The sequence below is a fragment of the Tachypleus tridentatus genome, chromosome 4, assembly GCF_004210375.1.
Source record: "Tachypleus tridentatus isolate NWPU-2018 chromosome 4, ASM421037v1, whole genome shotgun sequence".
In the NCBI taxonomy this organism is placed as follows: domain Eukaryota; kingdom Metazoa; phylum Arthropoda; class Merostomata; order Xiphosura; family Limulidae; genus Tachypleus; species Tachypleus tridentatus.
The window spans coordinates 41378863-41485563 of record NC_134828.1 but is presented as its reverse complement, the minus strand read 5'-3'; the positions used below and the strand labels follow the sequence as shown (position 1 = coordinate 41485563).

Here is a 106701-nt window from a genome sequence, read left to right as displayed (position 1 = left end):
GCTTTATATTTTGAATAAACTTGATTACAGACAATACAGAAAGGCAACATTCAGTGAAAGTATGGACAGTTTCAATCAGAAGTTTTGGGTTCCGAAGACAACATCGAATATGATCAAATTAAATTACGAGGTTTATTAATTTACACGTTAATATCTTTCTTTTGGTTTTCTGAACAACATGGTCTTGTGTCTTATATTCGAAATGTTTTAATATTTTTGTTTAGTTTTTCGTGTAGCAAGAAAGATAACTATAAATGAAGTATTGGTCAAACAGATACGTTTCTTACTAGAATGAATAATGTGTGTATTTTTTTATAGCAAAGCCACATCAAGCTATCGGCTGTCTCCACTAAGGGAAATCAAACCCTTGATTTTAGCGTTGTAAATTCGAAGAATTACCGCTGTCCTAGCGGATGAGTAAAGGCTTACTATTGAAGTTTCAGTTGTGTTTTTGTCTCTTTTTAACCATTGTTAATTGTACGTATTATTGTCCGTACATTTTAAATAACAATATGTTTTATTTTAATTAAATTTGATTATAACTTATTTTTCGTATTAGTATAGTTTGCCATCTTCATTTCTCGTACATTTTAACTTTATCAAAATGTAATAGTTTTATCTTAACCGGCCCACTGGACACTTGACTCGTAATTCGAGGGTCGCGGGCTTGAATACCCGTCTTACCAAATACGCTCGCCCTTTCATCGAGGGGGCGTTATAATTTTGTAGTCAATCCCACTATTCGTTGGTAAAATAGTAGCCCAAAACTTGGTGGTAGATTGTGATGACTAGCTGTCTTCCATCTAGTTTAACACTGCTAAATTAGAGACGGTTAGCGCAGGTAGTTCTCGTGCAGTTTTGTGCTAAATTCAAAAACAAACAAACAAACAAACTATCTCACGATTTGTCACTCATCTGCTTAACTTTACATTTGCCTTTTCTCTACATCTGGCCTCCCAATGGCATAGTGTTATATCTACAGATGTACAATGTTAGAAACCGTTTTCGATGCCCGTGATGGGCAGAGCATAGATGGTCCATTCATTGTGTTTTAATATACGCATGGACAACATACACAAGTGTTGCAGCTGTTAAGCAGTAAGAATGAATTGATGAGAATGAGAAGTTAACATATGAAGTAGAACAACAATTACTAGTTTGAGCCAAATGAAGAGAATACGTAGAGTTACGTTATAATTTCAGCTTCATTAGAAATGAGGTATAGCCCTGAAAAGACTGAAAAAACTGTGATGATATGGCTTGAGATTTGTTTGTTTGTTTTTGAATTTCGCGCAAAGCTACTCGAGAGCTATCTGCGCTAATCGTCTTTATTAAAGCAGTGTAAAACTAGAGGGAAGACAGATAGTTATCACTATCCACCGCCAACTCTTGAGCTACGCTTTTACCAACGAATAATGGAATTGACCGACAAATTATAACGCCCCCGGTTAAAAGGGCAAATATCTTTGGTACGACCGGGATTCAAACCCGCGACCCTCGGATTACGAGTCTAACGCCCTAACCACCCAGTAATGCCAGGCTGTAATATGAGTTAATAATGATACATTTATTGGGGACTGTGGTGATATGGAATCAAACATAAAAATAACAAAATAACACCGTCGAGTAATGTCTGTGGTGATGTGGCTTCAGATGTATGAATAACGCCTAGGTGAAAACTATGGCGATATATGCTCAGACATATGAGTGACACATTTAATGTATATTGTTATGATAATAGCTTGAGGTCTATGAATAACAACTATAAGACTTTGCTCTTTTTTTCATTCAAAATATACTAAGCTTGTATCAGAAGAAAGTTGAATACAAGTACAATGTTAATGGAATCTCAATGTGATGAGATGGTGGTCTGCATATATAAGGACATCATTCTGATTTCAGTTACTCATTTAGGGACATTGAGCATGAAGATATAGGGTCTATTTCATAATCCGACATTGGTGACATCAATCTATGGTTGATCATCTGCCTTATCAGAAATTTCGTCGACTGAGAATTTTCAGTACTGACTTTACCTATTCAAAAAAGTATGATAATCATACCATACACACTAAAGATCAATAGACACACAAGATTTTAGCTATATAATACCAAACTCTTGAACTATCTGGCTATTTTCATTTTATACACTTGTTTATCAGAAGGAATTTCAGACTTAATGCATGCTATGATGGAGTTAAGATAGAAATCTACCAAACGACTAAAATATTATTTGTAGTTGTTTATTTCTTTACAATAATATAGTTTCAAACACTTTCATATAAATTTGCAGAACGTAAACAATGTCCCTGTAAACGGGATGAAGGAATTCAGTTGTCAATCGATAGACGAACACATATTATAAACACTTCTGTGCCGTTTTTATCACATGGAATCTAAACTACACCCAAGTAGATCTTCAATATCTCCGATGATTGCTGTTTTACCAGTGAATACTACACACACACATTCCTGTAAATTATTAAGGGTTAGCGAGATAACAATGAAATTATTAGCTTCACACGAGAAAGAATGTAAATGTTCGAGGTACTTTGTAATGATTTTTGAACCACCGAGTTTATCACTACAGATTATATCATGACACTCTCAAACTTAATACGCCCCCCGCTAGTACAGCGGTATGCCCACGGATTTACAACACTAACATCAGGGGTTCGATTCCCCTGTGTGGGCTCAGCAGATAGCCCAATGTGGCTTTACTATAAAAAAAGACGCACAAGCGAATCTAATATTTTTTGTTCTTTGAATATTCTCTTGAACAAAAACAAAATAAGAGTTTCGTTAGTGCTTAGAAAAGATACATAAAAAGTGCTCATTATGATCATACCATTCAACAGATACAAAAATAACATCATGGGTCATTAGAATTTTACCTTTTATTTAATATAATTCTGATTACAATCTATTCCGTTTAGTTCATAAATGTTTCAGTATTATAGTAAGTAGGTTATAAATGTTAATATTCTCGTTCTGAATACGGAACTGTCTTCTAGTAAAATATCTTATTATATATTTTTCGTTATCACCGTTAGATGGCAGAAACAAACAATTTGAAGGTTTTCACAATCAGTCTTTTTCTAGGTACAGAATATAATGATGAAATTATAACGAATAAAATTAAAACATTTTCTTCTTCTTTTTTTTTTGCTAATAGCGTACAAGGTTTTGCATTTCTAGAATCATTTAATTTAACTACAATAAATTATCACTTCTAACACAATAATGTGCTCTTTGTGGCATTTTTCCCATATCAAATTGTAGATGCATATATTGTTGTCATGGTAACCAAACAATACTTTTAGGGTGACACTGTATACCTGGAAGAACGGTCAAACGAGCGGTATTATAATATGGTTTACTGACATTGCAAATTTAATCGATAGTTCACAGATAAATTGTATTGTGTAGTATGGATGGTGTGCCCTAACTGTGATCGTGTTATGTTTCCTACCAATAATGTGAGTTTTTATTTGTTTCTCAACACTATATATTAATTAGTTTCATTGTATATTTATTACTACGCTTGCTTGAAGCTCAAATAATTTGTCTCGTTAAAAAATTTGTTCTTTCTTTCGTTATGTGATTCAGCAGCTTTAATGATACAAACTCGTGTTGGTCACCAAGTGAGTTACGACCAAACTGTATTACTGACAGCATGTATTTAGACTTCTCAGAGTTTATTTTGTAATGCAGTTTTCTCTCTGTAATGTTTTATACGATTCGGATGAATATTTTGTATATCCACTAACTACGTAAGCTTTTTAAAGGGTGAGAGTTTCACTGATTTTCCTGCTAGGTTGGCTAAGTGTACCATCAGTTAGGTGGATGAAGGAAAACCGTCACACGATATGAACCTAGTTAGCGCACATCAGTACAAGACACGACAATACTAGTCTACAAGCAATAGTCCATCATGTTAGAGAAGAAATTCGTACATTATAACAGATTAAACAAAAATTGGGATATGAAACAACACGAGAAAAGAAAAAATAAAAGAAGACTTCTTCATCGAACTAAATGACATGATGGCCTATCTGTTATGATGTACGAATTTCTTCTCTAACATGATGGACTATTGCTTGAAGACTAGTATTGTCATGTCTTGTACGGATGTGATCTCACTGGGTTCATATCGTGTGGCGGTTTTTGAAATCTGTTTTGACTTTATGCTGCTTGTACATTTTTTGTTTACAGAAGCCTTTGACAAAACAATGATACGATTATTTATGTTTATAATTTTAGTTTTATGTTCGCTTATGGTTGCCATTTGTCATAGTGTTATTCCTACCATTTTCTGTATTACAGCTCTTATTTATTCTGAAGACTAGCCCGTTAATAATAACACCTGTCTTTTCACTCTTGAGTTGGATTATACTCACGGTATTTATTAGAATGTATGTGGTTTCTGCATGTATGTATTTTTATTCTGAATTTTTTTTTTTTTATATACTGTAAGTCGAGTCTTCTGTAGTTATAAGTTAGAGCGAACTTTAATCTTTCATTTGGTAGACTTTTTCTGTTTATTCTCGTTTATTTCTGTTTATTTCTGTACTATGAAATTTAATGCGCATATGTGTTGGTGGGAAGTGAAGTAGCTTTATGTGTTTGAGAAAACTGTTTTTTACATTATTTGTTCTCAGATAGAGGATGTTAATAATATTCTCCACTACACTCTCGCTTGATGCTATATTGTAGTATGACTTTATTCATTAAATTTCATAGTTAATATGCGATATGATGAGATATTGATACATATAACCTTGTATTTTGTAGGAACTACATTATGCCGTCTGTATTTAGGGAGAAAATGAGATAGTTATGTATTTTACCCAACTTTCAGTTGAGTCTTTCGCTTTCTAAATCCGTTACATATTTCTGAGGTTATGGATGAAGAAGAATTACTGTATAAACTGATTAAATATCTATAAACTAACATCAAGATAATTATTTATTGTTCATAGTAGTTTTGTAACATTACGACAAAGAGAACCTTTGTGAACCTGACGATGACCGAAGAAGGTCGAAACGTTGTTCGCTCTTGTATGTAAAATATTTTCTCAACCCAAACGAGCCGTTTTTGCATATATATTTCTCTACAAGTGGGTTTTCTCGACATCACTAATTACTAATTGTATTATTTATACATCATTGAAAATAGACCCGGCATGGCTAAGCGCGTTAAGGCGTGCGACTCGTAATGTGAGGGTCGCGGGTTCGCATACGCGTCGCGCCAAACATGCTCGCCCTCCCAGCTGTGGGGGCGTTATAAAGTGACGGTCAATTCTATTACTCGTTGGTAAAAGAGTAGCCCAAGAGTTGGCGGTGGGTGGTGATGACTATCTGCCTTCCCTCTAGTCTTACACTGCTAAATTAGGGATGGCTAGCACAGATAGCCCTCGAGTAGCTTTGTGCGAAATTCAAAAACAAACAAACAAACAATCATTGAAAATATTTCCTTAAAAAAAAGATTTTTTTCTGGAACGAACTGCAGGGTTAAAATGTTTGGATTGTACTCTTTAGCCATACGCAACTCATTGTATCAAAATAATTAAATGTACAGCTCAAAGTTTCATACATTTTACTTATGAGTTATTTCATGCCAACTCACCTAGGGCTAACCAGTTAATGTCATAGATTTCCTTGAAAAAAACCCGAGCAAAAACTTCATTTTGATTTCTTAAGCCATGCAAAATCCTAAAGCTGCACTGCATAGCTGAGTAAATCAAAATGAAGATTTTGCTCGGGTTTTTTTCAAGAAGATATATAACATGAACTTGCGGTGAGATTGTAAAACAAATTAAATACCTTGTTTTATTTAGCAAATGCAATCTAAAAACCAGTTAACTGTCAAACTTAGGCTTAACAGTATTAACAACAGACAACTGGTATTTAATCATAGTATCAAATGTCTATTTTAATTTTACAAATAATGGTTAAAGTTAGTTCGGGGGTTAAGCTTTCCCAGTCTGTTAGATGCCATAGGTGCAACAAATAGGATTTATTTGGAAACTCTGGACTACTATACACTTTTAAGAAAGCTAGTAGTGAGGATGCTCAATTTATATGTAGAGTTAGCAAGGATGAAGGGAAAATTGAAGGCTATCCTAACTGAAGTTGAGAAAAATATATATAAAGAGAAGTATAAGCTGTGAGAAATTACAGCAGGATCTCAAGAGGAGCTTAAGCTTTCACAAGCAAGGAAGACATCAGCTGAGATTAATAATGTCATTCATGAAGTTAGAAAGGGTAACATTATAATTATAAATAGTGACCTTAATTACAAATACTCTATTCTGTTGAGCAACAGATTTCAGCTCTTAACATTTCTATTCAAAAGGAATAGAGATGAATATGGATTATGGACTTACAGGTTATAGGTATAAGAGATTCCTTGATACAGCATGTGGATAGAATAGTTTGTGAGGTAAACAGGGAGAAAATAATTATATTATTCTTCTCTAGGATACAGGTAAAAAGACACAACTGACAGAGCAAGAGATATCATAAAAGAGACTGTCAACAATGCAGTCTTTGTTGTGCATGTAGAGGCTAAGAGTAAGAGTGAGTCAGAAGTACTAATTAATAAGTACAGGGTTGATATATTTAAAGATAAAGACCGTGAATGAAATGTTCAAGGATTAATTGTGTTAAGAATTAATTGTTGAGATTACATTTTTGGTAGGTCACTTGGGCTAAATGCTAGGCTGAAATTAATATGTAAGGATAAGCAGATTAGCTGGTTGAACTTTTGGGATCAATTCAGTCGGAAGAGATAACTTCTTGGAATGGATGATTTACACTTAAGTAGAAAAGGATTTGACATGTTTGCAAGGACTGTTAACTCATCTGTAAAAGAAGTGAGGACAAAGATAAACTAAATGAAACAAAACTGAGGTGTAAGGGAAAGTTTAGCATAGGAAATCAGTATAAAAGTAGTTTTTAGAATAGGCTTAATTATTAATATTGTAATGCTTGAAGTGTAAAAAATAAAACTGATGACTGTAAGTGGATATCAAAGGAAAAACACTCAGTAGAAACTTGTTACAGACCACAAGATGAAACTAATGAAATAAGTGAAAAATTTTACAGTTAGATTAAGATTTCAGCTGTTAATTAAGTCATAATTATGAGGGTAGTTTTAATTTCAGTAATATTGATTGGGAAATGCAAGAGTTAAACCATGAAGAAGAAAGGTTTCTGGAAACTATTCAAGATGGGTTTCTTCATCAATTAGTCTAGGCACCTACTATAAACAATGTTATATTAGATTTATCGTTAACTTCTAATATAGAAATGACAAGAGAGTGGAAATTGGGGAACACCTAGGTACAAGTGGTTATTGCTGTATTAGGTTTAATGTTTTGCTGCATATGGAAATCAGGAATAATGATATTTTGATTATAAATTTCAAAATAGTAAATTTTGAAGGGATACAACAAGAATTATCTGTTGTAAATTTAGCAGGTGAGTTATTTGGATACACTAAGCGAATGTGGAAAAATGACCCGGCATGGCCAGGTGGTTAAGGCATTCGACTTGTAAATCGAGGGTCGCGGGTTCAAATCCTCGTTACATCAAACATGCTCGCTTTTTAATCTGTGAGGGCGTTATAATATTACGGTCAATCTCACTATTCGTTGGTAAAAGAGTAGCCCAAGAGTTGGCGGTGGGTGGTGATGACTAGCTGTCTTCCCCCTAAAACAAACAAATGTGGAAAATGTGTAATGAAAAATATTTCAATATTCAAAACAATTATATTCCTTACAGAAAGAAAATGGTAGCTGCAAGTGAAAAAGAACAGTTTGGCTCACAAAGGGTATAAGAGATAAAATTTAAAAAAAAGCATTACAAATTTATATTGACTGGTATTATAGAAAACAGAAGATTACAGAAGATCAAGAAAGCTGGTCAAACAGGGCATTAAGACATTCAAGAGCTGGAAACAATTTGGCTGAAAACATAAAATTAACAGCTAGGATTTTTTAAGTACATTAGGGGTAAACAAAAGGTTTAGGATTGGGATAGGACCCTTTTAGAATGGCAAATGAAGGCTTGTATCTGATTATTATGAAGTGGCTAAATTATTAAATTATGCTTTTTCTTCAGTAGTTACTAATGAAAACTTAATCAGTAATTTTCATTTTGAGCAACTGATGGACAAAAAGTTGAACAAGACAATTGCATAAATTTGTTAAAATAAAACTGGAAAGTTCAAAGAATTATAAGGCTTCTGAGCCAGACAATATTTCCATTAGGGTTTTAAAGGAGATCAAGGGTTTGATATATGAGCCATTTGCCCCAATGTTTTGTAACTTTTTGAATAGTGGACAAGTATCAACAGATTGGAAATTAGCTAATGTCACTTCTATTTTAAAGTTGTTTCAGTAATTATAAGGCTATTAGTCTTATAGTAGTTGTGGGAAAAGTTCTGGAAAGTCTGATATAAGATATATTACAAAGTAATTTAACAAATTTTAGAATTTTATCAGATAGTCATTATGGTTTCACTGAGGAAAATCTTGCTTTACAAATGTTTTGACATGCTTTGAAAATGTTACTGTATATCCAGAAGAGAGTAAGCATTTGACAAAGTGCTACATAAAAGACTTATGAAGAAAGTTGTCACTAGAGGTGGGGGGAAAGGTTAAATAACTGCTTAGAAGAATGGCTTAATGAAAGAAAGCAGAGGGTTATAAAAAAATTAAGTTCAGTCAAACTGGATTAATGTTGCAAGTGGTGTACCTTAGGGGTCAGCCTTAGAACCATTGGTCTTTGTGATTTTCATTAATGACGTTGATACGCTTAAATATGCTGATGGCTGTCAAGAAAATGCTGTTGCTGTACAAAATTATTTTGATCATTTAGTGAGTTAAGCACACTAAGCATCCCCCCTGCAGATATTCACAGTCTATCTACTGTGCAAGCACAACAACTTACTAGCCGCTGTTTCATCAATACAATCACGCAGTTATCTAAAGTTAATGCATCTGGCTACTTGACTAATTTATTTCTATACTGAGTAGCAGAAACACCTGTTTCTTTCATGTCTTTCATGATATGTCTTTGAAGCAACTTGTATACACGTAACGTGCACTCTTTTCTAGATGGTGATCCTTCACGATTATATTGTGTATTATTATTTTCTGGGTCGAGTCGAGCATTTTTACCAACTGGCTATGACAGGCCTATAAAGTATGTTTGTGTGTGTTTTTGTTTCAACGCGTTATGCAAACCAATATGATTATACGGTAAACATGTTTATTAATTATGTTTCTTTAATTGGTTTCGATCTTTTATTATCCGGCCTCAGGTTAAAATGTAAGTTTACTTATTTTTTTTTCTCGGTAATAATGCACGTTTACTAACATACTCCTTGGTTACAACATATTTTCTTTCATTATTATTGAGAAATAAAATGACTTTTACAAAATCTACTTCATTTGTTATGTGTTTACTGATACATTTTCTATGGTTACATCATATGTTTACCTGCTATACTTTTGAGATACAACATATCTTCATTAATATCTTTCTAGATTACAACAAATGTTTATATATTTCGCTGCAGGTTTTAAGATATGTTTTCAGTCATCTTATTCAGTTACAACACTAATTCAAACGTATCTTCCTGGATAAAATTTCGTGTTTACGTTTTACCTTCCTGCCTTACAACATTTGTTTACAGCTCTAATGCTGTATGGTATTATGTAATTATTTGTAGTTCCCTGGGTAACATAACATGTTTTTAATATAATCTTGGGTTACATAGTGTTTTTATTGATATCGTACCGTGTCAATTGTATGCTGTTAAATATTTTCTTGAGGTAAAACATAGTTTCGTTGATATTCACCTGGGTTGCGTTACATGTTTATCTTTATTCTCATGTGTACTGATATCTTGCGTTACAAATATATTTATTGACGACTTTCTTGGTTAATTGCACTTTTCCTGATATTCTTCTGGGTTTTAACATGTTTTTTATATGTTTTCAGGTTCGGCATATGTTTTAGTGATACCTTTCCAGGTTACAATATACGTTTACTTTCTGTAATCTCGGGTTATGTCAAATTATCGCTTACTATTTTCCTGACTAAGTTACATGTTACAAACCTCTATGGGTTTTAACATATGCTAACTTGTGTTTTCCAGAGTTACAACATGTTTACGTGCTATACATATTTACTGGTATATTCCTGGGTTTAATATACATGTTTACCTGCTATTTTCCCAGGTTATAACATATTCTATCTTCAGAATTACAGCATATGTTTACATAGTTCTTTCCCGAGTTACAATGTATGTTTACTTAGTGTCTTCTCGAGCTGCAATGTATGTTTTTTGTTATCTTCTAGAGTTACAATGTGCGTTTATTTAATATTTTCTTGAGTTACAACATATATTTTCTGCTATCTTCCAGAGTTACAATGTATGTTTATTTAATGTTTTCTTCAGTTACAACGTTTGCTTTCTGCTATCTTCCCTAGTTACAATATGTATTTACCAAGTGTTTTCTGGAACTGCAACATATATTGACTAACGTACTTCCAAGTTGCAAAAGTTGGTTTTGCGTTAACTTCGCAGCCTACACTACGTTTTAACATGAATACTCTTTGTATAAAATAGAATACTTGCTATAACAGAACATTGACATTTTATTGTGACAATGAGTTGCTTTATATTTTACTGTACTTGCTGGAATAGAATGAATTGTTTAACTTATATTTTACTGAAGTGCAACATTTGTGCTTATTCGGTATCATCCTAAAAGAAATTACATATTTGCCAGTGTATGAAATACTTCTGTTGTTTTCACCAACTCTTTCTGCCCTCTGTTTTCCTGTGTCTCTTTGTTTTATGCGCTGTTCTCTACTAGTTTTTACAGTTTGTTAACCAACCCCCTGTGTCAAATATTTTAATTTGTGCCTATTGTCTGTCATTTGTTTCATGTTTACATTTTCATTATTTGTTTTAAATCTTACAGTAAATAAAGAACCCGATTTTTGAGAGCTAAGCTGTTAAACAAAGTCCCGAGTCTGAAGACGAGATTATGTCTGTTGTTACTGAGACCATAGGATCTGATGAGTCCCATGTTCGAGCTCTTACATCAGCCAGTATGACATCCTTGTTAACTGCCTGTAAATTAAACGACCACGCAGAGACTAGGATACTTTTGGAAAGTGAGGTGTGGTGGTTAATTTTCTTGTTTTTTAACCCTATCCTTCTTTTACATCAGTGGTTCTCAACCTTTTCTGACTTGCCGCACACTACGACAATCCGAAACTTTTCGCGGCACACCTGGAAAGTCTAAACGATTTTTTTAGGTACACGTCATACAGCAAGCATTAAATGCTTTAGAACGAAAATCACGGCCAAAGCAAGCGATAATAATGCCATTTTGCATCACGTTTAGATACACGTAACACAGAAGAGTTAACTTAAAAATCCTTAGAACGATATTAATGTCATCTGCACATTGACAATACTGTTGCTTGCTTTGCTCGTGAGTGTCGTTCGAAGGCTTTTTAACGATTTTGTGGTATAGCAGAAAAATCAAAACTTTGTATTTTTACATCTGTTTTCAATGTGACGCTTGTGCCTGCTTCCGAGAGCAAATCAAATGGAAGTGAGGTTCTAACGTAGACAAACAAGCTCGAATTTCATCATCGACTGTAAGAAGCCTCTCTCTCTTTCTGGCTTTAATTTCAGTCAATGCTGAAAATCCAATTTCGCAAAACCACGAAGATGCAAATGAAAGCAGAAGAAGTTCTGCTTTTGAACTGATTGTAGGATATGAATTTTTAATGAAGATCCAAAACTCATCCAAGCTCTTTTCGGGAAACAATGAGTGATAAAATTTGTCGTATCGTAAATCAATGAGCTTTTCTTCCTCCTCAGTTATAAGATTTGTTGTCTCGTTGATTCCGAATGGAGAGGTCACCCAGTTATATTCGTCGACAGCAAGTGATGGGAAGTAATGTTTTAGTGCGGACTGTAGGTCGCTTAATGTGTTCAAAATTTGAGGGAGAATTTTCTTCTTTGACGGACATTTGTTAATAGAAGAAAAACAATCAAGGACTCCTTTTGAGATCTTATTCTTCCACAGCGTCACATTTTCATCGAAGGCCTTCAATTTGGACGTTGCAGTAATAATGTTTTCAGATGGTTCTTGGAGACTTAAGTTCAGAAAATTTAATTTGTCAAACAAGTCGGAGAGAAAATGAACCTTCATCCACCAGATCTCATCAAGAAAATAAAATTAAAAACCTGTTTCCTCAACCTCCAAGAAAGAAATTACTTCAGTTTTTAATTGGACAAGATGCTTTAACACCTTTCCTTTCGAAAGCCATCGAACTTCAGTGTGATAACAGTACCTTTTTGTAGTCTGAATCCATCGCCTCACAGAAAAGAGAGAAAAGTCGAGATTGAAGTGGCCGAGACTTGATGAAATTCACCACTTGAATATCTTGATTCATAACAGACTGCAAATCTTTCGGCAAAGATTTGGAGGTGAACGCCTCTCTGTGAATCATGCAATGAACAATCCTAATGTTTGGATTTTGTTGTCGCACCAGAGTGACGAATCCCTTCTTTTTTTCTTGAATTGAAGGACAACCATCGGTGCAAACGCTGACACAGTTATTCCAATGTAATTTGAAGAGCAAAATGTTTTCATTCACCAACTCGAAAATGTCTTGGCCTTTCGCTGTACTTTTTAAATCTTTGCAAAATAAGTATTCGTTTACGATTTTTTCATCTTTTATGAATCGAACAAAAGCCAGAACTTGAGCTTTTCCACTAATGTCAGTAGATTCATCAGCTTGAAGAGACCATAGCAGAGACTATTCATCTTCAGGCGCTTCGAAGTGTTCGCAAACTTGATCCTTTAAATCCAACGACAAGTCTAAAATTCTGCGCGAAACTGTGTCATTGGACAGTGGAACTTGCTTAACCTTTTTGGCGGCATCCGTTCCAAGCATAGTTTCAATGATGATTGCTAACGCTGGTGCAATGACTGATTCAGCCTCCGTATGCGCTTTCTTGTGTTTTGCCAACAATTAAGCAACCTTATAACTTGCAATCAATCCTTTTTCAGGCAGCTTCATGTAGTTCACAAGTTTCCTTGATTGTTCATGTTCTTGAGACGCGAAATTATCGAAGTATTCTTTTAGTTTATCCTTCACAGCTGAATGTTTTGTTTCCAAGTGTCTCTTCAGTTTGCTAAGAACAAGCGCCTCGTTCGATAAAGCTGCATTGCAGAGTAGGCAGAATGGTAATTGAGAATGTTCCGATTCCAAAGCGATAAAACCGTATTCGATGTATTTGTTTTTGTACTTTCGTTTGATTCCTTGCTTATGATTCAACACATTCTCCTTTGCAGCACTAGACTTAAATACTTTCCATGGATAAATGATAAAGCTAATTCATGCACGATAAGCACGAAGTTCTGCAGTTGATATAAAATTCCTACCTACAGTGTACTAGCTGTAGCTTACCGCAGAATGAGAACGTGTTCCAGAAACCAGTTTGATTGTTTGATGCATCATTTATGACGTATGAAGCGCTTGTTGCGCTACAATTAAACTAACAGTCGAACAGTTGCAGTCGAGAATAAAATTTAAGTATGAACTTCTCAGTGCTCGAGTTTAATGAAAACCATCGAATATTTTGGAAGGTTTCAGAGTGCCTCTATAGAGCTTTTATTAACTGGTGTGTTCGACTTGCTTTTAAAATCCCAAGAAAGTTGAATGTGTTTCAAAAACACCGCGGCACACAGGTTGAGATACACTGCTTTACATATACGTTACATTACTTCTGAACACGCATGTTACTCGGTGGTGTATATCTTAACATAACTGTTGCCAAGTTAGGAGTGATTGTTTTCTATGAATTGAACAAAAGTTTGTGACTTTAGTATAAATAGTTTTATATTATTCATGAAAAGTATTGTCTCGATATTTATGAAAAGCTTTATCAGAGTAAAGAATAATTATGTTTGTAATAAGTAGCTGAACAGCTGATAACGTTACACGACTAACGTTACGAATACAAATATTTATGTAGAACTCAAGTATTTCTTCAAAACCATATTCGCAGGCAAAATAAAATGTGGTATAATAGGTGTATTACTTCTGTATTAGATATTAGTACATCTTCTATGACTTCTAATGGGTAACACATGTAAATATAAAAACAAGGATTAAATATATATACATATATATACACTTCTGGTCAAAATTTTAAGGCCAGTAAACATAAAGAGAAAATATATATTTTGCGTTGTTAGACTCAACCACTTATTTGAGTAGAGCTTCGAAAGATGAAAATAAGAAAAATGAAAATGAAAATAAAAACCTTTTTTGGCATTTAATAGGGAAAATGTGAACACTATAAAATTAGCCTAAATACTAGCTGGTCAAAAGTTTAAGACCATACCAAAAAGAAGTCCTAAACAGGGTAGGAAATGTCCAACAAGAGGTCTCAGTGGTGAGTTGCACGGCCGTCATTGCGAATAACTTAAAACATTCGCTTTGGCATGGTCGATATAAGCGTTTGCAGAAGGCTGGCTGGAATGTTATTCCAAGTGGTGAAGATGGCTTCACAAAGATCATGCACTGTTTGGAATTGACGTCCATTTCTATAGACTTCCCTGGCCATCTACCCCAAACATTTTCAGTGGGGTTCCGTTCGGGTGAACACACTGGATGGTCGAAAAAAATCATGTTATTCGCCATGGAAAAGTCCTTTGTCCTGCAGGCATTGTGGATTGCAGCATTGTCCTGCTGAAAGATCCAGTCATTTCCACACAAGCGAGGGCCTTCAATCAATAAGGATGCTTTCTCCAACATGCCAGTGTAGTCAGGTGCTGTTTGACGCTCCTGTATAACCTGAAGCTCCATTGTTACATGGGAGGAGAAAGCATCCCAGATCATGATGGAACCTCTTCCACTGTGTCGTGTAGAAAATGTCTCCGGTGGGATATCCTTATCGTGCCAGTAACGTTGGAAGCCACCTGGACTATCCAGGTTAAATTTTTTCTTATCAGAGAACAAAACCTTCGTCCATTTATCTACGTCCCATGCTTCTCAGCAAAGTTTAATCGAGCAGTTGCGTGGTGTGGAAGGAGGCATGACCTTTGAAGACGTTTACGGTTTTCAAAGCCTTTCTCTCGTAGATGCCGTCTTATTGTTTTTGAACTACATTCTGCATCTGTAAGGGCCTTAATCTGGTTTGATGATCGGCTGGTGTCTTGCCGGACAACCCTTCGAATCCTTTGTTCAACGCCGGCGAAATTTTCTTTGACCGACTACTTGAAATTCTTTTTCCGTATCCCTCAGAGTCTTTTAAGGAATTTGCAACAGCAGTTTTACTTCGCCCAATCTCACCAGCGATGGCACGTTGAGAGATCTTGCTTTTGCAGCTCGACAATTCTGCCACGTTCAAACTCTGTCAACTTTTTAGCCTTTGCCATGTTTTTACCCAATGTAACACAGGAGATGTAATTGGGAGATGTTGACAATGCTAATGCTTGAACACAAATGACTAAATTTCATTACGTGTTTACCAATTAACGCCTCGTTTCAGTATGGTCTTAAACTTTTGACCAGTTAGTATATAGACTAATTTCATAGTGTTCACATTTTCTGTATTAAATGCTAAAAACGATTTTTATTTTTATTTTCCCTTTTCTTATTTCCATCTTTCGAAACTCTACTCAAATAAGTGGTTGAGTTTAACAACGCAAAATGCATATTTTTTCTTTATGTTCATTGGCCTTAAGATTTGGCCAGCAGTGTATATACGAAACAAAATATTAAGTGAAAAAACGAAGGAATTAATTTAACATAGTAAACATTAAAAAGTGATGTGAAATAAATCATATATTCAGGATGCTCATTTACATTATTAATTGTGTAAAATTTCCTTGCATTATTGACATTTGCAACGCTTTTCATTCTTTTAATGTTAAATTGTGAGAACTCGCGACAGTTTTGATGTTAAGTTACATGATCAGTTACATTACGTTTACTTATGTTAATGTTTGTTTTTTGAATAAGTCGCAAAGCTACAGGAGCGTTTTTGGGCTAGCCGTCCCTAATTTAGCAGTGTAAGACCAGAGGGAAGGCAACTAGTCATCACCACCCACCGCCAACTCTTGGGCTACTCTTTTTTCCAACGAATAGTAGAATTGACCGTCACATTATAACACCCTTACGCCTATAAGGGTGAGCATGTTTGGTGCGCTGGGAATTCGAACTCGTGACCCTCAGATTACTAGTCGAGTGCTTTAACCACCTGGCCATGCCGAGACTTATGTTAATGAGCAATAGCTCAAACGTTTTTGGTGCTAAGGTACATGATTGTGGACTAAACGGTCAGGTCAGAAACTCCAAGTTCCAGGAATGACCATCCCTATTTACGAACTGCTAGTGAAAGAAGAGCATCTTGCAGCAGCTCTCGCTGGTCATGTGGCAGTTCCTACTGACTGTTATAGTTACACATCTACTATGCCTAGAAGTACGTCTCGAACCTTGGATCTATCAGACCATGTCTGGGCCAAAAGTAATTGAATATTAACTGTATACCTTGCCAATTTTAGTAAATATTCATGAAAACGTATTCTGTAATACAAGAATATAATAAACCTTGAATCTCTTTATGAACAGATGCAATATATTCAACCCCACAAAAGTACTATGAAAATTGCACAGTCTTTCTAAAAAAAAAATTTCTTAATGCTAGAAACAAAGAAACTCTAAAATATTAATTGATTATTTTAAACGGGTTATTCATAAAATATGTTTATTTAGTTGTTTCTGTAATAATTAGCAACATATCCAATTTGTTCAGAAAATTATTATTTATGGCAAAACCAATAAAGCCATCTCTACTCCCTAATTCTTAACTAACCAGAGTGTTAGGCAGCCAATCAGCATCACCTTAGCACCAATCACTTAAGATAAGGAACTGACTGTTACCCTTGTAACACACCCAAAGATTCAGTCTCGACTCGTCAGTACTGAAGTCCATAGGTCTACTACAGGTTCAATCCATTCGGAGAAGCTTTTATTCACAAGGATTCATATGGTATATATATGTGTGGTACAGTGGAAATCAGCAGTTCATGTTTTGTCACATAATTAGAAAAGAAACCAAATCAGCTTTTTCTTGTATGCTCTATTTTCTTTACTAAAATACTGACGTAATTGGTGAAATATATTATTGATTTGTTAGTATTGAACATTGTAATGGTTTCTCTTGTTTCTTTCTCTTTTCAAACATTTTGTTTAACAATTATTACTTGAACAGCGTTATTTGGTGGCCATCCGAGACAAAAGTGGGAAAACAGCTTTGCATTACTGTACGGAAAATAGAGATACAGTTTGCGCTGACCTTATCTTGAATACTGAACCAACTTTAATAAATGAACAAGATGAAGAGGGTTACACGGCACTTCATTTATCAGTGATCAGTGGCAACAAAGTTATGACAGAATACCTCATTGGGAAAGGTGCTGACGTCAACAGTGTGGACAACGATCTGCACACTTGCGTTCATTGGGCAACAGGTATGATTATATTTAATTATTAGCAAAGTTATTTAAACATTAAACAACTAGTGGTGTGGTTAAAAGTAAAAATACTAAATAGATGTAATTTCGTCCATTACTATCAAGTCTTCTTTATTCTATAATCATTCAGTCTTAACTACACTAATTTATGGATAATCTAAAAGCTATCAAGTATTTTCTTTGTGTAGATCTAACGTCTGCCGTTCCTCTGTCAACATCTGATCACTTTTTGCTATTCCTCTGTCAACATCTGATCACTTTCTGCTACTCCTCTGTCAACATCTGATCACTTTCTGCTATTCCTCTGTCAACATCTGATCACTTTCTCCTATTCCTGTGTCAACTTCTGACCACTTTCTGCTGTTCCTCTGTCAACTTCTAACCACTTTCTGCTGTTCCTCTGTCAACATTTGATCACTTTCTGCTGTTCCTCTGTCAACATCTGATCACTTTCTGCTATTCCTCTGTCAACATCTAACCACTTTCTGCTGTTCATCTGTCAACATCTGATCACTTTCTGCTGTTTATTTGTCAATATCTGATCACCTATCAGCTTGTAAGTATTTTCTGAATTAGTGGTGTGGAATATTTAATTGATGAAGTAATAACGTTGGCTAGACTTAACTTCTAATGTGTTTTGTTTCGTGTTATTGAGTACCGTATGTTTAATTTGTTCCTAAGTGTTATTTAATTCACCTAGCTTTCTATTCTTATTAACATAATACATTGAACTATTATTATTATCGCCACTCTGCTTTAAGCTGATTCGTTATAGAGTTCTTGTATCCTTGAGAGATTTATTTTTTCGAGAAATAAAAAAAATTAGGAAAATCCATAATTCTCTGAACACTGTTTTCTCATATTAATGGCAGTAGTGCACTAAATTATTTCTTTTAAAAGTAATGCAACATAGAAAATAGCATAATAACATGCGAAAAGCACACAAAGTTCATTAACTATCACAGTTTTTTTTTGGCGTTTCTATTAATGCTGTATGAACCGTGGGGAAAAACATTTTCTTAGGAAGCAATTTGCAAACTTTTGTACAGAAAAACAACATAACATAATACGTCATTCGATAGATGAAAACCTTGCCTGTCTATTAGTTATAACTAATATAGTCGTAAACGTAAGAGAGAAATACATGTATTGACAAATCCCGAAAGAGAGGATGTGACAGGTGGGCGTGGCAGGAGGGGTCAAATTTTACATTTGATGGTTCTGTAACCAAACAAGAATAAAAACTAATCAAAATTTGTTTGTTTTTTCAGCAATGACAATATTATAGTGAGTAACTTACGTTAAACTTCATACTTATTGGATGGGTAATGAATACGATAGAGACGAGGGAATACTTAGAGAAACGATGTCACAATTTTCACACTAGGGGAAATTCAGGAATATTTTAAAATATTGAAGTACTAATGTTCTTCATTATAAAGAGCCAAATTATGTCCGCTGCCTCACGTGACTATTGTCTCGCTTACCTACTATATTCTCTCATGGCGTCAGCGTCAGTTTGCGAATCGACGACAGTTTCATGTATTTTCTAAGACAGTTTATATTCATTTACTTTAACAAATAATATTGTACTGTTACGGTATATGTTTACCGGTACCTAAATAAAGCACGTATACATTATTCACAGGTAAGAAACAATGCCTGCGATTAAATATCTCAATATATATGCAATGTTAAAATGACCCTGGTTAGAGCTGATTCGTTTAGAGCTCTGTTCTTAAGAACTTTTCATGAATGCTAAACGGAGTATTGCTGTATTTTAAACACATTTGTTTTTTACTCACAAACAAAAAACTCTATTATAATTCTAGTGCTTTCGAAGCTTTGAACTTCTCTCCTCAGAAAACGTAACAGATGGTGAAGTAACTTAATCAGTTTCGTCATAATTACAAACTTCATGTATTATATTATCTAGATAACTATCCTTAAATAGCAGATTCTTAGTTCCTGTATTTGTTATATAAAAGTTACAAATCAGTTGCCACACAAAATGCCGTCTTATTCCCTAACTGTGTGTTTTCCATACAATCTTCAACTTCATATTATCTTTCCACGAACGTGAAAGCTGCTTCTCAAAATTCAGTGTTTCTTGGAGAATTCCATTTAGCAAATTTTCTGCTACAAGTGTGCAGGAGTGTTCTTTCTATTCCTGTAAAGTAGGAAGAGGTGTTCTGTTGGACTGTATGAACTGATTGGCTTTCATTTTTCACAACTGTTGCCGCTGTTAAAGTGTAAGCTTTTTTGTGTAAGTGAATTGTTGGTATCTTGGCATTAACTCATGTTGCCCTTGCATAGTTCAGTTTGATGTTCTACTGCACCAACAGCTGCATCATACTATTCATAGACAACAGGAGACACTGAGAGTCTTAACGTTGTGAACAACATTTCACAAGTGGATTAAGAATTACTGGATGTTGTTAACATAATAATAGAAGAAGCCTCTCCACTTATTTTTGGAATGCTGCTGTTTATTATAGTTGATCTTTGATCAGAAGTTTCATGTTTATTTAAAAAGTTGTAACTACATCACAGATTATATTGGTCACAGGTTTAACCATGTTGAGAATTTAAGGCTGGAAAATATGGCAAAAGTTTATCCAAGACGTTTTATTCAGGAAAGTTGTGCAAGTTGCACAGTATGTCTTGTATAGATATGACTTAAGCAGTTGGATGATACATCTTAATTGATAATTTCATAAAAAGTTGGCTAAGTGAGTTCCTGCAACATAATTTAGATTACAGAGATTATCCAGATATGACAGCAGCAAACCAAGACGAGTTCTTAATTGGTAAATACACAGAATATCAGACAAATGAGCGCCTATGGCATCATTTTGGTTACACCACAAATATATCCAGGTAAGGTTTCAACAAACAGAGAAAACATCTTAACTGATAAATTCATGGAAAACCAAGTGAGACTGTTTAAAATTGTCTAGAGGTAAGAAAGGCAGAAGACTTTCGAAACGTCGTTCTCTACACTTGTGTTTCTACAACAGGCAGTTACCGTCCATTCTACAAAGTTTCATCATGAATAATCTGCCTAAACAATCTATCAAAGAATTCTAACACTCGCTGAAATAATATCTGTAGTGCTGAAATTCCAAGTGGTAATTTTAGATAAAATGTCAGCGTAGAAAAGTCTACAACTGTAGCTATTAAATTCTTATATAATAGAAAATTTTCACTAAGATCCCACAAGTCGTGGTAGTAGATTCACACAGTTCTCCTAGAAACTCTGTCAAGAACTGTGGCAAAACCTCGATAAATCCCATCCCAAGGGCAAAGATGTTCATAATTTGTCAATCTATGTGAATCGATAATTTGTTTTGGATGCGAGAACAAAACTTATTTCTTTATGAGTTGCCTACTTTGAGATAATCAATGACATGCAAAACTGGTTTACTTGGATTAGATAGTTCTAAGCTGTAAATAACCACGAACTTGATAGAAAGTTTAACTAATAGCGGCTTATGGTACACACACCTGAGGTAGAATTTCGGTATAGAAAGGTTTTACCAGCAGTCTGTTGTTGACATTGTAGTTTTCTCAATTACTATCTCACACTCTAACTGGTATACACTGAATTTCTTTCTGATGAATAGGAATAAAACAGGGTTGTATGAAAAACTTTACCTCTTTTTGGGAAATATTACACACATTGAAAGTGACAGAGGTCAACTTTGACTTGAACGTGAGAATCTATAGAATAAACTTGGTCTATGTATTAGTTGCTAACTTCATATATAGGCTAGTTGGTCAGTTACAGTTTTCCAAGCCAAACAAACTCCTGGAACAGTGGAGTTGTCCTGTGTAAATAAAAGAAAAGCTGTGTTGTTTTTACTGTGTACAACTAATATATCGTGGACAAATAAGAATGCAGTCATATATTCCTATCTTTGCAACAACAGTAATAGAAATCACACACTGTTTGATGTCCAAAAGCTAAGCTATAATTGCTCTAATGATATCTCTAAGTGTAACTTATGAACATTTCATAATAAACAAGCAGGAACAGGAGGCTGCAACATTTCAAGTTGGTTTAATTGTGGGAAAGCATGCAAAGATGCAAGTATATTTAGAAGAATAGCTAGCATTATTTCAAACAGGCTAATTATGACAAAAGTCAGTAACAACTTTCAGCAATTAATATTAACTACTGATAACTGTAGGCTATAAAGTAACCTGGTAATTAGTATAACTATTTAAATATACTGTTTCAGCATTATTACTTATAAGTATTAAAATGAATTGTTTCATTAGCTGGGTACCCTTGTTTTTAACGATAATTTCGACCGTAATTTCAGCAACATGCATATCACGAGATCCGACCAGCATAGGAGATTTGTGTTAATCGTAAATCTATGTAGTAAGTTAACAATGATAATATTTTATAATACCAATATAATTAAATAAAGACACAAAAATGAAATATCTTAACCAGTGATGTTCCCAGAACGCAAACACTAATTAAATATAAACTATGCCAATGTTTTTTATTGTGGGACTAGATGACCTCCCGGATAGGAAAAATTTAACTATAAACCAAAAAGATATATATTTGGAATTATCTCCAAGACAATTATTGTTTAGGTTCCGTAGGAATGTTATTTAGGTTGCAGCCAGCATCAAATTAGAGCAGATTTTGACAAATGGAATAATTAAACGCTTGGTCATCTCAATTAGTGAGAAAGAATTACTGAGCTTATGTGAAACATTACTATTTCCTTAGTCAGCTACATTGCAGTGTGACAACGATTCAGAACACTAGACTTCAGTTCTGATTACTAGTAAGATAAACTGAAGAATGAAAATATGCCTAAGGTATATTTCAGCATTTGGGATAAATTATAAGTTATTAGTCATGCCAGCTGACCAAATAAAGGGACAAGCATTATGGATTTCAACTGTGTTAATTTATGAAAATGACGGGTTAATGTTTGACCATCCAATACATATTGCAGCTTAAAACCCAAAACATTTGCTTAAAAGAATGGGAGAAAACAACTCTGAACTTAAACCTAGAAAAGGGTTTTTAATACCACTACCAGTAGTTTTTCGGAGTTTTACTTGGTAGTGTAGTGTATAACAACTTATTTACTAAAGGTGAATGGGGAAGAAATTAGTAAATGCATGAGAATTCCGACATTTATTTAGAGACAACCTAATAAATGGGATTTCTATAGAATGATAAATATTCTTACCCTAACTCATTAAATTGTCAATGTGGATCAATGCCATAGTGTTGAAATTTACACTCTGTAATGGTATAGAAGAATTAGCGTTATGAAATGAAAAGAAGGAGAAAATATCCTCTTGTCCTAAAAACAATTTTTCTTGTCCAGTAAATTACGTCTAAGACAATAGTCTTCATTTGTGATTAACTTACTTTGATTTCTCAGTAATAATATTATATTTCTCATTCAGAAGATACACGTTTTCGTTATTGTTTTAGAGTATTTTTATTTTGCAATATTGTATTACATTTTTCATACAAGGCTTTTTTATTGTTGTATTTATCACGTAAATGGTCGAAATTTTCGTTATTGTTACGAAGTTATTTTGTGTTTTGTGTAATTGCATTTAGTATATACACTGTAATATTTTCATTATTGAGTTAGAAGGCTTTGTTTAAGGAAGAAGTTGTTATTTATTGTTTCTTCAAAAGTTTCATGTTATGTTTACCATACTGACAGTAAAGGCTTTGGCTCAAGATATCATTTTACTTTGAGCTCACTATAACATTTTCTATTTTATTATTGATGTGAATACTTATTGCAAAAAAACAAAAACTACTATCATAACACTATGTGACACATATTTTGTTCCTGGATAATATGTGTTATTTCTTAATTACTGTTGTTGTAAAAGTACAGAAAATGGCTATTATTCCCTTCAAACTTTACTTTTGTGAACTGGATGATGAAATTTAGAAATTAACCTATTTTCTATGTAAAAACGGGCAAATTTGCTAATTTTCATTTACATAAGATCTAAATAAAACAACATATGAATCAAGATTTACATGTATTTATACTAAAATTATATAAAAAGTGAACAAAAATGTTTAGAAGTGAGTAGTTTTTCGAGATTTGCGACTATAATGTAAATCACTTTCACGTATCAGCCCCATCATGTTTTCGTTACAAGATCCTTAGTAGCGGCGTTTAAAGTCCAGTATATCTTGATGGAAGAGCTCACCTTGTTCATCTGAGTATGCTCCCATGTTCTCCTTGAATTTATCAAGATGAGTGTCAAGCATATGGACTTTTAGGAACATCCTGCGGCCCATTTTGCCGTAGTTCTTCACCAGAGCCTCAACCAGTTCCACGTAATTTTCGGCCTTATAATTACCCAAGAGGCCCCAAACCACTGCGACATAGCTGCCCCAAGCTTTTTTTTCCTTCCTACTGAGCTTTTTGGGAATTATGTGCACTCCAGGATCTTTTTTTGTGATCCAATGAAGACACCAGCTCGGACAGCTTAAGGAAGAAGTCTTGAAAGTACTTGAGGGCTGCAGACTCCTTATCAAGAGCTGTGACAAAATTGTTTTATAAGACCCAATTTTATGTACAATGGTGGGAACAACACCTTCTGGAGGTCTACTAGTGGTTCACAGTTGACATTGTGCCATTGTTGACATTAGATAGGTCTATGTGTTCACTCAGACAGCCAGAACTAAACTGAAGTGGTGAGTGGTGCGCCCCTGTGTATATATTACTTGTAAGTTCTACAACATTCTAGAAAATTCTTGTAAATTCTACAACATTCTAGAAAATTCTTTTAAGTTCTACAAAATTATAGAAAGTTCTTGAAAATTCTTGTAAGTTCGAGAAAATTACCTATTAGCTACTCAGCACTGAATCTACCTGGAATGTTCTGGAAAATGGGTAAATATGAAAAATTCATTACCCAGGTCACAAAAGCAAAGTTTGAAGAGAAAAATAGGTCTTTTCTATTTACTTTACGCATAATCAATTGAGAAATAACACTTTCTGCCCAGGAACAAGAAAAAGTAAACATTTTGTTACATAGTGTAATTTATATAGTTTGTACAACAGATTAGTGCAGTCCCCTTTCCCAATGCTTATAATTGCTAACCATCGGCTTTCGACACGCATGATGGGCATAGCGCAGTTAGCTCATTGTGTAGCTATTCATTAGCTATAAAAAAGAAAATATAATATCGCAAGCTACATAGTGTGACCAGTCTAGATATTGAATTCAAATTCTACCATTACAGGCTTACTTCTAAGCTACTGGGGAACACAGTAGATTGTGTAACTTTTAAATAACAATTCTATAACTTTTGAACTTTGCTAAAGGAAAATATCTTTGAGCATTTAAGCGTTTAAAAATATCGGGTTAAATGGTTTAATTATGTTTCTGGTGTATAATGTGGGCACATATATAAACTGTGATTAGACAGTAAGAAAACACAGGTCATTCATTAGTCATTCCCAGCTTCTTCTATAATGTACTGCGCATGAGTATTTTTTTATATTTATAAAATGATGGTGCACGGATGCACGGAAAAGCCAAATATCTAGAATAATCTGAGCAGATTAACTTTCATGCTTTTCCACAACTGAGAAGGAGCAAGTGCTCTATTAAAAGAGAGAGTTACCATGAGCAGAATTTGTTTTAAGAAATAACTCATTGTTTGTTATGACTCAGTTGGTCATAGTTAACAGTGTTAATTTTTGTTTAGTGCTATTTATAGTTGTATTCTTTAACTACGTTTAATTCGATACTTGTCTTTTGTGGTTATTGTGTCAGCTTGAATTTTTTATCTTCGCAAATTTTCCTGTTATTTGTCACCTGCCTTATTTATATCGGTATAAAGCTTTCTGTGTTCTTGTTACACTTAAAATTATTAGAATTTATAGATGTTAAACCTACTTTAAAAATTTCAAAATGGTTTACTTTCTGAAAGAGTTAGAACTATTGGGTTTATACATTGTGATGGATTATTTTGATCCTAAATGATTTCTTAAGGTGTTTTTATTTGTCAGTTTGTTGCACAATACTATAAAATATATGTTTTCTGTTAATTATTTGTGTGTTGGGCATTATACAATTAATGATTGAGTTTTTATTTGCTGTTCATCTATTAGTGTGTGGTGAGTTGGAATGTCTAGACATCTTAATAGATGCTGGTGGCAATCCTGCAATGCCAGATATCCACGGAGCTTATCCGAGTCACTATGCTTCTCAGATGTGTGGGTTTAACAATGAGATGCGCAATGATACAAAGCGAGGTCTTGCTGCGCTACATGCCCTTTTAGCTCGAGGTATGAACGTCAATGTTCAGGACAAAGATGGCCGCCAACCGCTGTTGTGGGCAGCGAGTGCAGGTAAAAGTAATCCAATGGATATATCTTCTTTTATAAATTAAATAACAAAAAATAGGCTTTTATAGTGGTATAAAATTATATAAAAATACTGTTTTGAATACTTATCGAACACTGACGTTTTAGTAATTCAAATAAATATAAAAACAAAAACTCAGAGGAAGATGCCACACTTTCATTTGTGATTATAACTGGTGTATTATGTAATTTTTAAATTAAAAAAACTATAACATTTTCTTTTTGTCTATTTATAAACAATTCTTGTATTGTGTGGGCAGGTGCAGAATATCTGCATAATACATGTGAAAATGAACTATTTCTCGAGTATAACTACAGTCGTCTAATATAATATTCATAATCATTAGGCTTATAAATAACTGTTGTCGATACAAGTTTACGTATAAAGAGTAAAGAATTTCACAGTAAATCTTATTATTTTCAAGTTTTTACCCCACCTCACTAATATATAGGCCAGGCATGGCCAGGTGGTTAAGGCACTCGTCTCGTAATCTGAGGGTCGCGTGTTCGAATCTCCGTCACACCAAACATACCGTGGGGGCGTTATAATGTTAGGTCAATTCCGCTATTCGTTGGTAAAAAAGTAACGTAAGAGATGGCAGTGGGTAATGATGCCTAGCTGTCTTCCTCTAGTCTGATACTGCTAAATTAGGAATGCTATCTCTCTCTCTTTATGGGTGTTTGGGTATTGATGTTTTTCTACCCAGGAGGGTCAGGTTTCCTTAACCTCTTCCTCCTTCCTTCAGATTGTGGTTTATTTATTTATTTATTATATTTTTTCTATGATCAAGCGTATTTATATATGGTACACGAGGGCCAGAATAACCCACACTTACTCAGGCCCCTTTCAGGGCAATGTCCATGCACAATGTATACATACACTTGGTGCAAATAAAACATTTCTCTTATAGTTCCATAAATTATTTGCACTTTCATCAGTTAGATATTAACTAGAAAAGGTTTACACAAAAACCCTTTCAATGTTTTGTAATTATCTCGAAACTGATGTGGAGTCTAGTTAATAGGTGGCCTTTTATTATTATTTTTACGTGTTTATATTTATTTAGAAAATATATATTCACTGGGAAAGGTGCTTAGGTCTATCATCATCATGACCTGTCAAGTTCGCTCACTAGTTGATTTTTTCTCCAATTTTTATTAAAATAATTTATTGTACTATGTAGGAGTCTATCTGCTCTTGTTTCCATGTGTGCGTATTTATGCATAAATTCGGAAGATGTTGTTCTAAGTACTTTATAAGCTGTTGTGAGTAACGACTTTTGTATTGTTTGTAGCTTTGTTTGCAAAAGCTACGTAGTCAATGACGGGTCTAATGTATTTGTTTGTTTGCTTTCGAATTTCGCACAAATGCTACTCGAGGGCTATCTGTGCTAGCCGTCCCTAATTTAGCAGTGTAAGACTAGAGGGAAGGCAGGTAGTCATCACCACCCACCGCCAACTCTTGGGCTATTCTTTTACCACCGAATAGTGGGATTGACCGTAATATTATAACGCCCTCACGGCTGGGAGGGCGAGCATGTTTGACGCGACTCGGGCGCGAACCCGCGACCCTCAGATTACGAAGCGCACGCCTTAACGCGCTAGGCCATGCCGGGCCTAGGGTCTAATGTATGTTTTCAATATTTTAATAATGTTGTCTGCCGTAGCTCCACTGTTTTTGCCAGTTAGACTCCTAGCATAGTTTGTTCTTCGCCAATTTTTTTTTCTAATATTATTTATGTAGTTTATCCATGTTAGTTTTGAATCAAACGTAAATCCTAAGAATTTTGCTGATGTAGCAATCTGGAGTTGTTCGCCATTCGTGTAGATTTGTGGTTGTGCTTTTTTATGTTTAGTTAATTTTGTGAATACTACTAGTTGTGTTTAGTTATGTTTATTTATTAATTAGGGATGGCTGGAGCAGATAACCCTCGTATAACTTTGAGCGAAATTCAAAACAAACCAAATCACTAATATATATTTCTAATATTGTTTCTTATACACTAATTGATAAGTCTATTGTTATGAAGTCTTATTATTTTTAGTTTTATACCAAATGATGTGAATAGTATTATAGAGCCTCATAATTTTCCATTATTTTGTTTTAATTCACTTACTGATTTGTTTGGAATTAGTAAAAACTAACTATTTATTTTATCCCAGCTCATTATTTGATAAACCAAGTTTAAGATGTACTACTGTTTACAAGTTTTAACCCTTAATACACTAATTGACATCCCTAGTATTATAAGGTTCTACTTTATTATAGTTTTTGCCCTAATTCGATAATTGACTTGCTTGATAGGAACTCCTACTACTTGGAGCTCTCTTCCTTCCCTAATTCACTAATATCCGTGCTTAGCATTAGAAATACTTTAAACCATGCACAAATATTCACTATTTTAAGAAATAAGTTACAGTCGTTTGATAATAAGAATGTAGTCTTCAAAATCGAATAAAACAGAAGTTATGAAAATCTTTTATTTCTTATTTAAATAAATAGATTGAATTACGAAATGTTAATATATTGTTGGAAGCTATATTGCATGATGTTTTAATTTAAATTTGATTTGCTAGAAGGTGCTAGTCATTATGTCACGACGATGTTGTGATCTAGAAATTTCATGAAAGTTAATACCTTGGTAGAATCTTAAAGCATTTCTCTGTTATGTATAAACCAGAGTACAATTCGTTAGTAAATCAGTTAATTATTGAGTTAATTAGTTCATTGAGAGTTAATGTGTCACCAATTCAGTGAGTTAATCAGCATGTTTGTTACTGATAAGTTAGCGAGAAATTTCCACAAATAAGTATAAATGTATATTAGCTACGCGAGAAATATTTTTAGTAATCGTTCATAAATTTGGATGTGATAGACTAGAAGGTGGGTAGCTAACTAACAACATCCACCTACAATTTTTTATTGCTTTAAACAAATAATGTAATTGACCGTCACATTATCATGCTTTCACAGCTGAATATATGAGCAAGTATGGTGATTTAATTCGAACTCACAATCATATGTTGCAAGTCAAGAACCATAACAATCAAATAATGCCTGTTTGGACCAGCTTTAAGAACATTAAACAACCTTCCAGCTGAGAGGCATAACAACTATATAGCATTGGCAGCTACCTTATCTAACGGGTTTGAAATAACAAGCTGGAAGGAAGCGTTCAGAACAAAGGTCCATAGCATGTTATGGAGGAAGATTCTGGAAGGCTTGTCTAATTATCTTACCGCGATTCTCCACGTAAAATGAAGGATTTGTTGGCGTTTGACAAATTTAGTGATTCCATAACAGACAATGATATGTGAATTAAGCAGAAACAAAGTAGGTGTACATTTCTATTGTTTGTTTTGTTTGTTTTTGAATTTCGCACAAAGCTACTCGAGGGCTATCTGTGCTAGCCGTCCCTAATTTAGCAGTGTAAGACTAGAGGGAAGGCAGCTAGTCATCACCACCCACCGCCAACTCTTGGGCTACTCTTTTACCAACGAATAGTGGGATTGACCGTCACATTATAACGCCCCCACGGCTGAAAGGGCGAGCATGTTTGGTGTACATTTCTAAAGAGCGCTGTATAATTGGCGATTGGACATGACTCCATAAATGTTGTAGATAAACAATTAAAAGTACCATCTACAAGTTACTGGATCATCAGATAAAACAGTATCAAAACATCAACATACCATTCAATGATAATCTGGAAGAACGAAAAATACAGTTAAATAATAAGTTACGGTAAATAGAGGAAATAATTCACAATACAATAAGTGTTTCAAGAGTAATTTAAAAGGACATCCTGCCAACTATTGTAGAAAATACCTTTAGAAAACTGAAACTCTTTTAAAATGAAGTCAGGTACATGGAGCTGTTATAAATGTGGGGAATATGGCCTCTATAGCTGAAAATGTGAGAAATCAACAACTATTTATCAAGTAAAGAGCAAATACCCTAAGAATAAATTTCAGAGCACAAATTTATCAAAAGATTATGAAAAGTTAATCAGAAATACGAAACTAGTAATTAGCTCTACTTATGGGTGGAGTTGAGCTGAGAATATTCCGTCTGACTAAATGAGATAAGAAGTTCGATATTTAAAAACTAAACAGTCCACAAATCTACTGGTTTATTGATGGGAAACTTCAGAGTTTGTTAATCAACACACGTTCTACAACTACAATAGTTCAACCTGATTTGATAATGAAGGGCGTGAAATTGCTTTCCCCCCAAGATAAAGAAAAAACTATGGATCGATATGAACAGCAAGTGAACATAAAGTTCAAGTAAGAAAATAAGAGGGAAGTTGGAAGTTACCCTTACTCTCAACAGTTTCTCTATGGTATCTCATGATGGGCGGGTAATTGATATTAAGAAAGAGTACATGGTTAGAATTGGCTTCATGTAGAGAAATAGAAATGTTAAGATTTTCACAAAGCTTACCAGTCCATAATTATAACATTGTTGTGTACTACATAGAAATTACTACATCATAGGCTGAATTTACAATACTGACAAGAAATATTTAATTTATAACACCAAGAAGTGAAATACTCTATCAGGACTTGTTAGGACTAAACTTACATCATAGCAGAAAGACAACACATGAACCTACAAGCAGTACACCATCATAAGTCTTGGTAAACGAAGAGTTTACTGTATTTTTTATTTCTGGGCTATAATTTTTCAAAGAACCTCGCAATCCAGGAAGAGAGAAAGATATTGTAAGCTATGTTTTACACAGAATATGCAAAGAAACAAGGAAAACCGTTAAGGCTAAATTTGACTTTACTTGAAAAAGAGTTAAATTGGTTAGTAATAAAATAAGAAGTAATTATGATCTTAGCTATTATAAAACTGGATTTAATCAAGGTAAAATGGCATGGTTGCCACAAGAGAGAACAAACAACAACGTTAAGCAGTTGTTAGGAAGAATGCTATGTTGTACTGAAAACGATCAGTTTTGGCACATTGAATGTAGAAGAACTAGTGGTTCAAGCCAAAGGCCATCCAATATGATTGTCTTTCGAAGTACATCAGCGAGAGAATGGCCAACTGGGTTACTTTATGAAAGAATATAATAGTCAAAGGTCAACTTACTGATAATCCTAGGATTCATGTCAAGAATACTCTTAGGGATCACTAAAGAGCGAGTTGCCAGAAAATCTGCTCTAACACTTACCTTGAGAGAACTCTCCAGTGACAGGATAGCAAATAATGATAGGGACAAGATGCCAAACCATTTATGTAGCATAGCAATTTAAAAAGAAAATTGCCTTGCTGAAGGTAGAGTTCAGTGTGCCTTCTATTTGGGGACTGTTTATAATATTTAAATTTAGATGTCCGTTTACTAGAGGTAATTAGTCATTATGTTATAATAGCATAATGACTTAGAAATTTCATGAAAGTTAAGGCTTTGGTAGAATTTAGAAGATTTCTATATTATCTAGAAGTTCAAAATAAAATACCTGAGTGGGTTAAGTCAGTTAACCAGTAAATTATTTATCATTGAGTTAAATAGTTCAGAGTCGGTTAGTAAGTTAGACAGGTGATTGGGATTTAGACAGTGAGCGTTTGTCTTTCAGATAATCAGTGGTTTAATCAGGGTATTTGTTATAGATTGATTGGCAAAGAAGTTCAACAAGTACATTTATAAGTAAGTTATGCCAACAACGGTTCTGGAGATTCTGTCAAATTATTGTTTGTTCAGTTAGGCCTACAAGTGAAAGTAGCGTGTATTAAACTTTATTGAAAAAATATATAATTTTTTTATTATTACGTGTACTGGACTTCAAATTTCTTTTACAAATAATTCAAAAGAACACAACCGCTGATAAAACATGTTATAACAATTTGATATTTGTTTATTATTTATTTACCAATAGTTGTTAACATTTAATACGAAAAACACTTTGATACATTTGTATAATTATGTTAACTCTTGGTAATGTGATAATTTGTCGGTAAGAGCTTGTAGAAAGTAGACACGTTTATTTTACATAAGTTCAATATTATTATACATATGTACATTTTGTCATCGTATTGGTATAAGTATAGTATGCTTGCAAACATTAATTACTGAGAAGTAAAACCGTGTTTTATTTTTATTCCTTGTACTTTGTGTTGTATAATGCATGATTTCAGTAACATTGATCTTTTATTTTTTGTTTACACGTGAATGAATAGTTCGGTTTGTCTTTAATTTTGCACAAAGCTACGTGAGAGCTATATCCGCCAGCCTTTCTTAATTTTAGTAGTGAAACATTAGAGGGAAGGCAGCTAGTCATTACCACTCACCGTCAACTCTTGAACTTCTTTATTACAAACGAGTAGTGGGATTGACCGTCATATCATAACGCCGCCACAGCTGAAAGGGCGACCCTCAGATCTTGAGTCAAGTGTCCTAACCACTTAGTCATGCCAGTTCCATATGCATGTCTGTTCTGTGGCCATAATGAGTATGAGGTCTGATTACAAAAAGTATTTCATAAAATACAAATAAAAGAAGAATGCTGAGTTTTTGTAACGTGTTCGTAACCATTTGTACTCGTTACAGTTTACATACTACTGACTTATAATATATTAAGTGTATCTTCACAAAATTTGGTAGACTTTTAGTAAACATTACACACGAAAAACCAGATTTTTAATGAAGTGTCTTTTTAATACTTTAACCTACTAGGGCGAAAGAGTTAATATATATGAAACAGAACAAAAGATAAAAAAATAGCTACTGATAACTTACTACAACCCAATTAATTAAGTAAGGGTTGTCCAGATAATGTGTTTAATGTATTGGTACTGGTGACTGACTACAACCTAATTAATTAAGTGATAATTGTCAAAATCATTAGTTTAACATATTATTTATATAATTCATCACTAAGCAGCGAATATTCTTATTCACTATAAGGAAAGAAAAATATCTGACAGATTTATAGTTCCCACTGTTTCTAATGGCCTAATGAAACGTACTGTTTCTTAGGAAGCAGTGATGCTATCATTTCCTTGGTGAATGCTGGAGCTATGGTATCCGCAGAAGACAAGGACGGTTTGACAGGTAGGGTAGATTGTGATGTTTACATATTTATGTAACATAAACTCGATTAATCACTGTATAAAATATTCTAATTGTTTATCCTGAAAATCACACTCGATAAAGGTGGAACATGAGGACGTTGTCCATAGACTGACAGTATTTTTACACTTATTAAAAGATTCACATTTTATGTAATTCTCTTCATGGTAAATTTGAAAATTTACAACACAAAAAACAGAGGATTAATTTTCTGCAGTGGTCAGAGAGCAGATAACTTGCTTTGTAACTCTGCACTAAAAATAAAGAAACGATGGAAAAAAATCATCATAGCTAGAAAGCTTGAAATGACAGTTTGTATTTGATTCAAATAATTCTTTTACAAAAGCAGATTTATGACTTAGTTTTAGTCATGAAGCTGCAACATCTCACAAAAGCATTAGAAGGCTTCTTCAGTGTGCACTAGAAATATCATTTATTGTGTTCGGATTAATTAAATAATTGTCGGTTTTTTAATAAATTGTCAACCGAAAAATTAATGTTCAGGAATTTACTTTTCCCGTCACTTTTGTTTTTAATTTTCATCTCACTCATTCCTTAAACGTTTATCAATAATAATAAATTTTTAAAGCTCAGAAAATGATGTAGACGCTTTTTTTACTTAAACTTGAAATACACCTTTTATACTATAACTTTTAATATGTTTTGTGTATTTTCACAAAGTTTGTAAAAGTTTCAATAAACGTTACAAGTATTTTGTACAAAAGGAAGCAAACAAACAGATTTTTTAAGTGTTTTTACTATTTAAGATTATCCTGTGACTATATGGAATCAGAACGTTGACTGCTCCGAGTGCTAAATGATTTTTATGTTCACATTAAAAGTACTTTCTTCATCTGATAATTTTCACATTTCACTTTCATAACTTCTAAAACTTCCTAAACAAATATCCAACTTTTTATGTTAATCTTTTTTTTTCATCTGCTGTTTTTTCAACCCTAACTCTGTAGGAATCAATTGACTTAACCGATCTTATAACCATCATAGAAAATCGAAATAAATCTAAATTACCCTGTCTAGTTTTCTAGAATTACTGCAGATTCTAACAGGAAACTATAATTGTTTATCCTAACTTACTTAAATCTTGTAATAGTTTACATCTGTTTATATTTACTTTTATTATTTCATTGCTCTTTGAACAGTGTCTAACTAAATATCTTACCACACAAGTTATAAATCCTTTAGTGCATGCATAGTTTAAGTTGTATTGAATGGCGTAGTGAATGAGTTGCTCACAAGAGCATCTCATGAAGAATTATTATTTTTTTATCATCTTACTAACTCTAGCCTTATATTATATAATCAAATAAGTTCCTAATTCTTATACTTCTATGTAAATATAGTATTTACATTTGACCTATTGGTTTTTGCTGTCAGTTGCCAATGAAACTTAAGCCTACCAGTACACTAAATAATTTTTACTTACTTAATTAATGCATTGAAGAACACGGAAAAATAATATGCAAAAAGCAAACAATTTCCTGTAACTGTTGTAATTTAACTGGTTTTCCAACTGTAGCGTCAATTCTAACAACTCAAGAAAAACTTTCAAATTTAAGGCGAAATAGATAATGAAAACAATGTAATATAATAAATTACTTGATATATTCAAACTTTGCCTTTATGTTGGTTATAATTCATGAAATATAGAACATCAGAGTGAACTATTAACAATTTGTGAAAGAGAGGATGTGACAAATGGGTCAGATTTTCTGTATTCAAACAAGATTGAAAGCTATAGAACATCAGAGTGAACTATTAACAATTTGTGAAAGAGAGGATGTGACAAATGGGTCAGATTTTCTGTATTCAAACAAGATTGAAAGCTATAGAACATCAGAGTGAACTATTAACAATTTGTGAAAGAGAGGATGTGACAGGTGGGTCAGATTTTCTGTATTCAAACAAGATTGAAAGCTATACAAATTGGACTATGCCTTAGTAATATCTGTGTTATAACAAGTAATTTATGATAAATTTCTTATTCCGAAGAGGGTGTTAAAGAAATTAGAGATGGGACAAAACCTACAGAACAAATGTCATAATTCTCATGCTAAGGAACATTGAATATTTTTGTAAAATATTTTCTTATAATATTAATAACTGAAAACTGATATAATACCAACATTTTATGCATTAACTATGTTATGATCTCAAATATTTTGTATGCATTAATTATGTAATTGTTTAATTACATTTTTGTATAACTTTTTAGAAGATCGTTACATTAGCATATTGACCTGCAAACAACAAGAGGAGGAATAAAGTTTCTTAACTTCAGGTGTTGAGAAAATCATCAAAATCATGTTGTAAAGACTAAGCAGGATTTCTTTCTTTTTCATCCACGTTGATTGTCACAAAATTTCTATTGTAATGTTCGAAAGTATATGATATGTTATTCAACAATTAATTAAATCTATCGTTATTAACACATCCTATAAATAAGATGTGTAGGTATTTTATCCATAAATGCGTTGTTAATATATGTTTGTAATTTTCCCTGCTGAATTGAAAATGTCCTGCACACTAGGTATTTCGTAGAACATTTAGTTGTTTTCTATGAAATGCTTTATCGTATGCCAGTGTTATGAAGGTGCTAATATTAACCTTTTTTTTTAAAGCACAAACAGGATGTAGAACAACCTTGGATCCTGATTTATAATTTGAAATAATACAAAATGTATCTTTACTTCGTACTAGGTAGAGTTTTAAGTTTCTTCTACTAAGCAAATTTTTTTTCTTTCTGTGAAGAACTTTAGAATGAGCCCATGTCAACAGTCTAACTACCACGTGAATTTATGTATTTATCATCGATCTTAACATGGCCGAATGAAACACGTTACTCAGTATATCTTCCAGTGCATAACCTTGTTGCCGTTCACTTAGGATAATACAATAATCATAATACGTGTAATAAACGTTTCTGTCAAGGAAATTAATAGTAGTAGTGCTACAGGTGGCAAGAGGGAATTTTCCAAACCGAATAGTCTTCTTGCCACAGATTTTTTCCCCATTCTCCAGTTTAATCTTATATACTTAGAACAAATGTAATGTCCACAACAAGAAAACAGATTTGCGCAATCACTTCTGTTTTTACAGGATGATTTTCTTGTATGCTAGATGTTAACCTGATATATCCTACAATAATGGGTATTCCCTTTAACCCTACTTTTAATACCAAAAGTACTATCGCACTAAATAATCATTTATTTAATTAAATAATACTCGAAAGAACACAGAACGATAACACGCAAAAAACAAACAACAGAATATGTCCCATAATCAGTACAATTTTTCTGGCTTTCTAAGAATACGTTAAGTGTCATTACAAATCAATCAGAACTGGTGAATATTTTTCTGGTGGGAACAAAAGTAAAACTGAAACTATCATTGTCTATTGAGAGAAAAGTAACATAATACGTCATTTCAAAGGCGGAACCTTTATTTTTCTGTTGGTTGTATATAATATGAGAATACAAATCAGAGAAAACTAATGGATAGTTCTAAAAGGGAAAATTAACAGGTGGGCGTGCAAAAGTTGTTTGATTTTTGTATTTGATACTCTGTACTTAATTAAGATTGAAATATATAAATATTATGCTTTTCCTGAACGATGATTATTTTATACGTTCCCACCCACAAAAGGGTTAAAAAATCTCAGTCTGCCTTTATCAGAAACGTTGCTAAATAAAGTGTTCAGACTGGTTTTGGCACTTTTATTTTGTGGCTCAGCACTTGTTGCAAGGTTATTCTTCAAATTTCTAGGTGAAGAGGTCACAGTTATAATTAAACTACATATTTTATTGTTATTTATTGTTACATGAAGTTATTGTTTTGCATACATTTGTAGACACATCAAGTCTTACTACTGATACAATAGATCTTAGAAATTTTGAAAAATATCTTCATAAATTAAAGTTCCCAGGAGATAAACCTTCGAGATGTCATTACAAATTAAACAAAGCTAGCAGATATATTTCCTGTGGGAGCAAAAGTAAAACTAAAATCCACATTACCAAGTGAGTTGGACCAAGCTAGAAACGCCAAAGGACTGAAGATGAAACTGTCATACCCGAAGACTCGACAGAGGATGAAACATTGAATCAAGTAGACAATACGAATACTTCTGATCAAGATCATGAAGATATACTGGGCAAACGTGCTAGTGTTGTAGAATTACACAACCTGAGCAACAGTAGTGTGAAAGCAGCTCTGTCTAGTTTGACTCTGGAAGAAGGTAGTCCAACTGACATATCCCGAATGCCTGACAATGAATCAATTCGACCAGGTTTTAATGAGTCTTTCACCTTCCAAAGACATACCTTAATGGTAAATTATATCCTTAGCTTGAATATTCCATATCTACTGACAACGTTTATCATTTTGTTTGTCATCACTTAACAAAAGGCACTAAATATCAAGGTAAACAAGCTTTTGTGTTTCAATGGATCAATATATGAAAAAGTACACTAATTAATTTATTAAACAAAATCAGTCTGATGCATGTTTGAAATACACACACAAATATAATGCTTATTTAGAATCAAAGTTTTCTGAAAAGACAGAAGTAGACCATGTTAATGAAGCTAACCAATTGGTTGTGGGTAAAATAGTGAATACATCAAAATACTTGCAGATACATTGAGCCTCATAGCGGTCCAAAACATAGCTTAGAGAGGTCATCGTGAAGGAAATACAGTTGAAAATAAAGAACATTTTATGGAAATATAAAACTTCTTAAAGACTCATCCTGGATGAACAACTGTCTGAAGAACCTTAAAATGCCAAATATACGTACCACACTGCACAAGATGGCATTCTGGATATTTTCTATGTTATGATTTTGGACGAAAGTGAAGCTCAGTATTTTTCAATTTTAGTTAATGAAACTGAAGTTGCATCAAATAAAAAGAGCAGATAAATTTGGTACTTCAATGTTTTAATGCGTTAGAAGTTCGTAAATATTTTTTTTTGGTTTTGAAGTTGCTAACGAACTTGACACAGTGTTTGGGTGTGTGTTTTTTGTATAGCAAAGCCACAAAGGACTATCTGCTCAGCCCACCGAGGGGAATCGAACGCCTGATTTTAGCGTTGTAAATTCGGAGACATACCGCTGTACTAGCGGGGGGCACTTGACACAGAATCATTGCCCAAATATATTCCAGAGGAGGTAAAGAACAATTAAATTTCTGTTACAAATCTGATTGGTCAATGATATGATGACATTGTCCTGATGAACAGCTAGTGCTCTAGAATTCAACAGAAAATAAAACACATCGCACCTCAAGCTATCTACATTCATTGTTTCGTTCATCATAGAAAGTGTGAAATCTGTTACCCCTGTCGCTGACCTTTTCTCAATGCTTCAAAATGTTTTAAAACAATATCGGAAACACGACTAGCTTAGCAGATGCATACTGTAAATACAATTGTAGCAAGTTTGACGGGGCATTAATGCCTGATCCATTTTGGTACCACTGGACCAGACATTCATGTACTTGATGCTCTCTCTGAATAACATCTTACTTGAAGCAAAATGAGCATTAGATATGCTGCAAAATTAGAAGTTAGATTGTTGAAACCACCAGATATTATTCATAATATTGGAATATTATATATTCCAGCAGAGGTGCAAACCCACAGATATGACGAGAAATCTGCACATTATTTTCAGTGTTATTCTGACACGGGTACCAGAAATGACCTGAACGTCATCGGTATCAGTTACAGAGATCCACGTCCTCAATCATGAACGACTTTGTAGTTCTAACCACATTTGAGAAGAAGAACGCCATCGAAATTCATCTCGTATGGAACAAATCACCTTGTTTTCAACCATTGATAATTTTCTTGGAAAACTAAATAAACGATTCAGTGGTGAAAATCTCCAAATGTTCTGTTCATATTTGGCAATTTATTCCAGATCTCAAAAATTCCTTAATTTTGAGAGTATTAAACCTCTTAAAGCTGGATCTTAAAGACATACAAACGGAAATGAGAGAAGCTAAGAGAGTGAATGAGTGTACAGGTGCAACATTTGGAGCAGTCAAGAAATTTGCAGAACATCTCAACCCATATTTATGGCACTGACGATACTTTACAAGCATTAGTTAATACTAATGTAACAATAACTCTCCCACTTATCACAGTCGGTTGTGAAAAGAGCTGAAGAACTAAAACTAATAAAAAACTAACTTAGAACAAACGTGATAGTTAAGAGACTAAAGAATCTAACAGTAACTAGTGTGCACAGAGAGCATGTTCTTTCCAATGATCTTGATTTTGTTGTTAACAGTTTCATTACTAAGTTTTTAAATACAATGTTAAAGTTGTTTTAAAGTTCAAGAAGGGGATCATACAGTCTGCAAGTACTATGGGGTTTCAAAATTATATAAAGCATTTTTTTAAACCTAAGGTTGGTTCAGTGCAACTTAGTATGCTAAAATTTGAGTATCTTTGAAATTAAACATGAGTATAGTTTTGCCCCCAACATTTTGGCTTGCCCCACTCCTTCCCGCTCCACTTTCCCCGCTAAAGATTTAGCGCTTATACCACCAATCTCATCATGTCATAGGCTGGTCTAGATAGTTCTTTATAACGATTTCAACAGTCTGAAGACTTTGTTTTTGAACAAGTCTTTATTGAGGCTTTGCAAATTTCTCTTGAACTTTACCTTGAATTAGGATAAAATTGCATCGCGAATAATATTAGTTTCCACAAAGTCTGAGTACACGTAAAATAGATATAAAAACTTTGTGTTATCAGTGTATGGAGTCATAGTGAGTTCTGCTATAATACGATTAGTATTAAATCTATGTAGTATTGACAACTTAGGACGAGTGATTATTTTTCTGGTGACTAAATCATAGGTAAATATATGTTCTTTGTCGGGTTTAGAAAGTAATCCTTCTACTTGTTTTAAAATCTAATTAAATCTTTAGGTTAGTAGTAAATGACTATAATTGATCACATTAGCAGACTGAGAGTGTACAAAGTAGCAAATCCATCCTGTACCATCAAGAACATTATACTTATTATGAGGATGGAATAATATGGACAAGGCAATTTCTCATGAGCCTTCAAGTTGTATAAGTCTGAGAAGATAAGGGACATAAGTTGGTGAAATAGCTTATTGAATTATTCCTTGGTAATAATGAGTAATAGAGTTATATTTAAGAAACTCGATCGCAAAAAAACGACCCAAATTCAGGAAAAGAATGTAAAATCCGAAAAACGGAAAGGAGGCGCTCGACTTCATAACAGTAATCCAATAATACAATCTAAAAAATATCCTTCTGAATGAAAGAATAAATGAAAAAATATACTCACAAGTGAAATCTGTAAAATTACTTGCCAGGAACATCCACACAGATATAAAGGAGACTGCTTTACTTGTGGCGTTTGAAGATGTTGCTTAAATTTGGATTTATGCTAGAATAAAACAAATCATATTACTTAGAAGTGAAGAAATCATGACAGAAGAGTAATGAGAAGAACAAGTGTCCTGAGAGGTCAAAATTTAATTAGAAAGAAAGAAATGTGTAAGATATTGGTTCTGGTGAAGATGGAAACGCTGAAACCTCTAAAACCATTACTGCTATATACAGCTGTATCTTTTTTATGTTTCGTAGATTTCAAATCTGAGAAAAGGATTCTAAATTGTGAAGTAAAGTAGTTTATTTCTACAAATAGCGCCTTCTTGAGCATAATATTTCAGAATTTGGTGCGGCGCCTAGAGGCCTTAAAATTATGTAATCGTTATAACTCAAACTAAGAACGAGCATACAGAGAAACTGTAACTAGTTCATAAAAATGTCTCATTTTGCAGTTCATGAGTAGAAGTATTCTTTTGTGAAAGTTAGTTAATTTAATTAAACAAATTTGCTAAACTAAAAATAAAGTAAAAAGAGTAGTAATAGATGTTATAAAGAGTTTATAATGTTTGTTTTTAGTTATTGTTGAGGTGGATTTGAAATTCTAAGAAACATACAGGTAAACATAACAAATCAACATCTTTACTCTTTCTCCCTTAGCCTTGCACTGTGCAGCCAGTCGTGGCCACTTGAACTGTCTGGAAGCTCTGATAAATGTCTGTGGTGCTGAGGTTGACACTATAGATAGCAACGGCTGTACGGCTTTGTTTTACGCCGTTACGCTGGGTCACAGTGATTGTACAAAGTTACTTCTCCAATATGGTGCCGATTCTAATCGACAGGACCGGAAAGGAAGAACGTAAGCAGTTTAATTCAACCAAAGTAACATATTGTTGTAGCATTTTCTATGTGTGTCATTCTAACAAAATAACATATTGTTGTGATATTTTCTATGTGTGTTATTCAAACAAAGTAATATATTGTTGTGAAACTTTCTATGTGTGTCATTCAAACAAAGTAATATATTGTTGTGGCACTTTCCATGTGTGCCATTCAAACAAAGTAATATATTGTTGTGGCACTTTCCATGTGTGCCATTCAAACAAAGTAACATTGTTGTAGCACTTTCCATGTGTGCCATTCAAACAAAGTAATATATTGTTGTGGCACTTTCCATGTGTGCCATTCAAACAAAGTAATATATTGTTGTGGCACTTTCCATGTGTGCCATTCAAACAAAGTAACATTGTTGTAGCACTTTCCATGTGTGCCATTCAAACAAAGTAATATATTGTTGTGGCACTTTCCATGTGTGCCATTCAAACAAAGTAACATTGTTGTAGCACTTTCCATGTGTGCCATTCTAACAAAGTAATATATTGTTGTGGCACTTTCCATGTGTGCCATTCAAACAAAGTAACATTGTTGTGGCACTTTCCATGTGTGCCATTCAAACAAAGTAACATTGTTGTAGCACTTTCCATGTGTGCCATTCTAACAAAGTAACATTGTTGTGGTGCTTTCTATGTTAGACTGGATCTTTTGTATTATTCGGTGAAAGTTTGCAAAGCGCGATTTATTTTTTAAAATATTTCTTAAAGTTTTCAGCGCCGACTGAAGGATGGAAACTATTTTCAAATCAGACAATAAACAACATCGTATCAACGCTTTTTTCTAGGGTCTTTGAACATCATAGGTTACTTTAATTCAAAATCAGTTTTGTAGCTTGTCATGTTGAAAATAATGGTAAATCAAAATGTCGAGTAGAGTAAAAACCAAAAGTAAAATATTTATTTGAAGTTGTTTGTCAACTTTGTTGAAAGTGCATTTCATTTAATAATAATGAAAGACTTATTACTATATCTCTAATATTATGTTGAAACAGAAACTCAGCATTCACTGAAGTGAACTGACAAACTAATAGTAACATCAAACTGACAAGGGAGTTCACTAACTAAATAACAAATCAATCTTCTACTGTAGTGATTTTTACGTTTCTACACTGCTTAAATCGTTGCCTCGATTTCCAATAATATTTTCGTCGATAATCTACACCCATCTCGTGACGTCAAAAAATTCTTTGTATGCCAACAACACGAATGTCTAAATTTTAACAAAATTATAAATACAATACTTTACTTTTTCTTTATATTATGTTTCATTTCCAGAAGTTTTGTAACTATTTTAACAATGAATTTTAACAAATAAGCCTTTTATTGAATATTTTTTGATAATTATTCAACTTTGATACTGTAATAAACAGGCCAGATTTTAACACATGTACACAAACTTCCTTTTAACCTAGCCTAGCATGACCGATGATTAGAACGATCGGTCGCAATCTGTAGGTTTCGGGTTGGAACCTTTCCCTAAAGATGCTAGTGTTTTTATATCTGTCAGTCTGTCTTGGACTGTGATATAACACAGATACTTTTGAATCAACTTCAACTTGCTTTAGGTCGCTACAGTTCTGTTACGATAACTGGGATAGAGCATAAAAGCCTACACAGCTGTTTGGAAAAAAAGTTTCCGAATAAGGTTATGTTAATTGTTTTTTTCTTTAAAGTTTTAAATGTTCGATGTTGACTGACAGGATCGTTTTTGGTTTTACTTAACCAGGATAAACATCTACGGCATCTTCGCACTCTCGTCTAGTATTTCTCTATATAATATTTTCATAAGAATAAAAACTAATACTTTATTCGATAACATCACAAGTAAGGTTTACAAACTCAGACAAATATATTTTTCTAAAGAAATTGTCAATATTTGTCTAAGGTTAGCTTGAATTATATGAGGTTAAAGTTTCTGACGAGGTTTAAAAGTAGTCCAATACTCAGCTCCCGCTATAGAGATGTAACACTCAGAACTAATAAAGAATTTCTTACCTAAGCGCTGCCCACTGCGGAGCTGCAAAGGGCCAGTTGGAGACTTTGAGTATCTTGGGATCGAACGGAGGTAATCTATGGATGGCTAACATACGTGGAGACGTGCCGCTACATGAAGCTGTCCAGTCAGGAAGAAAAGGTGGAATGTCTTAATTTTTGTTTCTACGATAGTTGAACAACGAAAAAATCTAGATGTATTTGCTAATATTTAAATTAATATGTACGACTGCACGCAGTTTTTTTTTAAAGGAAGAAGTTTAAACAAACATGTCATTGTTTCATAGTCTAAGATTTTCGTTTATTCTATTTATTTTGACAGCAGTGATGTATAACATATATAAGAGATAGCGTACACGTTGCAATGAGTACAACCATTTTGTTTGTCTAGTGATGTGTATTAATGAAGCGTGTTCATCAGCTTTTACCAAGTTTTGTTGATGCAGGAACAACTGTGATAGTGGGGTTTTGAAACCATTTTAACAAAACTGTAACCCTGTATATGACGGAAACCACGGTAAGCAGCTTTTATGTCAGAACATGTCAATAGGACGAAACCAGTATTAAAAGATATTTATTTAAGTAAAATCAGCGCCTTAAACATTAGTCTAGCTGAAATAGTTTCAATAGGTTTGTCACAAAATGTTGAAAACAAAACAAACAAAAAAGTAAGTAGCGCTATCCGAAGTTACAGATTTTTTATCTTTATGTCTGACACAGTATATTGTTATAGTAAACTACTAGTAAATATTATGACAAACGTATGACGTAAACCGTAAACTGTGCAAATGGTAATTTATTCTAACATCATTAGATGTGCACAGCATCTCTCCCCACCAATCCGCACATTAGACCGTAATGTCATGCTAAACCTCTAGTTCTCACCTTTCTTTCCTGCTATTATGGTTATGCTACTTTAAACCGTAATGTCATGCTAAACCTCTAGTTCTCACCTTTTTGTCGTACTATTATGGCGATGTTACTTTAGACCGTGATGTTATGCTACATCTCTAGTTCACACCTTTCTTCCTACTATTACGGTTATGTCAGTCTAGAGCGTGATATTATGCTGTACCTCTAGTTCACACCTTTCTGTCCTGCTATTATGGTTAAGGTACTTTAGATCGTAATGTAATACTGCACCTTTAGTTCACACCTTTCTGTCCTGCTATTACGGTTATGTCACTTTAGACCGTAATATTGTGCTCCATCTCTAGTTTACATGTCCTGCTATTATGCTTTTGTTTTTGTTTATTTTTTCCGTGTTTTTTATCACTGTCTACATAAGACTGTTTTTTTTTCCATTATGCCGTCTGAAGAAATGTTAAAATTTATCACTGCAACAATCACAGAAACAGAAGGAATCTTTATGAGTAACATGGGCATAAAGTAGCATGTGTTGTTGGATTCAGGAAGAAACATACACATATACAACGAACCAGCTTATCAAATCATTAAGTGTTGTAATAATTCACTAACGATCGTGTTGAAACAAAATGAGGGCTACAAATGTCACCTCCTTTAAATGATTTGAATATTAACAATGACTATTTCACAGTATTGGCTGAACAAAACTAAAACTTATTTTACTTATAAAGCTACCTAAATCATTATATGTGTGTTTAAGGAGTGAATAAAAATTTCACTATTTTAACGAATTTTTATCTAAGTGAGTATGTAAGTTACTTTTCCAGACAAGCTTATAGAAAAAAAAAAGACGAACCTTATCACTCTAATTCTTTCACATAACTCTTCCATCCGGAGTGTAAATATCGGGTATGATGCGCTACTTTGGGCATATAATTAGTTGATAAATATATTGATGAGTAATAACATTGAATAAGGTATACATGCGTCTACGCTTGGTATTGCTGCAGCAGAAATATATAGCCAATAAAAATGAGATAAACAAGTATAATAAAATTATTTTGATTTTATATACACAACTATGGCTCTATACATACGTAACCTAGCTCTAGCTATGGTAATACAGAAGGTTTTAATACTACGAAAAGTACTAAGAAAAGAAAGTCAAAAGTGTATAAACTGAGTTACTTAAAATGTAAAATATTTATCCCTATTTTGACTAATACCAACATGATTACAGTGATTTGTTCAAATGCAGCATTACAACTTTCTATATTATTATAGCTAGCTAGCGAGATAGCGTATATGTTGATCCCTAGTTGTCTTTGTAAAATTTGCATAATTTTTTATTATACTTGTATCTAAGATTGATTAAAAATTAGAGACTTATTAAATTTATAATTTTATCAGTATTCGTACTATCTTTTTAACGAAAAATATTTCAGAAACGAAGATATATCATTTAATAACAATTTCATTTCCTCATTTCTGGTAGAAACCACTGTAAGTGATCTATAATTATCTCGTATCGCTAATTACATTTAGTATACATTTTAGGGTTAGCAAAACTTACGCTAAGCAAATTTGGCTGGATGTACGTTAAGTACGATGCATATACTACAGTAACATCTATATCAGTACCTAACTATTAATATCTTTTTTTTGGTTGTTGTTCTGCTTTTTTTTTAACTTGAATAGTTGTGCATCTATTCGTTTACTAAATGTTTCTTCAAGATAACAACAATTTAGTTATCCCACACTACTGCTTATAAATATCTTTATTTCAGGTTTTATTGAACGTTACCATAATTTACATTTATTTCATTTTGCCGTTTATAACATCCTCTATTTTAGTCAGAGATATTTTACTTTTATCCTTAGATCTCGTGCTCTGGTTACTTTCTTTAAACCCAAATGCAGCTAACGCACAAAATTACAACGGCCGAACAGCACTTCACGTTGCAGCTTTCGAAAACAACGAGGAAATGTGTAAAATTCTTTTAGACTACAAAGCCAACGTTAGCGCCATCTTACGAACAAGCAAGGTATTAGTATGTGTTTCTTTTTTTATCACGTTGAATGTAACAGAAGAGTTAATTGAATATGAAAGTGATCCAGTGTACTTAAGGAGCGAAGGTGTGCAAAACATGTAAACTCACTTTTATCATATATTATATTGGTTCTATACCATAATAATAACTTATTTTAAACTGTCGAAGAAGAAAGATATTCGTTCAGTAGGATGAGTTTCGATTATGTATGGTTGATGAAATTCATAAGTCAAATTGAAAACAAGTATTAAGTGAAAACAATGACTTAAAAAGGAACTTTAGGATAAAAAATAGCTAACTAGATTCTGTACTTGTTTTTTACACAATACTTATAATATACTTATTTAAAGACACGTTTGCTACAAAGTTTCAATAAGTCTTGCAAATTAATAAATTGAATAGTTGGAATAACATAATACATAAGTACATTGGTAAAACATTAAATACCAACTTTCTGTTTTTCTCAAACTTTGTATATTAATTTTTGTGTTTTTTCCTTAAGGGTCAGTTGATGACACCATTAGATATAGCACTACGAAAAGGTTTCGAAAAGTGCACCAAATATCTTTCACTTCGCGGAGGGGTAGCAGCCAGTAAATTGCTAGAAAATCAAAATATTAGTGGGTGAGTTGGCACCAGTCAGTACATTATTATAGAAACAACACCTTACTAGGAGAATTACTTAGATCTCTAAACTGTAGACTATAAGAAAACCAGGAAATTAATAGGTGAGTTACGTCACTTCCAGACAGCAGAATATTACAGACAGAACCAAGAACTTAGTGTGTGAGTGATGTCAACGTCAAACTTGATATTTGTACTACAAAGAAATAATAAGTCAGCACTGGGCATAGAAGAAATAAAAACTTAGCCACTTCATCTCTAGACAGTCAATTATTACAAAACTAAGCATTTTGTGGATGAATTAGTTAGTGCTAGATAATGGAACGTTACTGATCAAAGGACTGTGGATGAATTAGTTAGTATTAGATAGTGGATCATTACTGAACAAAGGATTGTGGATGAATTAGTGTTAGGTAGTGGATCATTACTGAACAAAGGACTGTGGATGGATTAGTTAGTGTTAGATAGTGGATCACTACTGAACAAAAGATTGTGGATGAATTGGTACTAGATAGTGGATCATTACTGAACAAAGGATTATAGATGAATTAGTTAGTGTTAGATATTGGATCATTACTGAACAAAAGATTGTGGATGAATTGGTATTAGATAGTGGATCATTACTGAACACGTCATCTTTGGGCACAAGATTAATACAGAACCAACATTAAGAATGTATTAAATAAGTAATTTTTATTGTCACCTGTTTTAGAATATTAAAGCAACAAGTAGTCCTGAATAAAAATAGCAAATGAACCATTAAGTTAAATAAGCGATCTTGGGAGTTCGTTCATTTGGTACTATTTGGTATTATTCTTTTATATCAGGAATCTAGCCATATTGATGTTGGCCAGCTCTATAGTAGTGGATACAGCCTGGACTAAATCTCGGGTTCGTTGTAGGTTCTTCCTCATCTGTAGTTGTTTGTCCACTACACTCTGGAGCTTCGTAGCTGATAATTGCTGAGATTGGTGGCTGTCCATTTCCTTATGCTGTCAGTCTTTATCCTTGTGTGTTTTATATAATAATTACACCCATATGTTGCCACAATTTTCTGACTTTCTATGCATTTTATAAAAATCAGATACTCACATATACTTATGATTTTTTCAGTCTCTGAGTTTTACACCTGTTCGTTGCTAGGTAGTGCACTGAGTCCAGTTCACTGCTGGTGGCAGTGACAGGGTCTGTTTCCTACCATGTGTCGCCTGAATAATTTTTCGTTGATTACGATACCCGATAGTCATAACTGAATTTACCTGGTGCTTATAACATAGAACAAACTTTCTAAAACTTTTAAACAGAGTTGATTACAAAAACTATAAAAGATCTTACACAGTGGCTTTTATCCTAGTGTTTAAAACTTTTGATTCAGAAACTCCAGCTGACTGTCATAGCGAATCACCACAAAATACTGCTAAAACCAATTTGTTAACTTGTAGTGACTTAGATAAATTTGTATTTTCTTTAGCCAATCGTTTTCAGCCATAAGCTATGACTACTTCCAAATAAAACCAACGAAAGAAAAGAAGAGTACTATGAAAAACAAGCCATAGATCGTTAAAGGTTCAAGGGATTGTAGTTTATTAGCAAATGTAATCCTCAACTTTGGGATCATTAGAAAAGTTGTAAAATGTTAATAATTTTGTAGTTTACAGGCAAGGTTTCCCAAACATATGAAATCATAATAAGCACACTACATGATAAACACAACAAATGAATGTTATATAATGCAAAAAATATATCAATTCCAAAAACCTATCTGAGTAAACAGTTCGCCACAGATATTTATAACAGTATATTTTATTTAAATTTTGAAATGCGATACGTAGCATCCATTCGACACCTGAAATGCATATCCCAGTCCTGAAAGTGGTAATATTTTATCCAAATCAAACTTCCTCCCTCACTTCTAATGCTTAATTGGTTCAGTGGTGATACTGGCTTTTCCTGGAAGTGCTTGAAACACAGGTCAAGTAAAGTCTCGACTGCTCCAGTGTCAAGTAGAAAATCAATCTCACGTTTAGACGTACCCCAGGCTATTTTTGAATTTTTGAACCAATTTACTCTAAACGAACCACAGTGAAGTCTCTGATTTAGAACTGCCTTTCCCATATCGGCAATTAAACGTTACCTGGACTGACAATGGTTTACTTACACTGTTGACTTACATTGAAAAAGATCAGGTCTGCTGCAATATTTTCTGGGATTGAGTTTGATATAATGAATCTTGTTTAGTGCTCTGATTCCTAGCAGAATGTTGGCCAGATTATAGACATTTTAATATGGCATGGTTTAAAAGATTCCTGTCCTTAAAGTTAAATTTTATCCTTGTTGAAGTTACATCTGGTTGTGTCTGCCATTTTTGTTTGGTTTTCTTAATGCCTCTGAAGTGTGGGTGTCTCTACAAGTTGTACTTTTCACTCCGAGATAATGGTAAATTCATTACCAAGTCAAAAATTTTGCCACTGGCACAGCTTGATAAACTAATAAACTGGCCATGACATCTAAGGTTCATTTGATAAATAATTCGTCTGCAAAAAAAAATTACAAAAAATTACACTGCACAACAATTTTTTTGAAAAGTTTTGCTTCCTGAAAAGCTTTTGTTGATTGTGACAGGTTCCTGGTGGATATGTACAAATATAGTTTTGGTTTTGCTTCATCACCTAGAAACTCTGAGAAATAGACAGTTAACTGTTGACTGGCAATAACGTATTTAATTGTGTTCATGCTTCTAATACGCTATTAAATTCAACATAATTAAAAGTGTTTTGCTTCTGATTTTCGTTTGTATTCAATGTCCCGTGCATCATGTTGTAGTGTCCAACAGTAGTCAGCAAGCATTGACAGGTTCCAGTTGCCATGATATCGTTTTTCCATTGTAGCAATGTCTTGGTGAAACATTTCACCGTGTTCGTCACTGACAGCACCGAGATTTGTGGGGAAGAAGTCCAAGTGTGAACGTAGGAAATGAATCTTGAGTGACATGTTGCACTTCATTGCTTCGTATGCTTTGAGAAATTTGTCTACCAGCTGAATGTAATGTGGGGCTCTGTAATTACCAAGAAAATTGTCAACAACGTCTTTGAAGGCTTTCCAGACAATCTTTTCCGGCCCAACTAACAGATCTTCAAACCGCTTGTCACTCATAACATGTCTGATCTGAGGGCCAACAAAAATGCCCTCTTTGATCTTGGCCTCAGTTATTCTTGGGAACATCTGTCTTAAATAACGAAAACCTTAGCCTTCTTTGTTCATTGCTTTCACGAAATTCTTCATAAGTCCCAATTATATGTGAAGAGGAGGCAAAAGAATCTTTGCCGGGTCGTCAAGCGGTTCATGCGCCATATTTTTCTGTCCTGGAACTAACTTTTTACGGAGTGGCCAGCTCTGTGTAGAATAATGCGACTCTTTGGCACGACTGTCCCATTCACAGATGAAACAACAGTACTTTGTATAGCCGAGCTTCAGTCTTAGTAACAGAGCAACGACTTTCAGATCTCCACAGATATTCCAGTTGTACTTGCTGTACTGGATGTGCTTCAGCAACATTTTCATGTTCTCGTAGGTTTCTTTCATGTGTGCTGCATAGCCAACAGGTATTGAAGGGTGAACGTTGTCATTGTGTAACAGAACAGCTTTGAGGCTTAACATTGATAAATCAATAAAGAGACGCCACTCGTGTGGGCCATGGTCACAACCCAAAGCAGAGAACAATCCTTCGATGTCAACACAGAAACAGAGACTGTCAACTTGTGTAAATAATTTGGTTATATCATCTTGGTGGCTTCGAAAAACAGAAATTTTCGTATCTGGTGACTGACAGCAAACACCATTCCTGCAGTCTCGGCTTTTGCTTTTGACAGACCCAAACCTTTGACCAGATCGTTTAATTCTGACTGTGTTATGAGATGTGGATCGCCTGAGGAGATTGGTTCAAAATTCGGATCAATGTCACTGCCAGTTCCCTGCATTGCAGTTTCTTCATCTGGTTCGCCTAAGGTCCATTCCTCTGGTGGTTTCGGAATTGGAAGACTGTCGTCATGTGGCACGGGTCTTATTTCTAAAGGCAGATTAGGGTACTCAATTGACTTCTTGTTTTTGGCAGAGAAACCAGACACATTAGTCAAACAGTCCGTCACATGGTCTTTCTGTTCTCGCCATATCATCGGGACAGCAAACGGCATTGTCTTTCGAGTGCCTCTGAGCCAAGCTCTCAGACAGACAGCACATGTCGCACAACAAATGTGAGGCACCCATTCCTGGTCTTGATCACCAATTTTACAGCTGAAGTACAGATAATATGCTTTCTTCAAAGAGCAGTCATTGAGCGTCTCTGATGAACAAGCGTATACTCGCCACAAATATAGCAGAATGTATCGCGGCTGTTACGATATTGACGAGACATATTGACCCACACCAGTCGTCCTGTAAAGCGTCTATAACATCTAGCTTACTTGTTACAGTGCTACTGAGACAATGCTATATTCTGAAACAATACGTACACACTGTAAAGTCTATATTAATCCAATGAGCAGCATCTGTGTATGCAAGCCACTTTTATAGTCTGCTGAGACAGTATCAAACTGGCTCCGGCCTGCCCAGGCAAGCCCGGGCTGCATACTTCCACAGAACAGCTTCCAACCTGGCCTGATTTCATGCCTGGACATGCCCAGACTGCAAAACACATTGTTCATAGGTTTCTTACAAAAACGAAAATGTTTGGACACAAATATGAGAAAAAACATGACAAAACTGAAGATTTCGATGAAACGGTAGGTGTTGGGCAAATTTGGATGTGATTTTCGTGATCAGCAGCCAAAACTCTATAAGGAACACCTAACAGTGTTCAAGAAGCAAAAACTTTGTTGTGCAGTGTTATTAAAAGGTTTTTGGTGGAAATCATTTTATTTTTAAGAAGTTAATATTCCCATTTAAACTATATTAATGATAAGTTGTAACTCTTAAAATATTATACTCCACATTTCTGGCCCAGTATGGCCAAGCGCGTAAAGCGCGCGACTCGTAATCCGAGGGTCGCGGGTTCGTGCCCGCGTCGCGCCAAACATGCTCGCCCTCCCAGCCGTGGGGGCGTTATTATGTTACGGTCAATTGCACTTTTCGTTGGTAAAAGAGTAGCCCAAGAGTTGGCGGTGGGTGGTGATGACTAGCTGCCTTCCCTCTAGTCTTACAATGCTAAATTAGGGACGGCCAGCACAGATAGCCCTCGAGTAGCTTTGTGCGAAATTCCAAAACAAACAAACAAACAAATACTCCACATTTAAATAGTGTTTCAGAAAACTTTTCTCTCTTAACTACCAGTCCTACTGGTAAGTTCTGGTACTGCGAAAAGACGTTTTATCAGTGACTTGCAGGTTACAGATAAATATCTGAAAAGACATTTTTACACACATGCAATTTTGAATTTGAAATGAAAAACAGTTAATATGGATGTGTAAAAGAAATCAGCAGTTTATCTGATATTTATCTCAAATTACAGGACTATTGGTTTTCAGTACTTCGCAAGCTTTCGGTCTTTAAACTGCAACTTTATAACATTGGTTTTCCAAACTCTAATATTGTTTGTTTTGAATTTCGTGCAAAGCTACTCGAGGGCTATCTGTGCTATCCGTCACTAATTTAGCAGGGTAAGACTAGAGTGAAGGTAGCTAGTCATCACCACCCACCGCCAACTATTGAGCTACTCTTTTACCAAAGAATAGTGGGATTGACCATCACATATAACGCGCCCACGGCTGAAAGGGCGAGCATGTTTGTTGCAATCGGAATCGAACCCGTAACCCTCGAATTACGAGTCGAACATATTAACACACTTGGCCATGCCAGCTCAACTCTAATATAAACCTCATGAAAAGTGTATTTTTATTAGAGTAAACTGCATGCAGATTTGATAATCTGTCAACTTGCCTGCAATTGTTGTTAATTTTTTAAAGAACTACACAATCACCAAGAAAAATAATTTAAATATTTTGATAACCATAAATACCAATTATTAAAAATTCATCGCAACAAAGTTATTTCATATTTTTAGCTTTACTGACATTAATATTATAAGAAGATACTGAAAAAAATAGCTATTAATGAGTTTCAAACCTTTTAAAGGTACTTATTTATTTTTCAGCTCTTTCATTGATCACTTAGAAGACACTCCAAGTAAGAAAATTACTCCACCAGAAGAAAGTTTTTCGTCTTCTTACGTTAACAAAGTGGACCACATGAGCTTGGAGTCGGATTTTGATAACAGAGGAATGCGTTCAGAATCTGTGCAGACTGATCAGTGTAGAAGAGAAAAACAAGATGCTAATGTTCAGGTTGAACTGTCAGTTCTAACACATCAAGGAGATTTAAACATAGCCACTGTCAAAGAAATTGAAGAACAGTATTATATAAAGAAGAGCATAGAAAGTGATTCTCTTGCTGGAACTACAGGTAGTAAAGAAAGAGAACAAAAGGAAATGAGACAAGCTATCATCACCAATATGACTGTTACCACTTCGAATGACAATAAAAACAGAAAAAAAGGAAAGCAGAGAGACGAATATGAAATGTATGAAACATCAGATGAAAACGGTGCAGGTGGTTCTAAGAGAACAAGAATACAACAAAAAGATTCGCACAAAAATTCTCTCTTTGGAGATAAATATAATTCTGGTAGTCTAGAAGATCACGAAAATAATAAAAATGCTGTTCGGAGAAAAACAAAGAAAACAAAAACAAAAGAACCTTACAAGCAAAGAATTCAATATATATGTAAAGCAGACGGAGAACGAAAGGACTTAACCAGTGATGACACCATTTCAGATAAAAATGATGAACATTCCCAGAGGGCAAATAAAAACAAAAAAGGCAAAAAGGATCGTAATGTATCAGAAAACAAGGAAGGTGCAAATGAAAATGGCTCGGTAGAGAGTGAAACTCAAAGACAAAAAAGGTTTTCTGGAAATCACGAAGGACATAATGAAATAGAAGAACCCTTAGAAGAAAATAATTATGAAGGGAACAAAGAAGAAAGCAAAATGACTCAAACGAAAATGAAAAATGACAGTGAAAGAAAAAAGTACAAAGAAAAAGAATGTAGCAGAAACGAAGAAGATGTAAATAATGTAGAAGACAATCAAAAGCTTAAGAAGGTTGAAAGCAGTCATGGGAAAGAAAATATTAAAATTGAAAAGCATATCAATGAACTAAAAGCTCAGAATTTTGAAGAAGAAACAGAAACAAAAACTGATGTCAACAAGAATGACAGAAATGAGTACCAAAAAAGTACCAAATATAAGAGAATAAATGGACAGGAAGCTATCAATTTTCAGACGAGCTCACTTGAGGAAGAAGAAAATGACAAGGGTAGCCTACAAAATCATGGAAAAAATGAAGTAAGAAAGGTGTCCACGAATTTAAAATACATTCAAGACTCTGAAAAAAATATACTTCAAGAAAGTAGTGAAAATGAGCTAGGACTTGCAGATTCAGAGATATCTTCAGTTACGGAAGAAACTAGTTCATCTGAAACTTCGAGTGAAACAGAAAGCGAGAATTCTTTTAACTCAGGTATTCAGACATTAGAAAAACAAAATAACATTCGGTGGTCTTTAGATAATACAGATACCTCAATAAATAAAAGTGAAAGAAGTAACGTAATTTTGGAAACAAGGGAATGGAAGGAAGTACTTCAGCATGAAGAAGAAAATTTTGATGATGAAGATAAAAGTACAAAAGAAGAAGAAAATGAGAATATGAAACAAATAATAAATGATTCAAAAATGAACAAGAAACATAACTTATTTTCTGTCGAAGACTCAATCAGACAGGCTCAGTTTTCACCCATCCAACCTTCTGAAAATTCTATCGAAATCCTTGAACAGGCCGTAGCATGCAATAATCATGAAGAAGACTCTATAACTCAAACAGATGTTTCTTCTCTCAATGAAGAAAATGAGGAGCCAGAAAGAGTTGGTGAGATGCGACACAAACGTAGAAAAAAGAAAAAACCTGTTAAGACCGACGTTATATATAACGAAGAAGATGATAGTATAATGAACCATACCCGCAAATATAAAACCTCAAGTGGTAGGCAATTCGTTAGATCAAAAGATCGAAATCCAAATGTTACCCATAAATCGAAACTACACACAAAAGGAATTGTTACTCAGAAAAAGCGAGCTTCCAGTTTTCCCTCTATAGAATTACTAAAAGTACAACCTAATAAACGATTTAATTTAAACAGTGCAAGTTCTTCAAAAAATGTCAGTGATGATGTCACGAAAAAAGGTTTTCAAAGGTTTGTGTTTCATTCATTTTGTTTTCTGTTAAGTAAATTTCTATGGTGTTAATTTTATACTGAAAGAAGTAAAACAGCTGTTTAGTGTAAACTTTATAATTATTGTCAAATGTTTAGTGAGGTAAAGTAATGAGCTAAATAAACGGTAAAATTGTAAATTAACTAAGTTTCAGTCTGTGAAAGATTTGGTGGAAAAATGTAGTTTACACAGAACATGAAGTAGTTAAGTCTCTCTTAATCCATCTTGCCTTATTTGCGTTTTTTCAACTAATATGTTACCTTTTTCATATATAACACGTAATTTCTTTTTAACATTCGTGATGCCAGACAAGAGACACTACTAGTATTTAACTAAATAGTGAAGGAGGATTTCAACCACTTTCTCAAATGTTACAAGCAAATTGTTGTTTGGATTGAATCAGCTCATGAACTAGCTATGCATTGATTTATTGTGATTTTTAGTGATCCAACACTTGATGCATCCTAATATGTGGAGTCAGTCAAAAACTGAGGTATGGTTGTGGATGTGCAATGTTACATATTTGGCCATGTGGAGAAATGAGTCATCTCTATAACCGAGTTCAAAATATGTCTCTTAGTTATCAAAATACGACTCTCATTGATAAATTTTGAAGAGGTTCCCAAACTAATGTTTTGGTGGTAATATTGTTCAAGGTGCTTATATCAAACTGTACACTAGTGTATAGGAAGCAACAAGTAATGATACTGCAGCTGTGAAATCTGTTTCTAAAGCAATCTTTAGGATCTGCGGAGACACCAGATGTTTCATCTACCAACTCCATCACAGCAAGTACTGCAAGTTGTCATGATGTTGCTTTCATTATTTTAGATGGAACAACAGAGTATCTCAGTGATAATTTATATGGTTTCTATATTGATTCAATATATGTAGGACTCTCAAAGGTATCACTGCTTCAAATGTGGTTAAGTTGGTTAGTGGTTTGGGAATGTTAATTTATTTTGGCCAGACAGGATTATTAGGCAAAAATACTATACAGACTAATATCGTAATAAATAGAGGGGATTGACAACACGCTACTAGTGAAGCTCGAGTTGAATGTGATACTTGCTCATGTGCGTGTAACAGCCAGTTTGCACCTAATGTTACGGTGTCTGATTTGGAGAACCATGGGCTTTGTTTTATATGATATCTAAGAATAATTATACGTGGATATAAGGTTGAGTTTCTAGTGGATTTTAGAACTGGTAATAGAAATCGTCACTTCAGCCTGTTAGTTCCAGCTCTATTCTGTTGACAAGCTGGGCCCGAATGGCAAGACATGTTTCCATCTTTATCTTAGCAGTATCGTACACTGAGAGAGGAAATTGTCTCTGATACGGGCTTAAGCTCTAGTATATTAGGAATGAACCTACTGAGCGACAATGTCAGCTAGTAACATACCTAGTAGGCAAACTGGGCAATTGCTCAGGGTCCACACATGAAAGAGCCCCCGATACTATCATTATGGGGCTCCATTTACTGAATTTTGCCCGGGGCTCCAGAATGACTAAGACAACCCCTGTTAGTAATGTAATATGCTTCAAAAATAAGTCTATGGTTGTAACAGTTTTGTTAAAAACTTTCAACATGATAGCTGTATATTAAAGGACAGGTGTAGCAATGTCGGGACGAGTCACGTAGGGCTAAGTAAACGATTTAAGCTTTTAGTGTTTTTCAATTATAAGTAGAACGACAGCAAATCATATTATATATGTAAATCTATAATATAAATCTATGTATTCTATATTTTAAACACTATCAGTTTACTTTATATCATAATCTTTAAACGTATATTTATATACTCATGGCTAGGGTAGCTTGACACGTGACTAAGGTTTGTTTGTTTGTTTTGAATTAAGCACAAAACTACACAATGGGCTATCTGTGCTCTGCCCACCACGGGTATCGAAACCCGGTTTTTAGTGTGTAAGTCCGCAGACATACCACTGTGCCACTGGGGGGCCCGTGACTAAGGATACGATGAATAATTTTTCTCAGGCTATACCTATTCTTTAAATAAAGCAATAAATAAATGATTTTTCAGTAGGAAGAACTTAGAAAAAAGGTTGTTTGATAACCTGAAAGAACTGAATAAAGAACGATCAAAGAATGACCCCCAAAACGAAGTCCGTGTGGTTCAAAGATCAGCCAAAAAGTTATACAGGGATATGAAGGGAACAGGTCTGCCACATTTCGATGGGCCATACAACTTCAGCAAGTACGAGAAATATATATTAGGTAAATATATTTAATGTTTTGAAAATCATTAGAATTGTAATCGTTTATATCAAGGTTAAATTTAGTGTAGGCCTAAATTTTATAGGACTAAATAACGAAATTTCTGATTTTCCTAAGATGAAAAACACGTATAAGTTGTTTGTGTTAACAAATTAAAAATTTAAAAATGTCACCATTATCATATAATTTTTATGTGTTCTCAGTTTTGTGATTTATCTCATTTTTGACCCTTAGTGAGTCTTTAGTATCATGATAATATTATTATTTGAAGTTTATCTTATTCATCTATCTTAATTATGGATATAAACATACAAAATGTGTTTTCTCTGTAACATCACACTAATGATAAGCTTTAAAAATAAGACTGTTTAATCTTTGCGTAGTCAAGGCGTAAATAGCCTATTGTACAGCGAAACGGTTTAAAACAATTTAATTTCGAAAATCCATTAGTCATTAAGATGAATTATTTATTGTAATAAAGCCCTACAATATTTAATATTTTTGTGTAAATGATGATTAAATTTAAATTATTTTTTCAAATATATTTTCGTTACTGTCAGATTAAAGTTTTCAGATTCAAACTTTGATTTTATGGACAGTCATGAAGTTTTATTTGACACTTTCTTATGTGTCGTTTTCTCTTACTTGCAGACCAAATAAAACTTACGTCGTGTCAAGGAAATATACCAAAAATCAAGGTAAGTTGAAAATTTGTATACACACGTATAAAAAAAAGATCGAACAAAAAGCTTTTCCTCGGTGGACTCCGCAGATAGCTCAATGGGGCTTTGCTCTAAGAAGAACACACACAGAGACTCAGCAGATAGCCAAATGTGGCTTTGCTATAAAATACACACACATAAACACTCTCGAACAAAAGGTGATTCGTTGCTACACGAGAGCTGTCTGCGCTCGCCGTCCCTAATTTAGCAGTATAAAACCAGAGGGAAGGCAGCTAGTCATCACTACCCACCGTCAACTCTTGGACTATTCTTTTACCAACGAATAGTGAAATTGACCGTCACATAATAACGCCCCCATGACTGAAAGAGTGAGCATGTGTGATGTGCTGGGGATTGTAACCCATGAACCTCAGGTTACGAGTCGAGCGCCCTAACCCTGGCCATGCAGGTCCCCTTTCCTGTATTGTTAAGCAATAGTCATAACGATATTAGTGGCATCGACGTTCGGTCTAACAGTTATCAAAGTCAGTGGTGATGGTATTACAACTATATGCTGTTGTCTCTAATTTTCAACTGTTTACCATGGGTATCCAAAGCCGATTTTCAGCGTGTAAAATCCACAGACTTACCACTGAACTTGTGAAGAGGGGGAACTGGCTCGAGGGTAGATAGCCAGTGAGTAGCATTCAACCATCCTTACTAAGTGAGTGCCTGCCACTCTTGTATCGCACCCAGAGTTTAAAATGTTCATACACTGCGCATAAGTAAAGTGAATATGATATGAAAATTATTTACTGACATTATAGATTACATATCACACAAAAACTAAAATTTTAGGAATGGAAGAATGTTGATATAGATATAACGTATTTTAGGAATGGAAGAATGTTGATATAGATATAACGTATTTTGCTAAATACCGTTTGAAAAGTGATCTTAGTTTTCTCAAAATAGAAGGCTTTATAATATTCGCATGACATAGCATATACTGGATATGTCATAAAGCATTAAATGTGAGCACGTGCGAAAACACAGTTCTTGAGATTCGTGGTCTACACCATGTTTTAAGTGATTTCATAATTTGTATTTATAGTTTCATTTATTAAAAGGCTTGATGGAGAAATACGCTAGTACGTGAAGGCCACTCTTTACAAGTCTTGCTAACGTTCAATATATTTATTTTAGTATATATAATTAAAAACTAATCCAATGCAGCATATTAGTCGCTTGAAACTGAAAGTTTACAGTGGCAGTAATAAAGTTAAGGATTGTTATTATAATTTATCCCGGACGAGTTTTCTGATTTTAACTCTACGACTTAAAACTTGGACAAAAAGCTACCGAAACTACACGGAATATCAACCAGGCATTCGGTCATAAATCTGTTACTGAACGTATAGTTCAGAGTTGGTTCCGAAGGTTTAGACATGGAAATGAAAGTCTTGAAAACTACGAAGGTCGTGGAAGGAAGCCATCCCTAGGTGATAACACATTAAGGGAAGCAACTGAAACAGACCCTCACACAACAGTACGTGAGGTTTCAGAAAAGCTAGGCACAAGCAAATCAAGCATTGCTGACCACCTGATTGGAAAGACGAAAAAGTTGGATAAGTTGGTTCCGCATGAGCTGACTGAAGACCAACAAAATCGGCATTATAAGACCTGTCAAGGATGACGCTCCAAAGATTAAAGGAATTGGGAATCCAAGTTCTGCCTCATCCACGTTACTCCCCAGACCTTTTCTCTACATATATTTTCATTTTTTCAAGCACTTTAACATCTTGTTGAAAAATAAACGCTTTCAAAACAAAGCAGCTGCAGAATAAACTTTCAGAGAGCTCATTGACCATAGAAATTCTGATTCCTACAGCAGGGACATAAGCAGCATCATTACACTTTGGCAAAAGTGTGTTGAAGCAAATTGTGCTTACTTTGATTAAAGCACGTTTTACAACACTGGTTTACACTTTTCCAAACTTTGCAGTTCAAAAACAACATTTATTTCTGGATAACCTAATATCATATTACGTACGTTACTTTATACGATTTCAGATAACTGGAAATTTTAACTTGGATTTAGAAGTTAATTAAATGTCGATATGTATTACATTTATGATATTTGCCAGCAAGATTGATGTACGTAATTTCCTTTTTTAACACAAATATATTTTAATATACAAAAAAACAATACAATATATAATAATTGTTATTACAAATAATTATCTATATACAAAAATTTTACAAACTGACAAACAATATTCAGTTTACTATATTGATGCTAGCTAACTCTATTCTTGTTTGACCAAACGCGGTCTTGCTTTTCACAGAGACACTGAGGTCTGAAGTTAATTCTGTGAAATTGAATGGTTCGTAATTTTCAAAATCTATAAGCGCTACTGGTCAAATATACGTAGTTTTCCTATTAATAAGCGTTAATCACCATTATAACTTCTGAGGCTTATATAGTCTTGCGATGGCTATCTTTTATACTCATTAGGCGAAAGTTCAACAGTTTTCGAAGATACGCTAGCGTTTTCGTAAAACATATAGTGTTGATTTTTACACTCAAGAATCTTCTACAGATTTGCAGAACAGGCGGGACTTACGCAATACAAACCCAACAATATACGTCACATACATCAAACCGTAAAAAAAAACAAAAAAAACAAACAGGTAGATATGTAAATAAATGTAAATGTAAATCCATGACAGGGTGAAAAAGACAAGGAAAAAAAAAGACAAAATGACACAAAGAAATGTCCTATATTTTAGGTATGGTATAAAATGACAAATTCCGAAATAAGCATGCTACTTTTTTACAATTACAAAAATGCGTAAATCCTGTAATATTGGCTTGAGTATTATCGTTACTGTTCTCCATAATTATTTTAGATTTTTTTACCTGTCTGTGTAATTTTCTTTGTCTTTTGTTGCGATTGACTTTTTTCCATTGCCTTTATTTCCTAGGTTCGAAAGTTTATAATAAGATTTACTTTTTTAAGTTAGGCTTTGAAAACGTCAGTGCAAGGTTAATTAACATTTAGAACACAAAATATTGGTTTTGTCAGAGCTGAAGTAAAATATTTGTATGTATTAGTAATATAAATGTTGTTTTTCATACTTAAAATGTTTGTGGGTTTCGAAATTAAAATGTTACGAATTATATAAGGAAATACAAAGGTTTGTTCGACATAACAACAATATTAATATCCTATAGTCAAGAATACTGTTGGTGTGAATGTGTTTTTCAGTCACTATATACACTGGATAGGTGAAGTGAAGTAAAAATATCATTGGCCAATATTCAATTTTTCACAATGTTTAGGGACACAATAGGCTTGGTACTTTTCAATATAATATAGGTCCAGCTTACGTATCTAGTTATGAGCTAACGTTGTTGTTGTAGTTTGAATATTGGGAACTACCTTTCTAAGTTTTAGCGCTGATGATGGAATCTGAAGCAGCTTCCCCAATGTTCGTAAATAAATATGTTTTATGTATTGCCACGTTTTAACATTTATTGTAAAACTTGATGAATCCGTTAAAAATACTATTTCTTCTGCACCTGTTTAACATTGGTCATGTGATTGAATGAACATAATACTTGTTCTGTAGCAAGTGCTATCTGTTTTCACACATTTTTACAATCAGATTTTGTATTTGTTTTGTTATTATAGAAATGCCTAGTGTGTAGTTCAATGGCGCAGATAGACTAGTTTCTATGCTGCGTAAAACACCAACCCCATCAATCAACCAATGTAGTTCAATATACGTGTAGTATATAGCATTTATTGCCCCTCGCCAGCTCCTCAGTGAACCCAGCGGCGGGTCTGGTTACAATGCTAAAACTCTGGCTTCTTATCTCTTTTTGGATAGAGCACAAATAGTCTATCATATACTTTTCCTATTAACAACAACCACCCATCACTCCATAACCTTCATTTTTCTTTCTCTGCACGAAATTACTAGCGCAAAGTTTGCGCCTTCTTAAAGAATATGATTTCAGAAACTTGTGTTAGATTTATCATGATTACATAAGTATTTAATTACATTAGCGAAGTCTAAGAAAGGCAGTATGACGGTAAGCTGAGATTGTTTTGGAAGTTTGTCGGTAGGCCAAGATTGTTTTGGAAGTATGTCGGTAGGCCAAGATTGCTTTTACGCGGGAGATTTCCGGTTGTTCGTCAGATGTACATCTTACTGGAAGTTCAAATTTTCAAGTATTTTAAGGTTGTTAATTAAGTATCTGTACTAACCTATAGATCAACAACGCTTAGATCAACAGTTGTTAAAAACTATAACGAAAAATGTAGTACTGGTTTTTAAACCTTAAATTGATTTGAAATGAGGAATCTATAGTGTGGATGCAATTTTTATCGCTACAATCAAAATGCACTAGTTTTAGTTACTATTCAAAGAATAGATGGTCTGAAGTTCACTACACTTAGGGTTAATGTGTTATTTGAAGCTATTTTGAATGATGGCTTAAGACTTTGCCTTTTCTTTACAGAATAGTGAAGAAAAGAATTCATCCGAGAAATTGATAATCGAAATAGAATCTGCAACAAATCCGGCTATGTGTACATGTAGTACATTTAGATGCCACCATGTTACAGAAATCTATGGGCGTAGACCAAGTGAGTAAAAGTTTAAAAAATAACTTTTTTTTAAATAAGCAACATAATGAAATTTTATTATAACGGTACTTTTCAGTCTGCGAATAAAATTTTATTACTTAAAATCTGGTATATTCTTAGACGATTTATACCATTTTAAACTGTTTTAACAACAAAAACAAAGTTTTAGCCATATTACGAAATTTAGCTCCATCCAAACAGAACGTTTATGTAAGATATACTAAACTGATTCTCTCTATATTCAAAATTATATACTTAAGGAAGAGTTCCGTTTGAATTTGTTATTCCAGTGAAATCATCACTCTCTAAGCCTAATGTTGCTAGCCATTTTGTACTACCAACAATTTTACCATCCTCTAATGGATCCAAAATCACCTTACATGCGTCCTCTGAAAATGTCTCAAGCAACAAATATATTTCTCCAATGAAAAGTACAATAACAACGCAAAAGTCTCAAAAGATTGGATCCACTAGATCAAGCTTTGTTGTTTCAGCGCTTTCTTCAGAAACTACTAAAAAAGAAAGGATGAAAGACGGTGCTTTCCATCAAGCTAAAAAAAAGGCAGAGTGAAGAATGTTGATTTTGATAAACTGCAACTATTGGTAGCATCTCAAACAGAGTAAGAGTGAAAAGAAATCAGTGCTGTTCAAGGTCACAACTGGTAACGTCAGCAGAACAGATGCAAGGTAGAGTGATCGACAGCTTAAGTGAATGAAAAAAAAAGATTATTTTCAAAATTATAGTAATGAAAATAAGAAATTACTAACAAACTGAAACAAAAATAATGTAAATTAACTAATGACACAATGTTATACGATATATGGAACTGTTATACATCTAATATTTATATATGTAAAAACCAGTGTTAGTTTGTAGTGTTCCCTTTGTCAGTAACGATCAACTCTCTTCACATTGGTTTGTCTCAAAAGGAGGTGTCTAGTTCAAATCTCAAACGAGGGATATTTTTATAGCTTTTTTAAATTTTAACTTATCATGTTTAGAGGACGATGTTACAATATTAGGAAAACAACTAAAACACGATACTTTAAATTAGAGATGTGAATTATTTATCAAGATTCGCTTATAAAGACCAGGTGTTAAAAAGCTTGAGTATGAGGTGGAAGTCTTGAGTTCAAATATCTGTCGAGTTATTTGTTAGGTTAATTTATTTTTATATTAATTGCTTTATAAATATTTATTATCATATTTTCAACAAGCTTTTTATTATTAGGAAAAATAGAAATACTATTATGGAATACATCAAGGATAATATCATATTATGTACTAAACACCTATTTATGTGTAAAAAAGAACTTAAATATTCTTTTAACCCAATAGAGGGCACTGAAATACATTATTGATGCTTTTTAGCGTAGGCAACACATTTTTAAAAATTTAGTCAAACAATTTATAAGCATTTTGTGAGGAAAGTTACATTGTTGTGCATTCGCTCTTCACCATAAAATGCAAGACATTTGATCGTTTAGAAATATTTCTGCAAGAACCAGTTTTTCACATGGTTTGACGTATGAAACAATCACGGGGAAGATTTGAACACAGCATCAAAATATACGTAAGTCACAATTAAAGACAACACTTGCCCTGAAAAGGGTCGGAGTAAACTCAGACCACTCTGACTCTAAAGCAATAGCCATACCAACCTACACTGCATGAGGAAGAGGTCAAAGCGCACCTGACCCTCCATGGTATGTATGATTGCCCAAATCTCGAGAGAGAGAGAAGTCACAATTATAATCAGCAGCCACTTACAGGAGATAATCAAATATATGCAAAATATGTTTTTCAAAATTTTACAAAAATGATAAAAAAATTTTATAGACACATTGTTACTGTATAATAATTAAATTTTATAAAGCTTACTCATAAAATAATTAAATTTTCAGAAGAAATATTTATCATTTACTGCCATGACCGGCATTCAACTAGTTAACTATAAACAATAAGAGCTTAAACTAATGTGAGATAAAAATATAAAATTTAATTTATTGTAGGGTTTATTATTACCTTAAATACTTTCCAAGCAAATTAAAGTGTACATTAAAGGTCTTAATTCTTTAAAAAAAAAAACAACTTTTAAACCCTTAATAATTAGCCAGAATATTATTGAATTTGGTGCAGAATTGGATGGATTTTGTTTAGTATTATGAAATAGAAAAGAACTTGTTTGTGAAAAATGCGAATGAGTTTATGATATTTGTACGTGAAGTTTCGTAATATAGAGCAACTTATGTCTAACAAACTGTAAGTAGTTCACACTGTCACTTATTTGGAATACTTGTAGCTAGAAATTGAAAGTTGAATGTGCCTTATTTATTGAAAACTTTTAATTTTAATGTTTGATTAATATTATTGATAAAGGTAAATTAGTTTTTACTGATAGCGTTTTCATAGAGTGAGTTCCAGCAGATAAGTTTAATCGGCAGAGTGAAAACATCTTAATATCGGTCCAACTTAAAAAGTAGGAAAAAAAGAAGAAAGAAACGTTATTTTGAATCTAAAAGTTTAAAAAACTCCTATTTTCTTCAATTTCCCAGCTACACTTATTTTAGATCTTAGTAAAATAATGAATTGGCTTCTACATTATAATATTTTTATAAGGCTTCCAAAATACTATAAATGCTGAATGATATCGCTTTTTAACTGCCTTTCAGAATACAATAAATAGCATTCCACCAGTTTATATAAATATCCACTAAAATATTTTAACTGCAGATATATGATACATGTGATATTAATTAAATATTGTTGTAATATTAGATATGTTTTACTATTATCTCAAAAATGCCACTTTAGAGTTTTTAAATTGCTAAAAAGTAATCTTAATATACTACCAACCATACTAATATGTATTATACATTAAAAGTTTTCCTTTTTTATTGTTTACTATCTTATGATGACATTATGTGTTTTATCTTGTGCTTATGTTTCAAATAACAAAATCTATCCTTGCTGTACTTGCATTTTGCTATTGACTAAATATTGGATAGCACAAAGTGAAAACAACTTGTTGAAAAATATTTATTTTTTGTCACTACTGGCTTGTACAAAGGTTTAATACGTTATAATAAAACAATTTGTGAACCTTACCCGGTCGCTATGGTTCATGTTATTATGTTCCGTCTCAAGACCATGTTTCTTAACAACAGTCCTGCAGCATAGTTTCCATTGCAAAAAAGCTCCATTATAAGATTGTTATGACCAAGGCACTACCCCTCTTCCCTACTGCTTTCCTTAACATGTATAATATTGGAAGATGACAATTTCAACAGTACAAATCATACAGAAAATTACAGGCACTATATCTGGCTAATTGGCTTGTATGGAATAGCATGAAAACCCATGTTGAACAAAATATTATGGAACTTAATTATATGTAAGTTTTGCCACTTTTTTCAGATCAAGATCCATCTTGCATATGGTGCATACTGTTGCATGTGGATGGCTTTTGCAATTGTCCTTTATGTTTATAGATTATTGTTTGATACAAAATACTATACTTTGCTTACTATTGTTTGATAAGACTTGTTGCAGGTCTCTTCCTGGATGGCTCTGATTTTCCATCATAATCCATATTTTTGTGTTTATCAGGTCATTATTAGTTCTTATATGCAGAAGAAAAAATATATTAAAATTTTATTTTCTTTACAACTTAAGCTTTAAATCAGGAATAATTTTTGCATACCTTTTCTGAACTTTATCTATATTAAGCTGGTTATTTAAAGCTCTAACAAATGTTTATGCAGTAGGATGATAACTTCCATTCTCCTGAAATAAAAAAGTAAACAAATCCCAGAATCCTATATGCTCTTTAACCACTTCCATACATTCAGCTGTGAGTAATATTTAGTGAAGAAACTCTAGGAATCAAAGCCTTGGAAAATTTTCCTCAAAATTAAAAGATATGTGGATGATACTCTCACTATTCTTGAAAAACACCCAGTGAAAAAGTTCAGGACCGTCATAATAGTATTAACAATTATACTGAATTTACACCAGAAGAGCATTGCTGAGAAAATTACCATCACAATGAATTCTTATCTGACAATGACCTTATACTATAAGTTAAAATGTTGTAATTATTAAAATCTGAACCCACCTGCTGTAACTTACTGTTATTATACTTTATAAGTAACTGTTTGGTTAAAAGCTTGAGGATTTTATCAGTCATCACACGTAAATCCTTCTCCCTCTCCTGGCTATACTTTTTATCTATACAGATTTTCAAAAATTACAAATAACATATCACATTATAACCAATTATTACTTTTATTAATTAACCTAAATGTAATTTTTAGGAGATTTATTGATATTCCATTACAACTGATTATTAAATTGACAAAATTACCACAAAACAGAGCAAACTGATTAATATCTAATTACAATCAGTCATTAACTTTGCCACATACAATCTTTCAAAATAAAAATGTAATGAATAATTCTGAATTTGTAACTTATCTCAAACCTTAACATCAGTGAAACTGAAAAAATATCAAATATATCACTTGACTACATCTTGTTAAGATTCATCTCTGTTATTGTATCTATAAAAGTAGTGAAAACAAGACAGGATAACAAAGTATTTACACTGTTTATGCCCAGTTCTAATATAATGGATAGTATTTATTGATGACGAGAAACCCACTTGAAATAAAAATGTATCTCAGAATGGCTGGTATGGGTATTAATAAGGAGAGAACAATGTTTTGACATTCTTAGGTAATCTTAAGGTTAAGAAAGAGAGAGTTTGAATGTGACTGTTGACGGACACGTCTTAAGAACGAGAGTACAAATGGGTACAGAATTATAAGGGGTGTTGCAGGTGAATATTAAGTTATTAATTAGTAGAGGTATAAAGGTGTTCCTTTATAGTGGTTTAATTTTGGTTTTAGTTGCTGTATTAGTAGGGCTTCTTTAATTTTGCGTTCATTTATATTTGTTTCCATACTTAATATATGGGTGTTTTCTATGGTTATGTTGTGTTTATTTGATTAGCAGTGTTCAAAAATGTGTGAAGCTGTTTTTTTTTGGTTTTTTTTAATCTAGTTTCCACTTTTCCACTTATTTCTCTGATATACATTCCCTGAGGCTCAGTATATGAAACAAAACAAAAACTCAACATATTAAGAAACCAAATAAACACAGCCACAAAACTATGCTTGCTCGATAAAATTTAACGATGAACAAAATAAAACAACACTTCATCAACATGAACAAATTTCCTTAAAAAGCCGTGGAGAAAATTGCACGCACACACCTAGACCCCAACAACAAACAAACAACAATAAATCCCAAGATACAACAAACTATAAAACCTTACACTGCTGCATACCATATGTTCCCGACATCAGAGAAAAAATAACCAGCATTTGGAGAAAAATTATAACAAAACACAACATTCCAGTAAACACCAAATTTATTCAAAAACCAGGTACAAAACTAAAGTCCTTACTATGTAAAAACTACACTGACAAACACAATACCAGTATAGTTTATTAAATACAATGCAACAACTGTCATGACTTATACAGCAACTAAAACCAAAATTAAACCAATATAAATGAACACCTTTATACCTCTACTAATTAATAACCTAACATCCACCTGCAACGCTCCCTACAATCCCGTACCCTTTTACACTCTTATCCCTAAGATGTGTGTCTGTTAACGGTCACATTCAACCTCCCTATTTCTTAATTTGAAGATGATCTAGGAAGGTCGCAATGGTATTCTTTATTTATCAATAAAAGTTGTAATACTTATACCAGCTGTTTTGAGATACAGTGGATAGTATTATCAGAGATTTTAAGGTACAGCAATGGGGCTAGCTATTTTCTACTACCATAGCAGACTTTGTTATAGAAATCAAAGTTTTGGAAACCTTTCTTTATTAATTTAAGATATTTGAACAATACTTTCACTATTCATGAAAAAACATTCAGTGAAAGATTTTTAGAACATGTTACTAGTGCTAACAATTATTTTTAGTTTACAGCAAAAAGAAATCATCAAGGAAATTACTATTCATAGATATTATTGTTAAGATAGCAAATAATGTATCCTCAACTACTACCACATATCATCTAGAATGTTTGCTTGTTTGTTGTAAAGCACAAAGCTACACAATGGTTGTTTGTTCTCTGTTTAACTGCCAGAATCATCTCAGATTTCAATGTTAGAAGCCAACTGGCTTACTGCTGAGCTACTAAAAGGTAATATAGAATGTAGAAAAATAATTTGATTTTAGTTCCCACTTCCCTACTTCTTACAATGCTATGGTTGTTAAAACGTTCTTGAAAAGATTTCAACGTTTTTGTTCACACAAATCAAATCAGCTTAAAGAAAATGAGAATATTATAAAAGCCTATAAATAATGGATATTGTATTCAATTTATTGAACACAAAGTTTACTCACAAAATGGCATAAAACCCCCCATGGTAATATGGTCCAAACATTATTTTATGTACAAAATATAATAATAATATAAAGTTCAACCATGGTAATGTGTTAATTAAGTTCAACAAATTCCATTCTCACAAAGAAAACAGCTAACATTTTAGCCAAGTATACAAGGGGAGAAAATGTGAATAACATTACCAGTACAATAATACCAAAAGAATTTTACATGCTGTTACCATAACTGCATTTAATAACTCACATTGATATAAAACATTTAATATCCACTAAGAAAGTATTTGTATACACTGATCACTTTTGTTCCAAAATGTCACAAGAATCTAGTGGAGTGTGTTTTGGGTTATTGAATGAGATTTGACTTCTGTATTTTGTTTAAAGTAAATCGATAGAATTTTTAAAAATCAGAAACAGTTTTCACAAATCCCATGTAAAAAGAATATTCATATTATAAAATAATGTCTAGAAATTACTTTGTTTCATGCAACAACTTACTGTGTTTCATGCCCATCACACTTCTGTGAGAAAGTCTGGAAGATTGGCTTTATCTATAAGGTGCTGATTACACTTCCTTTGTGAAGAGAATGTCACTGGGTTTTCACACCCAGTTTGTATAGGAAATCCATAGTTTCTGTAAATCCCTTATCCATAACAGCCAAATAATGTAATTTTGTCTAGTGTGAATGTTTTCCACATTATTATGGAATATGTAATGTGCAATTGCAGTATCATTGTTTAATCCATCAGCATTGTATCTGCCAGAGAGTGCAACCACCAAATATTTAGCAGTTGGCCACTGAAATGCAAACAGATTTTTTTTTATATTTCTGTACATGGATGACGTTGTTTTGTTCTGCTAGAATGTCCCATACAAGAGGATTGGTATTGGTTTGATTTCAGTTGTTAGTGGCTGATACATCCCAATTCAAGATAAAGAGGAAGGAAATTGCTTCCCAAAGCAATATTCTGTTATGTAACACAGCAGAAGAGTTGAATAAGGAGAATGACAAACAAGATTAGTTTGGGCATCAAATGTTGTAGAGAAAAATATATCAATGGCTGTTGCCCAGTGGGGAATGCCATTTATTGAAAAAAGTTTATATAACTGGTGAGGTAATATTTCAATGTAGAATCAGAATTGTATAATTCAATATACTACTAACAGGGAGCACTTTCACAGTGACCCAGCCTGCAGTTATGAAAGTGAATTTGTAATAACCCGAGTTGTAAATGTTTACAATATGATTTTTACAATGTTATGGTCAACTTTCTCAATTATTGCAAAACATTTTAATATGCAAAAGTAATAAGTTTATGTTTCATCAATGTTGAAATATAACATTTATTATTATCAGATTACTAGTATAATATAAAAATCAACATAATTCTGTGAAGAACTATATTTCATTCTAATTTATATACAAAACATTCATTTTAGATTTATAAACTGTGGATTTCAGGAATAAAACCTGTCTCTTTTCAGCCATTGGGATGTTGTAGAGTGATGTGTAATTCCTCTGTTTTATGGTGAAGAGTTGGTGACAAGTGGTATTAACTGGCTACTTTCCCTTTATTCTAACATATGAAAATTAGAGATGGATAGCACAGATATTTCTACCACTCTGTTAACAGCCCTTACAGATTTAAACAGGCAAAGGCCTCTGGTGCACATTTCACATTCTCAATCTCAGCCATGAGTTTCTAACAGAAAATGTTGAAGATTGGCTACAGTCTGCTGTTTATCAAGCAGACTTTGAACATCTGAGCATAACTCAGCTCTAATTTTCTAGCATTAGCCAAGAGTGAAGAACATTACCAGAATGTGGTTGAACAGGATTGAAAGCAAAAAATCTAAACCTGCCTAAGTATCCCATAAAACTGTTGTAATGCTTATAATTTCATCAAAATACTTTAATAACAAGATTTATTTCATTACAAGATGAGTTATAATGATTCATTTAGTTACAGAAATGTTGCTGTAATTTATCTTTTTCTTTTTCTTTCATAAATAAAACATCGTGCAAGAGTTTAAGCCCTCAATTTTGGGTATTATTTTGTATTTTGCAAATAATTTTCACAACTTGAAACATTCGGTTTCCTGGTGTACCATATATGTGGCATCAAAAATTTCCCAAATATGCAATATTCTTTCTTTTTTAAAGATGGGATGAATTTAGATTAGGGACAGAAGAAACCCAAAAACCTTTGAAAATCAAGAGGTATATGATGTACCTTATATATATATTATACTAGCAAAAGTATTTGGCCTCACTCTGGATATTATTTTGATACCTTCTAGATGACTGTCAGTGTGTGTATTCTGAACCTACTGTAGCATAGAAGAATAGTCAAAAAATATTTTAAACAAGATTTAGCAGAAACATGAAAAAACTGTAACTAAGATACAGTGGATTAAACATTATTATTTATCAAAGAGCTTTATAACTGTTAAATATTTTACATTTATATTTTATACCACAAATTTCTATCACATTTTATTTGAATTTATTGCAATTATTTTTTTCAGTTGCAGTGCTTCAAGCTAGACAGTATTGGTTGTTTTCCCAAAGAATAAAGATATGCTCTATAATAACAATATAATGTGCGTTTTCTTATTGCAAAGCCACATCGGGCTATCTGCTGATCCCACTGAGGGGAATTGAACCCCTGATTTTAGCATTGTAAATCTGTAGACTTACCACTGTACTAGCAGGGGGCAATAATAATATAATTATTATAATGTATCAACTTCTAGTATGTAGAAAATCTAGTGCATTTTGGTAACAATACATTTCAATAACTTTCATCTCATGTTGTTTAGCAAGAAAAGTATAAGCTAATATTGTCATTAAGAGTCTATGCCCTGAGAGTGTAAAATTAAATGTATAAACTACAAAATTGAAAAAAAAAATTGTTGTTTTCTGGAGCTATGTCAAGTTGAAAAGCTATATATATATATCTATAGTAATATGAATTTTTCAAGTTGTATAGATGCAAGCACATATATTCAAAGTAAATATAAGACAATGTGTCATAATAGCATGTGTATAGCAAAAAGCATTTTTAATACTTCTTATGGTTGTTATACTCCCCATTTTCTCTTTCTGGTTTCTTACTCTACCTCTCTGCAAGCCTTACTATTAGTCACAGTTTTGATGCAACTGACCAGATTTCCTCCTAGAATGATATTTTGCACACTCTACTGGGTAGAAAATGTGTTAATTAAAAATTGTGAATTAATTATATTAATAAAGCTTTCTTTCTCCATTTGTTATGGAATTTGTGTTATGACAATTCTATGACCCTATGTTAAGACCTCAACCCTAAACTCTGGTGAGTGCTGCATACTTTATCTGAGACTAATTATTTTCTGAATTACAGTTATATAGCTACAAAAATTTGTCTCATGTTCACCTAGAATTGCCTGTATTTTTGCCATCTCTTGCTTGCGTGATCAATTCTTGCCACTCTTTATAGTCGTCTTCAAGGATGGCTATCTGTAGCATCTGTAAAACTGCCATCTCATACCATCAGCTTTGAAACCTGCTGTGTTACCTCTTAGCAAAGGCAATGATCCTGTGTTAATGAGAAAAATAGAACTTTTGTTTGTTTGGAATTAAGCATAAAGCTACACAGTGGGCTATCTGTGTTCTGTCCTCCAATGGTGTTGAAACTTGGTTTCTAGCAGTGCGAGTCTGTACACATACTGCTGTGCCACTGGGGGTCAAATGCAGAACTGATTGCGTGTAATTGTTTTGTTACTTCATCATGTGTTCATAAATCTTTACTAAAAACTGGCCTAGGGGTCATTCCATGCCAACTCACCTAGGGCTTCCCAGTCCATATCATAGATTTCCTTTTAAAAATTTAAGCAAAAACTTTTGTTTTGATTTCTTCAGCCATGCAGTACAGCTTTTGGATTTTGCATGGCTAAATAAATCAAAATGAAGTTTTTGCTTGAATTTTTTTAAGAAAATCTATGACGTGGACTGGGAAAGGTTCTTTTTTCAGGGTAGGTTGGCGTGGAATGCCCCTAGAGATGACACAATTAACCTGTTTAAATGGGTTCTGAACAACAAATACAAGATAGCAAAAGGCAAATAATTAGTCAATAGTTTTTCATGAGGTAATTTATTTGTGCCCAATCAAAAGGAAAAAGAATAAATTGTAAACATCTCAAACATGGCAGCAATATTAGGAGCATTGCTTCATCAAATATGCAAATTAAGTCAAATTATGCAAATAATTTAAATTTTCAGGATGTGCTGAACAGGTGTTTTCCAATGTGTGTTGGCCTATTTCAAATGATTTTAGAGATATACTTGATCTAATTGAATGTGTGTATAAACTTGAGTATACTAAATGAAAAGTATATGCTTAATAAATGGTTAATTATTCTATTTTTTTATGTTTCATTAAATTTAAAAACTACAGTTAAAATTTGTACAAATTGTCTAGCAGTAAATGAAGAACAGAGTGGTGTTTCATGAAATTCTGCATTTTCCTTTACTTTTGCCTTAAAAAAAGATGGAAATGTACTTGTTGGTACACAGATCTTTTCCTTTGATATTTCTAGATCTATGTTGTGTGGATGGTAAGTCCCTTTGGTCAAACTAGTCTACTGCCCAAATAAATCATATAAAGATACAGAGATGTGGAAAATTGTTTTCCCTTTTTCACTTCCACTTGTATACAAAATAACCCTCCAATTGCCAAATGTATAGTTAAGCTACCCTCCCTGTGCCACACTTATTTCTAGATGCACAGTAGAAAACTTTGGGAAAGTTAAAAACAAGTATTCTTTCTTCATGGTGGTAAACAATCCATACTTATACACTACATGGCCAAAAGTATGTGGACACCCAGCCATCATACCCATATGTGCTTTTCATTTCATTCTAAAACCACGGGAGTTGGTCCACCCTTTGTTGCTATAACAGTCTCCACCCTTCTGGGAATGCTTTTCACTAGATTTTGGAACATGGCTGTGGAGATTCACTCCTGTTCACTTACAAGAGCATTAGTGAGGTCGTGCACTGATGTCAGAGAAGAAGGCCTGGCTTGCAGATGGCATTCCAGTTCATCCCAAATATGTCTCTGTAGGCCTCGCTTTGTGCATGGGGGCATTGTCATACTGAAACAAAAAGGGCCTTCCTCAAACTATTGCCATAAAATTGGAGTACACAATTCTCTAGAATGTAATTGTATGCTGTAGCATTAAGATTTCTCTTCACTGGAACTAAAGAGCCTAGCCCAAACCATAAAAATCAGCCCTAGACTGTTATTCCTCCTTCACAAAACTTTACAGTTTGCACTATGCATTCAGGCAGGTAGCATTCTCCTGGGATCTGCCAAACCCAGATTTGTCTGTCAGACTGCCAGATAGTGAAGCATGATTCACCAATCCAGTGAATGAGTTTCCACTGCTCCTGAGTCCAATGCCAGTGTGCTTTAGACCATTCAAGCCGATGCTTGGCATTGCACTTGATCTTAGGCTTGTGTACAGCTGCTCAGACATATCATGAAGCTCCTGATGAACATTTCTTGTGCTGATGTTACATCCAGGGGCAGTTTGGAACTTGGTAGTGAATGTTGCAACTGTGGACAGATGATTTTAGCTTGTGTGGTCTGCTGCTTTGTGGCTGAGCTGTTGTTGCTCCCAGGCATTTCCATTTCACAATAACAGCACTTACAGTTGACTGAGGCAGCTCTAGCAGGGCAGATATTTGAGGAACTGACTTGTTGGAAAGGTGGTGTCCTATGATAGTGCCACGTTGAAAGTCACTGAGCTTGCCAATATGACCAATTCTACTGCCAGTGTTTGTCTATGGAGATTGCATGGCTGTATGCTTGATTTTATGCACCTGTTAGCAGGGGTTGTGGCTGAAATAGCCAAATCCACTAATTAGAATGGGTGTCCACATATTTTTGGCCATGCAGTGTATATAAGTGCTATAGAGAGAAACATATATGTTCCCATATGTGAAATAGAAAATATGCAAGTTTTTAAAATTTCTCAAACGTCAACATATTAAATAGAAACTTACTTTTCATTTGTACTTCATTTTTTTCAAGTAGTATATAAATAGAATATACCTTCTTGGCATTTGAACAACTTCCAGCTCCCCCTTTCTTTAGTTATAATTATAGAACAGACACAGTGTTCATGTCAGTAAGTAGACAGTGTAGTAACATTCCTCAGGATATATAATTCTGCAATAGTATACAGTATGGGGTATGTAATTCATGTTACTAATACAACAGTGTCAGTAAAGGTAACCATAACCATTTCAAATTCAACAGAGGGACTTTGCAGATATAAGAGAATATTTCCTCTTTATTCTTGTAAATTGTTTCTTATTCACTTGATTTTATTTATTTTGTGCAAAATGCCGTAAAGCCTAGGACCAAAGATAATGTTAACATTTAAAAACTGACATTTAATGTTCTTAATGTATCTTCAAATGTGAAGTGTAAGTGCCAAACTGGTTTCTCTTGTACAGGAAGTCTGTAAATATTTTGAGTTTGGTATGTTTTTCAGATTTTCCTTTAAATAAAGAGGACATCTCATAATCCTAGTTTCATGGTTTTAATGAAATGACCATGTGTTTGTTGGTTAACATTTCTGTAGCAGAAGCATAATGACCATGTGTTTGTTGGTTAAGTTTTCTGTGGCAGAAGCATAATGACCATGTGTTTGTTGGTCAACTTTTCTGTGGCAGAAGCATAATGACCACGTGTTTGTTGGTCAACTTTTCTGTGGCAGAAGCATAATGACCACGTGTTTGTTGGTCAACTTTTCTGTGGCAGAAGCATAATGACCACGTGTTTGTTGGTCAACTTTTCTGTGGCAGAAGCATAATGACCATGTGTTTGTTGGTTAGCTTTTCTGTGGCAGAAGCATAATCAAGATGTTATAATATCTGATCAAAGTTATAATTTTAGTTGATGCTGGGTAGCATTAATGAAAGTTATGGAAAATAAAATAATTTTTAAAATCAACCAGTAAAAAAATAAAAAAGGTTAATCAGAGAGATAAAAGGATGTAAATTTTTTTCCCCATTTTGACTGTAGTCCCAGCAAATTAGGAGTCAGCCAAATATTGTAGAAAACCAAGAGCAATTTGCATCCAGGTGGCTGGCATACTCAGCTACCATACAGAATGAGCATATCTGATGATGGGGATTCTAGCTCATGACCCTCAATGTGTGTGTGTAGAGAGAGGTTTAACCACCAGACTGCACATATTTGTATACATATTAATAACACAAGTTTGATATTTATATGAAAATAAAATCATACTATTTTCTGTGGCAAGATAATCCCATATCCCTTTTACACACTTTTATTTACATATCTTATGTACTGAAGAAATTGTACAGTTATTAACGTCACATGACTATGTGAAAATGATTTTGGCTGACCAGTTTCTGAAGTGTCCTTGTGTGGTTTAACTTAGAACTGAATTATATTAGTCATACCAGATATTCATTGGAAGATGACTACTGAAAAATCCACCCATATTTTGTTTCTAAACAAATCCAATTACTAGTAAGAGAGGAAATTTAATTGTATTATTCTTGCCATTTAAGTTCAATATTATTACTAGAGCTGGTTGAATCATACCCTAATAACAAACACCTTTTTTCGATACCTTGGTGTTGTAAGCATTATAAAACTTAGGTAGGGAACAAATTATTTAATTTAATTTATTAGTATGAATACACTGCATTAGTAAAAGAGTATACAACTAGTTACATAACATAAAATGAAAATAAATCGTGGAATTTAAAAAAATGCCACATGAAAAACTATTTATATACACTTCAAAAAGAAATTAAAAGATCATTAGAGCAGAATAATTATTGAAAATTACATCTAACTGATGTCAAAATCAGTCTTCACTATTTCTCATCAGGATCCTTCTCATACTTCTATTGTTGTTTTAGGTCAGGCCCATATACAGAATGTTTGAAAAAGAAGGTCTAACTTGTGAGAAAAAAACACATGTTGTGGAAAACACAATCGGCATGTTGTTAATGCTACATGGTGGTGGTATGGGGGCATGTCCCCCAATGTAAAATTTATAACAAAATAGGTAGTATGAGATTAGATCTGGAATCAATTTTGCATGAAATGTGGCTTAAACAATTGCATGGTTATTCACATAAAATCCACAAAGCCCACTGAAAAATTAACAAATCATCATTCTGTTGTAACACTGCGTGGAAACTTAGGCTTAAACTCGCATACATGTGTGTGTTTTATGATAGTAAAGCACTGTACTGTCTACATGTAGAGTAGTTATTATTTGTTTAATTATATTAATAGTTTAGAGAACTCTACAACAAAAGTATATTAACTATTTCATTCATTGGCAATAATATATGTACGTGTATGCACTACTGAAGTAACATATTAACATCCTCCATTCTTCTGGGTTGAGTTTCCATAAATTACTTACACATAGTTTTAACATTGATAATAGTGTCATAATGATTATGTATTAAAACTAGAGCACACTCAGTCTTTTTTCAGTTTGTGTATTCCTCAGGTAGTTTTTCAACTGATGGAGAGCAGAACTTTAAAATGTTAGAATCAGGAATATATTGTTAATCAGTAAATTACACTATTTGCTCACCATTATGGAAGTGGAATAGCCCATGCAGATAAACAAGACTGGTATTAATTGGACACCATTAACATTAACCATTCTCAAATATTCAACAATATAAAAGAGAATAAACTCAAAATTTCCATGAAGACAGAATAGCTTCAAGACATCAATAGGGAGGAAAAAAAAAACTATCTCCTAGTATTAAAGTTAATCGATAACCAGGAAAATAACTATATGTGCAAGACTGAAAAAATATTATCAGTGAGACTTGTGTATCAGTTGTTTTTTTGAATATCATTAAATAAACGTTTACTTTTTTAAGTGTTTTCAATAAAACTTAAAGAATAATATCAGTAACATAAAAAGAAATAATTCTGAAGTATGAATATATCAAATAATTATTTCCATGTTAAATTAATAAATACTGAGCTTGGGATGGCCAGATGGGTTAAGGCGTTCGACTTATAATCCGAGCGTCATGGGTTCGAATCCCTGTTGCACCAAACATGCTTGCATATTTTGTGATGACACATGTAAAACTAAAAATAATAGTAAATCATATTTAAAAAGTAGAAAAATGATAAAAGCCTGGCATTTGTGTCAGGCCTGTCTATTAAAAGTGGCCTTTTACATACATTTGATGTTTCAGTCATTTATATTATTTGGCATTACCTACAAAGAGAAAACGTATAACGCAAAATTAAACATTAATATTGTTTTTAACAAAATAAAAATGTTAAATAACAAATAATGATGCAGAACTAGATTTTACATTATTTATGGTAGTGAGTAAAATGTTTGTTATTTTGGTTAATGTACCAATAAGTTTACATTTAGACCTTAGAGTTTGTTTTACGTTTTCAGAGCCTTTTAATAAAACTTGTTTGACAATACAACATAGTCTTTGAAAAGTATTTGTTTCCTCAATACACTCAACTGGCATGGCCAGGTGGATAGGACGTTCAACTCGTAATCCGAGCGTCGCAGGTTCAAATTCCCGTCACATCATACATACTCGCTCTTTCAGCTGTGGGGGCATTATAATGTGTGCTCAATCCCACTATTCATTAGTAAAATAGTAACCCAGGAGTTTGCAGTGGATGGTGATGACTAGCTGCCTTCCCTCTAGTTTTAAACTGCTAAATTAGAGAAAGCTAACGCAGATATCCCTTGAGTAGCTTTGTGTGAAATTCAAACCAAATCCAAATAATAACTGTATGAAAAAATATGTCTACCTGACTATATAAACCATATAAGAAAGATTATGAAAAACATTTAGTTACAAATCGTGAGATCAGTAAAACATGTTACAGTATATTTACAATCTAAACCATTGTTTAAATACTTATGTATTTCAATTATTTATTTTTATTTTTAATGTCAAAGTAAAGAAGTATACAAACTTTCAGCAGTAATGGCATTACTTCAGATATTTTTGTCTTGAATTAACTAATATGAAATGATAGAATTATGAAATAAAGTTTCATTTGATTCACACAAACTTGACAATAACAGTAAGAAGAAATAATTATCACACATTCATAAAAGACACAAATATTGTTTCAGGCAGTTTTTTCTTAATTTGTAGGGTAAATTTAAACTAATGTTGTAACACTTGGAGGTAGGATGTGCCTCTAGCATTCAGAAACATGAAAATTCAAAGGGAACTGTAAAGTGTACATATAAAAAACAAACATTTTTCCATTTTGTTAACAAATAGTTTCACATTCGTTACATTTCAATAATATATGAATAAAATATGAATAAAACTCACGATAGTTTCTTTCTTTATTGTATAAATATTTCAATGAAAATGAATAGCCCATTTAGTTAAATGTGCAAATGTAACTTTATTTAGCAAATTAAAAAACTGGTTATAAAAATTGTCATTTGGCTATGGCAGTTTTGATAGAGCAAAGTCTAAAAATGTGTATGAAAGCTTAGATTGTAAGCTACACACAAAAACATCTAATGCAATAGTACATTCAAAGCAGACACAAAACCAATATACTCCAAACATGACAAGGTTTAGTATTACATTTCTATCAAGCCCCGAAGTAAAGACAAGAATACCTGAGGCAGCTGGTAATAGGTAGGCCAAGACAGCTGTTGCCCAAAGAAAATGATGTAACCAGGCAGTATAAGAGTCTATTTCATAAAAAATGTTATTAAAAACCATTTCTTTTGGGTATTCATCTTTCTCAATTCTGTTGCTTTCATTTACTGTATCAACCCATAAAGAATTGAATTTATTGTATTCTGACAAAAATTCTATGTTTACATAAATAAGGAGGAGATATACCTGGTAGTTCATTGATGTTGGAAAATTTGGTAAGTTGTCTGTCAAAGAGAATGCTATAATACTAAGGGCATAGATGGGAAATAAAATAAAATAGATTAAATGAGAATAGCCTGACAATAAAAATAGCTTAACATAAGTTGGAAATAAGGTAATATGAAAACATTTCTGAGTAACTAACTGCCAAAGTATGTATATTAACTGGAACAACAAAATAAACCTACATGTAGGAACACACAAAGCTAGAATAAAGAGCCAATCTGTTATAGTGCCAGACAGTTTCTGTTGTAACAAAGACTTGATTCCACTAATTCTGGTGTCTCTTAGGTCGGTTGAATCTGTCCCTTTCATTATCTGCATTCGTACTTCATTAAACTGAGATCCATAATACTGACAAAACATACATGCATACTGCAAGGTATATAGAAATGACAGACTTTCTGGGCTTGCATATGTCTCAAAAGCCTGTATTATGAAAAAGCTAAAAAGGATAAGTGTAATTAGCAATTGTGTATAGAGTTCTTTATAGTTGATTGTAACATTAGGTGTTTGGAAAATCATTGACAATAACTTCTTGAAAAATTCTAACATCTCAATAATTTTGTATAAAGTATAGATAAGAAAGTAAAGTAAGAGCCACATGTTGTAACCATAGATTGCTATGAATACTGCTAAAAGAATATGAAAATTACCAGCTGTATGTAATGTTCTTAGCAGTGATGTCATATGCAAATTTTGAAAAAGATGAGGGACAGTGAACAGTCTTCCGCCTTTTGATTTGTATCCAAACCTTTTCAGCTCAAACATTAGACGTGTCAAAAAAAAAGAATGATTATTTCCCATTGAATCATATCTTGAAAATTCATTAGACAGACAGTCTAGCAGTTCTTCTAAATTTTCTATTGATATTGCAGATACATGCCCTTGCAAAGTCAAATGAGCAGTATCCATTACTGGTTTACACACAATGGAAAGGAATGGTTCACCTGCATTCTTGTCACTAGTGTTAAGCTCAACAGAGTGATAGTAGTCATATGGCCTTTCTGAATTCACTAACCCTTGGAGGGTTTTATCACTAGAAACCCACCATGGTTGGAAAACAAAAGATGACTGAAATGCAGGATTTTCCCACTTATACACAGTGTACTTTCTCTTTTGGCAATGATCCAAGTTTAGGTTTTGCAGAATTCCATGCATTACAGCTACTCTGGTTGAAGATTCTAGAATCAAGTCAAATGATAATTTAGTATACCAGTAAAATACATATAATAAGAGTAAGATCGAACTACAGTTTACAGTTCTACAATATTTTATATTAACGTAGCTAAATTATAACCATTCTCAAATGAAATTAAAGATTAAGTGCAGGACAATGAAATATTATTGAAATGGTGAATACTGAGGTTTCTAATAAAATTGAATTCACAAAATACCATTAGTAACAGTTTTCTAGTGCTCAAACTTAATCCTAGTTAAAAAAACAGAGTTACTAATATAAATATTTTATGTTCAAAAAGTTCAAGTTTTATTACAAAACTTATGAAACAATCCTTTGGTTATCAAAGTCTTTGGTTTGGGTCACAAAATTACACTAGCAGGAAAAAGTGGAATAAGATGGTCCTCCTGGGTAAAAATTCCACCACTGATATAATTTATGATAAGATATTTATGATATCTGGAGTAAATTGTGTTTGTTCACATAACTCCAAGCTTAAACATTACCGACAGTAATGGTTACCATTGGGTTACCAAAAAGTATACTGGAAGAAATATTAACCCATTTGTGTAATAAAACTATGACTAAAATAATTTAATTTCTCATATTATTCTAGTTGAAAATCTATTCAATGCTGTATCCATGTTAATATACTAATGAACATAGTAGAGAGTTTAATTAATGGACATATCAACATACAGAATGAGAAGATTGATACTTTTAAGTTTGAATAATTTTAACATAACTTTTGATATTGAGGATTTGATTAACAGTATATAAATAAAATTTATTTCTATCTCGTATAAGTTCTTTATTCCACATGTAAGTTCCTCAAGTCAGTGGCTTGTATGCTTCGCTCACAACTGCAAAACCTGGATTAAAAGAGCTTTACTTGTCATTGGCACATAGTCTAACTCAAAGACTATGCCCAAGAGTTACCCTGTTACAATATTTAAGGTGACCATCTTACATCATCTTCATCTACATCATTCCTTTGTTACTTAGGATCAATGGCTTTGACCACAAAATTAAACTAATAATTTAGAGATCAGGAGCAGTGAATTGGGTTACAGAATGATACTAGTAAAACAATCTGTCAATGCTCAATACCTAAGGTTTGAGTAACAAACCAACACAAATTAATCTAAAAGTTTAAAGTCCTTTCAATTAAACTAACTAACACTGGACATTTAAAATATTGTTTCTGATTAACAAAAAATATTTTTACATTATTTTCAAATCTGAAAACATGTGAATAGTTAAAAACTTTGTAAAAAATATAAATTACTAACAAATATTTGTAAGAATTTTATTATTTTCTTTACTATTTTCAATATATTTTTGTTACTTACCATGAAATATTTGTTTTTTTGATTCATTGTTTATTTCTTCCTGTAGCTCCTCATTTTGTTGACATTTTTCTTCATTCTGTTGGGAATGAGCAATCTTTATATGTTGTGCAAGGTCTTCTAATGACATAGGAGGAAGAATACACTTTGCACAGCTTGCTGTATACTCGTTTTTTATATCTTTAAGACCACTAGTTTCATGCTTCTTATTATTATATAAGGTCAACATTTTGAAACGCTGGACAGACACACCACTTGTACCACTTCCAGTTATGTTATCCGTGTTTGTTGGAAGAATCCATTCAAGTGGAATTCCTGCAGAGTGAAGGTACCATGCAGCAAAGTCCTGGCAGTTTTTATAAAACAGCCAGTAGTTTCCAAAGTTCTTTATAATTACAAATGCAAGTTCAAGCAAGTCTTTAAACGAATTTTTTCTAACTCCAGGAAACCACTTAACTGAATTAGTGTAGCCAGTTTCTGGCTTGATTCTTTCAAAGTTAAACTTAACTGATGATGTATTCATATGATTATTGTAAACATGTTTAGCATAGTTTTGAAATGAGGGAAACAGTTCATCACAACAACAGTAAAAAATACTTTCAACAACATCATTTTTGTTTAGAAAAATATGGTTTATAGAGTGATGCTGCCATAGTTTACTTAGAGACGAATATACTTCTTGGCAGAATACATCAGGACACGTAAAATATTTTAAACTACACGTATTTTCTTCGATAACTAACTCCAGTTTAAAAGCTGTATCATTTTCTTTGCTGTTAAGAATAACTACATCATGGCCACTTTTACCTCGTCTCACTCCAAAATTAATACCTACTGAAAAGTCAATACCTAGTCCAGTTCTCGTCACTACCTCAAGTCCATTGTTTAAACACTTCATAAGATCATCTGATGAAGCAGCATCCACGCGCACCTTTAAATCTCCTGTCCCAGTCTTTATTTTGTCTCCACCTATAATAATACAACATAATGACTAAATATAAGTTGTAAGGTTAAACTTCGACGTACATATTTTGTGGTTGGTTGTTTTTGTATTTTGCCCAAAGCTAAACGAGGGCTCATCACCACCCACCGTCAACTCTTGGGCTACTATTTCACCAACGAATAGTGGGATTGATCGTCACTTTATAACGCCCCCACGGCTTAAAGGGCGAGCATATTAGGTGTGACAGGGATTCGAACCCGCGACCCTCAGATTACAAGTCGAATGCCTTAACCATCTGGCCATGCCGGGTATGCACATATTTTGTGATGACACATGTAAAACTAAAAATAATAGTAAATCATGTTTAAAAAGTAAAAAAAACGATAAAAGCCTGGAATTTTTGTCAGGCCCGTCTATTAAAAGTGACCTTTTACATATATTTGATGTTTCAATCATTTATATTATTTGGCATTACCTACAAAGAGAAAACGTATAAAGCAAAATTAAACATTAGTATTGTTTTTAACAAAATAAAAATGTTAAATAACAAATAATGATGGAGAACTAAATTTTCCATTATTTACGGTAGTGAATAAAAGGTTTGTTATTTTGGTTAATGTACCAACAAGTTTACATTTAGACCTTAGAGTTTGTTTTACATGTTCAAAGTCTTTTAATAGGAATAAAACTTGTTTGACAATACAACACAGTCTTTGTAAAGTATTTGTTTCCTCAATACTCTCGCCTGGCATGGCCAGGTGGATAGGGCGTTCGACTCGTAATCTGTTGGTTGCAAGTTCGAATCCCAGTCACATCAAACATGCTCGCCCTTTCAGCCATGAGGACGTTATAATATTCTCTCAATCCCACTATTCGTTAGTAAAAGAGTAGTCCAAGAGTTGGCGGTGGGTGGTGATGACTAGCTGCCTTTCCTCTAGTCTTACACAGTGTAGATAGCCCTCTTGTATCTTTGCGCGAAATTCAAACTATTAATTAATTCAATTAAATTTCAAAATAATTCCAAAGCGAGAATTTCTTTAAGGTTAAATTACTGACTTCATAAAACAGAAACTAAACAACAATAATGTTTAAAACGTGTCTACACATTTTTCTATCACAAACAAGTCGCATTTAATAATTTCACATTAATCGTTTTATCTTTTTTTCAATCGCTATCAGCGCTCTTCGAAGTTACATAATTCTTATAAATTTTTCAGCAGGATTTTCATGATTCGGTATTTAAGAATGCAGGAGTTTCTAACTACAAAATCTTTTTTTTTTTTTTATTGATCCGTGAGTTTAAGTGATTTTGCGAAAAAACACAAATGGAAAACATTATATAACTTTTGTGATTTCACTGTACATTAACTGCATGCGCCAGCTATTTCATCGTTTCCAATAAAGAAATTTAATGAACCAATCTATAAAATTCCGCCTTTTATCACTGGGATTTTCTGTTCATAACTATGTTCGAATAAGCAGCATCTGATTCTATCATTCATATCAGGTCCTTAGGACGGAGCGCGTAGTTCAATTTACAGGAATTCTCGTGCATGTCGAAACTTGCTACCTTGATCTGAATTTCCATTAACATTCTCCTTTCTTTCATACCCTCCTTCCTTTCTTCAGACTCAAACCGCTCTTCGCTCTGCGCATATTTTTTTTTTTTTTTTTGTGGTTTTCAAACGTCCATTCGCATTTCTTGGATGTTGAACTTAACTTGCTAATACCTGATTCACGCAAACTTGAATTGTCTGTTTTAGAGTCTGTAAAGTGAATCGTATTGCTTTCTTGTCAAATACCACGTATTTTTTCTTATATTTACTGCTCAAATTGCCACCTCAAATCAGACGACGTGGACAGTGTCCCTCTCGGCCCTGTTTATCTGTCCTTTGTAAACTACGGTAACTGGAATAAGAGTTATACACTTGCTAGTTATTTTATCGTATGAAGTGAAAAGGTACCACCGGTTCTAATAAGGTTGCTATCTTCAGTATATTTGACATACAATTTTAAAGTGGAGTTTTCTTTATTAGAGTCCTATTCTGGGACAGCGGCAAGTATTCCGATTTACAACGCTAAACTTAGAGCTTCGATTTCGGTGGACACAGCAGATAGCCCGTTGTGACTTTGTAATAAAAAAAAACACTCTTTAGTCTCCAGCTGGTAAAGCGGTAAGCCTATAGATTTACAACTCTAAAATCAGGGGTTTGATTCCACTCAGTGGAACTCAGCAGATAGCCCGATTTGGCTTTGCTTTAATAAAACATACACACGCACTCTTTATTATTAGGTTATCCAGAAATAAATGTTTTTAACTGCAAAGTTTGAAAAAGTATAAATCAGTTTTGTAAAACATGCTTTAATAAAATTAAGCACAATTTGTTTCAACAAAGTTTTTGCCAACGTTTGACAATGCTGTTTATGTCTATGCTGTAGATATCAGAGTTTCTATGTCAATGAACTCCCTGAAAGCTTCTGCAGCTGCTTGGTTTTGAAAGCTTTTATTGTTCAACAAGATGGTAAAGTGCTTGGAAAAATGAAAATCTGTAGGTGAAAGGTCTGAGGAATAAGGTGGATGAGGCAGAATCTTAATTCCCAGTTCGTTCAATTTTTGGATCGTCAACCTTGACAGGTCTCTTACCACTGATTTCGTTGATCTTCAGTCAGCTTATGAGGAACCCACTCATACAATTTTTTCGTTTTTGCAATCGCACTCAGGTGGTTGGCAATGCTTAATTTGCTTGTACCTAGCTGTTCTGTAAATTCACGTACTGTTGTGTGAGGGTGTGTCTCAAATGCTTCTCTTAATGTGTTTTCATCTAAAGATAGCCTCCTTCCACGACCTTCGTCATCTTCAAGACTTTCATCTCCATGTCAAAACCTTTGGAACGAACACTGATCTGTACGTTTAATGACATTTCCATGGCCGAATGCCTGGTTGATGTTCTGTGTAGTTTTGGTAGCTTTCCGTCCAAGTTTGAAGCCGTAGAGTAAAATCAGACGAAAGTATTTCTTGTTCATGCTGCCTTGAGGGTTGCGAAACTTACTCTGAGTACAATTGAAACAGCGGACAGTTAAGATACCTTGTAAGCAACAAGCGTTGGAATAAACCAACCAATCAGCGTTAAGTTAATCAGTATTCAGCTTCTAAATGTCATCGTGAGAATTCCGACATTTATTTCTGGACAACCTAATAGATATTTTTACATTTCTTCTGTATGGAGCGTTCCAGAGAAATAATTAATAATATATATAAAATGATAAAGGACTGTTACCTCTTTGTTCTTTACTCGCCATTTTATATCTTCAGCAGTAGGATTCAGACTGCTGTAAAAAAAAAGATAATTAACTATTTAATCTTTATTTCCGTTTATGCTTTGAGATGATATCTTTAATTTAATTTTGAGCCTCTAATCAGCAAAACAAGTTGTGAATATCCACAGTAAAAAGCAACATTTATGATTTACACGAATGATACACTAAAAAACAACAAAAATTCTAAATTCATTATAAGGCAGCGAAAAAATTTTAAATCGTGTACAAACTTTTAAGTTAACTGGGGTCAAACTACACAAGTATATGTAACAAATTCTACCTGCTAGAAGCTTTCAACTTTTTTCTAATCAACACTAACTTGATATATTTCTATAATAAAGCTGAAGGACGCGTATCATTTATTTGAAAAAAACAAAACAAGATGGAATCCTCAATACGTGCAGCTGTAGTTAGATCTAAAATCAGTCAAGAGTTGAAGCCATAAACTAAAAGTTTGTACTTGGAAAAAAAAACAACCAAAAACTCGGAACCATTTCATAAGTCGTTAGGCCGCGGCAAAAAAAAGCAAGAGACATCTCTTCAAATAATTAATGTATATTTTTAGATAGGAGTTTTAATGTGTAATTTCGAGGCGAAGTGAAAGTCAAGGTTACCTTAAGCAACTCGCACTCATAGAAAGTAAAACATAATTTGCTCACTTGAGTGAGTTAAATATGAAGTTCTGTCTAGAACTATTCGTTAAAACACTTCTGGAGATTGGAATAGCCGTCAAAAAGAACTACTCCATATACTGTGAGCCTTATTTGTTAAGTGCGGAACTAAAATGTGTGCACTGCTTCCCTTCTGACAACAACTTTGAAAATATGAGAAGAAAGGAACAATATCGAAATATCCGAAGCACACGGGAATTAACGATAAACTTATTTTAGGTGGCTATAGTTATAACATTTCCCTCTCAATTATTCAAAATTAAAAGTAACTTTAATGATATTAGCAGTCAACAGTCGTATAACTCTTCTTTACTCTTAAGCTCATATAATGAAAAGGGTTAGAAACAGTCTTATTAAAACACTTAAGGTTGAAAATGGAATGGTAAACAATTACTGAGAAAAGTAACGACCCTCTTATTTCACGCAGACCCTCGGAAAATGTTTCTTTGTTTTTGAATTTCGCGCAAAACTACACGAGGGCTATATGCGTTAACCGTCCCTAATTTAGTAGTGTAAGACTAGAGGGAAGGCAACAAGTCATCATCACCCACTATCCAACTCTTGAGCTACTCTTTTGCCAACGAATAGTAGAATTGACCGAACATTAGAACGACCCCACGGCTGAAAAGGCGAGCATTTGGTGTGACAAGGATTTGAACCCACTACCCTCAGATTGCGAGTTCAGAATCCTACCTGTCTGGCCAATCCCTCGGAGAATGACTCTGAAACACAGGAATCAACGATTAAACGGTACACCTGACAACATACATTATAACAGACAGAACAAACACAGTCGCTAACTTTCAGACTTCAAGTTTACATTAGTAAAATACGGTAAAGTTGTAAGTAAAATAGGCCCGGCATGGCCAAGTGGTTAAGATACTCGACTTGTAATCTAAGGGTCGTGGGTTCAAAGGCGGCTCACACTGTCTTACACTGCTATATTAGGGACGGCTACCGCAGATAGCCCTTGTGTAACTTTGCGCGAAATTTAAAACAATCTTAGCAAAAAATAAAGCTAATACATTTGAAATTAACAATAATACTGTATCAAAATACATCATAATTTTAAAATGGCTCACATGTGGGGTACTTAATCCCAGTAAAGGAACACAAAGAATTTTTATATAAAAAGTAGTTTTTATAAGATTCGAGACATAAATTTCTAAGTGTAGTATAATGTTTTTCAGTTCTTTCGATGTGTGTTTGACATATTTAATTGATTTGTTTCTTTATGTTATACATTTTTAATTTGTTATTTTTTTCTATTTATTTATACAACCAAAGCTTACTTAACGGTCTCATGTACATCTATTTTCAGATACAATAACTGAAACTTTTTCATGCCAGAACGCAAAAATTTACCATAAAACTCAATTTTTACACTCTACCTAAAAAATTATTTATTTTTAGACAAAAATATTTCTTTATCATTTGGGTACGTGTTGGCGCTATGGTAGAAGTCTGACTTTCGAAAGTGTCGAGTCAGATTTGAATGCGTGTGTTTGTTTGTTTGGAAATTTCGCACAAAGCTACTCGAGGGCTATCTGTGCTAGCCGTCCCTAATTTAGCAGTGTAAGACTAGAGGGAAGGCAGCTAGTCATCACCACCCACCGCCAACTCTTGGGCTACTCTTTACCAACGAATAGTGGGATTGACCGTCACATTATACACCCCCACGGCTGGGAGGGCGAGCATGTTTAGCGCGACGCGGGCGCGAACCCGCGACCCTCGGATTACGAGTCGCACGCCTTACGCGCTAGGCCATGCCGGGCCGAATGCGTGTGATGATACCATGCATTTTCCATACTTCAACCTGTCGGTACATTACAAATTAACCGTTTTTTTTTTTTTATTATTATTCAACACTCCTTTTCGCTAATTAGAGAAATCTGTTTTTGGGTACTTACTGAAACCATAATAAGAAACATACGTGTAATGGCATTAAACTATTGTCTACAGAAGGCGGCGCTTCAGTTAAGGTGCTTTCAAGACTTTATGTATTCTCAAGATGTCTGGCATAGGAATTAAGATCTTGATTAAAATAAAGTACAGAAAAATGTTCCGATGTTCAGGTTAAAAAAGAAGATGACCTAAGAAGGTCGAAACGTTGTTCCGTACTTTATTTTAATTAAAGTTTCAATACTCATACCAGCCGTCTTGAGAATACAATTTTACTTCAAGTAGGTTTCTCGTCATCACGAATTACATTATTTCAAGGCTACTGTTATCTGTTAACAAACTTGCCAGAGGGCGCTTTTAAACCTGGCATAACTAAAACTGCGTACTTGGCAGTAAGTAACAACCCAAGAGTTTCACTATAATCCATCAATTTATATATTTCTTATATTTCTGTGGTTATAATTATTTTCAACTGATCCACAATCTTATAAAAAAATGCTAATATTGTCGCCAAATACATTCACTATAGAATCATATTATAATGCAAAAAATACAAGAATGGACCAAACAAAACTCGACATTTCAACGTTACGCCAGATCGAAGAAGCTTGGAAATTCCCCTTGTCTGGACATGTCTCACTGCTCTGGATTTCCAAGCTGGCAAGCCGGGTTCGATTCCATGGAATACCATTAAGTATTCCCTGCACTTTAAGTTGTGAATGTGTTTTAAAAGTGGCAGCAGTATGGTGTTATTGACTAGTTGCCTTCCCTTTGACTAGTAGTTCAAAAACTTTATATGACAGAAAGTAGCTTTGCCACATTCAAACTAAAGCCCTAACATACCAGGGCTGTGACAACAATACATTAAGTACAATGCATTCTCAAAGAATTATACAACTTCAATAATCATGATAACATATAACACATTACAAATAGTCTTATGATAATAAAAATTACATAGCAGTCAAAGTGCTTAAATACAAACGCTATCTTTTTCGCTTAAAATAGTCAATAATCACACGACTGAGGTGTTCTTTGAAAATTGGGATAGGTTTCAAATGTGTAATAGGAATATTCTTATAAGGTTTTCAGCCAATTGACTTGTATGACAAGTTTTACATAAATGAAAAAATCTGGCCTGGTTTTTTAGCTAAAATGAAGTCTCATAATGTTATCATATTTGTAAATGACCTTCAATGGGATGTTCATGGGCAACTTCCGATGTTTCAGAATGATACGCTTATGAAACAACGATTTGTCAAACTGGAACCCAGTTCTCTGAAGCTGGTACATTTGGTGATCTCCATTTCCTTATGAGCACACCATTTTTGCAAAAGTAACCACTTAGAACTTTCTTCAGTTAATTCTTTGAGAGTGCAAATTTATATAATGATGAGATCTGTGGATACTTTTCTTGCTCAATTATCAGTTTGCTTTTAGCAAACAAAACTTCTCCAACTGAATCAGATCCTCCATGTCTTTCATTGTCACTCACCAAATACTTGTCAGTAGAACAATTATTCACAAGATCCATGTCGGACCCAAACGATGTCTGTGACAAGTCTATGATGTGTTTTGAACACGTGTCCATCATTTCTTTTTGGCTTAATCTCTTAGCCTTAGTTCGAGTCACAGCACACGAGAAAAACGTTCTGGATTCTTTTCAATAACAACATCCTTAGATGAAACAGCGATTTGAAACAACTTTTCTTCTGAAGAAATCGTTTTCCAACAATAATGATGCATACTGAATTGGCAGAGTAGGTGTTATTCCAACCACAACTGGTCACGAAACTAGGTCTGATGTTAAAACAAATGTTATGAAAAAGAACATTAACAAACCTAACCTCAATACCCTCAGCAATAACAAACTCACTAGTGACAGAACTCTAATCTAAAGGCAGTATACCTTCTAACAATAATGATTGTTTAACTCGAGTACCTCGTGAAATACGTGGGGGTATGGTACTAGCAGCGTCCATTGTCAAAGATACAGAACCAACAGACATAAAAAGTCTAAATTTCTCCCTGACTACACCAGCTTTTATATCAGTGGCCAAATCGAGTGGTCTGGTGAAACTATGTCCATAAGTGGACAATAAACGTACTAGTTGTTGTCAATTTTTTTTTTCAAACTCCAACAATCGGACTTAACATGACCAGTTTTTTTTTACAGAAATGGCAGACAAGCCTTGATGATTTTGATGAAGTTTTATCATGACTGTTTGAATATTTCGAACTATTTGAGCTGAATATTTTAGAACAGGGGTGTGCAACATTTTTCGTCGGTGGGCCATATAACCAACTTCATCAATCAAGCGGGGCCACTTAAAAAACAAGCTTATTCGTGTACATGCACAATAAATTAAAAAAAATTCTCAAAATGCAAGCAATAATATTTTATATTTTTGCATGAGTGATCATTTTAGTGCGACACTTGAAATTTAGAGTCCTTGCAGAGCTTGTCAATATCAGCTTTGACAGAAGTGGTTGCCACTCTTAACTGACTGGTCAAATGTTCATCAGTCAGCTGACTTCTACATTTGGTTTTGATGAGCTTCATTTTGGAGAAAAATTGCTCACAGCAGTAGGTGCTACCAAAAAGGGAGGCAATTCTTTGTGCATGACGGGACAAATTGGGAAACTTTTCACGTACACAGAGTTTGTAAAAGTCTAGCAAACTGTTTTCAGAGAATTTCCTTTTAGTGTCCATGTCAGCCTGCAGTTCAATGAGTTCCATTTGGCAATCATCAGGACTGTCTTCCACTGCCAAATCAAAGGTTGAGCGAACAATTTCAATCTAATTTCAGTTTGTCTGAAATCTGGAAATCTGTTTGCAAACTCATCACGCAGCTTTTGTACACTGGTTCCATATTTGGTGCAATCCAGATTAGGAAATTCCAGTTTCCTGGTTGCAAGACATGTAAAATGGGTCAATATGGCTCTTCTCAACTGAACCTGGAAAAGTTCCAATTTCTTCTCAAAAGCACAAATATGCTCAAACAACTTATTCACAAGTTGACTTTTCCCTTGTAGTTTTAAGTTTAAATCAGACAGATGCTGTGTAATGTCTGTGAGGAATGCTAAGTCATTCAGCCAGTTCTCATTGCTCAAGAAGTCCACATTCTGACGTTTGCTCTCCATGAAGAACTTAATCTCCTCTCGCAGATTCCAGAATCTCTTCAAAGTAGCAGCTCTACTAAGCCAACGTACAGCAGAGAAGTACAAAACATCTGAATACTCACTGTCCAGCTCATCTAAAAAGTTTTAAATTGTCGATGATTTAATCCTCGTGTTCGAATATAATTTACGCATTGGACGACATTTTTCATGACTTCTGCAAAATCCAGAACTTTGGTGCACAAGCTCTCTTGGTGAATAATGCAATGGCTTACAACTACGTCTTGTGCTCCAATTGCAGTTAGAAATTTCTTGGTGAATCCATTTGTCCTACCTGTCATGGAAGGAGCACCATCTGTTGTAACACCACATAATTTATAAGGATTCAGTTCAAACTTTTCTACAACCTTAAGCACTTGTTCACAAATATCCTGTCCTGTGGTTGTGGAGGAAAGGCTTGCTATATCTAAAACTCTTCGAAAACATCAAAGCCTGCAGTAACAGCTCTGATGAAAATGACAAGTTGGGATGTGTCATTGATATCAGTGCTTTCATCCAAAGCCAGACTGAAAGCTTCACACGAATTCAATCTCTCTTTCAAAGTTTCTTTGATGTCCTCTGAAAGATCTTTTGTCCTGCGTGAGACAGTAAAGCGGGAAAGGCTAGTTTGCTCCACCAAATATTTTTCTCTGGACATGCATATTCTGTGAATATTGTTAAACAATTTTAATAAATTCTCCATCACTGAAAGACTTTCCCTTTTCTGCCATACATTCACAAAGCTTAAAACTCAGTTTTGTCACCAGTTCTGAATTTTTCTTGAAAGTGGTAAAACACCTTGTTGCTTTTCAATGGATGTTTTAAATGTTCAATTTTGTCCTTTCGTGCCTGACCAACAATTTCATCAAACTGGGAGGAGTGCTTAGTTGCGTAATGTCGCTTAATATTGTACTCTTTCATGACTGCAATTGTAGTTTGACAGACGAGGCAGACAACACCTTGATTATGTGGGACAACAAGATATTTTGTGCACCATTCACTGTTGAATAACCTTCCCTCATCATCAATTTTCGTTTCTTAACTGCTGACATTTTACTAGCCCTGAAATCAAAACAAAATTATTCTCACGAAAATAGCAAAGTAGAAAAAACATAGAATTTATTTACACATGGAACCTCTTATGGACAGAAACACATGTTTCTAAATTGGCATCCCGATCATAGCCTTCCGGTACTTAAATTAATTGAGAATAGCAAAATACAGTGTGACCTCGCCTATTCGCGGTTCGCCATTCGCGGCCCCGCATATGCGCGAACTGCGTTTTTGTAGGTCACAGAGACTGAAAGGGCTTTTCGAGGAGATTTCTGTTGTATTTACTCAATCAAGCCGTTTTATCAATTGTCGTCTTCACCAAACAAGATTGGGCTGCTATTGGCTGACTGCCTCAGCTTCCCCAACAACGCAAACGGCAAAGCACAGCCCGGTAACGCACGGTACAATTTAGTGAAATACATAACAGTATGCAATATTGCTACATTATTACTGCATCAATGAGTATAAGTATCATTAGTGTTTGGGAAGCATTTCATATAGTATATAATCGCATACATATACGTTTTAAAACTGCGTCCAATATTCGCGGTTTTTCGCTATTCGCGGGAGGGTAAAGAACGTAACCCCGCGAATAACGAGGTCACACTGTACATAGAATCAGATGCATCTGAAAGCAAAAATTTTAATAAATTCAGTAAAGTCACAACAATATGCTAAATAATAATCAATTTACCTTCAATCTCTTGTAGTAACTGTAAAAGGTAATAAAATTTTCACCAATAATAAATGACGGACAGCAGAGGTTAGGGAAAATTGTTGCCAGCGGGCGAAGGCGAGGTTCAGGACATGACGTTGAGTCGTAGACAATAGTGCTAGTGCACGTCACCTATTCATGCCCTAAGGAGGCCGACCAATCGAATTCGGCCTGCTCCTCTCTAGCAAAGATAATTTTAGAAGTTTGTCGAGTCGAAGCCTGGGAATCCCGTAGGATCGATGCTTTTAAAAATATTCCATTTGCGTTGGATTACAGATCAGGCCACATGGTTAGATTACAACAACTAGGGCCACACTAAATGGCTTGGCGGGCCGGGTTGTGGACCGCGGGCCGCCTGTTGCACACCCCTGTTTTAGAAGAATTCTCAACTTCAGTGGATTGAAGAAATACAGGTTTTTACTAAGATGACAGGAATTTCTTTTCATGAAAAATGGTTTTATGTGTTAAAGTGTAATTATCAGAAAGAAAAGCTGCTTCATGTAGTGTTTCAACTTTCTTTAATCCAAATAAGTTTGATGTCATTACTTGCACAACGCTTAAGTTCCTCAATTAGACATAATTGTCTTAGTTTGTTGAAACTGTTGACAATAGGCATAGATCAAAACAAGCTTCATTTTTCGTGAGCAAATTCCATATAAGTTTGACTATATTGTATTGTGATAATCTCGAAACGTTTGGTTATAAGTCTTCGACACTAACTCGTATGTTTGAGGATAATTGCTTCAACGTTATCATAATCTATACAATCTTCTAGAGGCAGAACGGCATAAGCTTTTTGTGCTTTATTAGTCAAAGCACTGTAATAATAATGACCACACGTAAAAACGTTTTATTCTTTACTTAGAAAGTCCACTATAGCCACTATCAATGTTATACTTTTCTCCTGCCCCTAACTTCAGCAAAAAGCTAGAGATACAAATGATAGTGTAATTTGTAGAGAATAGATTAGCATCATATACTATATACACTACATGGCCAAAAGTATGTGAACATCCCTTCTAATTAGTGGATTAGATAATTTCAGCTACACCCATTGCTAACAGGTGCATAAAATCAAGCATACAGCCATGCAATCTCCATAGACAAACATTGGCAGTGGAATGGGTTATACTGAAGAGCTCAGTAACTTTCAACGTGGCACTATCATAGGATGCCACCTTTCCAACAAGTCAGTTCGTCAAATTTCTGCCCCGGCCAACTGTAAGTTTAAACGGTCTGTTATTGTGAAGTGGAAACGCCTAGGAGTAACAACAGCTCAGCACCCGGCGGCCCCGTTCTGTGAGCTTGTGTGGCCTATCGCTATCGTTTGTCCGCAATTGCAACACTCATATTGAGTTCTAAACTGCTTCTGGGAGCAACGTTGGCACAAGAACTGTTTGTCAGAAGCTTCATGAAATGTGTTTCCATGGCCGAGCAGCTGCACACAAGCCTAAGATAATCACGCACAATGCCAAGCGTTGGCTGGAATGGTGTAAAGCACACCACCATTGGACTGGAGCAGTGGAAACTCGTTCTCTGGAGTGATGAATCACACACTTTACTCTCCAGCAGTCTGACAGACGAATCTGGGTTTGGCAGATGCCAGGGTAACGCTACCTGCCTGAATGCATAGTGCCAACTGTAAAGTTTTGTGGAGGAGGGATAACGGTCTTGGGCTGTTTTTTATTGTTTGGACTAGGCTCTTTAGTTCTAGTGAAGGAGAATGTTAATGCTACAGCATCAAATGATATTCTAGAGAATTGTGTCCTTCTAATTTTGTGGCAACGGTTTGGGGAAGGCCTTTTTTGTTTCAGCATGACAATGCTCATGTGCACAATTGGAGGTCCATAAAGACGTGGTTTGCCGAGGTTGGTGTAGAAGAACTTGACTAGCCTGCACAGAGCTCTGACCTCAACCCCATCGAACACCTTTAGGATGAATTGGAACGCCGACTACGAGACCTCACTAATGCTCTTCTGGCTGAATAGGAACGAATCCCCGCAGCCATGTTCGAAACATCTAGTGAAAAGCCATCCCAGAAGAGTGGAGATTGTTATGGCAGCAAATGGGAGACCAACTCTGTATCAACGCTCATGGTTTTGAAATGAGATGTTCAACAAGCACATATGGGTGTGATGGTCGGGTGTCCACATATTTTTGGCCATGTAGTGTATGTATATATATATTAGTGAAAATAATTACATTTTAATAAAGTTAAAATAAGTAAAATCGTATATATTCGATAAATTACTGCGGAAGGCGCTTATGACGTGAGTACTCGGAACATAAAACATACAGAAGTCAGATACTTAATATAGAAAATTATATAGACTTAATGAAATACATTACCCCAAGAAGAGAGGAAATACCATAGTGAAATACACACGCACACACATATGTATATGTACAAATTAATATCTATAAGGTCTCCTCTGTTGTTGTACCTATTTTCCTTATGGCTACTTTTGAAACCTTTTATTGTAATGTCTTAGAATGAATAAAGTTATATTACACGATACCAAATGTACTCTAATACTGTAGAATATAAGGCTATTAACATAATTTGTTGCCTATTATATAGTGTTATGCATCACTTCATTGTATCGACAACAGCACTTATTACGAAATAACGTGGATAAAATAAATTAATACCTGATCAATATCAATACCTAATCTTATAATTTATATAATAGTTTTTTCCTCGCTTGTAAAAATATAGCAAAGTACGAGAACTCCGTGGCACAAACGAAGTTCCTTGATTACAAAATAACAATTGACTCTAATAAAATCAGGACCTCTAATTCCTTTACTACTGGTTATTACAGAGATGAATGTTCATTCTTCAATTACACAATTATAAAAATATTTTATTTGATGAAATTATTTACACAGTTGTTAAAAGAAAAATAACATAGTATCGTTTGAACGTTTCATATCGAGACAAATTGGCGATTAGCCGATTACAGAAGCTATCACTGACAGTAGATTACTTACGAAATACCAGTTCAAAAACAAATTTACCTAAGCTGCAGAATGTCTGAAGTGTGACTGTAAAACTTGAAAATTGGTGTGAGAATATTTATAACATAGAATACTATATAAAGTTATATAAACAATATAAAATTAGTGCATTTTCATCACTTGTTTGTATATTGCTTGTATTTTAAAACGGCGTAACATTGAGCTGTGCGTAACAAACACCAATTCAGAACGAGAAGAAGCTAGTTCTGACGACGAAGGCTTCATACTAGTGAAGACTAGAAATCAGAAAAAACAAGTAAATCAAACAACAACAAATCCAGAGACACACAAAAAACGCAATAAAGTTACCTAAAAACACCATTATTATACAAGGCATACCAGGTAATTTTAACCAGTCACAACTTGCAAAGGAAATATACAGGTGCAAACCCACGGCTAATATTACAAATATTAGGCGCCTGTCCCGCGGCAGGGTCCTTGTAAAGGACAGGAATCCGCTGAGTTAAATAGATTATTGAAGGAATGGCCTTCAGACGCTTTGTAATCACCCTGATTACAAAAGATTTGGGTGTTGCATTACTCTATTGACATATTAAGGATGAATTAACTGAACTAAACATAAAACACGTTTCAGTGGAACGAATAATTTCTAATATAACTAAAAAAACAACTAATCTAATTAAAGTAGTTACGCAAAATACCCAAGACATAACCCAGCTAATAAATAATGATATCACAATGTGATACCAAAAATATACAGTAGAACAAACCAAAACACCAGCAGTGGTCGTAACACAGTGCTACCAATGCCAAAGGCTTGGACATGTAGCAGCAGCATGTCAAGCAAACTGCGCGTTGTGTAGGCTGTGGAGAAAATCACCACATTTCACATTGCACCAAACAAAACCCCCCCCAAAAATGCTACAATTGTGGGGAAGAACATACGGCAAAGTATAAAGGATGCCAAAAATATAAATCCATTAAGGCACAAAATCGAAACCCCACACTAAAAACACAAATAAACACTATAAGAAATAAGAACAGATACTTTTATAATACAGTCAATAACTTTATTGATCAAAACAAAAGCGTATACACATCTATATTCCCAGTAAACACATTAATAAAACTAGAGAAACAACAAACTGGAGCACTCATCAACTAATAAAAGATATAACAGTAACGGAAGCACTAACAGCTATCAAAAACACAAAAAACAAAGCTCCTGGAGAAGATGGTATACAAGCTATCCTTCTAAAACGTGGTACTCAGAAATTATATGAACATCTAACAGTCTTATTTAACTTATCATTATTAGCCGGATATATCCCTGTTTCTTGGAAGGAAGCCGTAATTTTAATGTTCCAGAAAGAAGGAAAGCCAGCGAATAACCAAACAACTACCGCCCAATTAGCCTAACCAGTTGTATCGGTAAAATTTTAGAAAGAATAATTAGTAATCGTCTCTCTATATACTTAGAAGTAAACTCAAAATTACCCGAAATTCAAAACGGATTTAGAAAATACAGACAAACTACAGACCACTTAATTTGACTAACAGAATCAATCACAGATAGCTTCAATAAAAATGAATGCACTGTAGCTTGCTTTCTCGACATTGAGAAAGCATTTGAAAATGTGGGATAATAGATTACGCCATAGATTGCAGGAAATGGCTTTACCCCAGGGAATTATTCGCTGGCTATCCAACTTCCTGGGAAACAAAATCTGCAAAGTAGATGTGGATGGGTCCACTCAGGATCCTTTTCACCCGAGGCAGGAGTCCAGCAGGGAGGGGTAGTTAGCCCTATATTATTTATCATGTATGTGAGTAATATGCCTCTGTCGCGCCTAAATTTAGGTTTTGCATCACAATTTGCTGACGATGTAGCAGTCTGGAAAGGTGTCCCCACTCCTTCAATAACAGCAACAAACCTCCAACCAGTCCTAAATAACTTAGAATTATACTGCCAGAAATATAGAATAAAAATCAATATTCCGAAAACCCAAGTAATATTATTCAGCAGAATGAATAAACTAAAAAAAGATCCACCCAAGCTCTACATGAATGGATCACTTTTACTGACTGCTACTTCTGTTAAATTTCTCGATTTAACTTATGATACAAAATTAACGTGGTTACACCATACAAAAAATATCCTGATACGAATCTGTAAAAGAGCAAATTATGCAAGTCTTTCAGGTAAAAACCAGACAACATAATTAAAATCTACAAAATATACATCAGACCTATAATAGAATACGCATCTCCTGCCTGGATAAACATAACACAAAAACAATTATAGAAACTACAAAGAATACAAAACTCAGTTTTAACTTCAGCCAATAAAGTACCACGTAGTACTTCATCCAGATTCATGTACAAGTATACAAACATGGAAACAATATCTGTAAGACTCTTGTATAATTCTCTAAAGTATTTTAATAAGAATTGGCATAAAAATGACTTAATGTGTGATCTCGACAGATACTACGTACATGATGAAAGTAGTCCTAAATACCTCTCACCTTTTAACATATATTTAAGAAATATCAAACAAGCTGGCCACCATGCACTAGACACTCAAACCTAGTTTTATATTATTGTACCCTATTTTTCTTATTTTATTTCATTTTCTTGTATTTTATTATTATTACTACTAGTAGTAGTAGTATTTTATCTATGGAAGAAAGAAAGAAAGAAAAATAATAATAAAAAATATATAAAAAAAGAAAAAAAATATTGTCGAGACTATGCATGGACACTACCCTGAAACGGGCCTGAGTACGGTGTAATACTCTGGCCCAGTTATACCAATTAACAAACACTTAACGATAGACGCCATCAACGTTCGGGATGGAGGAAGAGGTCTAATGCACCTGACCCTCCTGGGTATTTAACATTCAAATACCAACACAGGGGAAGCGAAGCCAAGCGTAAAGGTAAAAGACACGCATTCGCATAATTTCATTCCTTGTTGTACAAGTCCAACCAACCCACAGCAGGGTGCGCTAACTTTCTAAACTGTACCGTGTAGCGACGTGAATTGAAAAACCTTTAGTTTTTGTTAATTCTATAAACCGTACAAGGAGATACTTAATTTGTATAATTATATCATATAATAATTCCAAGTATACTTTGTATTTACTTACCACAAGCTTCACAGATTAAGGTGACCGATATTGATACTGATAACCCTAGCGGTTTAAGACGGAATAATTTCTTTTTTCACTGGGAGAAGCGGAGAAGCGAAAGCATAAAATTATATTCGCTTGGTCTATCTATAAAACTATAACATAAACACGTCTTACGAGTGTACATAAGAACCATTGACGTTCGCAGATACAGATCTGGTTTCAACCTGCTTGAATGTGATATTCTAAGCCAGCATACGAATTACGTCATACAACTTCCGTCAACTGTCATTGGCTGGTTAGAGCCACATATTTTCGGTGCTTCCTTCCTTGAAAGTACCATTAAACTGTAAACGCTGTTAGGATACAACCTTGTTTGTTGGCCAAAACCAAAATATAACCTGAGTATTTGTTAACCACCCTATCTTTTCTATCAAGTACGTTATTATAATCAGGAAATAATTTCTGTTCTTTGTTTAGTATATAGATATTATTTTTTCATGATTTAAAGATGAAGTAAGAATTTCCTTCACATATGATGTTGTGTAGAAGACTGATGCAATAACAACTGCAAGAACTTTCAGATGAAAAATAAAAACAGAGAACAAAACATTCATTGCCACATTGTAAAAGTATCTTACGTGTAAAAATAAGGTCAGCATTTGGTGGTCATCCTTATAAAACTTTCCTTTACAAGATATGGTTTTCCTTTGATTCCTACAGGGAAATTAAACTTGATTCACACATGTTACTTTAAATCAGTTACAGGATTGTTTTACAATTTTTATTTCATTTTTATGTCGAAAGATACTAGAGATCTACAATAAACTCGCCAGTACAAATACTTGCTAAATTCATAGTTAAGAGATTAAATCCTGTACTGGAAACCAATCCAAATTTCTCAAAAACATTTTTAGACTTTGACAGTAGAATCAAAAACTTTAAACTAAACCAAAAAGATACATTAGTATCTTTCAACACAAAATATATGTGTACCTCAATACCTGTAGAACAAACTTTATACTGCCTAAGAGGAAAACCAGAAGACAATCCTGTAATAGAACACTTTAGCAGCCTCACAACGTATTGCTTAAACAACACTTATTTTGCATACAAAAACCAGTTTTACAAACAAAACAATAGACCTGCGTGCCTTCTCTTTACGAACTGTTTAGTAACAAAGTTACACACATTAAGAGACCTGCAATCTGGTTAGATGTTTACTTTCAGTATTGATTTCATTGAATTTTTAACCAGATTAAGACCAAATGTCAAAATTTTGGCACGTAAAATAGAATCCAACAGTTGTCTTTCACCAATATATACAGGAAATTTCACTTGGCCATCATGCCACCATACATAAGATATAATCACCACCTACCATAAAAAATATACCCCTACTGAACCTACATAAATCGCGCTATAGGTTTACAGGTACAAAACATTTCTTAGTAATTAAATTGAACTACTTTAAGAACATATTGCTATCTAGAAGAGTTAACCCAAACATCATAGATAGTATCAAACTTCAAAACAGTGAAAAAATATCCATTCGACAGGAATTGAAGTTTACTGAAAAACGGTACAAACAACGGCAAGAACAACAAACATTTGACACGTGTATATAAGGTAAAAAAACATTTTATTTTTGATCAGTTTAGAATGTAAGTGTACCATCTTCAGTATACTATACTGAACAAGGTAAAATATTATGTAAATATATCATTTCTAAAGTTCCAACATTCTGTATATAGTAATTAAAGTACATATTAAAATAATAAAATTGATTAATATAAAAACAAAACAAGAAACAATAGGATAAACAACAATTGTAACAGTATTATACAAGTACTCAAAACATACTTAAATGTAGCGAAGCCGTGCTATTATTTAATGTCGAGAGTTCATTTATAATAGCTAAACTTCCTTTAACCAATCAGCATGAGATGACCCAGATAAGATGACTTAGAAATTTTCTTTATCAAGATGACGTGGTTGTTTTTTCATTGTGCGTGTGAATTGCAGAGTCTGGAGAACTTGATATATTTTTTTTTTTACCTGTTCTGCTTGATATACGTTCGCAGGTGTAAGTGGTGTATAGTTTTATCAATGTAAGTGGCATTACAGCCACCACGTATGTATTTATACACGATCCTGGAACACGTAGAAGTAATAGAGTTTAGGCCTAAACAGACTTTGAAACTTGAAAGATGATTTAAATATCATTCGTGGTTTAACTCGCGAATAAAAAGTTTAATTATTCTCAAGGTTACTGACTTCATTATGAAACTTTACCTAAAATGAAAAAGAACGATAAGTTCTAATATATATTACTCTATTATAAATGAACTTCCACTTTAATAACACAACTTCACTACAATAAAGCCTATCTTGAATAACTTGTGTAATGTTGTTATAATCGTTTCATTGTGCTATTGTTTCTTGTTTTTGTTTTAATAATTGTCTTTATTCTTTTACTCGATATTTTATATACTTTTTATAAAAAGTATATAACTTTTTAACTTCAGAAAGTTTTGTACCTAATATTTTAGCTTTTTCAAAATAGCTTACTGAAGATGGAATGTGTACATTCCGAAATGTACAAAAATGAAATGTTTGTTACACGTGTCAAGTGTTTGTTGTTCCTGCCGTCGTTCTACTGCCCATCATTAAAAATATTATATTAACTCTAATCTTTTACTTGTCAACAACATAAAACATAGCAAATTTGTTTAATTCCATTTTGCGCCAGACATTGTCAATGAAATTGCTCACTTATTTAATACTTTGAGCATTGATGTGGAAACTATATTCAGATCGTCAGAAGAAATCAACATTTTAAGACCTGACCCGAAAGCACCCCTACTAAGAAACAAAAACAAGGCATATATAGTATCTCACGTGATTGGATTGGAAAGAAATATATAGAACACGCGTCACATCCCTTAGAAATAAGACGCAGAGAACACCAAGGTCACATGTACAGAGGCGAATTCCAGATAACTGCTTTAGCATATCACTAATATGAAACAGGTCACAAAATACTCTCTGATGAAATTCTTCTCCTACACTAAACCTCCTCCCCCAGAAAAAAAGAAAACACTTTACAAACTATAGAAATCATCAAAGCAAATGATCTCTCACTAAACCGTGATACTGGCCCAGCTCTGGATTAACCATTAAGCAAAATAAGCACGTGCTTAGTGCACCAAGGGAAGGGGGAACCACAGAGATTTTCCTCTGGGTATCATACCCTCAACTCTTTCACTGCCACACTCAGCTTTAGTCGATGTTTTTTTGTAATTGTCCTTATCTGCCGTGTTTGACTTTACTCTGCATTGTTAAAAAAAAAAACGTTTTCTTTGGCTCTGTAAGTGACTAAAGTTTCGAGAAACTACTAACCTATGTATCTGAAGTAAGAAGTCATTGATTTGCGAAAGATTACAGTAAAGAGCAGTACAAAATGTTGATAAAACTTCAGGTAAAAGATGATCGTGTGTTATTATGTCTGACCTTGAAGATGAAATATTTTTCTCAGTCATTCCTTCTGTTGTGGCTTTTTATAAGAAATTACAGGCAGTGGAACTGTTTTGTTTCACTTTTACTACTTTATTAAGTCACATTTACAGAAATATAAGAGTATAATACCACACAAACATAAGTCAAACGAAATGGTGACAGATATGTACTGAAACGTGGCTAGTTTTATGTTTTTTCGGCTTCTGTTTTCATACGTAATATTTGAGTTATTGTCTCGTTTGTTTTGGTGTCATTTGCGTTATTATTGCGTTATTCATGTGTGTATTTGTAATATTTTTATAAGTGTTTCCCACTGACGCTTTTCTGAGCCGTAATTTTTTTGCTTCAAACACTTTGCTGTAAAAAAACTCCTTTGTGTGTCAGTACATGTTCTGAAATTTATCATACCAAAAAAAAAATTTAGAGTGGAGTGTCACCGTTCATAGACTACATATAACCCATAGTATTTGAACATGTATGTATTCCCTTGTGACTACGTGACAATATAAACAGATCTGAAGCTGAGATTTACTTTGGGGATAAATACAAGGATGCCTTAATGTTTTTATCCCCACTTATAAATAGCCAACAAAATTTTGTCAAATATGCCATTTTTAGACCCAAAAAATGACCCGGCCCGGCCCTCTGGTGATATTTTGTATAAGACGAACAAACAATCTGAAACAGAAACACAGAGACAACGACGACAAATCTTTAGGTATAATTCAACTATTTTGCGATTATAAATTCAGACCAGCATATGTTCTATTACATTTCTGAAAACCTGGGAAAACAATTGACTCATTGGAGCAGTATTAAGGTGATAATTTGACCTTTCAGGTTAAACTGCGTAAGACTTCGACACGTACGACAACATTATTCTTAACTTTGTTATGTATATACTATAAACTATAGTGCTAGAGTGCAGACCAGCATATGTTCTATTACATTTCTGAAAACCTGGGAAAACAATTGACTCATTGGAGCAGTATTAAGGTGATAATTTGACCTTTTAGGTTAAACTGCGTAAGACTTCGACACGTACGACAACATTATTCTTAACTTTGTTATGTATATACTATAAACTATAGTGCTAGAGTGCAGTACTGTGGCACCGTGGTCATACAAAGTTACTGTAAAGAATCGACAATTCAGATTAATATTTAAAACGACACAGTAAGTGTTATGTTTCTATTATATGTCTGCTATAATCAATATCAAGTATCTCTGTTTTCCTAAAACTATGGAGGAATATTGTTTATTATCACTAGCTGGAATACCTGTACCTTGGACGGAAGTTATGTAAATTCATGATTAATGGAATGTTATTTTAGGACATGAAAAGCTCTTTCCTTTATACATAATTTTAAAAAACACCCTTAAAAATAGCAAAAATTAAACTATGAAACCATAAATTTGAATTATCTCCTCATGGACGCAACAAACCTTCGTGCCAGATTTAGTGAAGATCCATCAACAGGTGCTAAGTAGTGGGTAAAAACACTCGGAAAAACCACAAAATGCAAAATTGACAATTTGTGTGTATTTTCTCCTGGATTTAATGAACCTCCATACCAATTTTTGGTGAAGATCCATGAAACCCTGCGAAGTATTTACATGAACAAATAACAGACAGTACTATATATATATATGGCGCCAGTGCATTAGATCTGCGTGTGATGTATTTATGACGTCATATCTGCACCCTTAGAATGGAGTAAAATAAATTTCTCCGGGACAGGAAATGGAGGTGACTCCTATTGCAAATTTATTTTACTCAAGATAAACATTTTGCACACGGCGTGATAAAAACGTTTCTCTAGTATCATTCAAGCAAAAGTTCCATTATAGTATGAGGAGTAACCTTTGTAACAAAACATGGCTTTAACAACAAGCACCAAACTGTAATGCAAAGATAAATATAAGACCGTAAGGTAAAAATAGATAAGCAAACATAAATATAATTGACAAGTTTGTAAAGAAATCAAATTGATAAACTTTTAGAACACCTACATTACCTCCTTGTTTCATCTTTTAATGACTTTGGTCATGGTTAACTACTTTTATTTAATGCTTTTATAGTTAAGCCTTGTTTATTTTAAAATAAACCGACACGGAAAACGAGTCTCAGGTTATATAAACACTTTTTCTCACGTGCTTATTTAAGATTTTGAATCTGAATTAATTATAACAATAAAAGTTTTGTAAAGTTATTTAGAGGTTTTACATTTTAAGGTTTTAAAGAACATAAGTAATCAACCCTTATCTTGACCACATTTGTTTTAAGGATAAGATCAGTCGTGGGTATAAATTGTTAACAATTTAAAAAACACAAAACACTTCTGCGTATCGTCCAATGGGAGTTTCACGATCTTCTTTGTAGTTTACAATAGCGATTTTGAACATATGTATAAAAGTATTAGATTTCCTCCGACTCGGGTCCCCCGTACTTCTGGAGTTATCAGTCAGTACAGATGGAGATCCAACTATCCGCAGAATAGAGGGATTTGTATTATATTTTGTTGTAATTACTCAGAGTAAGGTAACAGTTTTCTGTATTATGCGGAGACAAGAAAGGTACATTTCTACTCTCTGAACAGTTAGCGTGGAAATCAATGTTTTGT

General features: G+C 33.8%; 2 protein-coding genes across 4 annotated transcripts; one reads left to right on the top strand and one right to left on the bottom strand.

Annotated features, from left to right (window-relative positions):
* The first annotated feature begins 3354 nt into the window (after window positions 1-3354).
* Window positions 3355-83292, top strand: LOC143248934 (uncharacterized). The gene is made up of 15 exons (XM_076497944.1): window positions 3355-3479; window positions 11004-11204; window positions 17330-17588; window positions 25730-25969; window positions 32974-33048; window positions 41118-41316; window positions 43351-43484; window positions 46091-46254; window positions 46763-46884; window positions 53030-55186; window positions 57253-57446; window positions 58098-58144; window positions 62640-62766; window positions 63057-64473; window positions 82731-83292. Exons 2-14 carry the CDS (start codon window positions 11070-11072, stop codon window positions 63335-63337), a joined length of 4134 nt encoding a protein of 1377 aa, XP_076354059.1. The 5' UTR covers window positions 3355-3479; window positions 11004-11069; the 3' UTR covers window positions 63338-64473; window positions 82731-83292.
* LOC143248935 (uncharacterized) lies at window positions 76885-100815 on the bottom strand. 3 transcript variants are annotated; one of them, XM_076497945.1, is made up of 4 exons: window positions 100577-100813; window positions 86903-86954; window positions 82685-83650; window positions 76885-81336 (listed from the first exon to the last, which is right to left on the bottom strand). In XM_076497945.1, the coding sequence occupies exons 2-4, from the start codon at window positions 86922-86924 to the stop codon at window positions 79712-79714; spliced, it is 2613 nt and encodes an 870-aa protein (XP_076354060.1). In that variant the 5' UTR covers window positions 86925-86954; window positions 100577-100813; the 3' UTR covers window positions 76885-79711. The 3 variants fall into 3 exon arrangements, with proteins under 3 accessions (XP_076354060.1, XP_076354061.1, XP_076354062.1); XM_076497946.1 differs by lacking the exon at window positions 100577-100813 and adding an exon at window positions 90707-91955; XM_076497947.1 differs by lacking the exon at window positions 86903-86954 and having other exon boundaries at window positions 100577-100815.
* Window positions 100816-106701: the final 5886 nt, after the last annotated feature.

Excerpts from the sequence above, each read along its gene's own strand:
- LOC143248935 (XM_076497945.1), bottom strand. The coding sequence starts at position 86,924 with ATGGCGAGTAAAGAACAAAGAG. Across the intron at positions 83,651-86,902 it reads GGCGAGTAAAGAACAAAGAG|GTGGAGACAAAATAAAGACT; the intron begins GTAACAGTCCTT and ends GTATTATTATAG. Across the intron at positions 81,337-82,684 it reads AAAAAAACAAATATTTCATG|AATCTTCAACCAGAGTAGCT; the intron begins GTAAGTAACAAA and ends ACTTGATTCTAG.
- LOC143248934 (XM_076497944.1), top strand. The coding sequence starts at position 11,070 with ATGTCTGTTGTTACTGAGACCATAGGATCTGATGAGTCCCATGTTCGA. Across the intron at positions 25,970-32,973 it reads GTTGTGGGCAGCGAGTGCAG|GAAGCAGTGATGCTATCATT; the intron begins GTAAAAGTAATC and ends ACTGTTTCTTAG. Across the intron at positions 55,187-57,252 it reads ACGAAAAAAGGTTTTCAAAG|TAGGAAGAACTTAGAAAAAA; the intron begins GTTTGTGTTTCA and ends ATGATTTTTCAG.